Genomic DNA, 141,330 nt, shown 5'->3' on the forward strand with positions numbered 1-141,330 from the left:
AAGGGCCACCCAAAACGGCCTTGAAGGCCACACACTGGACCACCCTGTTTTATTTCTTCATCAGCTTCTTGCCAAGCGGAATTCAACAGGTGATGCTTTTTTCTGTCCTTCACCTGTAAGCTTCTCCTGGAGAATTTTGAATTTAACATAGGTGTGGTCAAGATGCTAGACCCTTGCCAGAAAAAAAAGCTGCCAAGCATACTTAAAAACAGCAGAGCCAATTGATGGGGATTTTGGAACTCAATCCTGGATATGTGACTGTAAAATTTTAATCTGAAAAGCTAAATAAATAAATTTATGTACATATAAAGGATTTTGGAACATCTCTTCCCCACCCCCCACCCCAATATACCTATCAATATTCCTGCCGCGGGAGTCCATCTGCCTCCCCTTTGTAGCTTTGCCGAGGGAGGAATTTTGGGTCCTGAGCTCCTCGGGGCAGAAACCCACCTCCGTCTCTTCCTACTCCGTCCAGCTCCAGGGGCGTCGATGGTTCCAGCCAGGCTCCCGCGTCCCAGGCAAGGCGCCGCGAAGTGGAGGAAGGTCGGCGCCCACGACGATCGGACACTCGCAGGGCAGCTCGTGGGAACTCCGGCTGGCTGGCTGGCTGGCTGCCGCCGTCCAGGCCGTGCCGTCCTGGCTTCGGCCGCCGCCAGGTGAGCGGGGAGGCGGCGCCTCACCTGACTCAGGTGCACGGAGGGAAGTACCTGGGCGGGTCACGTGGCCAGGAGCGGGAGGCGGCGCTGTCGCGGGGTCGCCTTCGCGGGGGAACAAGCGCTCCGGCCGAAGCAGCTCCGGGATCGGGAAGGGCCCGACGGCGGCTGAGCAGGTGAGAGGCGTCGGGGAGGAGGGGGGGAATGTTTGGGGGTACCTGCCCCAGAAGAGCCCCACTGCGCGGCCTGGCAACCCACGGCGAGGGAGCCAAGTTCTGCCCGGGACACCTGCCGGACGGGCGTGTGTGTGTGAATTAGTTTCTCCTTCTCCGATCTTGCTGCTCTTAGGGTGATTTTCGTGGCACAGGTAGGGTGGGATAAGTAGAGTGGGAAATGGAGGCCCCCTCCCCACTTTGGGGTCTGGACCTTTCCTGCCCCCCCCGGGGCCTTTGAGGCTGCCACCGTCCGGCCCGGACTTCCCTACAAATGGGGAGCGTCTGTAGCCCCCCCAAAGCCCCCCAACCCCCACTTTCCCGTTCTTTCCTGAGCAAGAAGGTGTCTGCAGTCCGAAGCCTCCTGGGAAAGGGGCGCTTCTGTTCTGCCCCGGATCTGGGGCGGGGGGAAAGTGATTTCCCTTTTCTTCCTCTTCCCTCCTCCTCCCCCGCATCCACCTCTCCTGCTCGAGAAGAAACCGAGGCAGCTTTGCGTGGCATCTGCATAGAGGCGCCGGACGAGGAGAGCCGGCTGCGGGGCCGAGCGAGGGGGAAGAGGAGAGTTGCTGCCACTGCTCGCTGTGACTTCGGCTCCCCAAGCGGCCGAGTTAACCATTAAGCAGCACGCCTGAACTGATCGCAAGCCAAGCCGTTGGGAACCCGGGGAGCGGGGGGAGCACCTCCTTGACCCCCCCTCCCCCAATCTGGGTCTTGCAGGCTGGGAATAACCCAGAAATTATCCTTTGGGTTTGCAATAGTCCCCAGCCGGCTGGCTTCTTGCTGCTGCGGGTGTGTTCCTGGGTGTTGTTGCGTTTTTAAAAACACACCACAAATTGCTATGGCCCGTCAGTGTGTGTTCTGTTTACCGTGCTGGGCTGTGTATCTGCTAGTACTTTAAAAAAACATAATTACTCTGCTAAGCAATTCTAGGGTATGTTTGTGTGTGCACTCTCCTAGTTTAAGGACATGAGGAGCTGCGCCTTACTGGGCCAGACCAAGGTCTGCTTAGCCCAGCATTTTTATTTTCATTTTTGCAACCGGCGGCATGAAATAGCCTGCAGGAAACTCGCTAGCACTTTACATTCGGCTCACCTGGTTATGCAAAGGAGGCCAGGGCTCCTGTGCCCATAAAAAGCACCACAGTGGGGTAGTAAGAGGAATTTCAGCCGGCGAAGCCCTGGGTTCCTGCCCATGGTAAGAGAGCTGGTGGTGGTTCCAGGCCACCCAGTAGGGTTGCCAAATGGCCAACTGGGAGAACAAAAACAAATCAGCTGCGCCCCATCTTGCTTTGCTTAATGGCAGTTAATATGCGCAAAACAACAGCTACTACTATGCTATAAGATCCACTGTCCTGTGACATCATATATGAGTTTGTACTACTGGTGAAGCCTAGGATGGCGAAACAAGGCTAATATTCCGGAAATCCTTGTCTTAGACTCTGTGAAAGGATTCTGTGGAACTGCAACAACCTTTCGTGTGGATTGTTGGACTCTATGAACAGACAGGTGGAATAGACTCTTTCACATATATCGACCTTATGCATAAACTGATTAGAGAATGAACTGATCCACTGGGCCTTCTACTTTATTCGTTGGACTTTATGAGCTACAGTCATACCTCGGGTTAAATATGCTTCAGGTTGAGTGCTTTCGGGTTGCGTTCTGCGGCGACCCGGAAGTAATGGAATGTGTTACTTCTGGGTTTTGCTGCTCGCGCATGCGCAGATGGTCAAAATGACATCACGCGCATGCATGGAAGCAGCGAATCGCGACCCGCACAGGCGAGGGTTGCGTTCGCTTCAGGATGCGAACTGGGATCCGGAACGGATCACATTCGTATCTAGAGGTACCACAGTACTTCTCTTGCAATCTACAATTCAATACAATGAATAGTATATATTATTTTTTCAAACGTACAGCCGGTTACGTCTTGTGTGTTTATTTAATGGCAGTTAATGGCAGCAGTTTGGAACATGCTTGGAATCACCGCATGGAGACCAGAACAGACATCTGGGGTGGTTGCTGTTCCTCCTCACACCTCCCTTTCGTTTTCAAATTTGACAAATATGCATGGCGCCAAATTAATTTTTAACCCTTTCTTGGTTGACATTTGCCTTTGATTCCCTGGTTAGGGCCATGCTGACTTCCTGAGATGTGTTTTGTTCATGGGTCGGCCTTCCTGGGGCCTTCCTTTCCCTTGACTTCCACTTCCCTTGGAGATGGCACTGAAGCTTCATTTGGGGCTAATACATTTATGTCAGACTTCTGGCTGGTACAGCCAGGTTTTCAGAGTAAATAAATGCCCAGGTTTCCAACTTTTCGGACCAGGCACTCGCTAGCAGTATTGCTCTGTTTTTGTGGGCAAATAATTGTGTTTCTTGAGGGTCTGGTGACTCATGTAACAAGCCTGAGAAGAAGGGTTGGCAGTCGTCTTTCTCCTGGTCTCTGTGACTCCTTGGCCCTTTGACTGTTAGATGACAGGCAGAAATGAGCAGCTGAACTTTGTCTGCGTGTTTCGAAAAGCTTTACCTGCTGAATTCTTGCTTGACCTGCTGCTATTAAAAACTCCGCTAGAAGTTACATGCTCCTGAGTTCATAAAGTTTGTTTTTTTAAAATGCCTTGGATTGGCATATGCTGAAATATTATACAAATAGTTCTCAAGTGTTTCAGAACTTTGTATCTATTAGTGAAGTTATATGCGTCCCTCTGTACTGAGTTCAAAAGGATTTTGTACCTTCTGGTTACCAGCTCCTGAACTGAGTATGAACAGGTGCTGGTATGCCTCTAAGCTATTAAAAGAGAGACACTCAGTAACTATTTGCAGGCAATTAAACTTTATTTACTTTAGGATTATTCCATGCTGTGTTTATTTCAGGCAGGAAAAAGTTCAGTGGTGATGGCGGCTCACCCACCTGGGTTACAGGGAAAGCCCACGTCATCTAAGGCATAAAATCTGAATGGCAACTACCTTCCACTTGCTGACATGGGCCATAGTCTACCAGGGTGTTCCCAAGAATGGGTGCTCTTCCATAGTGCCCATCCATCTAAATCAGAGCTGGGGAACCTATAGTCCTCCAAGTGTTTGCTGTACTACAACTCCCATCATTCCTGATAGGCCTGATGGGAGTTGGAGTCTAACTAAACACTGCCGCAGTTTCCCCACCCCGATCAAAGTGGGAGCGTTTTCCCCTCAGAGGGGCAGATCTGTCTATGGTCTTCAATGGTTCCCAAGATCAACTCGCAGTGATGGCATCCTCTGCTACGCTGCAAAGAAGGGAATTTGAAGCCACTTTTGCAAAATTCGCATCACTCACTGCTATCCAAGCCATAATGGTTGGGCATCCCTTTGTGTATGTCTCTGCATTCTCTTGGTAGACTAGGGACCTTGCCAAATACTCTTATGGCTTTGGCACACTGGCACCTCTTTTGCACCAGGTTATATATGGGCAGAGAAAGAAAAATCTGTCTGCTACTCATTAGGAGATACTTTCTCGGGGATGAGGAAAAAAATATTTGGTAGTAGTTATTGAAGCTATGTATCTCTTGTTGGCATTGGTCTAATTTTGTGCAGGGCTGGCCGGGCCTAATAATAAATAAATAAATAAATAAATAAATAAATAAATTACTTTTGCCCTGCCCATCTGGCTGGGCACCCCCAGCCATTCTGGGCAGCTTCCAACAGGATATTAAAAACACAATAAAACTTCAAACATTAAAAACTTCCCTAAACAGGGCTGCCTTCGGATGTGTTCTAAAAGTCAGGTAGTTATTTTTTTCCCTTGACATCTGATGGGAGGGCGTTCCACAGGGCGGGCGTCACTACCGAGAAGGCCCTCTACCTGGTTCCCTGTAACCTCGCTTCTTGCAGTGAGGGAACCGCCAGAAGGCCCTCAGAGCTGGACTTCAGTGTCCGGGAAGAACAATGTGGGTGGAGATGCTCCTTCAGGTATACTGGGCAGAGATGGGGGTACAGAGTGGCAGTTGGAGAAGAGAGCCCTGTGTGCCATATGTTCTGCGCTGTGCCCCCTAAGCTAGCTTGCTGGCCTCAGGCACAGTAGAGGACTCTGTTCTGGTCCTGGTGTTGAGGTAAGATCCAGTTGCCAGTTCAGTCAGCTTCTGTAAGTGGAACAGGGGTTATGGGATGTGTCACTATCTTGTCCTTCATCTCGGGCAGCAAAATGTCTTGGGCTAGCTAGCCGTGAGCCTTGTGGGTGATTTGTGCATGATGTGGTGTATGTGGTTCTGGTGCTTGCTCACTCTTTCTGGGTATGTTTGCTTTCTTGCTTTGCACTATTGATTGTGATGCTGGCATCTTGAGTCCCGTCAGGGAAGAAAGCAGGGCATGAATAAATGTGTAATATATAATAATGGTAATAATTTGTTCCTGACAAGGACCCAGCCTCACACTGTGATTCAACGTCACACAGTTACTTCACTCAACATAAAAGGAGCTTGTCATGCTTCCATAGAATTGGTATCACCTCCCATTTTGAAAGATGACTCACAGAAACCTGCAAAGGTCATGGGAATGAGTCTTTGTCTTGAAGCTGCCTTTCTGACCTAGACTTCTCTTTGCCAAGGAATTTGAAACTGCAAGGATGTTTTGCATAGGAGCCCCAGGCAAGGAGCAGAATACAATGCGAATGTTTGCTCTTACATATGATAGCACCAAGGTGCCTATCTTATATAAAGCCCAATAGCTCCTCATCATGTTGGAGAGGATGCTAAATTATAGGTGCATATCAACATATGTGGGGGTAATGTCCACAAATAGAACAATGTTGGGAGAAAGTTTCTAAAGCGTTACCTCAGATTACAATTCAGACAATCCCAATGACTCTAGCTTTAGTCTTACTTAATTTATATACTTCAGAAATGGACCAATTAAAAAGTAGAGAATTAATAACATATATATTAACAGCAGCTAGAATGGTAATAGCCAGAACTTGGAAAATTAACTTGCAATTAATGAATGTTGATCACTGGTGTAATATAGTCTGGCAAACAGCTATAATGGAAAGGTTGTTGCAAAAATTGAAGGCGGCAAGAGGAGAGAAAAAACAAGACACTTTTTTTCACTGTATGGTATGATTTTATTAAATATACAAATGAACCAGCATATATCGCACTAGGGTGTAGATATGCAGGCAATATTCTAGCTCACTCCTATTATTGTGTATTTTCCAAGTTTATTTATTGAATAATTCATTGGACTGGGTTACTGTAATCACCTCATTATTGTACCCTGTAAAATAATATATTAAGAACCGTATTTTACACACCTCCATTGATGCTTTTTTGTGTCAGATGTCGTGTTTTATGATTTATCGGTCTAAGAACGGAATCTAAACGGTGGAAGGGTACCAGCAGCGGGAGGCCTCATTAGGGAAAGCGTGCCTCAGTTTAAGAATGGTTTCGGTTTAAGAACAGACTTCCGGAAAGGATTGAGTTCGCAAACCGAGGTACCACTGTATTGGTAGAAAATTAAGTAATTGATAAAAGGCCCAGCTAGTCTAGTATTGTGGCCAGTTAGATGCCCCTGGGAAACTCTTGAGCAGAGCAAGAGGCGAAATAGTTGACTCCCCAGTTATCTCCAGATTTGTTAGGTGCCATAAGGTCATTAAGGTAATCGGCCTTCCCCAACCTGGTGCCCTCCCGATCTTTGCTAGAGCCGCTTGTAATGTGGTGGTGATGGTTTGTGCAAGTGTGTCTGTCTGCAGTTCCAAGTGGTGGTGGCGGGAGGCAAAAAACCCATGGCGGGGGGAGCACATCGAAGCCCACGAGCATACCGAAAACAGTCCTTTGGATCCCCTCCAATGTGTAATTAAGCAAAAGAATTCATCGCCACAGGACGTGGTCAAGCTTTTAGAAAGGGATTAGATTGATTCACTGGTGGGTACCAGACACAGTAACTACAAGAGGCAACCTTTTGTGTTGTTGACGGTTGTGGCTGCCAGATGTGTCTTGCTGGTGAACTTGCTAGGCACATCTCATGGTATTGTTGCAGGCAGAAAGCTGGGCTTAGGTGGATGATTGATGGATCTGACTCAGTAAATTAAAATTCCTGCTGACATGACTATTATGCAATGGTACAGTTTTGTTTCCAGCGCTGGAAATGGAGCGGCACTTGACGTGTACTCCCACTGAACCAGTAATCTGGGGAATGTTCAGTTTGAAATGTTCTGCTGCGAAGCTGGTGGGGTGCTTGTGTGTTTTTGCTTGTGTGTGAAAGATTACCGAAATCTCCTGAAAATGGAAGGCACCAATGAAGTACTAGAACAGGGGTCAGCAGACTTTTTCAGCAGGGGGCCGGTCCACTGTCCCTCAGACCAGGTGGTGGGCCGGACTATATTTTGAAAAAAAATAATGAATGAATTCCTATGCCCCACAAATAACCCAGAGATGCATTTTAAATAAAAGCACACATTCTACTCATGTAGAAACACACCAGGCAGGCCCCAGAAATAACCCACAGGTGCATTTTAAATAAAAAAACACATTCTACTCAGGTAAAAACACGCTGATTCCTGGACCGTCCGCGGGCCGGATTTAGAAGGTGATTGGGCCAGATCCGACCACGGGCCTTAGTTTGCCTACCCATGTACTAGAACTCCACAGAGCTTCTTGAGGTCCAAGGTCTTTGGAGTGTTGTTTATATAGTGGCTTCAATGTGCCGTGTGCTTTGCAGAGAACAAGACTGCAGGTCCCTGGTGTGAGGAGCTTGCAGACTAAGGCTTGACACACAGGAAGTGGAAGCAAGAATAAATATGTGGATTTCCCCCCAGTTATAGACGGTTGCAGACTTAGATGTAGTTGACTGTGGCAGAAAGTCATGCTTCTCAGCAAACAACAATGTCTAGAATGTACATAAGGCCTGAGGACTGTTAACATGTGGGGGCCTGCTAACATTGGGGAGGTCGCTATGGCATAAGACAGCCTCCACCCTAACGTGATGCCCTTCAGATATTTTGGACTACGGTTTCAGTTGGCCTCAGCCTGCGTGATGGGGGTTGTAGTTCACCCAGCAGAAAGGAGTTGCTGTGGGCTTCCCTTTCCTGGGTGTAGAGGCTTGCAGATGTCTTCCATCTGAATCAAAGCACTTCTTCAGCCTGAGAAAGTGGCAAATATTTTGCGTCTGGATTAAGTCGTGGAGAGGGATGGGGAGGGGTGAGGACTTCATACAATGTGGGCATACTAAGGGTGAGTACAGATACACGTTGTTTGAGCAGTTGAGAGCAGCTGTGGGTGGAAATGTAGTTGTGCTGTTTTGCAGCAGAGGCTGGCAGTGAAAGAGTGCCGACCGATGAGCATTGTAATGTCAAAGATTGACCTCCCCCCTCCACCCTGCTCAGAACAATCTTTCTGCTCCTCTAAAATGGATCTTCATTTCTGAAATGGCAAACAAATGTTTCAATCGGGGTGTTGCTAGACTCCTGACTCACATCTGTCCCAGCCAGCAGAGCCAGTGGTCAGGGCTGATGTTGCTGCAACATCTGGAGGGCCACAGATTCCTCATCCCTGCTTTAAAAGAATAAGCAGTGAATGTTGTTACTGCCCCCTCAATCCTTCCAGAGCTGTGCTCCAGGAGTCTTGGCCCTCAACCAGGGTCTGTGCCCTGAAGGCAGCCCTGTATCAGGAAATTTTTAATGTCTAATCTAATGTTTTACAATTTTTTATGTGCTGTAAGCCACCCAGAGTGGCTGGGGAAACCCAGCCAGATGGGTGGAGTATACCCATTTACCTAGTAACCTTCAAAACTCCCAGTCTCTTTTCACAGCGGTGAGAGGGGGGAGGACAGCTCTTGCATTGCCAATGACCTTCAATGGCCCTGTGTTGTTTCTTAATAGCTTTAGCTTGGCCAGGTAATTTGCACAGGCTAGCTCAGGAATTCCTCTGCAGCTTGTATTTCTCCCTTCATATCCCAAATAATCAAAATCCTGCCATTTATTAATTTCTAGGGTTAGGGGATCCCCTCCCCAAACTTATAACAATATATACACTTTTGTTGTTATCTAGTTGTTTAGTCGTGTCCGACTCTTTGTGACCCCATAGACCAGAGCACGCCAGGCACTCCTGTCTTCCACTGCCTCCCGCAGTTTGGTCAAACTCATGCTGGTAGCTTCAAGAACACTGTCCAACCATCTTGTCCTCTGTCGTCCCCTTCTCCTTGTGCCCTCCATCTTTCCCAACATCAGGGTCTTTTGCAGGGAGTCTTCTCTTCTCCTGAGGTGGCCAGAGTATTGGAGCCTCAACTTCATGATCTGTCCTTCCAGTGAGCACTCAGGGCTGATTTCCTTCAGAATGGATAGGTTTGATCTTCTTGCAGTCCAGCCAGAATACTGGCAGAGCAGGTGACTGAGATCAGTGTTCAAATCACTGATAACTTTATAGCATGTCACAGGTATGTTTGTATGTTTTCTTATTTCTGAAATTGTATCGCTACCCCTTCAATGTTGCTGGCACTCCCAGGGTGTCCTACAGAAATAACAACAACAATAATGGCGCAATAATATTATAATATAACCAGAAAATAGTACAGCGTGAAACTCTAGTCAAAGAGGGGGCTTTATGGTACCTTGAAAGAGCTTGGGTATAATACTTCAAGAAAGGTAGGTGGGTGGAACAGTGCGGGGGGGGGGAGTGGGAAGAGGCAGTGAGTCCTGCTTAAAGGTTGTTCAACAAGACTCCCCACTTCGCTTCGGGCTGCTTGCCAAAAGTGGGGGAAGTTGAGCCAGGAAGAGAGATCCTGCCCAGGTGTGATTTAAATAAATAAATATGCTCTTAGCTTGCCTTCCTTCCTTCCTTCCCAGTTCCTGTGTGATGTTGCAACGCCAAGCTCTGTTCCTCTGCCATGTTTTCTTCCCTCCCTCTGGTTTCCTCCATTTCTGGAAGTGTGATGTTGCTTACAGGGACTGATGTCATCATGTGAAATAACTCTGTCACTCGGTGACTCTTGCCTAGCCCCAGCTAATGAATGCAAGCTGGCTATTTTTAGACCTCTTTCCCACCCAACCCTGAAGGTTTGAGCATTAAATTGCAGTATAACCCTATAATGATGATGTTGATGATAGGGCCTGTGTCACTTTATGTTTCCCCACAACGTCCTTGAGGTGAGGTTTAGGCTGAGAATGTGTCTTGCCAGAGGCAAGACTCAACTCTTCCAAATCCAGGAAAATCCATTGTTACCCCTCTAGGCAGCATCATTTAAATGCTAATCTGTTGCCTTTATGTGCATTTATATCGCATTGCCTCAGAGCTTAATCTGGGTCAGTTTTGCAACTCTTTGTTATGTAGGCCTGTGTTATGTACCCTCAGTGCAGGGACAGATCAATCAGTGGCTTGCCTAAAGCCCAGCCAAAGAGTTCCTGCCTGAAGTGATCCAAACTGGGGTTTTCTGCTTCATAGCTCAGCTACTGAACCACCATGCTGTGCTAGTGGAAGTTAAGTCATAGGTTTCAGTGGGACTTATTTCGAAGTAAACGTGAAAAGATTGCAACCCTTTGTCAGCTTGGCTCCACTGCCTGCCGTTTCCCAAATTTCCCAGCAACAGCTCTGAGATTTCTCCCACTCTGCTCCTCAACACTGTATGTCTTCTGAAAAATGAGTTACAGCCAGTCCTGGGTCTCCAACAAGCATACCTAAATGAGGCACACATTTCTGAACACCTGCTCATGTACATTACACCTGTAATGTTTGAAGAGCCATGGATGATGAAGTCTTGCTTTGGGTGGACTTTGGTGACAACAGAATATCTTTCTTCTTCTTCTTCTTTGGTGATCACTCATAGTCGAGTAAGATTGTCTTCCATGAACACTATCTTAACAGTGAGTCTGTAAGTGGAGGCCAATTCTGGATCCACACATCCTTCCACAGTGGGAACATAGGTTTCCGGGCAGGAGTTGATCACTGTGAGGGTTTGCCAGACATGCCTTCCTCTTAGCACGTTTCTCCCTTTCGTCCTGAGTTTGAGCATCTTTGAAGCCCATGACACCTTTGGTAAAGACTGTTCTCCAATTGGTGCTCATAGGCCAGTGTTTCCTATTTGCCGCTGTTTATACAACATTTTTGTAGATTTGCCTTGAGAGAGTCTTTAAGCCTCATCTTTTTACCTCAACCACAACAGAACGTAACAAATGGCCCACAGATTTATGGTAACTGGTGACTGTGAAGAGGCAAGAAGTTGTAGAAGGAATCTAATATTGGTAAATAATTTATTGTATGCTACTTTTACTTGACTGCATTTAGTAGGAAAAACACTCAGGGTACACATGTCTTCTTCCCTTCATGGATGAGGTGGGCCTGATGTGTAAATTCACATACTTCAGAAGACAGGCACCGCTTGCTCTGTCCCTCTCTCCCTTGTAGCTTGTGGTGGTTTGGCCAGAACTTTGACATAGCAACACTAAAATGATAACCTAAATTCTTATTTGTTAGCATTTGTTTAGATTTTACATGAGTTTCTCGTATAGGAATGAATGAATGAATGAATGAATAAAAAGTATCTTATTTTTAGTAAGGTAAAAGGACCCCTGGACATTTAAGTCCAGTCAAAGGTGACTATGGGGTGGCGGCACTCATCTCGCTTCCAGGCCGAGGGAGCCGGCGTTTGTCCACAGACAGCTTTCCGGGTCATGTGGCCAGCAGAACTAAACTGCTTCTGGTGCAATGGGACACCGTGATGGAAACCAGAACACACAGAAACATGGTTTACCTTCCCGCCACAGCGGTACCTATTTATCTACTTGCACTGGAGTGCTTTTGAACTGCTAGGTCGTGCCGACTCGAACTGCCGACCTTCCAATCAGCCAGCCCACTCGCATCCCCATCTTATTATTAATAGAAGCCGTGGACCCTCTAGATGTTGTTGGACTAGAACAACTGGCTATTATTGCCTTTGCTAGCTGAGGCTGATGGGAGTTTGAGTATAACAGCCTCTGGAAGGGCACAGATTCTCCATCCCTATAACAAAGCACGACAAAAGAAGGCAGAGGGCCTTTTCGGTAGTGGCACCCGCCCTGTGGAACACCCTCCCACCAGATGCCAAAGAGAAAAATAACTACCAAACTTTTAGAAGACATCTGAAGGCAGCCCTGTTTAGGGAAGCTTTTAATGTTTAATAGGTTATTGTATTTTAGTGTTTTGTTGGAAGCCACCCAGAGTGGATGGGGAGGCCCGGCCAGATGGGCGGGGTATAAATAATAAATTATTATTATTATTTTATGCAAGAAATGCTACAGATTGTTATTATATAACAGCAGCAAATTTAATACGCACTATTCATTACCATAGTGAGTAAGAAAAACACACAGTCCCTATTTTTAATAGGTATCGCTGCAGGGTGTGGTGCTGACCCCTAGAAAAGAAAAGAAAGGCAGAACAGGAAAAAAGGGCATTATGACCCTGATAATTGGTGAGCTGCTTGGACTTGCTCTTTCGCAGATCCACTTAGGGAGTGTTGCTAGGATAGACCTTGCAAGCTCACTTGGGGCCTGTCTTAAACTGACATGCCATCCCTGAGTACATTGGACAGGAAGGAGCAGTTAGTTCTGGCTCCCTGATGAGTGGACCTGCACACACGCACACATACACATTTGCAAGTATATTTTTAAGTAGAGGCAACTCCCTGTTTGCACGGCGGTTGTGTTCCAGGTCATTGCGCGCTTGCGTGAACTTGCGTATACTCGGAACACCTATTGAAAAAGCCTGCAAACACCCCATGTCACTTCCGCCCCTTTTTGTGATGTTTTTGGGTCGCTTCCGGGTTCGGCACGATGCACGTGTGTGCGGTCACGTACATATCGGACACACCGTTTTGAGTGTCACACTTCTGTTTTGAGTGTCTGTCTGTTTCTGCTACTTATTTTGCATTTTTGTTTTTGCGGCTTTTTGTTTTGTTTTTGTGACTGTGTGGAACCCAGTTCAGCTCCTGATGGATTGATTGTGTGACTGCAGTACCTTGTTTATTGCTTTCATCAATGATCTTGTTAGATAGTAAAATTCATGTTAAATAGCAGTTTTAGGGGTTGTTTTTAAAAGTCTGGAACACATTAATCCATTTTGCATTACTTTCTATGGGAAAGCACGCCTTGGTTTTGGAACGCTTTGGTTTTGGAACAGACTTCCGGAACAGATTAAGTTTGAGAACCAAGGTACCACTGTACTGCTTTTAAAATAAGTAGTTCATATATATTGGTAGTTTTTGTAACTTTGCCTTTTCAGGAAAGTTTTCCTCAAATGTGGGGTATAAATAAAATAAAATAAAATAAATAATTTCCATGTTGTCGGGGATGCTGGGAGCTGGAGGCCAGCAAAGTCTGGGTGTGTTCAGGTTTTTCCATCCCTGCAAATGCAGGTAGCAGAAGTAGCCGTAGATTTTGGAGTATCACAGATTTCCTTTCTCTCTCCCTCTCTTTAAAAATTCAGGCCTTTAACTCCACCGTCGGATATCGCAGGACTTTAAACCGGCTGAAGTGTTTTGGAGGCATCTGCGGGGCAAAGGGAGCATCTGGGCCTGTGGCTACCCTTCCTTCCTTGGTGGAGGCAGTGGGGTAACCTCTGCCTTCCCCTTGCCCCACTCCTGGCTGGGGAGGAGGGTGATGGCTCGCTTGAAACAACTTGGATTCCTTCTGGCAGTCTCTCTCCAGTCCTGCTTACAGCCCACTTTGTGTCAAGGTGAGTGCTCCCTTCACTGTTGCAAACAGAGGAAAAGTGATCAGTATGGTGTGTCTGTGTGCGCACTGGCCTATATCTCTGGCCCTTAGAACTCTCCCAGGACCATGTTCCCTCCACAACCACAACTTCTTCCCCAAGCCTCATTTAGGTAAAGGTAAAGGGAACCCTGACCAATAGGTCCAGTCGTGACCAACTCTGGGGTTGTGCGCTCATCTCGCTTTATTGGCTGATGGAGCCGGCGTACAGCTTCCAGGTCATGTGGTCAGCATAACTAATCCGCTTCTGGCGAACCAGAGCAGTGCACGGAAACACCATTTACCTTCCCGCCGGAGCAGTACCTATTTATCTACTTGCACTGGCATGCTTTCGAACTGCTAGGTTGGGAGGAGCTGGGACCGAGCAACGGGAGCTCACTCAGTCGCGGGGATTCGAACTGCTGACCATCTGATCAGCAAGTCCCAGGCTCTGTGGTTTAACCCACAGCGCCACCCACGTCCCTAAGCCTCATTTACCTTGCTTCAAATCTTCCTTGAGTGTTTTTTGTCTGGCTGCAATCAATGGTAGAGGAACCCTCTCTGGTACCCGGGGTGAGAAGCCGAGAGGCGGGGCGAACCGCCCGGTGGCGTACGCGCGACATCCGTACGGGGTGCGCATGTGTGGCATCCTGTATGAGGTGCACACACGGGGCAGCCCATCGTTCACATGGCGACCGTATGGGTCTGTCACTCGCACAGTGTCCGTACGGGCTGTCGCTCCTGCGGTGCGAGCCGTCCATACAGCGCATGTGCGGCATCCCGTACAGATTGCACACGCGCGGCAGCCCATACAGTCACTGTGCGAGAGACGCCCATACTGACTGCGCACACCCTCGGCCTCTCTACAGCTGGGGAGAGGCCCTAGGCTTGCAAAAGGGTTTCCCACTGCTGCACTAAGTGCTTAGAGAGCATTCAGTGACCAACAGGCAGAAAGCTTTCTCTAAAATCAATTGTTTGCATCAATTAAGTGTTTTAAATTTGTTGTTAGCTGCCCTGAGCCCAGTTTTCTGAACCGGGAAGGGCAGGGTATAAATAAAAAATATTATTCAAATCGCCTTCCCAACCCCAGTATCAACAAATCTCCCCCTTTGGCATTAGCATGGATCTCAGTGTAACAGAACCACCCCTGGCAACCTGCCATGAGGCAACTGTGCAAAGAAGCCATAAAAGTTACTGGCATGCCTTAAAAAAGAAAAGAGCCTGCTAAGCAGCTAGAAGCCTGTGTTTTCGTGCTGGTCAGAGGGGAAGCATGGAAACACAGGGTGGGATTCAACAAATGAGTCCCACCAGCAAGGACTTCTACTTGTTCAACGGCTCTTCCCCTCGCTCTCCGACCCTTGCACCCACTGCACCCCCCCCCGAAAATGGACTCTGTGGAAATTGGGAGAACACCCAGAACAAGGCATGGGGGTGGGTGGGGAGGGGATTGTTCTGTCTGGCAAGCCAAATTGCTTGGCGTGATGGAATGGTAATGTTAGCGGGGTGCTGAATTCCTCAAGCTAATAAAGAAACATGTTTTGAACCAACCAAACAAGCTGGTTGGGGGCGGGGGGGGGGGCAGGGTCCCCTTTACCATTCTGCTTGGCTTCTGTGCTAGCTGTGGGTGGAGGAGGAATGGAGAGAGCTGTCACTCCTCTGTGAACCCACCCACCCACTCACTCACCTGCATGGAATTCCTGGTCGATTTGTTAAATGCCAGCCTGCCATAGGTTAACCTTTTTGGGGGCAGCTGGGGGTAGGGGGTGGAGGAAGCCATTCATACCTAGGAACCTTTAAGTTCCTAGGTATTACTGAATGTCAGCCGAGGGGCAGAGAAAGGTGGGGGCAGGCCGCCCTGGGTGTCACCACTGAGGGGGGTGACAAAATGCCGGACGGCACTCACCACGGGGCCTGCAGCACTCCCGAGCCACGCGTCTCTCCTGGGAGAGACTCAGTGGCTTGGGTTCGTGCAGGCTCCGCTCTGCCCTAATGGTCCACTGCTACCTGCCCCCAGCTGTAGGGTGGCTGAGTGGGAGGAGGCAGGCAGATTCCTTGCAGGCCCTGCGGAGTGTCCTGCCCCGACTGGCCCTGCCCCCGGGCACAGGGCACGCACACCTCCCCAGGCGCCCGATTGTCTTGCTCTGTCACTGTGTCAGCCTTCCAATACTATTCAGTATAAACCACTGTTAGATGCTGTATCTTGCCAAACAATGTTGCATGTCAGCAATAGAATACAGTGATACCTCAGGTTACAGACGCTTCAGGTTACAGACTCCGCTAACCCAGAAATAGTACCTCGGGTTGAGAACTTTGCTTCAGGATGAGAACAGAAATCACGTGGTGGCAGAGCGGCGGCAGCAGCAGCAGGAGGCCCCATTAGCTAAAGTGGTGCTTCAGGTTAAGAACAGTTTCAGGTTAAGAACGGACCTCCGGAACGAATTAAGTTGTACACTGTACAGTGGTATCTCTGCTTGAGAACGGGATCGGTTCCGGGGGCCTGTTCGCAACATGAAAAGCCTGCAATCTGAAGCGCCGTATCTGTGCAGGTGCGCAGCGCGATTTAGCGCTTCTGCACATGCGCGAGCGCTGAAACCCAGAAGTAACCCTTTCCGGTACTTCTGGGTTGCTACGGGACGCAACCTGAGAAAACGTAACATGAAGTAAACGTAACATGAGGTATGACTGCACTCCTGGATCGCAACTACTAAATGTTGAGACTCTATCAAAATAGCATGGATTATCAAAAAATGGTTATCAGTACAAATACAGATGCCTGAAGAATATTTAATTTTAAAATTTGCAAAAAAGGGGGGGAGCAAATTCATTTTGGGGGTCAAAGTCACGCACCCTTCTTGCTAGGATTCAATTTAAGGGTGGATAGGTCTTTGGATCATTCTTGATCCTGAAATAATAATAATAATAATAATAATAATAATAATAATAATAATAATAATAATAATATATTATTTGTACCCCGCCCATCTGGCTGGGTTTCCCCAGCCACTCTGGGCGGCTTCCCTAGAAACCAAAAAACACTAAAATATCATACATTAAAAACTTCCCTGAACAGGGCTGCCTTAAGATGTCTTCTGAATGTCAGGTAGTTGTTTATCGTTTTGACATCTGATGGGAGGGCTTTCCACAGGGCGGGCGCCACTACCGAAAAGGCCCTCTGCCTGGTTCCCTGTAGCTTTGCTTCTCGCAATGAGGGAACCGCCAGAAGGCCCTCGGCGCTGGACCTCAGCGTCCGGGCAGAACGATGGGGGTGGAGACGCTCCTTCAGGTATACTGGGCCGAGGCCGTTTAGGGCTTTAAAGGTCAACACCAGCACTTTGAATTGTGCTTGGAAACGTACTGGGAGCCAATGTAGGTGTTATGTGGTCTCGGGGGCCGCCCACAGTCACCAGTCTAGCTGCCGCATTCTGGATTAGCTGTAGTTTCCGAGGAAATAGTTTCAAGGAAAGAGGCCAGATCATCCCAGAAAGCAGAACGGAGCTCCTTTTTCTAGGAATGTGTCAGAGCCACTCTGGACTTCCTTGAAGTGTTTTTGTAGGCTTCACCTGTCAATTGCAAAGCACTTACAGGGCGTGCCTCTGGCTCCCTTGGCTCAAGGAGTGAGCTCTGTCTGACTCACTCGTGCCCTCCCCAGCACGGAGGGTGTGGATTCCCTGAAACACAGCAGAGAAGGCACCAGCCAGGTTGCTCCACCATGCATCCTCTGGTTCCTGGGCAGTGCCCAGCCTGAAATGGAAACGGAATGCCTAAGAGAAAGAACTGCCTCAACAAGAACCACACCTGTCCCAGGAGAGATTGAAAGCCATGGGCTTAGCTCTGTAAGTGAAGGCTTCCGGAGGAGGTGCAGGTCTGGTAATGAAGGCCTCAGGTGCCCAAGGGAGGTCCTTTCTGAAATGCACCTGTCTCCGCATCACGTGTCCTTGATGAAGAACCCCCATGGACAGTGCAGAGCCTGAGGACTAGTTGGGCTGTCATTAAACAAAAGTACTGTTTTGGGCAGGGGACAGGGGTGGACAGGTTTGGGAGACTCCCTGTCCCTGAATGGAGTAACTGTGCCGCTGAAGGACCAGGTTCTCAGCCTGGGAGTCAGTTTGGACTCACAGCTGTCCATGGAGGTGCAGGCCAATTCTGTGTCCAGGGCAGCTGTCTACCAGCTCCATCTGGTACACTGGCTGAGACCCTACCTGTTTACCACAGCATCTTAACAAAGTGGTTCATGCTCTGGTTATCTCCCTCTTGGACTACTGCAATGGGCTCTGTGTGGGACTACCTTTGAAGGTGACTCTGAAACTACAACTAATCCAGAATGCAGCTGGCAGACTGGTGACTGGGAGAGGCTGCTGGTACCATATAACACTGGTCCTAAAGGATCTACACTGGTTCCCAGTATGTTTCTGAGCACAATTCAAAGTGTTGGTGCTGTCTTTTAAAGCCCTAAACGGTCTCAGCCCAGTGTACCTGAAGGAGCGTTTCCACTCCCATTGTTCAGCCCGGACACTGAGGTCCAGCTCCGAGGGCCTTCTCGCGGTTCCCTCACTGTGAGAAGTGAGGTTACAGGGAACCAGGCAAGAGGGCCTTCTTGGTGGTGAATGTTGACATCTTCCAAGTCTAACAGTCTTGGGGGCCACAATGTCAGGTCTGAAACCACATTTGATAGCTCAGGTAGAGAATCAGTTGGGCAGTAAAAGTGACAGCCTGCCCTCCCAGCCAGCCCCCCAGCACACCCTGGAGGTACACTTGGTACTCAGGGGGCATTGCTGGGGGAGACCGACCCCACACTGCTGCCCCACCTAGGCCTTAGTTATAGATGCCCCATCAGCTTCTTCATCCTTGATTAAATTGTGGGTGAGGGACAACTTATTATGGACCAACCTGGGATTTTCACGCAGCACCCAGAGACCCAGGTCAAGCTGGCATAGTCACCACCAAATCTTGAGATGGAAAAAGGGCCAGAACATGACACAGGCTGTATTTGCCTGTGCCACAGTCCAGACTCCAAAGGTCTGAACTGAGCTCTCTTCAACTGGTTCACTCTTGATCCAGTGTGTCAAATCTCTGCTTGTCCATGACCACCGGAATTGGGCTCTCTGGTGCTTCCCTCAAGCAGTCCAAGGTTTGCTCTTCCAGGCACATGATAGACTTAATAAATAACTCCTGGCTGCCTCAGCAAAAGCAATACACCCACCAGGTAAGTAGCAGGTAAGAAATAAAACTCAAACCCAGACACCCCCCCCCCCAGGGGTGGAGGAAGGGGTGTGTGGTGGGTGCAGTCCACCCTGAATGTCACCACAGGGGAGCGGGGACAAAATGCCGGGCGGCACTCACCGCGGGGCCTGCAGTGCGCCTGAGCCACGTATCTCACCTGGGAGAGACGCGGTGGCTTGGGTGCGCGCAGGCTCCATGCTGCCCAAACGGTGCGCCTGCTGCCTCCCCCCCAGCTGTAGGGCAGCTGAGTGGGAGGAGGCAGGCAGACTCCAGAGGCCCCACGGTGCGGCCCGCCAGGCACCCGAGCAGCTTCTCCCACCGCTGACCCCCCATTCCCTAGAGACTGTAGCGTGTGAGATGCTGTTTGTTTCTCCATGTGTGCACATCACTGACACATGCTCTGGCAACAGCTTTCTGCAGTGTTTGTTTGCAGTGCACATGCAGTGGAATAAATGTGTGAATGTGCCTCATGGGTACATGGTGTTCAGTTGGGTGCACTGTTAACCTCTGCTGTGCAGAAGCCAAAACTGTAATGTGTGGAAACTTTTCAATCTTCTTTTAAATTTGTTATTATGTATACTTTTACATACATACAAGGGATGTGGGTGGCGCTGTGGGTTAAACCACAGAGCCCAGGGCTTGCTGATCAGAAGGTCGGCGGTTCGAATCCCCATGACGGGGTGAGCTCCTGTTTCTCGGTCTCTGCTCCTGCCAACCTAGCAGTTCAAAAGCACCTTAAAGTGCAAGCAGATAAATAGGTACCACTCCGGTGGGAAGGTAAACAGCGTTTCCGTGTGCTGCTCTGGTTCACCAGAAGCAGCTTAGTCATGCTGGCCACATGACCGCCGGCTCCCTCAGCCAACAAAGCGAGATGAGCGCCGCAACCCCAGAGTCGGCCACGACTGGACCTAATGGTCAGGGGTCCCTTTACCTTTATGCTTTTACAGTTAGGAGTCAGTATGAAACATTTTATGTCGTAAGTAACAAATCAATGCAAGGAACAACAATACACCCCCCCCCACTTATCTCTCCTCTCTGCATGTCAGATTCACATGCTCTTGGTTAAAAGGTGTATCTTCAGTGCATTCTTTGTTCTTTGTCGTCTAATCTGAACCCCTAAAAAAGAGACATTGCACATTCTTTTGTAATTCATGAAAATCTTTTAATAAAATTATTTATTTTAAAAAAGTGTGTCTGTGTGTGCAGACCTCATTAATTGGGCCATTCTGCAATATGGCTCTCCATGGGGAGAGTGCCCTATGTTGCATGTTGCTTCTTGGCTGTGGTCTAATTAAACAGGGAGGAGTGTAAAATGATTTGTTGCCTGGCAAAAGATGGCCCGAGTCAGGTGGAAGCTTGTCCCTTCTCCTTCTCCAGGGATCAGCAACCTTTTTCAGCAGGGGGCCGGTCTACTGTCCCTCAGACCTTGTGGGGGGCCGGACTATATTTTTTTGGGGGAAATTCCTATGCCCCACAAATAACCCAGAGATTCATTTTAAATAAAAACAGACATTCTACTCATGTAAAAGCACGCTGATTCCTGGACTGTCCGCAGGCTGGATTTAGAAGGCGATTGGGCCGAATCCAGCCCCTGGGCCTTAGTTTGCCTACCCATATTCTTCTCTAACGCCTACTGTTTGTCTCTTTCCAAAACAAGGCACTAACAGCACTCCAGTGGAAACCACATCCTTTCCTCCCTCTCCTTCATATGGCCTTTCGGTATGTATGTCTGTCTTTCTTGGGCAGGGTCTGTGTGTGTCAGCATTTTTTTTGGGGGGGTGATCTTGAAGTGGGCATCTAATGCTGCCTAAAGGGGGGGCATCATTGTCTGGGTAAGGCAGGTGCAGACTGATCATAGCTTAGCTCGATCTGCCTTTCCTTACCTCAGTCAAGGGCACCTTGGGTCTTTTCAAGCTCTTGCCTGCAGTGGCAAATAGATAGATATTTACATGCTTGAGGCAGCTGTTATCACCACTACCCAAAAATGACTGCGGCCAATTGAGACAACATGGTAAAAAATCCAAGGGGAAAAAATGGAAGAGGGCTGGATTTGGCCCCTTCCCTCTGCTGTGGTCAGTTGATGATGGTATGTTACGTTAGCAGCAATGTTGACGACAAAGGACTGGGTTTGGGCAGCATCTCTGGGCTTAAAACCTGGCTTACAGTTCAGGTTTGCATCTGACACATGACCCTCCTGGTGCTGGGCTGCCCATCAGTTTGCTCATAACAATTGGTGCAGCCACACCAGCAAGCCAAGCTGTTGATCAGGGCAGCCATATTTTCAAGAGATGCCCATAAATCTACACTGCACATTTTGATTTGTGCAGTGCAGGTGTGCAAGTCTAAGGAGCATGCAGGGGAGGACCAGGCTCCCCCCCCCGCGGCATGTTATAATAATAATAATAATAATAATAATAATAATAATAATAATAATAATAATATACCCCGCCCATCTGGCTGGGTTTCCCCAGCCACTCTGGGCGGCTTCCAACAAAGTATTAAAACACAGTAGTCTGTAAAACATTAAAAGCTTTCCTAAAGAGGGCTGCCTTCAGATGTCTTCTAAAAGTCTGGTAGTTGTCGTTCTCCTTGACATCTGCTGGGAGGGCGTTCCACAGGGCGGGCGCCACTACCAAGAAGGCCCTCTGCCTGGTTTCCTGTAACTTGGCTTCTCGCAGCAAGGGAACTACCAGAAGGCTCTCGGCGCTGGACCTCACAGTGTTAGGCCCTGTCTCACTTTCCCCCGCTGTAACGATGTTCTCCCCCTTTTTCTTTCCCTGTGGCAGAAGTCGGAGCTGGCGGCAGCCATTGCTGTGCCCTGTGTTTTTGGGGGCCTCCTGCTGATTGGCCTCCTGGTTTTTATGGGACTCAAAATCCGGGAGAAGCGGCAGACAGAGGGCACTTACCGGCCCAGCAGCGAGGAGCAGGTGGGTGCCCGCGTTGAAACTAACACCAACCTCAAGCTTCCCCCGGAAGAGCGACTCATCTGAGATGGGGGAAAGGGCTCTGCTTTTGGGTCTCAGCTTGGTTGGAGCCGCTCAACGCACTGGACTCCAAAAAACCCAAAACACTAACATTTTAAAGGGTGCTTCTGCTGCTGCCAGGCTTGAGGTTTCCCAGCAAGTCTCTTAAAGCTTTCCCTGCGGGCTGGATGTGAACTGCTGCACACAGGAGACACATGTGTTTTGGAATGGGCTTTGAGGAGCGGCTGGATCTCATGCATGCACACTGCCGGGAATGGCTAGAGGCAGACAGTTCAAGGCAAGATTGGATCCTGCCTCTCTGGACACACAGAAGAGAGAGGGCTGCCCCCCTCAGCCCACGCAATGCCAACCGCCCAATGCTAGATCTCCCTTCTCTTTGCTGCCCCAAAGAACGAACTCTTCTGACTCTAAGTGGGAGCGCGTGGAATTGCCACTCGAGCTGACACAGGAGTTGTTGCTTTTGTGTGAACAGGACAAGAGCAGAGGGTGGTTGGGGAGGCTGTTCTTGGCTTTAAGGGTCCTGCCGTGTGAGATCTGGGGGCAGGCTTGCCTTTTTTGTTTTTAAAGAAACTGTATTGCGCTGTGCCTTTCAGTATGCCACTATTTAATAAAAACGAATCTCCCTTCTCTGGCAAGAGAAAAGTCGACACAACCTAGAGTGTTATTACCCTGTCGCCTTACGGTTGGCCAGTTTGAGTCGGCAGGTGACTCTTAAATGTTTCATAATAGGGAAGGGGAGAGCTGTGGCCCTCCTATGGGCTCTTGGGCTACAGTTTTGCCATTCTGGCTGGGGCTGATGGGAGCTGGAGTCCAGCAGCAGGACCACAGATTCCCCCAGCCCTGTTTTAAATGAACTAAAGGAGGACCGTACCAAACAGAAACCTAGCAAATGAACAGAGGGTCTCAACAAGATACAGTGGTACCTCAGGTTACATATGCTTCAGGTTACATACGCTTCAGGTTACAGACTCCGCTAACCCAGAAGTAGTACCTCGGGTTAAGATGAAAACAGAAATCGTGGCGCGGTGGCAGCAGGAGGTCCCTTTAGCTAAAGTGGTGCTTCAGGTGAAGAACAGTTTCAGGTTAAGAACAGACCTCCAGAACGAATTAAGTTCTTAACCCGAGGTACCACTGTATTGTTAACCCGATTCCAAAACTTTGCTTTAGGCATTTCAAGTCTGCTTTAGCCTGTTCAAAAGCACCTTATGCACATTATTTCAAGTCTTTCCAACAACGCTGTAAGGGGTAGGTCAGCATTATTATCCCCCTATTACAGATTGGGAGGAAACATCCAGACCAGCCCAAGTCATCCTCATGAACGCATGATTTGAACTGAGGCCTTCCTGGTTCTCATTCAATCTCCTAGCTTTTGCTCCACATCAGCTTCCATCAAAGGCAACTGCCGCTGCAGGTCTTCCAGTCCTTGTTCCACTTTGGATATCCTATCTAACCTCTGCCTCAGGACTGCAACAGACACAATGCAGGAGGTTCAAAACCAAATAAAGTGTGTTTATGTGGGTGGGAAATGTCAGAAGGTCCCATTGGAAACCTTTGCTTCGCATTTGTATTAACCCAGGCATAGGCAAACTTGGTGCTCCAGATGTTTTGGGACTACAACTCCCATCATCCCTGACCACTGGTCCTGTTAGCTAGGGATGATGGGAGTTGTAATCCCAAAACATCTGGAGGGCCGAGTTTGCCTATGCCTGTATTAACCCCAAGGCCCTCTTAAGGAGCGGGTGGATGTGGAAGAGTTCCATGTTCATTTTACCCTTATATCCTGCTTTCCTTCCAAGGAGCTCAATGTGGCAAGTAGAGTTTTCCTCTCCCCATTTTATTGTCACAGCTCCAAGTTAGGCTAGGCTCAGGTACTGACTGCACAGATTTGATAAACCTTGGCTTAAAAAGCTACACTCTGCATGAACTGCAGGTTGATGCACAAAGCCGGCCGCTCCCACTTTGTGCAAGTGGTAAGACTAGGATGGGGTTTTAGCATTACATCCAGACTTGGGATCCTGGTTCGTTTTTCCCTCATCAGCTAGCTTGACGTAGGGTTGCCATATCTCCAGAATTTCCCGAAAATAGCTGGCAATTGGCCGTCGGAAACAGTGTCTGGGCAGAAATTGGTGAAACGTCCGGGAAAATCTGGATGTACGGCAACTGATGTCGGCAGTGTCGTTTTTGGCAGCTCAACAACTTTGCCACCCCCCAAAAAGAAAGCTCAACAACTTTGCCCCCCCCCCAAATGAAAGCTCAACAACTTTTCTGTCCGGATTTTCACTTTTTGAAATATGGCAACCCTAGCTTGTCTTAAATCAAGGTTTCTTGTTGGTTTGCTAGGGAGAAACCAACCCTGAGCCTGCATTCAGATGTAACACAAATTGACTTGCCCTTCCTGGCTTATTTATCTGCTCCTATGAAGGGAAGATTGACATATGAGTGATTGGGCTGTGTGCATGTTATGAAGCCGAGGTTCATAGGTCCAGATGTGGCCAGTAATTGCCTGGCAAGATGTGCAGACAGGCTGCCACGCGGTTACTGTTAAAATCTCTTTGTACGGTGGCTATCTCCACGGGGCAAATTGGATGCCGTGGCTCGCCCTACAGTGCAAGGTATCTGGTCTGTCTCAAGTTGATGGTGAAGCCAGGGCACTTGGGTGCCTGAGGAGCGAACTCCAACCACAACAACACTGTTGCTAATTAATATAAAGCACAATCCATTAGGGTGCTCTCCTGCCTAAGTCCCATTCCAGCTCACGGGAGCTGTACTAGAGCATAATTAGGAGCTGCCCAAAGCTCAGTTGTGGAAGGTATTTGAATTGTACAGTTCTGGCAGCTCCTTCCAGGCAGTAATTTTGAGCAGCAGCCTTGTGCCTTGAGCTGGGGTGGGGGTGTATCCTAGATATTTTATGTGCCCTTTCCAGAAGCCTCCTCAGACTAACTTAAAAAAACCAGAAACCTACCCTTTTGGGAGACTTAAACCTATTGGGGGGGTGGTAAAAAAAATCTCCCCCTTCCCTGTCTTTATAAATTGTGCCCTTTCTTTTGGTTCGTTTTTGACCCTTCACATTTGTGCATCTCTCCTTTGACTTTTTCCCCATTTGCCATCAACTGGATAGAGTTCTGATTGTGTTTCTATTATATTCTTAGAAAAGAGTAATTATTATTATTTTATCCAGAGGGCAAAGAGCTACCCTGGCATCCTAATAATAATAATAATAATAATAATAATAATAATAATAATAATAAATAAATAAATAAATAAATAAATAAATAAATAAATAATATTTATGTACTGTCCTATACCTGGAGGTCTCAGGGTAGTTCACATAAAAAGATCACAGTATATAAAATCAAGATAAAAACAATAACCCAATAATACCCCCCAAAAGAGCCACATTTTAAAAGGGTATGGGATGTTAATCAGGTCAACCAAATAAACTGACAGGACCTGCTTCAGTGGAAGAGTGACAATTCAAAGGGTGGCAAATTCTCGTATTCCACCACAGGCACTAGGTGGCAGAACTGCATTGCACAACTGGTTTCAGCGGTTCTGTGCCACCAAAGTCCTGTCTCTTTAAGGGAGCTTTTTTTAAGGGCAGCTCTGGTTTTGGTTTTTTTTTGCACTTCCTTTCTGATCCATGACTCTCTTAGTTCTCCCATGGAAAGGTGATTGTGCTTTGCTCTGTTTCCACCTCCGTGCCTCTTGGATTTGGAAACGCACCATGTTTTACCTGGGGAAAGTGGGCTGGAGACTGCAACTTGCCTACAGACACACCGTTTCAAATTGGCAGAGCTGCACAATACATAAAAAAATAGATAAATCTCCCATTGAATCCTAGAACTGTAGAGTTGAAAGGTAACTTGGGGGTCATTTAATCCAACCCCTTGAAATGCCAGAATAGCAGGTATTTCAGCCCTCACTGACCCTGTGTGAATGAGGGCAGACAAGCAAACCTGTTGTTGTTTTTCCTTTCAGACGTCTCCGCTGTTTGAAACACTTGTTCCATGAACCTGCCCTCTAGTCCCCCCCCCCGTTTTTTAAAGGGAGGGGCCACTCAACAGATTGTCTTGGTATAAACTAGAGTTAGCCTAAAATACCAATGGACAATTAGGGCTGGTTACAAAGACGGGATGCGGGTGGCGCTGTGGGTTAAACTTGCTGATCATAAGGTTGGCGGTTCGAATCCCCGCAACGGGGTGAGCTCCTGTTGCTCAGTCCCTGCTCCTGCCAACCTAGCAGTTCAAAAGCACGTCAAAGTGCAAGTAGATAAATAGGTACCGCTCTGGTGGGAAGGTAAACGGCGTTTCTGTGCGCTGCTCTGGTTTGCCAGAAGCTGCTTAGTCATGCTGGCCACATGACCCGGAAGCTGTACGCCGGCTCCCTCGGCCAATAAAGCGAGATGAGCGCCGCAACCCCAGAGTCGGCCACGACTGGACCTAATGGTCAGGGGTCCCTTTACCTTTACCTTACAAAGACTTGTGCCATATATTTAAAGCACACCCACCCACCCTAAAATCCTGAGAACTGTAGCTTACCCCTCACAGAGCTACAATTCTCAGGATTCTTTTTTGAAGGGGGGGGGGAATGTAATTTAAATTTCCATGAGGAATTTTCCCTGCATGCGCTTGTGGGGCTTTTGTACAGCTTCCTTTTGCCTCAGTGGGATGTCTGTAGGAAAACATCTCTGGGGAATGTTGTCCTGTGGGTCAGTTTGGCTGTCTGCAGTTCTAAGGCCGTCCAAAAGCCTGCCACTTGGAAGTGTCAGCCACTGGCACAGGTCTTTGTAAATTGTGGCTGTATCCTTGAGGAATAGGGGTTTGGCTCTCACTGTGCTTCACTCATGTTATGTTTCCAACAAAACATCATTAAAAAGACACAGCATTTATGGGACACTGCTTGCTTTTAGTTCTGGGTTTCCTTGAGCTTCTCAAACAATATTATTTACACAATATCTTTCCAAACTTGAAACCACTGTCACAGAAAACTCGAATAGTTATTGTGGGTGTTGATGTTTATAATGCAGACCGAATGAAGCAAAAGCCAATGGGTAAATGGGTCTATTGGCTTTTGTCCTCCACTTAGTGGTTCGATCCACAGTAATCAATGCAATATACGACAGCATCTCAATTGGCTTTTCACTATAATAATCTCATCACACGTTTTTAGATCTAAAGTCGTACCTTGGATCCCGAATGCCTTGGTACTTGTATGTTTTGGCTCCCAAACGCTGAAAACCTGGAAGTAAGTCTTCTGGTTTGCGAAAGTTCTTTGGAAGCTGAATGGTTCCTGCAGCCCAACTGGAAGCCGTGCCTTGGTTTTCGAATGGTTTCGGGAGTCAAATGGACTCCTGGAACGGATTAAGTTTGACAACCAAGGTACCACTGTCTGCTTGATAAGGTACAAATGCATGCCATATCTAGGTATGTGCAACAGAGGTTGCGTTGGGCTGTGTGATGTGTCCTCAGTAGCATTTTGCCATGAGAGGCATTTTACCAAGCTGTTTGCAAAGGCAAGGCAATGGGCATGAGTTATATTATGTCCCTGTTTTTTAGGAGGAGGGAGAAGGCAACTTAGCAATGTGCTCTTCTAAGTCTGAATGCTGAGATGTCTCCTTGTATGTCCTTGCACCCCTGATCCAATTGTTCTTTCACATCCTTGAACAGGTGGGATACTCAGCCAAATCAAATATGACAGTTGCTAAAACATGCAACTCTGATGCCAGAAGTGAAACCACTATTGCTGTATGATTCCCTGGTGGATCTCCCGGTGGATCAGGTCCCCCTCCACAAGCCAACAGGCTCCACTGCTTGCAGATCCATCTCCCCATAAGGCAGTAGCATTGTGCAATGCCTCAACATGGAAAGCTTCCACCCTAGAGGAGGAACGGTTAGCACCTGTTACAGAGAAGGAAGGGTACCTCTTTCTTCCTTCTCACTGTGAAGTCAATCCACTATTCTTTCTTCACTGAAACTCTTCCCCCTCCCTTTTCCTAAAATAAACTGATTTTTTATATTGTTGCTGGTTTCTGTTGATGCTTTGAGAAGACAAGATGTATGGGAAGCCAGTGGTGTTACCTTGTGCTCTGCGAACATAGGCACTGCCCTGTCCATAAGTATTCCCCTACTCCTGCAAGTTCTTATGTACAGATGACTTTATTTCCCTAATGCCTTGTGCCAGCAACAGGTACTCTAATGCATGGATGGGGAATCAGCAGCCCCAAACAGCCACCATGGATAAATGCGGATGATGGAGGTTGCAGTTCAATAAGATCGGGGGTGGGGGATAGAGTCCCTATTCCCTTTGCAAGTCATCTCAGAAAATTCAAAGCTTACCCTCATCTGCAAAGTCTAACGTCCTCTGCTTTCATGTGTGTCGGCTGGGCACTGTGAAGTAAAAATACCCCCAAACAAAAACTGTTGGCCCATCGTTCAGTCCAGACACTGAGGTCCAGCTCCGAGGGCCTTCTGGCAATTCCCTCACTGCTAGAAGTGAGGTTACAGGGAACCAGGCAGAGGGCCTTCTCGGTAGTGGCGCCCGCCCTCTGGAACACCCTCCCATCAGATGTCAAGGAAATAAGCAACTATCTGACTTTTAGAAGACATCTGAAGGCAGCCCTGTTAAGGGAAGTTTTTAATGTTTGATGCTGCCCAGAATGGCTGGGGAAACCCAGCCAGATGAGCAGCATATAAATATTAAATTATTATTATTATTATTATTATTATTATTATTATTATTATTAGCAGGAAGAGGTGGGAGAGAGATTGTGGACAGATATTCCATCTGATAGTTGCTTGCTCTAGTCTCCCTCTGGCAACCTTTCCTCCAGAAAGGAAGTTTTCCTTCCTTTTAGGTTTTTAAGCAGAGGCTGGATGGCTCTCTGTTGTGGATGCTTTAGCCAAGATTCCTGCATTGCAGGGGGTTGGACTGGATGACCCTTGGATCCCCTCCAGCTCTAAGATTCTATGATTCTGTAGTGTTTGGAATGGCTGGAAATATAGGTATCATCTGTACCCCTTGAGAAAGGGCTGCTCTTCACTGTGTAAACATTGCACTGATGCTGATAGAGGCTGTTCCTGGCCGCTCCTTCCTGCTCCATTATTCATTCTCTGAGAAACAAGTTTTACCATCTGCATACGCCTGCTATAACTTGGAAGAGCCACACATGTTTCTGAGTTAGTACTAAGATGACTGTCTGGCTTCATCTCTGCAGAATAAACTACATGGATTTCACTAGAGTGCCCAGGCACAGGATGATGGAATGAACTCATTCAGTGCCAAAACATCAGGGGTGGAAGGATGCCTTTGGTGGGTCAGACCAAAGATACAGCTATTTGTGGGACATGGGTGGCACTGTGGTCTACACCACTGAGCCTCTTGGGCTTGCTGATCAGAAGGTCGGCGGTTCGAATCCCCGTGACAGGGTGAGTTCCCGTTGTTCTGTCCCAGCGCCTGCCAACCTAGCAGTCTGAAAGCACACCAGCGCAAGCAGATAAATAGGTACCACTGTGGTGGGAAGGTAAACGGTGTTTCCATGCACTCTGGTTTCCATCACAGTGTCCCGTTGCTCCAGAAGAGGTTTAGTCCTGCTGGCCACATAACCCGGAAAGCTGTCTATGGACAAACGCTGGCTCCCTCGGCCTGAAAGCAAGATGAGTGCTGCAACCCCATAGTTGCCTTTGACTGGACTTAACCGTCCAGTGGTCCTTTACATTTAGCTTTTGCCTACAATTATTTGATTTTAGCAACAGTCAGCCAGGTGCTTCTGGAAAGGCCACCAGCAGTGAATGGAGAAAACAGCCACACTTGCATTGCTACCCCTGCCCAGGCAGCTGGTATTCAGAGACTTTGAACTTGGAGGGTCTATCTGGCTAGCATAAATAACAGCAACCGACAGACTTGCGCTGTTCCACGAATTTATTAAATACTGCTACCTAAAAACCAGTGGCCATTACCACATCTGGAGTTAACGTTGCTTGGTTTTATTTATGTTTATTCACATGTGCGCAACCCCCCCCCCAAATTAACTGATGTTGCAGCCACTGAGTAGCAAGCAGTACATATGTTGAACCACCCCATGATGATAGCTTGTCCTTTTCCAGTTACATACTTTCCCTGATATGGTTTCCATATTGGGAAAAGTTACATGAAGAGCAATTTCATGTGTTTAGGAGAGGAATGGTGCTAAAGCAGTCTTTTCCCCCAGTCCCAGGAATATGACTGTACGCACACACACATTGATTTTTTCTTTAAAAATGTTTATGGGTACTCTCATTTTCCTACTCATATTGAAATTCTGCCCTTCAATGAGGCCAAACGTAGATTCACAAAATGTTCAGGTGTATGAGTATCCCCAGAAAAAAAGCACTACTGTCTCCTAGTAGTGAGCAGGGGGCAGGTTACAAGTCAGGCAGCAAGCGAGTCCTATGCACTGGGACTAGGAGGAGATCCCACTTCTGCTTCTAGAAGTCACTATTGATTCCCGGAGCGATGAGGTGTTTCCCCCAGTGCCTTTCAAAGCCCAGAGCTGCCTTGTGGCACCAGAGAGGCCTGTAGTGCAGCCTTCAGCCACAGAAGCTACTACTTCACCCTGGAAGTCAAAAAAGCAGACAGGTGTTCCTCTTCCGAGACTCCTCACTTTGAACATTCTAGGCCTCAAATCTCTTCTTTAGCTCTGACACTTTTGCCAAGGGCCGGGAAGTCAAGGGGTATGGTGGTCTAGTGACCACCCCAAGGGCTGGCACGCTGTGCTTGGTCTTGAAGTCAGTGTCCACATTCACTTTTCTTTGGGACAAAGCCGCAGGTGATCGGATGCCGGAGCAATTGGTTGCTGGTGGCTCTACCTTGGCGGCGGCAATGGCTGGAGTGAGTTTGAACATCTGGTCCGTCCTAGACTCCTGGCCGGACTCCACCTCAGTGCACCTTTCAGTTCCATTTTCATTTGCGCTGGAGTTCTCGTGGTCTGTATTCCGGGTCCATGCCACTTGCGGCAGCTCATAGCCAGCGGTAACAACTGCTGTCTCCCCTTGCGATGGAACTGCTGACTTCTCAGGGCAAGGAATCTCTTCGGGTTCAGGGACGTCACGGTCCCACTTCTCACAGCTATTTTCTGCTGCTCTGGTGGACACTAGCAGAGCACTCTGCACATGCTCCTGATCCGGAGAGGCTGGGAGCAGGGTGCCCTCGGACAATGAGTCATCATCATCATCCTTTTCCTCAGACAGGGGTTCATGGAGTGTGTTCCTGCTGGGCCTCTGCTACAACAGACAAAAAGACTGAGTTGGAATTTGCTGCTGTCCACGCTTGGCCTCTTTGACAGGTGCACAGAGAGCCAAACTAGGAGGGCTTACCTTAGTATAGAAGTTGCTCTCTTCTAGGTTGCAGAAGTCCAGGCTCCGCGTCCCATAGAGTGGCCGCTGGGCTTGGCTTGGCTCCAGCAAGTTTAGAGTCTCAAAGATTTCACCTAAGAGATCAATCCCACCCGTATCCAGGAAGTCCGGGTGCAGATTTTCTGTTTCTCCAGGCTCCAAAGAACAATCCAGCGAGCTTGAGCTGGAAGAGTGGGAAACTTCCCTGGAAGAATATATGTTTCACATGAGAAATGTGATCAGGAATAAAATGCTGTACAGTACATCAGGGGTCAGCTTTTTCAGCCGTGGGCCTCAGACCATGTGGTGGGCCAGACTATTTTTTTGGGGGGGAAATAAACGAATTCCTATGCCCCACAAATAAATAGCTTGTCCCTTCTCCTTCTCCAGGGATCAGCAACCTTTTTCAGCAGGGGGCCGGTACACTGTCCCTCAGACCATGTGGTGGGCCGGCCTATATTTTTTGGGGGGGAAATGAACGAATTCCTATGCCCCACAAGTAACCCAGAGATGCATTTTAAATAAAAGCACACATTCTACTCATGTAAAAACACGCTGATTCTCGGACAGTCCGTGGCCCCGATTTAGAAGACAGTTGGGCTGCTTCCGGCCCCTGGGCCTTAGGTTGCCTACCCTTGTGGTACATGAAAACAACATTGTTCGAAAGGTCCATGTAAAGTGACATGGGAGATGAGCATGTTCACACAACACAATGGCCAAGGGAACCAGCCTTATTTGTCCCTCCTTGTATTGTTTCTGGCCCCGCTCAGCAAGATTTTGACTTCTGTAGTTTATGAAGAAAGCTGGAAAGGCAATTCATCCTTGTTTTGAACCTGGGTATGTTCAGTTCCCCCTCTCCCATGTGAAAGGCAGTAGGTTGGTAGTTGTTGTGATCGTTTATAGACTAGCCCCGGGCAGCGCTTGAGCTAAACACTGCTAATTATCACATTACCTGCACGACAGTCGAGCTGCACCACAGAACAGCTTCTAAATTTATTTTGGGTGTAGGTGACCTGTAAAAGCTTGTTTGGGCCTGCTCTGTTACCCTCTCACCACATCCATGCTCTCTGCAAAATGTCTGTGGAGCAAAACTCACAGGGACTTCACGAAAACAAAACTCGGCTCGGGTGGCCACAGGGCAGAACTCACGTGTCTTTACAGGAGGGGCTGTGCAGCTTGTCTAAGTACGACACTGTCCTGTTTGCTAAAGAATTCAAGAGAAGCCACAATTGGAATTCATTAGCAGATATGATCCTGTGGGAGGAGCCATCTTGCTACTGAAAGGCAATGCCCCACTTTGCACTCTGCCTTGTTGCAATGCTAATTTTTCACCAGTGCTGTATATCTGCAGGTTAATCACACCCGCTCTGGTATTAATCAGGGCTCCGCCTATTAATGGGACGCAGTTCCTGCTGTCTCTTGCATTGCTGTGGGTTTTTTTTAAAAGAGGCATTTTTACATAGGCAGCTCCTGGCACCTTTCCATGCTTTGAAGAGGGCGGATATGTTCTGCCCATTTGATATATCACTATGCACATTAAATACATGCCTCTCCTTAAAAAAAAAAAAGAAAATAGTGCTAAGGAAATCTGCAGAGATGGTGCTACTACTCTCCTTCCAACGCTTTTCTGTGCTCTCAGATGGCAGGAACCAGTACATGCTCTGGTTATGTCCTGCTTGGACTACTGTAGGGGTGGGCAACCTAAGGCCCGGGGGCCGGATGCGGCCCAATCGCCTTCTCAATCCAGCCCTTGGACAGTCCGGGAATCAGTGTGTTTTGACATGAGTAGAATGCGCGCTTTTATTTAAAATGCATCTCTGGGTTATTTGTGGGGCATAGGAATTTGTTCATTTTTTTTTTCCAAAATATAGTCCGGCCCACCGGTCTGAGGGACGGTGGACCGGCCCATGGCTGAAAAAGGTTGCTGACCCCTGGACTACTTCTCTACGTGGGGCTACCTTTGAAGGTGACCCAGAAACTGCAACTAATCCAGAATGTGGCAGCTAGACTGGTGACTGGGAGCGGCCGCCGAGACCACATAACACCGGTCCTGAAAGACCTACATTGGCTCCCAGTACATTTCCGGGCACAATTCAAAGTGTTGGTGCTGACCTTTAAAGCCCTAAACGGCCTCGGCCCAGTATACATAAAAGAGCGTTTCCACCCCCCATCGTTCAGCCCAGACACTGAGGTCCAGCGCCGAGGGCCTTCTGGTGGTTCCCTCACTGTGAGAAACAAAGTTACAGGGAACCAGGCAAAGGGCCTTCTCGGTGGTGGCGCCCGCCCTGTGGAATGCCCTCCCACCAGATGTCAAAGAAATAAACAACTGTCTGACTTTTAGAAGACATCTGAAGGCAGCCCTGATTAGGGAAGATTTTAATATTTGATGAATTGTTGTATTTTAACATTTTGCTGGAATATTACCCATTCCATTACTCATGGAAAGCACAATAGAACTATGACTGGCTAATGGCATCTGAATTTACTAGTATGTGATTTAATCCTACTGGCAAAAGAGCAACAGCTTGCTAGCAGTGAGCTCTGGACCATAAAAGCTTATGCCACAGTTTACGTCTTCTTCTTTTTTTTTAAAGCAAGGTTTATAAATAAATAAATACATAAATTCCTCCACAGAAGCGTGATTCAGAGGGGATGAGATGTGCTGTTTGGCTGTCTAAATTATTATTTCAGATTTGAAAATAATAAACCTAGAAGACAAATTAACTACACAGTAAACAGTTTTTCCTCAAGGTGCCAGCAGACTCTTTGCTTTTACCACAAAAAGATGATGGCAGCTGTTTCTGGATTGTGATTATTTTTAAATAATTTAACAAGACACAACAAATCCCTCATCCCTGAGTGTTTTTGGAAGAGCAGATGAGTAAAGCCACTGGTCTGTTTGTTTTTTAATCATTTGGGAAATTATTTGTTTAAACATCTGTGGAACTCTGGAGTACAATGACACCCCCAAGAGCAGTGATGGTTTCCCATAGATATACCGGTAATCTTCCCATCCCTATGGGTTTACTCAGAACTAGGAAACTTCCTCTGAGCTCAGTGAGACTTATTCTCAGATTTAAGTGTGCACAGCACTGTAGCCCATGAGGTTTAACTGAGCATGGTTTCCCCCCAGTCACAGAACCTAATTCATTGCAGCGAGGCTTGTGTAGGATCATTTCCCAGCAGATTCTGATCCACCTGCTGGGCCAGCCCTGAAACACTCACAGGATGTGGCAAGCAGAGCTGAGAACAGCAAAGAGAGTTCGGGGGTAAGCAGGCCTTACCTTTGTGACTCCAATTCTGTACTGCTGCTCTGTCTTTGTGGTCGCCTGGGGCGAGACTGTGAAGAGAAAGAGAGCACAACATTTATGCTATATGGTAATTTATGGACCTAATAGGTATCTAAAGCCATTTGCACATAAAAAAATGTGTATTTTATCAAAGTAATTGTTGAACTGAAATACAATTAAGAAGAAGTGAAATAATTATTAAGCTCTAAATTAAAATGATTGGGGGCCCAATACTTACATCATAGGAGCCTATACAACACAAAACACTGTTGCTGCATGTAGGTTTTATTTTACTGGTATTTGTTTTTTATCTTATATTTTGGGAATGTACACCCAGGGTTTTTTTCCCTTTAATTTTTTTGGGGGCTCCTAAGCTTATCCTGGGGGATGCGGGTGGCGCTGTGGGTTAAACCACAGAGCCTGGGACTTGCCAATCAGAAGGTCAGCGGTTCGAATCCCCGCGACGGGGTGAGCTCCTTTTGCTCTGTCCCTGCTCCTGCCAACCTAGCAGTTTGAAAGCACTTCAAAGTGCAAGTAGATAAATAGGTACCGCTCCGGCGGGAAGGTAAATGGCGTTTCCGTTGCGCTGCTCTGGTTCGCCAGAAGCGGCTTAGTCCTGCTGGCCACATGACCCGGAAGCTGTACGCCGGCTCCCTCGGCCAATAAAGCGAGATGAGTGCTGCAACCCTAGAGTCGGTCACGACTGGACCTAATGGTCAGGGGTCCCTTTACCTTTACCTAAGCTATAGCTTGTTTAGCTTATACGTAAATCCGGCACTGGACACACACCTGTAAGGGTTCTGATCCCCTTGTCCAGAACAAAATGTCCTAGTGATTAGTGGCCCTTTCTCCATGATTCAAAACTACATATTCCCCACTCTAGTGTAAGGTGGGGCATGGATTCAGCTGGAGACTCTCAGGACAGCCAGGCTGCTTTCTCCATTAGTAATACTAATACTAATACTAAGACTAAGACTAATACTAATACTAATACTAATACTAATACTAATACTAATACTAATACTACTACTAATACTACTAATACTACTACTACTAATAATAATAATTGGTTATTTATACCCCACCCATCTGGCTGGGTTTCTCCGGCCACTCTGGGTGGCTCCCAACAGAATATTAATAATAATGATAAAAAGTGATCAAACATTAAAAACTTCCCTAAACATTAGGCATCATCTCTGGCAATCCTTAACACTGGACGTGTCTTTACTGCCAACAAGCCCGCTTTCAGTCATTCCCTCTCACCAGGGAATTGTTGATCTGCAAGGAGAGCTAAGGATCTCCAACAGAGAATATCTGAGCACTCTCAACAAACTACAATTCCCAGTATTCTTTAGCAGAAGACATGGCAATTAAGTAGTACACAATGCCCATATGTGTTGTGCAATTAATTCAGCCAAATTTTCTGTCCCGTCTTTCTGCTTTGCATATTGTAACTTATTTTTCGCTACAAATGTGAACTCAGCTCTCATGATTACAGTGCTGCTCTCTACATTTGACACAAAGAAGCACAGTCATAAGTAGACTTTTGAATGCAAGGGGATATTAGGCGGTAAGACCCCCTGAACCTATAAGGGCTTCCTTCTAAATAACTTATTTAGGAGCTAGCCGTACATGGGAGCCTTAAGGTAGCATTTTTAAAAAATCCTCTGCCCCTGTTTCTTTACTTATTTACTCCCAATTTATTTATTCCTTAACTTTTGCATCCAGATGCCTTTTGCATATAAATGCATGCAATCAAGCAACACATTCACATACAAGCCAGACAGAGGCAAAACTTGCAGAACATTTCTATAAACAATGGGAGCTGCACTAATCTGCTCATTTCCTTATGTTAGAGCATGGATCGGCAAACTAAGGACCGTGGACCAGATCAGGCCCAATTGCCTTCTGGATCCGGCCTGCAGACGGTCCAGGAATCACCACGTGGATCGCCAGTGTGTACGTTCTTTCCCTCTCCCTCACACGGCGGCGGCGGCAGTGCCTCCTCCCTCCCTCCCTCCTCCTGGCTTCTCCTCGCCCTGCCTAGAGGAGGGAGGAGGATGGGCTTTATTGGTGCCAGCAGCAGCAGGGCTCGAGCGGCCGCCATTTAAAGCAGACCCTCTCCAGAGCCCTTTCGTGCACCGCTCATTGTGCCACTGTTGCCAGCCCCTGACGCTGACAAGACACAGGTAAGCAGCCACCGGGCTCGTGGTGCTTTTGCATCATTTTGTTTTTTCAGATATAGTCTGGCCCCCCACAAGGTCTGAGGGACAGTGGACCGGCCCCCTGCTGAAAAAGTTTGCTGACCCCTGTGAAATAAAAAATTAAGGTCTTATATATATATAATAAATGTTCATAAATGTACCAAGCAAACACGTACATAAATATATAAACCACATGTCTGAAGCAGCACAGGAAAACAGTCCTGGAACCATTTTGACTCCTAAACTAACCAAATGTTTTCTCTGCAAAGTCAAAGAAAAATGGAAAAGATTCCCCATTTTCTTTTCATTAACAAATCCCGTTTTAAGGGTATTGTAATGGTTCTAGGGGTTGCTCGTGCGTAAATCGGCACCACCACTGGCTGGGTTACCTGGGTGAACTCTCACTGTCCAGACAGCCTTTCACCCGTGGCTGTCTCAATCGCTGGAAAAATCCGTCAGTGGGCGTTTCTTGAACTTCTTCCAGCATAAAAGATCTTTGACGCCTAGTCGCCGCCTACTCTCCCTGCGCGGAAGCCTTCTGCGCAAGGAGGGTGTGGGCAGCGGAGGGCCAGTGCTCTCCCCGCTGGTCTCCGGCGAAGACTCATGGAGCCACCTCGCCGATTCCCCCATCTGCCCCCCTTCTCCACTGGTGCTACGCTGATTTCCTTCCCCGTAAGATGGGCTGCTTCTCTCCCTCCCGGGACACTCTCCGGAATCCCTCTGGACTCCTCCCTCTCCCTCTGGCTCCGATGGCAGTTCCCTGACAGGTATGTCTGTGTATGAATAGGGTGAGCCTGTGACCTGGCTCAGGAACTAAGTATTTATCATTACAAAAGACTGGCCAGGCTCCCCAGGGTATCCAATCAAGTAAGCATTAACAGGTAACTTGCCAGACAGGAGGTAAACAACGCACTCAGATATCTCTTGAGCTACACCCCTTTCTGTGATGTAGGTATGATGTGTCTGGGGGCAGTCTTGGACTCCAAGGCTGGCAATTTAATATGTCTATATAAGGGCGGGCACACCTGGGTTCTGGGTCCTCCTTTTCCTGTGTGTGAGGGGAGCACCCTGTTGCAACAGTTCAAAAAAGATCAGGCTTACAAGCTGCTTTGCTTCTCAGTATTCTCTGGTAAGCCTCTGTTCTTGTCTCCGACCGATGAAGAACCTACAAAGGACTCTATAAGGGCTCTTGTGTCCCCCATAAGGGAATAAGGGCAGATTTTGATTTATTACACCTGTGTTAGAGGTCAGCAACCTGGGCCCGCCAGATATTGCTCGACTGTTGGGCCATAGTGACTGGGGCTGGTGGGAGTTGGAATTCAACAACCTCTGCGGGTCACAGATTCTGCCTGTTGTGTTGTTGATGCAACTGGCTTGCGACTATCAGACAAGTTCTTGCACTGATCTCCTGCAGAGGAACATCTGTGACTCCACATTTGCACAGAGTGCATGCAGCAAGTGTTAAGGCTGCCCATTTGCACCAATGCAGATACAGTGGTACCTCGGGTTAAGAACTTAATTCTTTCCGGAGGTCCGTTCTTAACCTGACACTGTTCTTAACCTGAGGCACCACTTTAGCTAATGGGGCCTCCCACTGCCGCCACACGATTTCTGTTCATGCTGAAGCAAAGTTCTTAACCTGAAGTACTATTTCTGGGTTAGCGGTGTCTGTAACCTGAAGCGTCTGTAACCTGAAGCGTCTGTAACCCAAGGTACCATTGTACACTCTTGGGGGAATCCTCTTCCGGGTGCCCCCTGACCCGGTTCCTCTTCTTTTCCTCGCATGTTGTTTTAGGTGAGGGATAGGGAAACTATGACCTTTCAAGATTCCCAGTTCCCATCAGCTCCAGTCAACTGCCAGGGATGATGGAAGCTACAGTCCAACACTATCTCAGGGTGGTGGCGGCGGTGCAGGCTCCCCACCCATTTTAAATTACTCAGTTCCCCCCTTACCTTCCCAAAGTGTTGGGTGATGGGCAACCGGCTTTGCAAGCTTTCAGACTGCCTATTCCTGGTGGGCATGATGGGGTCGGAGATAAGGTCACAGTTTGAGGAATGCCCTCGCTGTCGATGAGGGCCTGTACTGGAATCCTAGAGAGGACAAGATTATTCTGAGCATAAGCTTTGCTTCCCATCCTGATCAGTGCCGGATTTACGTATAAACTAAACAAGCTATGGCTTGGGCCCCCCCAAAAAAAATTAAAGGAAAAAGAAACTGGATGTACATTTCCAAAATATAACATAATAAACAAATAAAATAAAACCTACGTACAGCAACAGTGTTTTGTGTTGTGTAGGCTCCTATGATGTAAGTTATGGGCCCCACCTGTTAGCCTGTTCCCTAAAATATTATTGGTTTGCTCATTTCTATATATAGGGTGCCTACATTCTGCATTGACTGGTTGTAAAAATTACTTTGATAAAATACATATTTTGTTATGTGCAAATGGCTTTAGATACCTATTAGGTCCATAAATTACCATATAGCATATATTCAACACAAAAAACAGCAACAATTTGTTGTTGACAAAGGACATCTGGACATATAAAGGGCCCCATTACCTTCAGTAGCTTAGGGCCTCATCCAACCTAAATCTGGCCCTGATCCAGACCCCACACCAGCTAGCTTGTCAAAGAAGAAGCTAACTGGGGAGGCTGCAATAGTTAGGGTTGCCATATGTCCGGAATTTCCTGGATGTATCTGGAATACTGCAGTCAGAAGCACTGTCCGGGCGAAAATTGCTAAAAATGTCCAGGAAAATCCGGTTGTATGGCAACCCACGTCGGCAGTGTCATTTTGGGCAATTTTCCTTAAAAATAGCTCAAAAACTTCATTTGAACAGCATTTCACATGGTAAATGTGTGAGCGTATAAAGAGGAGTTTGGATTTGATATCCCGCCTTTCACTCCCTTTAAGGAGTCTCAAAGCGGCTAACATTCTCCTTTCCCTTCCTCCCCCACAACAAACACTCTGTGAGGTGAGTGGGGCTGAGAGACTTCACAGAAGTGTGACTGGCCCAAGGTCACCCAGCAGCTGCAGGTGGAGGAGCGGGGAATCGAACCCGGTTCCCCAGATTATGAGTCCACTGCTCTTAACCACTACACCACACTGGCTCCCCTTCTGGCAGGGGGTATTTACAGAAATAAGCTATATTGCAGGTCAATATGTGGAATGTACCCTGGGTTTAAGATAGTTAACTGTTTTTAAAGAAGGGCAATTGGACCTTGGTTACTTTTCTTTGAGTAGCAGCATGTCCACTAGCAGCACAGAATTGGAAAGGAATTATAAAATTCTGCATGGCATAGAGAAAGAGGATAGCGAAAAGTATCTCCCCTGCCCCTGGCAACACAGTGTTGGAAGATTCAGGACACATAAAAGAAAATGATGATGATGATGATGATAATTTATACCCCACCCATCTGGCTGGGTTTTCCCAGCCACTCTGGGCAGCTCCCAACCAAAAATTAAAAGCACAATACAGCATTAAACATTAAAAACCTCCCTAAACAGGGCTGCCTTCAGATGTTTTTTAAAAGTAAGATAGTTGGTTATTGCCTTGACATCTGATGGGAGGGCATTCCACAAGGCGGGCGCCACTACTGAGAAGGCCCTTTGCCTGGTTCCCTGCAACCTCACTTCTCGCAGTGAAGGAACTCCAGAAGGCCCTTGGTGCTGGACCTCAGTGTCCAGGCTGGACACATAGGCGCCGACTCCATGGGGCTTGAGGGGGCCCGAGCCCCCTCAAAAATTTGTTTGGGGGGGCTCCGCCCCCCCAATAATCTCCAGCACCCCTCCAGCAGAGCGCCATCGCCGCCCCTCCCCCAGCCCAAAATGCACAGGGTCGGGCTGCATGCCTCCTGCCCTCCCTCCCGAGCAAAAGCTCCACCTTCGGAGCTGATTAATAGGAGCAGCACGCTCTCCCCTATTCGCTCACGAGGAGGCGGTGCCACTTTATTTGCAAATTCATGAGCTTATTTATTATTCATGAGCTTTCCCGGGCCCCCCCAATATTTTTTATAAGTCCGCGTCCCTGGCTGGACAATGGGGGTGGAGACGCTCCTTCTGGTATACAGGATCACAGCCGTTTAGTACTTATTCATGCAGCGCATAGTCAAGGGTGTACAAAGGCGGGGCAGGCCGCCCTGGGCATCACTTGGGGTGTGTGTGACAAGATGACCCACTGCCCCCCAGCTGTAGAGTGGCTGAGTGTGCGCACGCAGTTAGTATGACTGCCTCTCTCGCACACCGTCCGTACGGGCGTCCTCTCACACGGCGACCGTATGGACTGCTGCAGGTGCATCATTGGGCAGTTCGCCCTGCCCCTCGGCATCCCATCCTGGGTGCTGGAGAGGGTTCCTCCGCCACTGTGCTTAGTTAATCTATGGAACTCCCTCCCACAGGAGTAAGTGATGGTCACCCACCCCAATGGCTTTAAAAGAGGATTGGACAAATTCCTGGAGGTGAGGGCTATGGATGGCTACCAGCCATGATGACTATGTTATGCCTCTACAGTTGGAGGCATTAATGCTGCTGAACATCAGTTGCTGGAAACCACAAGAAGGGAGAGTGTTGCTCTTGTTGCACTTGCGGGTTTCCAACAAACACCTGGCTGGCCCAGGTGAAAACATGATGCTAGACTAGGTAGAGCATCGGCCTGATCCAATAGGCTCTTCTTCTGTTCGTAAAACATTCAATCATATTTAAAAACAATTTTCACCCAGGTGTTGGAAAAGGTTATTTATGTATGCCACTACCGCGGCTCGTGTTTCGTTAGCCCAAAAATGGAAAACAAGAGAAGTCCCAACTAAATAAGATTGGCAACTTAAATTGATGGAATATGCGCAGCTTGCGGACCTTACATCTAGAACAAGAGAACAAGAAGAACATAGGTTTAAAGAAGATTGGAAAGTGTTCATTGAATATATGGGGGAAATTGTGTTTATTTGAAAACGTGGGCAGCATTAAGATAAATTCCACAGTGTAAATAAGTTTTGATGGATGTAATAATGGAATACTGTATGGTTCAGTTTATGTAATAATGGAATACTGTATGGTTCAGTTTATATAAAATACAAAGGGATTTATGTTGTGCAAAATGAACCATGGAAAGAGAGGAAGGGAAGTCAATGACCCTGAATTTTTGAATTTTATTGATATTGCATTTTATGTTGTATTCTATGCTGTTTTGTGCTGTTTTCAAGTTGCATTTTAATCAGTGTTTTAAATTTGCTGTTAGCCGCCCTGAGCCTGGTTTTTAAACCAGGAAGGGTAGGGTATAAATATTTTTTTTAAAAAAAAAAATATTATTATATTATTATTATTGATATTTTAAGGTTGTTTAAGTGAATATTCTAACATGTAAAACAGAAATTTAATAAAAAAAATTAAACTCTAAAAGCAATTTTCAATTGGGTTTTAAACAAATGCAAAAACAAGAGCCACTGAACACTCATCCAGCAGTACATCACCTTTAATCGTTTTAAGGAAAAAGTCTGGAGTGGCTTACCTTTTCCCTCAGACGGCTTCGCATATTCTTCAGCCGCATTTTGGCATGGCCTTTGGCCTAGACAGAACACGGAGGGGATGTGAGGAGATATGCAGCACTCCAAACAGAGGGTTTGGGCCAAAGCTAGTTTTACTCAGAGGAGACCCACTGACAGGGCTGGCCTGACCATGAGAAGGGCTGAGGCAGCCACCATCTTGTGCCAGAATCCCATGGGGCAGGGCCCCCATAGGCCCCCTGCCTACCCCTGCCGCTGCAGAAGTGAGGAGAAATGATGGCGGCTGATTCCAGTGAGATTCGGATGACCCTGAGAAGCAGGACTCCAGCACAGGGGCAGTGTTAGGGGGTGGCTGCACCTTCCTGTTTCGCCTACTGTCCCTGCCCATTGACAATAATATACTACACAACTAACGCAAGGTTCTACTCTGAGTAGAACTTAGTTCAATACTTCCCAGAATTTCAAGGACAAAGAAAAAATAGATCAGTCGATTGAACTGTGTAGCTTCTCAAGGTTGCACACACAAGGGGTGAGCATGAGGTCAAGGGTGTAAAAAAAGAGCCATTTTCATTGCAATTACAGTCGTACCTTGGTTTTTGAACGGCTTAGTTCTCGAACGTTTTGGTTCCCGAACGCCGCAAACCCAGAAGTGACTGTTCCGGTTTGCGAACTATTTTTGGAAGCCAAATGTCCGACGGGGGCTTCTGATTGGCTGCAGGAGGTTCCTGCAGCCAATCAGAAGCCACGCTTTGGTTTCCGAACATTTTGGAAGTTGAAAGGAGTTCCAGAATGGATTCCGTTTGACTTCCAAGGTACGGCTGTACTTAAAAGTACATTCAAAGTACGGTACATTTCCCCCCTGAAAGAATATTGGGCAACGTAGTTTGTTAAGGATTGCTGGGAACTGAGGGGACGCTCATCAAATTTTCAGATGACAACAAACCGGGTAGCTAATGCTGCAGAAGACACAACCAGGATTAAAATAACCTTAACAGACTGGAGAACTGGGACCAAACAAACAGAATGAAATTCAATAGGGTTCATAAAGTTCTACACTGAGGAAGAACCAGATGCACAAATATAAGATAGGGAACCCGGATTATTAGCAGTGCATGTGACAAATCTGGGGTCTTAGTGGACCACAAGCTTTAACATGAGTCAACAGTGTGATGCAGTAGCAAAAGAAAGCTCATGCTGTTCTAGGCTGCATCAACAGAAGTCTAACGTCCAGATCAAGGGAAGTAATAGTATCACTCTACTCTGCCTTGGTCAGACAACAGCTGGAGTCTTGTGTCCCGTTCTAGGTGCCACAATTTAAGAAGGATATTGACAACCTGGAATGTGTGCAGAGGAGGGCAACCAAGATGATCAAGGGTCTGGAAACTAAGCCTTATGAGGAACAGTTGAGGGAGTTGGGGATGTTTACCCTGGAAAAGAGGGGATATGATAGCCATCTTCAAATATCTAACGGGCTGTCACATGTGTTGCAGGAATTTATGTACAGGTTGGGGGAGGGGGTTGCCCCTCCAGCAGATATCATGCACATGCAACCCACTACCAAAATCAGCACAATCACTTTTGTGACTTTTGTGATTTGTCCCCACAAAACACTTCATCACAGTTTCTTCCTATCTATTCAAAGGGCCTTTGCTGCACAATACCAAATGTAACAATTCACTGATAAATGTTCCTATGTACAAGCTGACAGGGAAAACTTCAGAAATTCATATAGACATGTGAGCTCAGCTACTCAGCAGCCCCTCTGCCTGAGTGGTAATCCCTGGCATCCTGATACCTGAGTGCCAGACAGGTAGCCATTCCAGAAATAAGAAACCCAGATGAAGACAAAAGGGTGTGATTAACTTGGCTGGGAAACAGGGAAATGTAAATATCTTTTTTTGTTACACTTGATGGGTGTTTGGTGGAGGGCAAGGGGACCCATGGGGCAGGGTCCAGGATGATCAGATTACTGCCACCAGACCTCCCCTTTCATGATGTAACCATGATGTAGTTTGGGGGGGTGTAACATGGGAATTAGCAGCTAATAAATGTTTGGGGGCTCTTTTGTTCGGGGCTTCCATCTTGTTCCACCTTGTGGCAGGTGGGAGTCCTGTCACGGCAGTCTTCAATAAAGACCAAGCCTACTGGCTGCTGTTTTGCTCTGGTATTCCTGGCTGGTGTCCTTGTTTTTTGTCCAAGGGAGCCCTCGGATTTCTCTGTTAACACATGGAGGATAGAACAAGCTTGTTTTCTCTTGCTCTGGAGGCTAGGACCCGAACCAATGGCTTCAAGTTACAAGAAAGGAGATTCTGAATAAATACTGTATCAGGAAAAACTTTTTCTGACAGTAAGAGCTATTCAACAGTGGAACGGACTCCCTAGAGAGGTTGTGGACTTTCCTTCCTTGGAGATTTTTAAGCAGAGATTGGATGGCCCTCTGTCATGGATGCTTGAGTTGAGATTCCCGCACTGCAATAACCAGATGACCCATAGGGTCTTTTCTAACTCTACAAGTATGTGATTCTATGAAGGAAAAAAGTGCCTTACATATTGATATGCATTCCTGACAGCTGGATTGGCCTTGTTTTTCACGGTACTTATCAGGGCTCCTCCACCTTTCTAAGGAGAGAGAGAGAGAGAGATGAAGCTTAGGCACACATCTATTAGGAACAACACACTGAAAAGACACTAGTGGGCAAGGATGCTAGCAAGGGAGCTTGATTTACCGTATTTTTCACTCTATAACACGCACCCGACCATAACACGCACATAGTTTTTAGAGGAGGAAAACAAGAAAAAAAATATTCTAAATGAAACAGTGGATGTATGATTTTTGTGGTTCATGCTGTGGCCACAGACATGTGATCTGACAGTGAGTTTGGAGTAGCCCAATGCAAAAATCCTGAGGATCCATGTGGATCCATGCTTTGTAACCACGTTTTAAGTGGGGAGGGTTTAAGGGGAGAAGGCTCCTCTCCTCTCCCACTTTGCTCCTTTAAAGCGAGCAAGCTCTGCTTTTCTCCCTCCTCCCCACTCATCCCCGGCAGCGGCTCTTCTCCCGCTTTGCTGTTTCAAAGCGAGCCACAGAGGAGAGAAGGAAGGGGAACCATGGATCCTCTGCTCACGACTGCAGCAGATCCCCCCTGCCACCCATAGGCATTCCCTCCATAACACGCACAGACATTTCCCCTTACTTTCTAGGAGGAAAAAAAGTGAGTGTTATGGTGCAAAAAATACGGTAATTCCTGGCCACTGAGACAATCATTTGATGCACAGGGAGGGAGCAAGTCCCCTGCCCTGTGTGTGTCGGCTTGCGCAAACTACAGTCCATAAAAGCTGATTCATTAAATTTGTTACAGTCTTTCAGGTGCCACAAGACTTTTTGCTGCCACACACCACAGCAGCTACTTCTCTGGACATCATCTTGCTGCAATCCTTAAAAGCAACAGTCTCAAAGATAACAGAAATCACTGGGTTAAAGCTGACCAAAATTCCAGAGGTAGCATTATTATCAATTTACCATGGGGTGGAAGTTTCGCAGGCTATGAAGGACCTGCTCACAAATTTATTGACAGCTGCACAAATTATGGTAGCTTGGAATTGGAAGGGGCAAGCAGAATATAAAATGGAAGACGTGTGGGATACAGCTAGTAATGATAAAGTAACATATGCCATTAAGGTAAGACGGGGAATATGCAGGAGAAATGATTTCGAGGAGATGTGGAAGGTATTTGTAGAATCTGTACTGTTAAAATGGAAAGGGGTCAAACCATCGCAAGAGGTGTTGAAATTTTGGGAGTTTGGATAGTTACAATGGAATGGTCTTGGTGGTGGGGTGCACATTTTTATTCTTATTTATTTATGATTATTACTTTGTCAAAATAATAATAATAATAATAATAATAATAATAATAATAATAATAATAATAATAATAATAATAATAGGAACCAAAAAAAGCAAGAATCTTGCAAAGTAGGTCGCTACTATTACCTCCATACTGCAGATCGGGGTGTGCGCGCGCTGATGTTGAGAGAGAAATTCATGCTCTGACTCTTAGCTATTAAACTTCACCAGCCCACATCAAGGACAAAAACACAGAGCTCGGAGAATCCAGGAGGCCTGTGTTCACCCTTCCCTCCCTGGTGGATTGGCAGAATCGCACCACTGATTTCTTGGCTCCAGACCCTGCTCCAACTGCAATTCCCTGTGCCCAGCCCCCTCTCCCGTGCAATGGTCAGAACCTGACCGCTCCCACTCTGCTACACTTAATGGTGGCTCATGGCTGGGTGAATTCTATTCATTGCATGGGATGCAGGTGGCGCTGTGGTCTAAACCACTGAGCCTCTTAGGCTTTCCAATCAGAAGGTCAGCGGTTCAAATCCCTGCAACTGGGTGAGCTCCCATTCCCCTTTTCCAGCTTCTGCCAACCTAGCAGTTCGAAAGCACACCAGTGCAAGTAGATAAATAGGCACCACTGCAGTGGGAAGGTAAATGGCATTTCCATGAGCTCTGGTTTACGTCACGGTGTTCCATTGTGCCAGAAGCGGTTTAGTCACGCTGACCACATGACCCGGAAAGCTGTCTGTGGACAAATGCTGGCTCTCTTGGCCCGAAAGCGAGATGAGCACCGCAAACCCATAGTTGCCTTTGACTGGACTTAACCATCCAGGGGTCATTTACCTTTCTTTTCTTTTTTTCCTACTCATTGCAAGGTCAAGGGACCCAGACATCTAGAGCTGGGCTTGGATCTGGAAGAGAAGGGTTCAAGTCCCACATCTGCCACAAGTGGCCTTGGGCAACCCCCTTGCTTAGGTTTTCTTCCTCAACAGCACAAGCATGTTTATGGGCGTACTGTTAATAATCAAAGCAAAATCTATTTGTAGCCTCTCTCAAGACAAAAATACAAAACCAAACCTCCCTGAAGTCAAGTCACATTTTTTAAAAAGATGAGAATAAAAGGTGTTGAAGAGCTTTCCATGTTTGTGTGGTATTATCCTGAGATGAATGTTTTATTGTTGTTTAGTCGTTTAGTCGTGTCCGACTCTTCGTGACCCCATGGACCAGAGCACGCCAGGCACTTCCGTCCTCCACTGCCTCCTGCAGTTTGATCAAACTCATGCTGGTAGCTTCAAGAACACCATCCAACCATCTCATCCTCTGTCGTCCCCTTCTCCTTGTGCCCTCCATCTTTCCCAACATCAGGGTCTTTTCCAGGGAGTCTTCTCTTCTCATGAGGTGGCCAAAGTATTGGAGCCTCAGCTTCAGGACCTGTCCTTCCAGTGAGCACTCAGGGCTGATTTCCTTCAGAATGGAGAGGTTTGATCTTCTTGCAGTCCATGGGACTCGCAAGAGTCTCCTCCAGCACCATAATGTTATTTATCACTGTTTTGGTTCCACTGCTATTCTATCTTTATTTATTCCTAGTGTGGTCTTTCACGACACTTTATGTTGGATGCATTTTTATTCAAACGTCCTAATTTTATAATTTCATGCTTATATTATGTAAGCTGCTTTCTAGGGGCTTGGCCCTAAAACACAGCCTAGAAAAGACCTCAGGCCAAACAAAACAAGTAGGTGTGAAAAAAGAGATAACAGGGTAAAAGAAGATGGATGGAACTTCATTGATTTACCTTTAAGTTCTCCACCCATAGCTGATAGGAATGCATGCTACCTGGGGAGGAAACAGAGTACAGGTGAGTGTCCCTGAGGGCCTTGACTTTGCATTCACAGAGATTTGAACTGTATATTCAGAGTAACTTCTTATATCTGCCCATCAGTGTACAAAGGACCCACATCCTGTGAAGAACTGGACGCAGAAGGCAGCTCTGAACACATTCCCTACACAAAAAAGGCTCCTAAATGTAGGGGGAAATGTGTGGGTGGGTGCTGGTGGGGAAACGGCATGGGATTCCCACAAACATATCCACTTACTTATTTTATTGAAATTCTATGCCGCTTGAAGGGGGGGACCTCAAAGCAGTTTCAAAAAAAAAAAAAGATAAAACAATATACTTATCACTAAAAATGAACGCACCTTGTTTTAGAGGGGGAGAACAAGAAAAAAAAATTCCCCCCTGTTCTCCCCCTCCTATGGTCCGGTGTGTCCTATAGAGCGAAAAATACGGTATATCATTGGAAAGTGTTGCTAACCACACCTTCCCTAAGGCTGTATCCAATCAAGTTACACTCATGGGAGACCCACAATTAATGGACCTAAGTGAGGCATGTCCATTGCTTTCTATCAGTCTACTCTATGTCGGAGTAACTGGTTACTAATGTGGAAGAATCATACAATCTCAGGAGTTTCCCAGTAAATTCTTGCTGAGACTTTGTTGTTGTCAAAGCTTCACCTTCACCCCACAAATGGAGGGGTGTTGAGGAGGCCATACGACCTAGGGCTGTGGCTTGGTGGATCATTGGTGGATCCATTTCCATGTTATCAGCCGAACAGCAAAAACAAGGGAGGTTCTGCCCTACCTGGGGACAGGCTTCTGTTGATCTCCTGCTCAAAGAGGTCAGAGAAGTCCTCTCCTGCATTCAGCTTCTCTAGGCGGTCATCTACGAACTGGTGGAGTTGAGGTTGGGTGCAGTGTTGGGGAGAGAAACAAAGGAAGTCATTAGAAAATATGCAGGAAGAAGTCATGTTCCATGGGAGAAGGAAGCACGCACAGCGTCAGCAACCGGTACACACAAAGGAAGAGGAGAACAGTCAAATGCCTTTTGCCTGTCGATTTGATAGTGGTGCTTAAATTGTGGGAAATCATCTTGTTTGGAAGACCTGCTTGGGTTTCTCCATCAGCCCATACCTGCTTGAAGAGCTGCAGGTGCACAGCTCGCTGGAGGAAAGCCTGCATGGCACTGGAGCCTTGTTGCAAGAAGGTGTCTTTGCAGAAGGAGATGGGCTCTCCCTGCAGAGAGAAGAGAGAAAAGTTGGGAGGTAATAGTCAGCGTGGCCAGAGGGTGGAGGGTGGGAGAGAGAGACCCTTGCAAGCAATATAGGTTAAGGTTACCAGATTTTTTTCAATGAATCTGGGGACACTTTAATTAATTAATTAATTAATTAATTAATTACTACACGTTTGGGTCGTTGATGCTGCAGCTATGGCGGTGGCAGAGGGGCGGTGCCACCTTGACCTCAACCACCACGTTTCCCCTTCCTCTGAGGCTTCTATCTCCTTTCTCCGTGAGCCTGGGCAGCCCCTGAGTTGTTGGTTCTTCAGTGGTGGTGGTGGGGAAGCGGTGTGCGGTGGGTCAGGCATGGAAGATGAAGAAGGAGGGCTAAGAGCAGCAGCGGCAGTGAGGCTCGGGCAGCGCGATGCCTCCCTTCCCATCGGAGAAGCCCCAATCCCATTCCTACTTGCATGCAAGCAGGAGGGGGCGGGGATCCCTCAGCTGGGAAGGGAGGCCTCCTGTTACCTAACTGAGAGATCTCTGCCCCATCCTGTGAAGCCTCCCTTCACAGCTGAGAGATCCCCACCCCGCTTCTGCTTGCACACAAGTAGGAGTTGGGAGGCTGCTCCGATAGGCAGCATGAAGCCTCCTTTCACAGCTTAGTTGCTGGGGTCAGGGAAAGTGGAGGCAGCCCGGAAGCTGCATCTTCGAGCCCCTGCACCACCATCATATGGGGACTTCTGAGCAGCTCCTGAAGCCAGCCAGAGCCAACTGCTCCGGGCTGCTGAGACTGCCACCGCTGCTTTTCCCAGGGACATTAGATAAAATCTGGGGACATTCCAGAGATGGAATTTGTCCGGGGATTTATTTTATTTTTTAAATCATTTTTATTAAGTTTCCCATTTTAACAATCCAATCAAATCACATTGAATGTTCCAAATTATTCAAATATATATCAAATACAGTGGTACCTCGGGTTATGCTTCAGGTTAAGAACTTTGCTTCAGGTTGAGAACAGAAATCGTGCTCCAGCGGTGTGGCAGCAGCAGGAGGCCCCATTAGCTAAAGTGGTGCTTCAGGTTAAGAACAGTTTCAGGTTAAGTACGGACCTGCGGAACGAATTAAGTACTTAACCTGAGGTACCACTGCAGTCCAAATATTCTGCCTAAATTATAAATTTTGGGGGGGACTTCCCATGCTTCAAGTTCGGTGGGGCTCTGATCATCTCATATCTCTCCTGCCTTGAATAGTCTTTCCAATAGTTCCTTTAAATCTTATGTTGTTAACTTTCCTTCTTTCATGGCCTCTGAGTTGTTTCCACAAGCGAGTTGAAATAAGCAGTGATGTGTTTCTGTGTGGATTTTATGCGTATGACTCTCCGCTGTTGTTGCAGTCTCTCCTCACACGCTGGTGTTTATGCTGAATCAATCCAAAAGTCATTTCGCTGCTGGCAGACGCCATCTTCTCTCAATTCCGGAATTTGTCCGGGGATTTATTCGCAAATCCGGGGACTGTCCCTGGGAAACGGGGACGTCTGGTAACCCTAATATAGGTATGCATAGTTACAGATAGGTAGCCGTGTTGGTCTGCCATAGTCAAAATAAAAAAATTCCTTCCAGTAGCACCTTAAAGACCAACTAAGTTAGTTCTTGGTATGAGCTTTCGTGTGCATGCACACTTCTTCAGATACACTGAAACAGAAGTTGCCAGATCCTTCTATATAGTGAGAAGGTGGGGAGGGGTATTACTCAGAAGGGTGGTGGGAATGGGAGATTGGCAGATAGCTGAGATGAGCCTGTTGACGACTCTTAACGACTGCAATAGGTCCTACAGATAAGAATGGATTCTTATCTCATTATACATGACTAAGCCATTTTTCACCTTCTCACCCCCTGCCTTTTCCTGTAGGACCTATTGCAGTCGTTAAGAGTCATCAACAGGCTCATCTCAGCTATCTTCCAATCTCCCATTCCCACCACCCTTCTGAGTAATACCCCTCCCCACCTTCTCACTATATAGAAGGATCTGGCAACTTCTGTTTCAGTGGATCTGAAGAAGTGTGCATGCACACGAAAGCTCATACCAAGAACCAACTTAGTTGGTCTTTAAGGTGCTACTGGAAGGAATTCTTTTTTAGGTATGCATAGTAAGTGTTCACATGGGATAAGGCGAAGTTGCTTCCAGGCAGCCTGTTTACTGAGCATTCATCATGATTTCTTCGCACAAACTTTGAATCAAGAGGAGCCCAGCTACTCACCGGGTTGCAAACGAGAGCCTCGCGGTAGCTGCCAAACAGCAGGGCCTGTGCCCTAAGGAAAGCTCGGGCGACTCCATCCCCAGTAGTCGCCGTCTGTTTCTTCAACTGGAACTTCAACAGAGAGACCTGTGCGGGGAGAGGAGGAGGGTTACAAGCTCTTCTCTGACCAGGGGGTCCTTCCACAAATCACAAGAGGGTGTCTCAACCACAATTTGTACCCAGAAGCCCCAACGAAGTGCCAGGGCCCTGTCATATGTCCCACTGCCATAGGGTTGCCATATTTCAAAAAGTAAGAAGAAGAAGAAGTCCCAGCAAAGGAAGAATGGATACAAAAACTTATGGAATATGCAGAAATGGCAAAACTTACCAGAAGAATTAAGAAATCAAAATAGCAAACTTTTTTTATATATATATAAAAGAATGGAAATGGTTTATGGGATGTTTACAGATAAATTGCAAACAGATAAAAACACTAACAGGATTATTGTAATAACCTGCAGTTACATAAGGGTATATTTTTAAAGAAGATAAAAAGATGAGTAAATTAAGTGAATCTGGATATGCAGAAGATATTAAAAATAAATTTAAGGAGCTGCAGGAAGAGGGGGAAGGAAGTCAAGTTTTAAAATGTCAACATGATTGTAAAATCGGGAATGTGAAAATCACTGCCCTAGGAGTTTCCATTGGTAAGGAATGCAGGGCAGGGCCTTTTCTGCGGCAGCACCCTGGTCATAGAATTCTCTCCCTAGGGAGGTTGGTCTGGGGAGGTCAGGTAGGCCACAACCTTGATAGCTTTTCTGTAGGCAGTAAAAAAACACTGTTACGCTACTTGGCTCTTTGTGGTTTTAAGACTGAAGAATGTAACTCTGGGACATAGGAAGCTGTATCAGATAACTGGTCCAATTTCCAGAAACCACAGGAAGGGAAGTGTGCTTTTGTCCCCAGCACCTGTTTGTGGGCTTTCTGTGGGTCTCTGGCTGGCCAGTGTGAGAACAGCATGCTGGACAATTGTTCCTGTTATAGGTAAAGGTAAAGGGACCCCTGACCATTAGGTCCAGTCATGGCCGACTCTGGGGTTGCGGCGCTCATCTCGCTTTACTGGCCGAGGGAGCCGGCGTACAGCTTCCGGGTCATGTGGCCAGCATGACTAAGCCGCTTCTGGCGAACCAGAGCAGCGCACAGAAATGCCTTCCCACCGGAGCGGTACCTATTTATCTACTTGCACTTTGACGTGCTTTCAGACTGCTAGGTTGGCAGGAGCAGGGACCGAGCAACGGGAGCTCACCCCGTCGCGGGGATTCGAACCGCTGACCTTCTGATCGGCAAGTCCTAGGCTCTGTGGTCTAACCCACAGTGCCACCCGTGTCCCTCTTTCCTGTTATACCTAATTGCAAATTCAAATGTATCCCTATCGTGTTTTATGACTTCCTTGATATTGTATGTGGGCTGGAACTGGTCTGTGACTGAAATAATAAAATTCAGCATGCTGGACTAGAGCCACTGGCTAGCAGCACCTCTCCAGAATTTCGGACAAGGTTCACCCCTAGCCTGACCTGGAGATGCTAGGGATTTTACAAAGCATGTGCCCTACCAATCTGCTGTTCTTGGTTTCTAATGCTTCATTTTAATTTGGCTGTTTTTGTGTGTGATATAGCCTAAAAACAGTCTTGGGGACTTTTGTTACGTTAAAGGTAAAGGGACCCCTGACAATTAAGTCCAGTTGCGAACGGCTCTGGGGTTGCGGCACTCCTCTCACTTTACAGGCTGAGGGAGCTGGCGTTAGTCCGCTTCCACAGACAGTTTTTCCGGGTCATGTGACCAGCATGACTAAGCCGCTTCTGGTGAAGCCAGAGCAGCGCACGGAAATGTCGTTTACCTTCCCACCTATTTCCCTACTTGCACTGGTGTGCTTTTGAACTGCTAGGTTGGCAGGAGCTGGGACCGAACAACGGGAGCTCACCCCATTGCGGGGCCTCGTACCGCCGAGCGTCCGAACGGCACAGTGGTTTAAACCACAGTGCCACCCGCCTCCCTTAGGACGGTATAGAAGGTGGTATAAAAACGCTTTTATAAATACAAAAATAAATATCCTATCCCCCATGCCAATGCTAGGTCTGTGATTTTAGGCGACATAGACAAAACGTAAGTTGTGGCACTGTTGGAGTCATGGGATATTTGGCAGTCTTGCATGCCAGCTTGTCACTTTATGGTTAGCATTTCATAGCGTTTCATTTTCCACCTTTCTCCAAGTAACGGACCCAAGGTGGCTCATGACATAAATGAGAATAGACACAACTAAAAACACACTAATTCTATATAAATATTTTGCCCTGTTAAAAACAGCACTGAATTTGAAAACTTAAACCACTCTTCTGCTGATCAGCTACATTGGGAGACCCCAAAATTTAAGAAAGGGAGAGAAAAATGTATATTGCCTCATCTTTCCAACCGTTCATAATTTTATAAACTTCTGGCATTTGCCCTCTTGCATATATTCCCGCCCACCTAAACTAAACACAAACAAAAACTTTTGTCTTTCTTCATATGAAATTACACCATACATATGTAATTTTACTTTCTTTTTCTATTCCTTTATCCCACCTGACTATATTTTTTATGAGACAAAGCTGTACACAGCATCCTACATGAGGCTACACCATAGAATTATGTAATGGCATTTTTGCTTTCTGTTCTCTTTTATCTGAAGGGAGAGGCCACACACACACACACACACACACACAAAATGAGCTGAAATTCTGTTTCCTTTTTATGCCAAATTCGTCATTGCAGAAAGAATATTTGAGGGTAGATACACAAATAGTGCTCTTGGCATTCAAATATGACTAACATGGCACTGGAGGATGTGATATCAGTTGCATGCAAACAGCAGGTTAAAAAACAGACACTCTCTCAATTTATTTAGGGAGGGATTAAAATAAGTTGTGTGCACAGAACAAGGTCCATTCAGGGTTCTCCAAATCTTCTCTGGAGAGTTGGGAAACCCCCAGAACAGCTTTAGGGGGCATACAGGGGAGAGGAGAGGAAGAAATTCCCACTGAGCAGGCAGACCTCATTTCCCATGTTCATACCCCATGTAGCACTATGTTGAATGCCAGCCCACAATGGTATTCAATTTAGTATTATAATAGACCAGCTGACATTTATGAACATCACTAAAGGTTTATCCACATTTCCTCTCGTCCTGCCACTTCCCCTAGGGAAAACTGCTCTTTTGCGCTCAATCAGAGCAAACAGCAATTTGGGTTTTTCATGGATTGCCACTTGTTCCGATTTAGAGCTAAAGAGCGGGTAGTCCCTGGGAAAGGATCAGGGCAAGGGGAGTCGTGTTTTCTAGGCACATGACAATCATAAGTGTGGACGAGCCTTATGTTAGGCCCATTGATTTTAATAAGTGTACTTTTTGTAAAAGCCACTGTATGGGAGTTACGTGGCAGTCAGTAGGAGTTTATGACCTTCATCTGTATGGAATGTATCTGAGAAAGCTCAAAACCTGAATTATTTTATGAATCGTATTTGGAAGTTAGAGAGTTAAAGAACAATACTAAGCAAAAAAATAAACTCTCTCTCAAAAAGCTCAACTCCCTCTATAAGAACACAGCAGAAAATGGCAATTTTCACACATTTCACAAATTTCACAAAATAGCCCAAGAGTTTATGCAGGGCCATTACCCATCTTCCAGTTCTGCTAATACAGTTTCAGCTGATATATTTTCAGAAAAGAGGAGGGGGCAACAATGAATCAGTTGCTTTAAAGTGAAAGTTTAGTATTGGAAGCTAAAGTTTGCATACATTAAAAATAACTGTTAGAAGATTAAGGTAAAGGTAAAGGGACCCCTGATTGTTAGGTCCAGTCGCAGACGACTCTGAGGTTGCGACGCTCATTTCACTTTATTGGCTGAGGGAGCCGGCGTACAGCTTCCGGGTCATGTGGCCAGCATGACTAAGCCGCTTCTGGCAACCCAGAGCAGCACACACAAACACCATTTACCTTCCTGCTGGAGCGGTACCTATTTATCTACTTGCACTTTGTGCTCTGCAACTGCTAGGTTGGCAGGAGCTGGGACCGAGCAACGGGAGCTCACCCCATCAGGGGGTTTTGAACTGCCGACCTTCTGATCGGCAAGCCCTAGGCTCTGTGGTTTAACACACAGCGCCACCCGCGTGATAATTCATAGCAGTGGGGAGGAAGAGGGACTAATAGTGGAAGAAAAGAATAATAGAAGCAAACCACAAAGGACCCAGGGTGCTCAGAAGGACATCAAAACTACCTGCACTATAGTTTATTGTTGTTATTTATCATCATCATCATCATCATCATTTTATGAAATCAATACTAACTACATCACTTGGGAGGTTTTCCAGGTCCTGGAAGGGCGATTCAAAGGTGTTGCTGTCAATGTTGAGAATGACGACATCTTCCAGGGCCTTGCTCCTCACTCTCTGGAGGAATCAAAGACAAAAGAGAGAAACTAAAAGAGAGACACTGCTTGCTCCTCTGTTCGCTGCCTTTGGAAACCGCTGTCATGAATGTTAAATGTGACCCAGCTCCACCTGATCTCTCACCACTCTTGGGGAGGGATCCCTGGCTCACAGCACTGAGTTGTTCCTACAAAGTGGGCATGATGTCTGCGCTCTGCCTCCACAGTTCCAATTTCTGGAAACCGTGGGAGAGGAGAGAGTTTTGGTGCTTATGTTCTGCTTGTTGGTTTCCCACAAGCATGTGGTTGGCCACTGTGAGAACAGGATGCTGGACTAGATGGAGCACGGGCCGGATCCAGCAGACTATTCTTAGGTTCTAAGCATCATAGAAACAGAAGAGATGGGTGGGCCAAAGGGCTTATACTCAACCCACCAACAGTAAAGGCAGGACCACCTGCCTGCCTGCAACACACCAAGCCTCCATCAACTTAAGCCCAGGATCATGTCATCTGGACTGCACAAGCATGTTAGGATTTTTTTCTATCTGAGCTGCTCCAGCGAGTGGTACTGTTGTACTATGTTTTTGTATACATCATGTGAGTGTCTGAGAGAGCATGAGACAGGAAGTCTGAGTACTGTTGGAGTACTGTTGGAAGTTGGTTTCACTTCTGAATGTGTTGCTGTTCTGTAAAGGTAAAGGGACACCTGACCATTTGGTCCAGTCGTGGCCGACTCTGGGGTTGCGGCGCTCATCTCGCTTTATTGCCCGAGGGAGCCGGCATACAACTTCCGTGTCATGCGGCCAGCATGACTAAGCCGCTTCTGGTGAAACCAGAGCAGCACACGGAAACACCGTTTACCTTCCCGCCGGAGCGGTACCTATTTATCTACTTGCACTTTGACGTGCTTTTGAACTGCTAGGTTGGCAGGAGCAGGGACCGAGCAACGGGAGCTCACCCCATCGCAGGGATTTGAACCACTGACCTGATCAGCAAGTACTAGGCTCTGTGGTTCAACCCACAGCACCACCCGCGTCCCTTTGTTGCTGTTCTGTACAGGTGCTCAAAGAGCACAGACGTGCTGATGGAGTCTTTGTATTATAGACTGTAAATAAAGTAGTTTTAGAGCTACTGATTCTTCTGCAATGATATGCCAGAAGGCGAGTGTTCTCCTCTCAGGAGAGACGGGTTGCTTATTACCGGTCCCTCTGGACTGAGGGAGATTTACAGCCAGGGAGGACCACTTGAGAGATGCCCCGATGACTTGGGAAGTTAGCGGCCTTCCTGGGTGCGTTTCCAACAGTCCAGAGTGATGGATCTATTGACTGCCATCAAAGAAGAAGGCTGCAATCCCACAGGTTTAGGCCCAGAATCCTTGGCAATGTCACTGGCAATGTCAGGCATGGCCGTTGTGTTGAGACTGAAGTATGGAACAAACAGACTTTGCTCAACAGTACAGTACAGCCCACACTACGAGTGACCACAAAATGGAGGCTGCCCTGGGTGTCGAGGCTCTGTTGATGTTGACCAGAACTTCTTCCCACCCACCCACCCACCCACCCGTCCGTCCTCTTGCACCTATTCATGGAACATGTGGGTTCCCCTACTCTTCATTACATGGCTGTTCTGTGCCTCTGGGGCCAGGGATTGCAGGGCTCAGCTGAAGGCTCGTGAGAACTGACCTGTGAGGCCAGGGGCAGAATGGATTGGCAAGCTCACCTCCATGAAGCTGGTGTGGATTCCTATGAGGTAGGGCATGGGGGCACTGTTGAGAAAAGGAAGGAAGGAAAGAAAGAAAGTCAGAGCTGGTTCCAGATTTGGGTGGGCTCAGAGCCCCTGGCAGAACCGTCCAGATTGAACCCCCTAGCCATGGACAAATTAGCTCTTCTTTCTACCTCTCCTCCATCCTCCACCCCACCCTACCCTGGATAAAGACCCTCTATTAAAAACCTTTTCTTATGAGGCAATAATCAATATTTTTATTTATAGACGTATTTATGAACATATACTTTAGCCGATTTTGCACCACCACCCCTTTCGCCTGTGCCCCTGGTGGGGCCCTTCCTCACCACCCCCTAGCTACGGCCCTGGATGGGCTCCATTGAACCCTGCCTGACTTACTTTGCCCCTAGAGGGGGGGAAAGACATGCCCTCGAGAACAGGGAAAAGTCCTGTGGGGAGCCACACCCAGGCTCAAAAACAGATCAGGTTGGTAAGGGCTTTCCAGGGAAAACAAATGTTACTTCTAGGCATTGCCCTTCATTTCCCACTCACTCACTCACTCACTCACTCACACACAAATATGAAATTGATGTCTTTAAACACACCAAAGATTCCTGCTTCTAATGTGCATTGAAGTTCACAGCTCACATGTCTACCTTTGCAATGAATTAGGCACGAGGACCTCTTATAATCACCCCTAGGCCGTGGGAAGGGTCCTGGGAAGGATCCAAGCCTCCCCACAGCGGATGCCAGAGACAGGGAGGGGGGCAAGCCCAGGGGTGAGAGTACAGGCAAAGACTTCTTTATCTATTGTTCAGCTCTTGATGCTCCACTTTTCTGTCCTTTGTCTACAACAGAGGCTTGATTTGAACTACAGTTTCCCAAATCTCAAATCACAGCAGCAGACACTCAAATTGTCAGGATAAGAAACAGCAACTGGCTGCTGAGGGTCTATGCCTGATGCCTGCCTTGCACTTGCTGTTAATTCATTGCAGACATCACTATCACTGCCTGTTTATTTATAGGCCATTTTCCCAGCAAACACCCCTCAAGTCAGATGCCAGGAACAGGGTGGATTGAGGTTCGATGAGGCCCTAAGCTACTGAAGGTAATGGGGCCCTTTATATGTCCAGCTGTCCTTTGTCAACAACAAATTGCCGCTGTTTTGTGTTGAATATATGCTATATGGTAATTTATGGACCTAATAGGTATCTAAAGCCATTTGCACATGTTGCCATGCAACCCGTCCATGCAGAATGTAGGCACCCTAAATATAGAAATGAGCAAACCAGTGATATTTTAGAGCAGTGTTTCCCAACCACTGTTCCGCGGCACACTAGTGTGCCGCGAGATGTTGCCTGGTGTGCCGCGGGAAAAACTAAAAAAATTCGAAAGATTTTTTTTTAAAAAAAGTCAAATTTTCGATTGGGGCGCCGTCACTAGATGACCCCTGGGGTTCCCTCCCTCCCTCCCGCTCTGCGCCTCCCTCCTCCTCCTCCTCCTCCTCCTCCGGGGAGGCCCTTCCTGGCTCTCGGCCAAGGCTTGGCGGCTGCCACTCACTCACTCGCTCGCCCATCCGTCCCTCCATCCCTGCACCCGGCCTCTCCCCCTCCGTCCCCGGCGCGGGGGCTGCCGGGATCCGTAGTCCCCTCGCCCTTGGGCTCCGCGCCCGCGCGGGGTGCGCAAACTACGTTTCCCAGCGTGGCCTGGCGGGCCGGGCGTTTTGTTTGAAGCCATGGAATGAGCGCAGCGGCGGCCGGGCGGGCAGGGGCTCTTCCGCGCAGACCCCGCGCAGCTTGCCTGCGCCCCCGCGGAGATCGGGCGGCAGGATGGAGCCCGGGGATCCCCGCGGAGGCGGAGCGGCGGAGGCGGAGGCTGCCCCCCAGGTAGGGCTGCGTTGGGGGGGGGTTTATTTTTGCAATGCTGCATCCGCGCCGGAGGGGACGCATCGGACCGCGGGGAGACCCCTTGGCGTGCGTGCAAGGCAATGCATGCGTGCAGGCGTTGCATGGAGTGCAGTGCAATGCAATGGCAAAGCGGCGCCCTGCATGCATGCATGCAACTTCCACCGGCGCTCCGGACTTGGCAGGTGAGGGGGGTCCCCAGTGGGCAGCAGAGAGAGCCGGGAGGGCAAAGGGGAGCCGGGGGGGAGCAGCGCTGCTCCCCGAGCCGAGCCCGGGGGGGAACTTCGGCGTCGTTGCGCCGGGTGTTGGAAGCGGAGGCTGGCAGGGGCCCCTCACCTGCAAAACCTGGTCGCCTCTCATATATTTCGTGCATTGCATTCATCGCCCGCTTTCTCCTCCAAGGAGCTCCCGGGGGCGCGCGTGGTTCTCCCCGTGTTATCCTCGCAACAACAGCCCTGCGAGGTGGGTCAGGCGAGTGGCCCAAGGGAGCACCCAGGGATTGTCCTGGCCAGGTGGGGTGATTTGAACCCTGCTCTCTGCCCGGTCTTCGTCCTCATTTAGCCCCCACATGTGCATGACTGTGCATGACTGAGGTTTCCCCCCCTCGTCTTGGCTATGGTGTGAGTCTGTGCTGTTAATTAATGGGGTTCTGCCTTCGGAGAAGATGAGCCAGCCCTCAAGGAGGTGATTATGTAATTTGCTAGCAATTCATGTCCCTCCCGGCGTGATGCTGCGCGCTGACGTCACGGGGCTGTAATGGTGGTGTGCCTCGGGATTTTTTTCATGAAACAAGTGTGCCTTTGCCCAAAAAAGGTTGGGAAACACTGTTTTAGAGAGCAGGCTAGCAGGTGGGGCCCATGACTTACATCGTAGGAGCCTACACAACACAAAACACTGTTGCTGCATGTAGGTTTTATTTTATTTGGTTTTTTTATCTTATATTTTGGAAATGTACATCCAGGTTTTTCCCCCCTTGACATTTTTTGGGGGCCCTAAGCTATAGCTTGTTTAAAAGTAAAGGTAAAGGACCCCTGACTATTAGGTCCAGTCGTGGCCAACTCTGGGGTTGCGGCGCTCATCTCGCTTTATTGGCCAAGGGAGCTGGCGTACAGCTTCCAGGTCATGTGGCCAGCATGACTAAGCCGCTTCTGGCGAACCAGAGCAGCGCACAGAAACGCCATTTAGCTTCCTGCCAGAGCGTTACCTATTTATCTACTTGCACTTTTTGGTGTGCTTTCGAACTGCTAGGTTGGCAGAAGCAGGGACTGAGCAACGGGAGCTTACCCTGTCACAGCGCCACAGCACCCACAGCACCACCCGGCAGCAGCTGGGACAGAGCAAAGGGCACTCATCCGGGATTCGAACCGCCAACCTTCTGATCGGCAAGCCCAAGAGGCTCAGTGGTTTAGACCACAGCACCACACACATCCAGCTTTCAGTCTTACCTCCTGCCCTGCCCAGTGCTTCAAAAAGAAGAAATGAAAAGGCTCACCAGCAGTAGTCAAGGAGGTGCGAAGGCAGCACCGGGATGTAGATGTGCTGCCAGTGCATGGGATACAACATGGAGAGGGAGGCCTGAACACAGGCTGTGAGCTGCAGGGAGAGAGAGAGGGGGTTAGGAGATTTCCCTTAGGATGGCCTGACTCTGCTCGGAAGACCAGAACCACCCTCTAAGTTACAGCCTGTGCCTTACAGGTGGATTTCGCCCCTGTAGAAGTGTTAGCCTCATCCTCTTCCTGAAAATTGCCAGGATTTTGGCCTGGTTTTGGGGTCTCCTCCAGATTCAGAGGGTGGGTGGGTAGGTGTCAAGCTAGCTTATTTTCCACTATGTCCATGTCTATGTCACCACTGCTAGACCTCTCCCTACCAGGAAATCCCCCCCAAACTCCCAGACCTCTGCTCCTTGCAATTTGGGGCTTGAGCCAAAGGAGACCTGGCATCTCTCTCCTCCCTGAGACCTGCAACTCAGCTATACAGCTGCAAACACAACATTTTTAGTGTGTTTTGAATGCATTCCAGAACTGTGACACTAGATGGCGATGGTGAGCTAACGGCAAATTCAATATATATTTTAAACTTTTTTCCTGAAAGCATTTTCGCAGCATTTTTTATATGTGTCTAGATTCCACCCTCCTCTCCCTCACCCCCAAGCATCCACTTGCCCTCACCGTGCTGAGTTTTCTGGTGGTGAGCAGGATCCGTCGCTCGTGGAGAAGGCTCGCATACAGGCGTAACATGTTGTTTGCATCCACGGCCACAACAAATTCTGTCAGGTTCCTCTGTGGGAAGGAGCCAATGTCCGGTTAGGTTCTCCAGTGCAAATTTGGCACCCCCCCCAACTGTTCTCTGTCCTCTATTGTACTCTGTGTCACTCATGGCAGTACAATGCATCCAGCTCTCTTACTTCGTGTTCATCTTCTGGTGTCTTTTTTTCTAGGAACAACATTACACCAGGAAATGCCCAGTTGCAGCACAGAAATTGCTTTAATGTCCTGGAAAATCCAGGCATATGGCAACCAATGTCGGAAGTGTAGATTTTAGTGAATTTCCTTTAAAAAAAGCTCAAAACCATCATGTGTTTTTTGTGGGGGTGAGTGGGGAGATTTTTTCAAAAAGCTCAACATTTTGGGGCAAAACCTTCATATTTTGCAAAAAAAAGCTTTGCCATAAAAAGCTCAACACCTTTTGAGTTCACTGGGTCCATCTTGTAGGCGATGGATTGGGGATTAAATCTGTAGATCGAAATTTAAACCTCCTATCCCCTGTGTGTAGGAGAAATACAAAAAGGAACCCTGTGTATCTGAATGCATTTTGCAAATTAACACTCATTCGAGCTGGAGTCTCTCCTTTCTTAGCGTGGACCAGCTGTTCCAATGTCTATGGGCCTCACCTCTATTTTGCCTAGCAACTGCTCTGCTTAAAAGCATCCTGATGGTGGTATATTTTGACTACTGGAGTGAAAGTCTCAACCTGGTCCTCTCCATACTTTTGGCATCTAATTCAGTGCTGCCTGCTCTGACGGTTGGTCTCCAGCAGAAGTCTTTCTCCCATCAACTGCTGCCTGATCTTCTGAAACTAGAGATGGCAGGCATTGGACCAGGGACCTTTTGCTTGCAGGTCTTGTGCTCTGCCACTGAAATACAATCCCTTTCTCTCCTCTTTCATCTCTTGTGCTAGGAACAGGTCCAGCTCTTGCATTGCTTACCTGTCCCAGCAGATGTCAAGGCAATAAACAACTATTTTACTTTTAAAAGACAACTGAAGGCGGCCCCTCCTTCCCCTAGGTTGCACCTGACTATGTTTGCCATTCATTGCTCATTATACTCCTGCCCAATCCCCAACCCTGCTTGGAGAAAATGCCCTTTTGCAATGAATCACTCTTCTCTCTATTTTGAAATCTTCATAGCATTGCCAGACCATGTCCTACCCCCAGCCCATTCAGGGCTCATCCAGACTTCCACTTTCCCCGCCGCTTTGAGCAACTGTCAGTTGGGTTTCCTGCAGTTTGACGTCTGCTCCAATTCAGTGCGAAAGAGTGAGCTTTCCAGTGGCGCAAAGAGAAAACCACTAGCAGAAAATCTCTCAGAATCATGCTTTCTAGGCACAGGGAAAGCAAAAGTGTGGGTGATCTCTGCTTGCCACTACACTGCAACAAGAGCTATTGTGTTGGCAGTCACGCAACACACAGAATCTACATCCTGCTGCCCCTCTTTTTCCTCCTCAATGTCATCTGGTTTTTCTGGGGTCGCCCCCTACCATGTGGGAGCTGAAGCGGATTTTGGGTGCCAGCAAGGGAACTAGGCTTGTGTGACCTACTTTACGCCACTCTGGTGGATTAAGGCTGATGATTAAGGAGACATCATTTCCACAATTGTGAAAGCAAACACTGCCCCTACAAACCACAAGCACCTCTCTCAAAGCTCCATGAGACACTGCAAATGTGACTTACACTTTCAGGGATGGTGGGGAGTTTGCCTTGGTCAGGGGCAATGAAATAAACCTGGAAGAGAGGAAGAAAGAGGTTGGTGATGATCTGGTCCAGCTAGAAGAAGACTCTGTGAAACAAAAATTGTGGCAGTGGTCCAAGTCTCTCTCTCTCTCTCTCTCTCTCTCTCTCTCTCTCTCTCTCTCTCTCACACCCACCCACCCACCCTTATTTTTATGGATAGTAGCTGACTGGCCAACCAGCATATTACACCAGATCAAGCAACACATTAAATAATAATAATACTACTAATAATAATAATAACAACAATAATAACATAATAAATAAATAAATAAATAAATAAATAAATAAATAAATAAACTTTTATTTATATCTCGCCCTCCCCAGCCAAAGCTGGCCTCAGAGCGACTAACAACATTAAAAGTAACACAGCATTCTAAAATCAATTCATTCTAAAACCAATTCAAAATCAAATTAATGGCAACCATTGGGCTAGAGTTCTGTGAGGATTACCAAAGGAGGGGATCAGACCAGTGCCTTGGCCAAAGGCCTGGTGGAACAGCTCAGTCTTGCAGGCCCTGCGGAAAGATGTCAGGTCCCGCAGGGCCCTAGTCCCTTGTGACAGAGTGTTCCACCAGATCGGGGCCACGGCTGAAAAAGCCCTGGCTGTGTTTGAGGCCTGCCATGTGGCCCGGGACCTCCAATATGTTTTTGTTTGAAGACTGTAAGATCCTCTGTGGGATATACCAGGAGAGGCGGTCCCGTAGGTATGAGGGTCCTAGGCCGTATAGGGCTTTAAAGGTTAAAACCAGCACCTTAAACCTGATCCTGTACTCCACCAGGAGCCAGTGCAGCTGGTATAGGTGAATGTGATCCCACGACAAGGACCCCATAAGGGGTCTCGGCGTGGCATTCTGCACCTGCTGGAGTTTCTGGGTCAGTCTCAAGGGCAGCCCCACGTAGATTCTTGGCTGATCTCCAAAGAGGAGATCTTGGGCATCCCCAGAAAAAGGACTCTTAAAAAAAGGAGACAGATTTGTAGAAAGGATGCTGTCAGGGAACTGCCATCAGAGGCAAGAGGAGAGGTAAGACGCTCCAATGATGCAGGGGAGGGAACTAGCAAGGAGAGAGAGAGAGCTTCCGCTGGGGAAGGAAATCCAGGGGACACCAGGGAGAAAGGGGAGGCTGAGAGTACTGTGGAGGGGAGGCTCCGAGACTCTTCCAGTGAAATCAGCGGAGAGAGCACAGGACCTCTGCTTGGCACGCCCACGCTGCGCAGAAAGCTTCCGCGCAGAGAATCTAGGAGGAGACTTGGAGTCAAGGAATTTTTATGTTGGAGGAAGTTTAGGAAACGCCCACTGACGGATTCTGCCAATGACTGCGACAGTCACGTTGTAAGGGCTGTCAAACCAGGGAAAGGTTTAGCTATACAACCAGCTTGGAGCAGTTTGCAGTTTACGCACAAGCAACCCCAATTCCCATTACAGATGCATATATGCAAAACTAAATGTCTCGGTGCAAATTTAGAAAACTGCCATAATTTAAATAATCAAGGGGTCTTGGGGCATCTTAAAGACTAACACATTTATTATCGAAGAACTTTTGTGGACTCAGACTTGTTAGTCTTTAAGATGCTGCAAGACTCAGTTGTTTTTGCTGCAAGAGACTAGCATGGCTGTCCCTCTGGGGGAAAAAAATTGAATAGAAATACATTAGGGCAAGAAAGTGACCAGGTGATTTGTGTGCCTTCTCAGTCTTTCCAGTCTCAGTCTTTCTCAGTCTGTTTTCCGGATGCCAACTGCTGATGGGCAAAATCAAGTTGCCTTCTCTGTTCTTCGTTTTTAGGGTTCTTCATTCCCTGTAAAGGACACAGCCCCCCGCCCCTGACTCCTGACTCACTGATGCAGTCCCATAGTCCAGATCTTGGCTCTTGTCTTGTTTGTTTGGATCCTTCTCAGTGGAAATTTTCAATTTGGTCATCTTTAGATCCTTGCAAGACAACAAGAAATGGTTAAAAAGGGGGACACATAGACCCCACAACAAATTAAAAGAAGATGGATGAGGAATTGCTTACATTTTTAGTCTTTCAACAATAATGTATCCATTAAAAAAAACAAAAAACACCTTCGTTCATTAAACTCCACATACTTCCAATTCCATATAATCTGGAGGCATCATAGAAAACATTTTATACCAATTTACTAAATTGAGGAGTTCAGGGATATTGACATAGACATTGGAACAGCTGGTCTGTGCTAAGAAAGGAGAGACTGCAGCTCGAATGAATGATAGTTTGCAAAATGCATCTGGATACACAGTGTTACTTTTTGTATTTTTCCTATACATGTGGCATAGGAGGTTTAAATTTCAATCTACAGATTTAATCCTCAATCCATCGCCTACAAGATGGACCCAGTAAACTCAAAAGGTGTTGAGCTTTTTATGGCAAAGCTTTTTTTTTTTAAATGAAGGTTTTGCCCAAAAATGTTGAGCTTTTTTTTTCAAAATTTCCCCCTCAAAAAACCCCCACCATGATGATTTTGAGCTTTTTAAAAAGGAAAATAGCATGAGCTGCAAGTGTGTGTGGTAATTATCAGGCTCAGTGTGCAGGCTAACTTTACTGACAGTTATGAATAGACAAATTCTATACACTGCCTAAAATTTCCTTGACATCCATCAGATGTAAAGGACATAAACAAGGATCTGACTTTTAGAAGATATCTGAAGGCAGCTCTGTATAAGGAAGAGTTTAATGTTTGATGTTTTACTGTGGTTTTATAATTTGTTGGAAGCTGCCTAGAGTGGCTGGGGCAACCTAGTCAGCTGGGCAGGGTATAAAAAACACGTTATTGTTGTTAAAATTTAAGACTCTCCTCCCATGGCATTGTATTGAGGGAAATTCTCCATTTGCACCTCTTGGAGGTGGGGAAGATTCCCTCCTAATGCAAATTCCAACTTCAGAGGGCAAAATTTCCCCCTGGAATGAAGTGGGGGAACAAAGATTCCAATAATTATCACCCTCCCCACTAACTCTTTCCTGTGTATAGATGCAGGGATGGCGACATGCCAGGGGTCCTGCAAAATGCAAAGATGCCCCCCTTTGACTCTTGGAGTGCCCCCATCCCTCACAGGAAGCCCACACAGTTGTTTAAAGGCCCTACCAGGAAAACAACAAATCATGGCAATAGGACTCAAAGCTCAGCTGTTTAAAGATTTTTGCGTATCTATGGGAGCAGATTCTTCTGTGTCAGAGAGGTGAGAACTTACAAATTCAAGGCTGATGGGGCTGCTGAGGTCAGGCACAGGGTGGAGATAAAGTGCAGACAAGAACACATCCAGCTCTGTGAACTAGTGAGAGAGGAGATAAAGGCAGAGATTGGTGTTTAAATGGGAATGCTAGGAATCTGGGGGCGTGGGTGGGAACAGCACAGGGCAACTTGCTGGGCTCTGCAAGGAATCCAGAATTTCTGACCTCACCTGCTCCTTGGCCAAGTTGTCTGCGATGTAGTTCAAGATCTTGTAGAAAACTTCAAACCAGGGCACGTAACTGTAAAGAGAATCAGCATCAGGGGCACAACTGACCAGGCAAGGGGTCAGCGCTGTCTTTGGCATATGCGCCACCGGGGTGCAAAGATCAGACCAGTGCTCCCAAATTTAGTTTAGCCCCCAAATTAAGACCACCACACTTAAACTTATAAGTATTGTTTAGGCACCTACTCAGGAGAAACATCAGTCGTGTCAAAGGTGCCACTGACTTGCATAGCCAGGGTGTCTAATTAGAATATTATTATTATTTATTATTTATTGAATTGATATACCACCCTATACCTGGAGGTCTCAGGGTGGTTCACAGAAAAGATCAACATAAAAACCAGAATACAGTGGTACCTCAGGTTACATACGCTTCAGGTTACATACGCTTCAGGTTACACACTCCGCTAACCCAGAAATAGTGCTTCAGGTTAAGAACTTTGCTTTAGGATAGGAACAGAAATCGGGCTCTGGCGGCACGGTGGCAGCAGGAGGCCCCATTAGCTAAAGTGGTGCTTCAGGTTAAGAACAGTTTCAGGTAAAGTACGGACCTCTGGAATGAATTAAGTACTTAACCCGAGGTACCACTGTATATATAATCAAAATAAAACAACCCAATAACAGCCCCCCCCCAAAGAGCCACATTTTAAAAGGGCATAGAGAAGTGAAATTGGCCCCATGCCAACTTAGTGGAGAGGCACATGGGTAACTCTGTGGCAACTGGGCTTCTGCGAGGGCTTGCACCTGCCTGCACTTCTGCTTAGTCCAGCTGTGTGGAACCTCTGCCCTCCAGATCTTGTTAAACTGCTATGCCCATCATCCCTGGCCACTGCCCATGCTGGATGGCGCTGATGGGAGTTGTAGTTCAGCAACACCAGATGTCAGGGTCTGGCTGAACGATGAGGAATGGTGGGAGACCGCAGCTGGGGAACCCCCCAAGGGAACCCCAGGGGAGGAGGGCTCAGAGCCTGGGGACTGGTGGTGGGCCACTGAGAAGTCAAAGGGAGAAGACTGGGAGGGCAGGCTGGATGCTGAAGGAGCAGCAGGGTTTAGTGAGCAGGAAGAGCCTGTGACAGGGAGCAGTTCAGGCTCTGGGGCTGAAGCAGAGGTGGGGGTTTAAGAGGCTGCTGAAGAATCCCAGGAGTCTTCCTCTCCTGCTCCTCTCCCCTGGTCTCCAAGACCGCACAGAATAATGAGGAGAGCAGAACAGAGACCAGGAGTGTGCAGGCACTTGGGAAATATCCAGGAGATGAGGAGAGTTACGGGGGTAGAAGGCAAGGAACCTTCAGTCCTGGCAACTGCTCTATAGGGGCAAGACCTGCTGGGAAGCATTGCTGAGTTGTATGCCATTTCCTTGAATAAAGAGTTAACTTCACTGACAACGGACTCTGCTTCTTTGTGCTGATTTGCATCTGACTCCAGCCCTGACACCCAGTGGGCCAAAACATTTTGTAAGTTTGGGGGGGTCAATCCACACCAAGAAAATGCTTCCCCCATGACATGAAAATTCCCATCCATGAGAAGAGGCTGAGGAAGAACAAACCATCCTACCTGAGGATACACAGGCAGGTGCGGAAGGCCACGGCCAAGCGGCAGAAACCAAAGCGTTGCTTTCCGTCCATATTGGTGAGTACAAAAGTGAAATGTTGGATCGTGGGGCTCTCCTTGACCCTTAACAAAGAAGTGGGGAGACTGGGTAAGGGGGTGCCATTTTGGAGAAAGATTGCAATAAGTTGGCTAAAGCGACAAACTGCTAATAGAGTAGCACATATGCTTTGGTAGGCAAAACCCAGTGAGATGAATGCACAAAAGCAATTGTTTAAATGTCATATGAATGCAGGAGGAGATAATATTCTCCATATAGTCAGGCTGGTAGGCTAAGAAAGAGGTAGCCACAGGTCTATAGCACATTTTTATGCAGAGCAAAAAAGGTGAGTAGGGAAGGGGCATGTAGCATCTTATATCATTGTGCAATGTGTAAATGCTACTAATTTGTTTCTTATTTCCAGATGGAGGCTTCCTATCACCCCCAAACACAAAACGTTTCCATGCAGGTAGTTCATCACATGCAGTTGACGGCCAAAATAACAGGTGCTATGTTGTTCAATAAGGAGATCAAAGGACATACCTGTATGTGGGAACTTCTGACCCCATAATACAGTCGTACCTCGGCTCCTGAATGCCTTGGGAGTCCCAATGTTCTGGCTCCCGAATGATTGAAAACTGGAAGTGAGTGTTCTGGTTTTCGAACGTTCTTTTGGAAGCCAAACGTCTGATGGGGTTCCGTGGCTTCCGATTGGCTGCAGGAGCTTCCTGCAGCCAATCAGAAGCCGCACTTTGGTTTCTGAACATTTTGGAAGTTGAACGGACTTCCGGAACGGATTCTGTTTGACTTCCAAGATACAACTGTAGTTGGAATGGGAGAGAATGGTTTTGCCAATGTGAAGCAGAGGACAAAAAGTTCCCTCCAACGAGGGTAGACTTCTGCAGGTCCATATCTACAAGGGAAACTTGTTACACAAGGATTGATCCTGATCGCTGGGGTGCTCTTCCTAGGTAGGTGAAGGGAGCTACAAACAAAGAGGGGGCTTCATGAGGGTTGCTAATTGACCAGGAGAAAAGTACTGTTGTGACCAACAGCAATTTTATCTGTCAGCAAATAATGCTTCTTGTTGTGTGGCGCACTGCAAATCATATTGCTGCCAAAGGCACCACTTGCAACAGCTGGTTTCAAGAACTGGTGAGCCTAAGCTGCAAGGGTGCATAAAGTGCATGGAGACCCCATTCTTTCAGGCCACCACGTACCTTTCGACATCAAAGGGGAAGCAAAACTTGGGCAGTATCTGGATTGAATCCTACAGGAAGAGAGAAGGATCCTCAGTTATTACAGCCTGAACCCGGCAGACAAACTTAGAGGCACCTTGAGAAAAACCTTCGGTTGGCAAGAAGGAGCCTGCTGCACGTACGGAATGATCTGAATTTACAGCACAATCCTAGGCAGGTCTGCTCAGAAGTGCCCACCCCAGTTCCATGGGGCTGAGTCCCAGAGAAGTAGCACTGCAGCTGTGGCCTCCTTTGCAAGTTGAATGCCAATCATCTGCAAAGCATGCAGTGTTTCCCCACCTGCTTAGAACCAAGAGTGAGGGGGAACTATTGCCCTCCAGATGTTGATGGACAGCTGCTCCCATCATCCTGGACCACAGGACGCCCTCCAGATGTTGCTGGACTTTAAATCCCCACCCTTGGGCTTATATGGAGTGTGTGTGCACCTATCTGCCTGGCAAAGTGCCTAGGGCTGTTTCCAGATACTCCACAACGTTCCTCCAAAATCTCTCCTTGCCACACGCACAGTATTTCACATTTAAGTAAAGGTTGCTTATGCAGCCTTGAATTAGAACAACTTGCCTGGCAGCCATAGGAATTCCATTGGGTAAGTGGTATTTCATGCAAGAGGACTGGCACAGCAGCCAGCTTGCTTTGTAGCCTGCAAATTGAGAATTCTTCTGTGTTGCCAAGTTACTAGCCTACAAGGCAGTGCAAATGGCCTCTGTTTAATATCTTCCAATGCCTTTAGCTTCTAGAAGCTGTTTAATTGCTCCCATTTTATCGTCATGCCAGGAAAAGCTTCACCCGTTTAATTTTTGTGTGTCGGGTTGTTTCCCCAAATCCAGAAGAAGAAGAAAAAGCTGGTGACTCTTGAGCATGTTAACGGAGAAATCTGAGGGCTCCCTTGGACAAAAGACAAGGACACCAGGCAGGAATACCAGAGCAAAACAGCAGCCAGTAGGCTTGGTCTTTATTGAAGACTGTCGCAACAGGACTCCCACCTGCCACAAGGTGGAACAAGATGGAAGCCCCGAACAAAAGAGCCCCCAAACTTTTATTAGCTGCTAATCCCCATGTTACACCCCCCCAAACTACATCACTCATACATCAAGGTTACGTCATGAAAGGGGAGGTCTGGTGGCAGTAATCTGAACATCCTGGACCCTGCCCCATGGTTCTCCTTGCCCTCCACCAAACACCCATCAAGTGTAACAAAAGAGATCTTTCAATTTTCCTGTTTCCCAGCCAAGTTAATCACACCCTTTTGTCTTCATCTGGGTTTGTTATTTCTGGAATGGTTACCTGTCTGGCACTCAGGTATCAGGATGCCAGGGATTATCACTCAGGCAGAGGGGCTGCTGAGTAGCTGAGCTCACATGTCTATATGAATTTCTGAAGTTTTCCAGGAAGGCAGTACATAGGAACATTTATCAGTGAATTGTTACATTTGGTATTGTGCAGCAAAGGCCCTTTGAATAGATAGGAAGAAACTGTGATGAAGTGTTTTGTGGGGACAAATCACAAAAGTCACAAAAGTGATTGTGCTGATTTTGGTAGTGGGCTGCATGTGCATGATATCTGCTGGAGGGGCAACCCGCCCCCCAACCTATACATAAATTCCTGCAACAAGCACATGCTAGCAATGATTTTGGAGTGCAAAGTGGAGTTGGGCAGCAATTGTGCAAAGGGGGACTGACCTGGTCATCGAACTCCGGAGGGAACTGTCTAAGCACTTGAGGATCTGCGCAGGGAAAGAGAGCAGGTCAGCATATGGAACAAAGACATAGCCCATTTCAGATGGATTTATAGGAGAGCCAAGCTTGCTTGGGACAGGCTGCAGGAATCATGATTGCCACTGTTGTCCTCCTAAAGCTGACTGCTTAAACATTAGGAACATAGGAAGCTGCCTTGTTACAGAGTTAAGGCCACTGGGCTCATCTAGCTCAGAGCTGTCTGTACCAGAGGCAGCCAACATGGTTCCAACTGTTGTTGGATTTAAGCTCCCATCATTCACCCTGACCAGGGACCAAGGTGCTGATGGGTGCCAGTGTTCAGCTGCATTTGGAGGACACCCTATTGGCTAGCCTTGGGTTGTCAGTGGCTCTTCCAGACTTTCAGGCAGGAGTCACACTTTTGCTTGCCCCATATTTTGATAGGATTGGATGCCAACTAATTTCCCCAAGTCCGAGAGCTTTCCTCATCGTTCCATGGCTGTGGCTTGGGAAAATCCAATTTTACCTGTTGAATCAGAAGCGCAGAAAGCAAAATACCTCTTTAGCTTGTCTGCACTTCTGATGAGATCTGATTCAGTGGGTCAGATCTGATTCTTGCAAGGAACAGCCATGGAACAGAGAGAAAAGCTCTCAGACCTGGAGGAATTCATCAGTACACAATCAAAATATGGGGCAAGCGAAAGTGGGAATGAGCATTGAATCTGTTGCCATCTCTAAGTTCATATTTATCTCAAAGTAATCTTTTAGAGTCTTTTGGGCCTTACCAATTATTTGCTCATTCCTCAACAAATCATCATTCATTCTCCATCTGTAGGATCCCTGCAGAGACAATTTCATCTCAAAAAACACTGCATTGTGGTCTGAGCAAGTCTTAGGGCATATTTCCACTTGCTCCCACTGTTGTTATTTAACAGAAAAAGGACCCGTTTTCTGTCCCCTGTCCCCGTGAAAGCATGGTTCCTGTTCTGTCTCATTTCTTCCAACCTCTAGAGGAGATGTTGAGAATGCATTTTTGAAAAAATATATGCAATTATGCAAACACACCTACACAAAGTTGTTTAGTTTGCAGCTCCCCCCGCCCTCTCCTGGGTGGATGCATCTTGACAATAATACATGCAAATGCATGCCCATGGACATACAGTTCCCTCTGAGGGTCTGCAGGGGAGAGCAATGCAAAAGGTCCCAGATTCAGTCCCTAATTACTGGTATCTCCAGTTAAAAGGATCAGGCAAAGGAGGACTCTCATTAGAGCAAAATGGGACAGTGTATCACCAGCCAGAGACGCCCAAGCAGACATCTCAAGCTCCATCCTCTTCCAGAACTCTCCCCCAATCCCATGCAAATCAGAGGTTGTAAAATTAAATATTATTTTAAGCAGTTTTATGGTCAGTTCACTAACATCTCTTTGCTCCAGAAGCCCAGTGCACAACTGATTTATCAAAGAGTAAAGGAAGACAGACCTTGTTGTAAGAATAGGATGTTACAAAAACATCTATTTTCATTCGTGGATGTGCTACGAATAGTGCAGTTTCCCCTCCGTTTTGTGTAGTAGTAGTAGTAGTAGTAGTAGTAGTAGTAGTAATAATAATAATTAATAATTAATAAAATTTTATTTATATCCAGCCCTCTCCAGCCGAAGCTGGGCTCAGAGCAGCTAACAACAATAAAATAGAAATCCATTTGACTCCGGGCTCAGAGCAGCTAAAAACAATATAATAGAAATCCATTTGACGAAACCTGAGAGCAGAGATGCCCTAAATGAGAAACCCTCTGTATGACAAACCATGAGGCCCAATACCTTGATTAGCTTTTGGAAGCTACAGTACATGGTTTAATTTTGGACAGGACTGCCTAACTCTGAAACTGGTTTTCAGTGCTAGAAAGCAGCGACAGCTGACAGAAAATGCCTCCAGGCCTTGTGAACATTTCCCTAACCACTGAAGAGGCGCAGCCCCATTGCAGCTGAGATTCGAGGCCTGGCTTCCAGGCATGCACGAGACCCTGCACCTCAGTTGCACAGACTAACCTGCACACATATACACAGGAAGGAGAGAACCGGATGGGACATGATGAAAGAGTTTCATGCTGCCTCGGGCTGCCTCTGGGCAGAGATGGGGTTTCTCCCTTGCCGGCTTTCTTGAGCAGGAGAGCTTAAGCGGAGACTTCCCTTCCCCCTCTCTTTCTTATTTTTAACAACCATCCAACGGTCATTTTAAGCCATCTGGAGAAAACCACAGCAGCAAGGAGGTACATAAATTAAGCACTATCTCTGTCAAATAGGGACACCTGGAACTGGAAGAGGCGCAGGTGGATAGGGACACAAGTTTCCTTACATCAGAGGTTTCCATTCTTTTTTAGTCCACGGCTCCCTTGACCAACTCCATTCTTTCTGTGGCACCCCTGTGGGTCTCAGGAGCCCAGTTCTGTCACCCCTTGCCTGCAGAGCTGGCAGCCTCTCTCCCTCTTTAAGACACCCTCCCTTGTGGAGGGTTCCCCCAGCCTCCTCTCCTCTCTCCTCTCCTTAGGAGTCCTCTGGGCAGCCAGAGGGCTGCCCCTGGTCTCTGAGCTATATCTCTACTGCCCCAAAGAGAGGTGCCTCCTGGTGAGCTTATAGCCAGGTCTGCTGCAATAAGCACCTGTTATGGCCTCAGTGAAGAACAAGAATGAGACTGGAAGTGCTGCCTGAACAAATGCTGGTTCCATAAAGACACCATGTGATTTTTGTCCCTATACCAGGCTAGTTCCAGAACTGGCCCATCCTCTATGAGCCACTTTTAACAGGTGGCTAGAGCCGCTCACCTGCCAATCACCTAGGACCGGATTTAGGTTTGATGAGGCCCTAAGCTACTGAAGGTAATGGGGCCCTTTATATGTCCAGCTGTCCTTTGTCAACAACAAATTGTCAATGGTTTTTGTGTTGAATATATGCTATATGGTACTTTATGGACCTAATAGGTATCTAAAGCCATTTGCACATGTTGCCATGCAACCAGTCCATGCAGAATGAAGGCACCCTATATAGAGAAATGAGCAAACCAGTGATATTTTAGAGAGCAGGCTAGCAGGCGAGGCCCATGACTTACATCACAGGAGCCTACACAACACAAAACACTGTTGCTGGATGTAGGTTTTAATTTATTTGTTTATTATCTTATATTTTGGAAATGTACATCCAGTTTCTTTTTCCTTTAAATTTTTTGGGAGCCCCCAAGAGAGTGGGGGCCTAAGCCAGTGTTTCCCAACCGGTGTTCCGCGGCACACTAGTGTGCCGCGAGATGTTGCCTGGTGTGCCGCGAGATGTTGCCTGGAGGGAGGCGGGCGAGTCCAAAAAAGGTTGGGAAACACTGACTTAAGTTTCTCTTTCAAAAAGGAAACGTGGGTTAAAGCGGCGCCGCCCCCCCCCCACTCACTTTCCTGCTCTGGCTTCCCTAACGGTTTTCCGAGTTGCGTCACTGGATCCAGCCCCCTTTTCCACAGGTGACATGGGGCTGGAGGGAGGGAAAGAGGGCTTAACGTCGCACACAAAGGCAGCCTCCTAGAAGCGCTCTGGGCCGGCGCCGTTTCACTGAAGGCGCCGGAGGACCCCCACCCTCAGCTCCTTCAGAAAGGAAGCCCCGCCCCTCGGCTCCCTACGAGGCCAGCCGCTGCACGCACGCGCCGGCTCGTCATCGGCTCCGTCTGTTTCCAACCCCCCTGCTTGCCTTCGCGCGAGCTCAGTCGGGTCCCTCAGCCGAAGAAGCGGAGCCTCTCTTTGCCGCCTCTTCCTTCTTCCCCGGGTCTCACTCCGGTTTGGGGCTTCCTCTTCCCGCTTTATATTATACTACACCTCTTTCAAGCCTCCTCTCAGTTCACTTGGGACAGCGGACGAGGAGGAGGCCGGCATGTCCGGGCAGCAGCAGCAACAACAGCAGCAGCAACTCCCGGCGACGGCTCCTCAAGCCCCGGGCAACCCCACTCCCTCACCAGCCTCGGCCGCCCTCCTGCTCCACCCGCCGCCGCCTCCCCTGCCGCCGGCCACCTCGGCCCCGCCGCCGCCCCCTCCTCCGCCCGCTATCGCCGCCACCACCACAACAGCCGCCGCCGGTGGACCCCTAGCCTAGGCTTCCTTCCCGCACCCCGCTTTCCGAAGACCGCACACCAGTTGGGCCAGTACATATTCCCCTCCCGTGACTGGAGCGGAATAGCCCTTTCTCTTCTTCCCCAACCCTTGTCGTTGGAGGAGTCCCTCAGTCCCTCGCTTTGCTGCCTCCTCCCCCCCCACCCCCAAAGCTTGGAGGTTCCCCGGCAAGGGGGAGGGGAAAAATTGAAACTTACACTTTCGTGCGTCCCTCCCGGCGTGACGCTGCGCGCTGACGTCACGGGGCTGTAATGGTGGTGTGCCTCGAGATTTTTTTCATCAAACAAGTGTGCCTTTGCCCAAAAAAGGTTGGGAAACACTGGCCTAAGCTATAGCTTGTTTAGCTTATATGTAAATCTTGCACTGCAATCACCCACTGCCCTATGATGTTGTATGATTCAAATTCAAATATATAATTGGAAACACGCTCAGTGCATTCTGGGTTCTTTCTCTCAAGCCCTGGCTTTAAGTTGCAGCTGCAAAAATTCCTGCTGAAAGTGGGGCATGCATTTGGCATTGAATGCAAGTGCAACTCCTGGCAGGCTCTGGCAACACTCCTGAGCTCTGAGCAGGAGCTTGCAGAGGAAGAACCGGGAGCCTGCCGGTTGCTCCTCTGCTTGGTTGCTTTACCTGCTCCACACCTGGTGTCATATGATGGCAGGTGAGGGGAAATGGCAACAAATTACCATAGAACTCAGCCCAGGCCTAACGTGGTCTGCAGGCCAAAGGCTTCTCGTGGCTGTCATAGCAGAACTGAGTCTGTTTCTATTTCAGCAGTTTCTGAAAGCTGCTTTGAGAGCCTCTCGAGGCTGTACAGCGGATATAAATATTATAAATAAATAATATTGCCAAAATTACATGCCCCTTGAGTTTCGTCCCAAGCAGGTACAGCAACGGTAGGCTGTTGGTTGTCCCCCACTGTTGTTGGATGGCCAACAGTCGTGAATGATGGAGCTGGAGTCAAACAACAGTGGAACCTTCTTGGGGTACTGAGTTGTTGGCTAAAGACCCCTCTAGTCTAGTGTCTTGTTCTGAACTTTAGCCAGCCAAATGCTTCTGGGCAGCTCACATTGCTTGTCCCACCCTGGCAACTGGTTCTGAGTGATAAACTTCATCTGAACATAGAAGCTGTATTGAGCTATCCCAGCTTACTCCCATTTAAAGAGCTCTGTGACTTTGTCTAATACTCTTTTATAACTGTCTAATCCAATTGCTATCGCCATCTTTTTCAGCTCCCGCTGAAAACATTCTTCTTTAGGCAGGCCTGCCCAGATGCTTAGAAATGCTGGTGTGAATTTAATCTGTTTTCTTATTTTAACTTCTTGCATGTTTTAATGTATTGCAATCTTCCCCCGATGTATGTCAAGTGATGTAGAAATAAATATATTGCAACCTTGAGATCCATTTGTTAATTATTTGCTGTGCTGTACAAAGAAAGGCTATGTTTTCTCCGTTCTGCATCTATTACCAATCCACTGGCGCTGAGTTGTGATGAGAGAGGGGAGAAAAATGATATTTGGCCCATTCTCTCCACATTGTGCAGGATTTCATTCCACCATGAGAGAAGTTTGTAGGAAGCGCCTTGCAACCAACCCGAAAGTAGACAACCTCAAACCAATTCTAGCTGCTGAGCTAAGCACTTTGACTGCTGTGGCTTCTTTTACTTCCTTTGACCACCACAGGTAGTGGATAGTTTCAAAAATGTCAATCAGCTGACAGTGGCATGGGGGGGGGGGAGCAATGTCCAGGGATTCACCTGCAGCCCCCTCCCTGTGTTCTTCTTAAATCTGCTCTGGAGGGTCTCCCAGCCCTGCAGTGTTGGGGCTGCAGGGACAGAACTGGATGATACAACCCCATGGGCACCACTGGATAGCTCAGTTGTCTAGAGTGTGGTGCTGATAACACCAAGCTTGCAGGTTTGATCCCTGTATGGGGCCAGTGCCAGATTTACATATAAGCTAAACAAGCTATAGCTTTGGCCCCACTATCTTGGGGCCCCCCAAAATATGTAAAGGGGAAAAAACTGGATGTACATTTCCAAAATATAAGATAAAAACAAATAAAACCAGCATACAGCAACAGTGTTTTGTGTTGTGTAGGCTCCTATGATGTAAGTCATGATCTCTACCTTCTAGCCTGCTCCCTAAAATATCACTGGTTTGCTCATTTCTATATATAGGGTGCCTACATTCTGCAATTTATAATTATTAGTAATTTGCATCATATATTTACACCTATTATTATTTCATGGTTTAAAAGTTTCTAGAGACTAGATTATGAGTCTTTATAAATTGTGTTTCTAAAGGAACTTCTGTTATTGCCAAATGCCAATGTGTTTGCAGTTTGTTATGAATAAAAAATCATTTTAAGTTAGAGCTTAATAATGATTTCACTATTAATAGACTTCTTCTTAATTCAGTTCAACAATTACTTTGACAAAATACATATTTTGTTATGGGCAAATGGCTTTAGATACCCATAAGGTCCATAAATTACCATATAGCATATATTCAACACAAAAAACAGGGACAATTTGTTGTTGACAAAGGACGGCTGGACATATAAAGGGCCCCATTACCTTCAGTAGCTTAGGGCCTCATCAAACCTAAATCTGGCCCTGGGGGCATCTGCATATTCCTGCACTGAAAGGGGTTGGACTGGGTGAGTCCCTTCAAACTCTACAATTCTATGATTTTGTGATTGGGATGTGGATGAGATAGTAGTGAGGCAGAAAGGGAAAGGACTCACTTTTGACTTGGGATGGTTCTCAGCCCACTTTCCCCCAGCAATGGCTACCTGGAGCCTCCTAAAAATCTGCCCCACTGATGCATAAACATCCCACCCCAAGAAGCACCATTTCCCGCCATAAATGAGACTCACCATCTTCTGCAAGCGTTGGACAGGCAGCTTCAAAGAACAGATCAAATATTTTCTGAGGATTTTCCCTGAAGAGAGAGAAGAGAGACCAAGGAACTCAGAGCTGGTAAGAAGAGGCAAGAAGAAGAGCTTTGAGCAGACCCATGGATTTATTGGACAATATTGACAAGGATAGGGACGCGGGTGGCGCTGTGGGTTAAACCACAGAGCCTAGGACTTGCCGATCAGAAGGTCGGCAGTTTGAATCCCCGCGACGGGGTGAGCTCCCGTTGCTCAGTCCCTGCTCCTGCCAACCTAGCAGTTCAAAAGCACGTCAAAGTGCAAGTAGATAAATAGGTACCACTCTGGCGGGAAGGTAAACGGCGTTTCCGTGCACTGCTCTGGTTCGCCAGAAGCAGCTTAGTCATGCTGGCCACATGACCCGGAAGCTGTACGCCTGCTCCCTCAGCCAATAAAGCGAGATGAGCGCCGCAACCCCAGAGTCGGTCACAACTGGACCTAATGGTCAGGGGTCCCTTTACCTTTTTATTTACAAGGATGGAGAAATGTCTCTCTCTGTATGGGCAAAGCACCAACGAGTTCTGGCAAGAAGTCACAGATCTCACAATATTTTGATGAGTTCTCATGAGCTCCAGAAAGAAACCACTGCTGATGCCTGTGCTGCTTCTCCACTGCTGGTGAAGGTGGTGGGGTGGTTGGGGCACTAATGGGGTCACAGCCTCATGGGTTTCTCATGCCTGACGCAGTGGCCTCACCTCACCTCATGGGTGGGCCAGGCTCCTTCTCAATTCCTCCTCCTCTCCAGCTTTCTTCCCCAGATCACCAGGACCCTAAAGCTCTCTCTCTCACACACACACACACAACTTTCTGCCTCTCATATTCCCCCTCATTCCTCCAAATGCCACCCTTACCCTCCATTAATTCCATCTGCCCCTGCTTCTCCTTTCTCTCCTGCCACCATCACCAAAGAATTAAAACCACCACACACCGAGAGACCCTTCTCCCAGCCCAGTCTTCCCTTAACCCGTGCAATTATTTGCTACAGACGTCAGCACCCCTCCCCCCTTCCTGCCCACTTCTCCTTAACCCACTCCTGCCTTTAGACCTTTGGGAAACAGCCGATGGAAATAGTGTGATGACGAACTAGAACAAATATAGTATATTCACACACACATACTTCCTGTGATACTGAACTCAGGTGGTGAGTACCGACAGAAATAGAGCCACTGAGAGATAACAGGGAGATATCTGCATGTTCTGGTAAACTCCAAGGTTTGCAGAAGTATTTTTTTAATAAAAAAAAAAACAGACAGACCCTAAGGCATCCCTCCAAAAAGATCCCCTCCCATCCCAATGAGGACTGGCCATGCTCAAGAGCCTCAGAATGTTGCCTGTCATGTTGGAAAATAAAAGCAAGATTCTGGGTTGTAGGGGAAAGAGGAAGGTGTGGCAGACTGGCAAGGGCGTTGATCAGGCGGGAGGTGAGGAAATACTGCAACGTTTTGCCACACATCCTATGTTTGTGGGTATGCATTTTTAGTGCTGGTGCTGACCTATAAAGCCTTAAATGGCTCAGGACCACAATACCTCAAGGACCACCTCTTTCCATGTGAACCTACCCGGACCCTGAGATCATCTTCTGAGGCCCTTCTTCATGTGCCGCCTCCTCAAGAGGTCCGGAGGTTGGCAACACGAGAGCGGGGCCTTCTCTGCAGTGGCTCCTCATCTGTGGAATGCTCTCCCCAGGGAAATTCACCTGGCACCTTCATTATACACCTTTAGGCACCAGGCAAAATGTTCCTTTTTAACCAGGCCCTTGGTTGGTCTGATTTATATCCTATGCCCTTGTAAAATATGGGTTTTTTTGTGTGTGTGTGTGGGGGGGTTATTATTGGTTTCTTATTTTTATTTTGATTATATATATTGTGGTTTTATATTTTGATTTTGTTCTGTGAACCGCCCTGAGACTGCTGGGTATAGAGAAGTGTATAAATTCAATAAATCATCATGATCATCATCTGATTCCCAACGTTCTGTGACTTCAGCGTGATCAAACTGAACCAAAAATGATAGAGGCAAACTTAATTCTTAATAGCTGAAGTCTCCAGTCTTGCATCTCCATATAATATATTTTAACAATTTGTAAAATAGGTCCATCTCTCTGTAAAGTTAACACTTCAGAGTCTACTTTCTCTCCTTCATATCAGTTTGGTTAATTTGTCCATTTATATCAGCTCCAAGCAGTTTAATAACGATTCCCAATTAGATGCAGGTTGCTGAGAGTGCCATATTCTAGCATCTAGCCCACTCTATCTTTCCAACTTTAAACAGGATCTCTGTACTAGTAGTTCCTAAGCCTATATCGTCCTTATCCTCAGTCACATAAAACAAAAGCAGCATAGGAGTTAATCTCAAAGTTTCCCCTGTCAGATCAGATATACACCATTTGTCTCCAAAAATAGTGGCTATTTGGCACTTTGCCTGCATGTGCAGAAGGTGTGTATTCCCTGATCAGGTATATGCATGGTTACACATGTTCATTCTATTATTTTTGCCTTTTCCTTGCAAAATGGTGCTTATTCATAGTTGTTGTTTTCTGGATCAATGAAGCAAAAAAATATTTCATTCCTGCGGTCATGAGGGTGCTGTGAGTTTGAAATGTGAAACTGCACATGCTCAGAGTATTTCCTTTCTTACATCAGAGTTGCCAGACTTTAGTTTGTTTTGCTCCAACATGTCAGGAATAAAGAGGCAATTGGAAGGCATGAAATGGTAGACTGGGGTGGGGCAGAAATGTTAATTGTGCCCTCGCAACTGAAGCAATAAACAAGTCTGTGTGCACCTAAGTTATATGCAGCCTATCTGAAGTACCTGAGCTGAATTTCATGCCAGGAATGTTGTGCCTTGGAGATACCAGACTGAATAATATTTCTACTATTCTTCCTGGTTCTCTCTGGTTAAAAAGTGATATCAGGTACCAGAACTGGTAAAGAGAATCTGGAAAGTAGCTGCCATTTAGAACAGACATTATATCATCAATGGCATCACCAGAAAACAAAATGTGGAAAGAGCAAAGTCCCTTGCAGGAGATGACCTTTGTTACCATGGCCAGCTTCTGAAGACAAATAAATGACTATCCTATCTGTTCCTATCCTACCAGTATTTTCTGTGATGTCTTGGCTCTTGTAACCCAATGGCTGTTGATTCTTCAAGAATCCCACCGCACACAATGACCTCCTAAGACAGGAGTGGACAACTGTGAACCTCCAGATGTTGAACTCCAATGTCCATCAACTCCTGCCAGCATGGTCACTGGTAATAATGGAATAATGATAATGGAAGCTGTAGTCTAGCAACATCTGGAGGCTGTTCACCCTGGACCTAAAACAGTTTACAAGCCAAGAGATTTCCATGCACAGCCATCTGGAGAGCTGTCCCATAGCATGTCCTCCAACATTGCAAGGTGTTCTAGTGGGATGCAACTCTCAGGTCAGTTGGAGGAGGAAAAAGTTTCAGGTAGATCCTGATGGAAGAATTAAAACTGAAGGAAAGTGAAGGTGAGCAGGCTTTGCAGCCCATGGTCTTACTTGATCCGGGATCCCATCGTCCTTGGCTCATTCCATCACATTGTCATCTGCTGAAGCACCACGGCGGACTATCTTTCCTTGCATCTGAACAAGTGGACTGAAGCCCTGAAAAGTGACAAATCTCTCTAGGGCTGAGTCTGGTGCATTAAAAAGAAAAAAAACACACATGCAGGGCATTTCCTTTGTGGCTTTTTGTTAGAGGAAGTATGAGGCCTGTGACCGCCTTAGCTCACTGCTAGGGTGGAAGTTTGGGGGGGAGGGGTGCTTGTTGCTTGAGTCTTGCTCTTTTCTTTTTGCTGTTTCCTTTCCGAGCTCACCTGAACCTTCAAGCAAGGTTAGTGGCAGATTCCGGGAGGCGAGCAGAATTTTGGATCTGCTTAGGCCTTTGACCAAAGGGAAAGGAGGAAAGGGATGTTTCTGCTGGCAGTACAGCCTTTCTCTACTCCTGCTTTTGTGGTGCTTGGAGGCATTTAGAGAGTTGCAAGGATCGTTGCCTGCATCCTCTTTGTATCAGCACAATTACCTCCTCCCAGTGCTTTTGGATTGCTGACTGGATTAGCCTTTGGTAACTGGTGGCTACTAGCTACTGCACACCCTTCTTGTGTGGGTGTGAGAAAGGAGAAACAGTGTGGCTGTCTAAATGTAGCCAGAAAAAAGAAGGAAGTCCACATTTTTGCAGCTGGCTGACAAGAAACAGCAGGGAGGTGGGGGCTGTATGCTGTTGTACGGTATGCTGATGACAACGTAGTGCGCGCACGCTCAGAGGATGACCTCCAAACCATCCTAAATATCTTTGCAGAAGCTTACGAAAAGCTTGACCTATCACTCAACATCCAAAAAACCAAAGTGCTGCATCAACAAGCACAAAATAACCCCTCTGCAGTGCCACAAATCCAACTCAATGGTGTAACGCTGGAGTCAATCACTTCTCCTACCTGGGCAGTTATCTTTCCACAAGGGCCGATATTGACGCCGATATTGATGCCGAAATCCAGCATTGCCTGAGCTCTGTGAGTGCAGCTTTCTCACAAATGAAGTGCAGAGTGTTTGAGGACCGGGACATTCGCAGGAAAACCAGTGGCGTAGCGTGGGTTGTCAGCACCCGGGGCAAGGCAAGTAATTTGCGCCCCCTAACCCGTGGATTTGCGCCCCCTAACCCGTGAATTTGCGCCCCCTAACCCCCAGATGTTGCGCCTGGTGCCGCCGGCCCCCCCTGCACCCCCCACGCTATGCCACTGAGGAAAACCAAAATGCTTGTTTACAAAGCTATTGTACTACCAACCTTACTGTATGCTTGCAAAACATGGACCACTTATAAATGCCAGTGTACTGTAAGAAGCAAAGATCACCAGTGTCGAAGCAGTGATTCTTCAACATCAACTCTGATGGTGTTTCCTGCTTGACAGGGGGTTGGACTCGATGGCCCTTGTGGTCTATTCCAACTTTATGATTCTATGATTCTAACTTTGTTGGACTGGTCATGTGTGGAGAGAAAGGGAGAAACATGCTAAGAGGAAGACATGTTTGGCAAACCCTCACCATGATCAACCCTCAACTATGTCCCCACTGTGGAAGGATGTGTGGATCCAGAATTGGCCTCTACAGTCACCTACGGACACACTGTTAAGACTGTGTTCATGGAAGACAATCTTTTTTTAAAAAAATAATTTTTATTGATTTTTTTTTAATGCAAAACATCCATCTTACATATAATATATTAAAACCAGTTGGCCAAGCTGGCCTGAGACTTCCCTCCTCCTCAAGAAATGGTTTTCCTAATTTTACTCTAATATTGCATTTTGTTATTATTATTACCCTTAAATCCAAATCTTAAATACACCATTTAAACATCATATTGATAATAATTGATATCTCTAACCTTACAAAACTTCTTGTAGCCCTACTAACAATGTCAATTGTTTACAATTGTCTCTCAAATACAATGCAAATTTATTCCAGTCTTTCAAAAAGGTCTCGTCCTGCTGGTTCCAAATTTTCCCAGTTAATTTCGCCAATTCGGCATAGTCCATTAACTTCATCTGCCACTCTTCTTTTATTGGGATCTCTTCCTTCATGGAAGACAATCTTACGTGGCTACGATTGATTACCAAAGAAGAAGAAGATCTGAGGAAATGATGAAACTTATCTATTCACGCTGTCCTGCCCAGCTTGTCAAACAAAAAGATGTGACAATTGTCCTTTTAAGTAAAATGACCTAGTAACAACTCCTGAAACTTCCTGCCACAGGAAGATGTAGAGAGTATGAAATGGCACAATTAGAACCACTTGGTAACCAGCCTTTGCTCAGCTGCTTTGCTTGCTAATAGGAATTCATGCTTCCTCAAGGAGTCTTACTCACTAAATTTGTTATGCACTAAGCTTGGATCCTAGATCAATAGGCAAGTAGGATCCTAGAATGCAACAACTGATTGGCTTGCAGGAAAAGACCAGTCAGGCTCCAGGAGGGAAGCAGAATCAGCCAATCATTGCATTGGTGAATCATAACAGAACTAAAGTAGAATATGCCACTAACACATTATTATTGTGTCAACTACATGTTGCAGAATATGCCCCAATAAAACATCAGTCTGGATGTGGCTGAAGTAATCTTAAGCAGGGTTGGATTTAGGTTTGATGAGGCCCTAAGCTACTGTAGGTAATGGGGCCCTTTATATGTCCAGCTGTCCTTTGTCAACAACAAATTGTTGCTGTTTTTTGTGTTGAATATATGCTATATGGACATTTATGGACCTAATAGGTATCTAAAGCCATTTGCACATGTTGCCATGCAACCTGTCCATATATACCGTATTTTTCGCTCTATAACACGCACCTGACCATAACACGCACATCGTTTTTAGAGGAGGAAAACAAGGGAAAAAATATTCTGAATGAAACAGTGGACGTATCATTTTTGTGCTTCATGCTGTGGCCACAGACATGTGATCTGATGGTGAATTTGGGGTGACCCAATGCAAAAATCCTGAGAATCCCTGTAACCACTTTTTTGCACCACTGCAGCCCCAGGCATGATTTTTGGGGGGCAGGCTGTAGCCATGGACATGCTATGTGCTCTGATGGTGAATTTTGGCTGACCCAATGCAAAGATCCTGAGGATCCATGTGGATCCATGCTTTGTAACCACGTTTTTGCACCATTGCTTTTCCTCTCTTCTTGCCTGGAGGGGAGGGGCTTTCCCTGCTCTTTGTTCCGTTTCAGCAAACATAGCAACGAAACAGAGCGGGTGGGCAGTAAGACCCTGAGGCAGAATGCAGGAAAGCTGCCACTTCCTCTTCTTGCCTGGAGGGGAGGGGCTTTCCCTGCTCTTTGTTCCGTTTCAGCATTCTGAAGCCCGATTTGATTTTTGTCTGATTTTTCGGCTCCAGGGACCACACATTCGCTCCATAACACGCACAGACATTTCCCCTTCCTTTTCAGGAGAAAAAAATCTGCGTGTTATAGAGCGAAAAATACGGTATATAGAAATTAGCAAATAGGAGCCTACACAACACAAAACACTGTATGTAGGTTTTATTTTATTTGCTTTTTATCTTATATTTTGGAAATGTACATCCAGGGTTTTTTTCCTTTAGAGAGTGGGGCCCGAAGCTATAGATTGTTTAGCTTATATGTTAATGCGGCACTGATCTTAAGTATATTTTACTGTAGCAGTGCAGCTTGTAAAATGTTGGAAGCTTAAAATAAAAAGTTGAGGACCATGTGAATGAATTATGGATTGGAGTGGAATTAGTTTGTTTTTGGAAGTGGAACTTGAACGGACTCTATTTTTGAGGCGAATTGGAATGGGTTCTTCTTTTTAAAGAACTTTCCCAATATTATCCTTAATTCTGCAGCTTCTCTTCTCCACTGACTTCCTGACAGGCAGACGCAGAATACAATAAAACACATAGGAAAATGTGTAAACGTGAGTTGGTTCTGCATCTCGTTGCAGCCTGTGGCTGTAAGTATTTCGCACACTTTGCTTCTGCCTGTTATGTTGGAAAAGGGGAGGAACATATCGTTAGCAACAGCTCTCTGGAACGGCATTAAGCTGCTGCCATCTGTGAGCAAGAATTGGCGCACGTGCTCGAAAGGGAATGTGAGGTCATGGGAACGCTTACTACATGTTGGGACAAAATCCCAGGCCGGCTGTTGAGCAGCTCACTTCCCAGAAGCCAGGCTTTTGAAAATATTTGTACTGAAAAAAATACAGTCAGGGTACAAGAAGCATCACAGTGGCCTAGTTCTTAGGGAGGTAGCAAACCTGTGCCAGCCTGCAGATGGGAGCTCATATAACGCAATGCCTGCCCCCTCTATATGCAGAAAACAAGCATGTCAGGGGGAAAGGATCAGTGCCTAGCTGTCTCCTGGACATGCTAATTTGCTATGCACTGTTTGAGTTCTTTTTAAAATGGAGGTGATTTTCCACTTGCAGTTTACAGCCAGGTTAGTAATACGAGGGAGAATTGGGCCAGAATCTAAGGGGTAAAAATCTTTTTAAAAATCTTTTTAAATTGAGAAACTGTCCCTTTAACTTGTGAAGGTATAAGGAGGAAACTTATAGGCAATATTCCACATAATCCATTTGCTCACTGGGGGAATCACTTGCTCCCACCTTTTCAGTGTTATCATTATTATGACTAAAGAATACCTAGGTTGGACCCCTGAAAGCAACATGCAGTAATTTAAACACTTTAATATTTACTTGAACACTGCTGATGTTTTGATGTCAAAATTGGGATTTGGCTTTTGCTGCTCAGCTCCCCATGGGACTCGGAGTGTCCTAAGTCCATGATCAGTCAGAGAAGAATGGATGGAGACAGAATATTATTGAGGGGAAGTGTGTGGAACAGGTCTCGGTGTTTCGATTTCTGGGAATGGAGTTGAGAGATGACCTAACCTGGGGAGAAAACAGCAAAGACCTGATGAAGAGAGCACAGCAGAGGTTATATATTCTGAGACTCCTCCGGAAAAATAATCTCTCAAAGGACCTGTTGATGGCATTTTACCATTGTACTGTGGAGAGTGTATTAACTTATGGTCTGTGTGTGTGGTTTGGGAGCTGCACGGTCAGGGAAAAAACAATGCTGTACAGGGTTGTAAAGACTGTGGAGAGAATAATTGGGTGCACTCTTCCTACCTTGGATCAAATCTATGCTTCCAGGTGCCATAAGAAAGCTGCAGAGATAGTGCGGGATAGTGCACACCCCGGAAATGATCTCTTTCAGCTTCTGCCTTCTGGAAGAAGGTACAGGGTTATAAAGACTAGGACAAGCCACCTGAGAAACAGTTTCTATCCAAATGCGATTTTGGTTTTAAACACAGTGTAAGGTAGTCTTTATGTGAGTATATTGTATTTAATTATGGGGTATTAGAGTTTTTAGGAGCTAACCAGGCTGGGATAGTTGGGATAGCAGGCTTGTTGGTTTTTGAATGTCTGGTGTAGATTTTTTCAATTTTGTTGTTCTGTATGGGGCAATGACAATAAAGATTATTGTATCATATTGTATCATATCCAGTGGAAAGCAAAGCAGGCTTTTATTTTTCTGTTGCAACAGAGTTCCCTCTCCTCCTTCCAAGGAAGGAGAGACTCTGAGCAAAAGTGTGCAGGAACCTTTAAAGACTTTTGACATTGCCCCAGTGGCGTAGCGTGGGTTGTCAGCACCCGGGGCAAGGCAAGTAATTTGTGCCCCCTAACCCGTGGATTTGCGCCCCCTAACCCTAATCCCCAGATGTTCCGCCCGATGCGGCCGGCCCCCCCTGCACCCCCCACGCTACGCCACTGCATTGCCCACCTCACTTAGCCAAAGACCACCCCAAAATCATCATACATACATCATAAGAGGTGGTCTAGAGCAGAAATGCTGTCTGCCAGGATACCTGTTAAGGTCGCTGATTGCATTACCTGGGCAGCCTGGCCATTCTTTTGTGATGGTTAATACTTTAGTTCCTGAATCCAGGTCACGGGCTCATCCTATTCATACACAAACACGCCTTAAGACAGGATTTGTAAGCCAAAAGACAATGGGAAGGCTTTCCTCATTTGCCTCCCTTACTGCAGAGGAATATTTGAGGTCATTGGGAGAGTCAAAATGGCTTCAGGATTGTTTTCCTGTACTGTTTCAGCCTCATGGTTTATATCTTTAGATATGTGTGCATTTATGAATATTTATTTTATATTTGAGACCTTTGAATTCTTATAGCAATTTAAAACAACTGTATAATGTACTGCATTTGGGTTTTGGCTGTTCTGTATGGATTTTACATCCTCCCACCTCCGTTACCCTCCTTTGCTACAGTATTTCTGGTTACAGGTTTAATTGTCACAATGTCAAAATCTTCCCAAAGTGATGATCCAGGCATAGAATCATAGAATTATAGAGTTGGATGCGTCATTCCTAAACAATTAGAAAAGGGCAGGAATAAAAGTCATCTGAATAAACCGAGGGAGCTAATTTCTTGGCTCATACATGTTCTGCAGTTCCAGCTAGTCTGCCATTCTCCATGTTACCCATCAGTCAGTCAGTCAACCTTACTGCTGGCAACATCGCTGCCCGACCTCCCCCACTCACCTCCCCCCCCTCCACCTCTTTCTCCCTTTTCTTCCTAATGTCTTTCAAATCAGAACCAGTGAAGGTGGTGAAGGTCCTGTGTGAGTGCCTGGAGGTGGTTGGAGGATGGATGGCAGCTAATGGATTGAGGTTGAATCCTGACAAAACAGAAGTAATGTTTTTGGGGGACAGGAGGCGGGCAGGTGTGGAGGACTCCCTGGTCCTGAATGGGGTACCTGTGACCCTGGAGGACCAGGTGCACAGCCTGGGAGTCATTTTGGACTCACAGCTGTCCATGGAGGTCAATTCTGTATCCAGGGCAGTTGTTTACCAGCTCCAGTGAGAGCCAGTGTGGTGTAGTGGTTAAGAGCAGTAAACTCATAATCTGGGGAACCAGGTTCGCGTCTTCGCTCCTCCACATGCAGCTGCTGGGTGACCTTGGGCTAGTCACACTTCTTTGAAGTCTCTCAGCCCCACTCACCTCACAGAGTGTTTGTTGTGGGGGAGGAAGGGAAAGGAGCAGTGGCGTAGCGTAGGTTGTCAGCACCCGGGGCAAGGCAAGTAATTTGCGCCCCCTAACCGTGGATTTGCGCCCCCTAACCCTAACCCTAACCCCCAGATGTTGCGCCCGGTGTGGCCAGCCCCCCTTGCACCCCCCACGCTACGCCACTGGAAAGCCGCTTTGAGACTCCTTAAAGGGAGTGAAAGGCGGGGTATCAAATCCAAAACTCTTCCATCTGGTACGCAGGCTGAGACCCTATCTGCCTGCAGACTGCCTCGCCAGAGTGGTGCATGCTCTGGTTATCTCCTGCTTGGACTACTGCAATGTGCTCTATTTGAGGCTACCTTTGAAGGAGACCCGGAAACTGCAACTAATCCAGAATGCAGCAGCTAGACTGGTGACTGGGAGCGGCCGCTGAGACCACATAACACTGGTCTTGAAAGACCAACACTGGCTCCCAGTACGTTTCCGAGCACAATTCAAACTGTTGGTGCTGACCTTTAAAGTCTTAAACGGCCTTGGTCCAGTATATCTGAAGGAGCATCTCCACCCCCATCGTTCTACCCGGACACTGAGGCCCAGCGCCAAGGGCCTTCTGGTGGTTCTCTCACTGCGAGAAGCCAAGTTACAGGGAACCAGGCAGAGGGTCTTCTCGGTAGTGGCTCCCGCCCTGTGGAACGCCCTCCCACCAGATGTCAAAGAGAACAACAACTACCAGATTTTTAGAAGACATCTGAAGGCAGCCCTGCTTAGGGAAGCTTTCAATGTTTGGTGTATTACAGTATTTTGATATTTTGTTGGAAGCCACCCAGAGTGACTGGGGAACCCAGCCAGATGGGCGGGGTATAAATAATAAATTGATTTTTTTAAAAAAAATGTCTCAACAAATGAAACTGATCTGTAAAAAATGTTACTTGTGGGGAAAGAGAGAGAGAGACATTGCACATACTTTTGTAAACCAAGAAAATCTTTAATAAAAATACATTTTTTTAAAAAAACCTTACTGCTGCCTAGCGCTAAATTTCTCTTTTGCCAATGAAACTAACCATCACCTGTTCATAGCCATGCTGGAGAAGTCCTTTGTACGAATGCAATGAGAAAGGGGTGTGAGGTGGACCAGGCCTTTGTGTGAAGAGTTCGCCCAGGTAGAACATTTTTTTCCTGTTCCTCTGCTCCTAACCATTGTTTGTCTAGATTGTGTGGGATAACCAGCCTCATTTAATCAACATGCTTAAGTCTAATGAATGCATGAAGGGGTTAATATCATAGGTCAAACTGTCCTGCCAAGCTTAGCTAGGTTGCTCCCTCTCACCTTGGGAGGAAAATAATCATGCTTATTCTTTCCTTCTCAATCTACTTGAGAAGCAGATGACTCTCGCAAGCCACTCTTGAATTCTATGCCAATAATTTAGGCACCATCACCAATGTGACTAAGTCAAGTTTTACAGACTGTGCAACTTTTTTGAATGCTGTATGGAAAAGCACATGAATCGGACCTTTGAAGAATCTGTAAGTAAACCAATTTTCAACTTACCAAACGTGTGCTCTTTTCCTATGCTGGGGAAAGAGGGAAATTCGGAACTCACAAGGGCATATTTTAAAGGTCTAACAGCCTATATCCCCACACTTTGCTTTGCTGCATGTTATCCGATTTTAAATCTCTGCTGGGGTCCTCTCACCTACCTGAATCTTGGCATGCAGGGACTTCTCCTTTTATACCTATATTTTCCTTGCACCGACAGATTGTTCACGGCTTTTTTGAAGTCACTGGGCACATTAAACTCACTGAATTAAAGTTGTTTTTTTGAGCAGATCAATGCCTTAGAGCTGATGCAATTAAAAGGAGCAGAGAGATATGAAAAATCCCTTCAATTCTGTGCATGTTATTAAAATGTGATCAGTAATGGTGAGTATCACTGTGTTCTGTTAAACAGGCCACTTGGGGGAGCACCACATGCCAGCATAATGGAAACTGAGAAACATCAGCTAAGGCTAGTCTGCAAATAGGAAGTCATGGAGGGTGGGGGTGGCTGAATTAGTCATGCAAAATATGGGTGAATCACTTTCCCCTCTGAGCGCTGCTCCTCAGGGCTGGGCACCTCTGCTATGTCACAAGAAACCCTTCAGTCTTTAGCGATTACATCAGCTTCTGCAGCATATCCGATCATCTAAGGAGGACTTGCACAGAAAATCCTCCCACTGACTTGTCCCCTGATGCTTTTGGATTTTCTTTCTCAGGATTGCCTTTTGGTGTTTTGCCTCTGCCTTGAAAACTGAGCTGACATACTAGGTCCGTCTAATAAAAGCAGAGAACCATAGCCTACAGGTGGTGCCCATTCTATCCTTTCTAAGCCACACAAAGGGGCCCATTGTGATGCTGGAACACTTCCATGGAGCGGGTGAATCGCAACGCTCTCTTCATTCAGAAAAAGCTGGCATCCTTACACGGGTTAGAGTGCCAATATAATGCAAATGGAACATTTGGATGAGAGGGCAGCATTCTTGAAGCGGCACGGAGTAGAGGCTAGAGATCAAGGGAATCCACATTGGCCTAGGAAAGGTCATTGAACAAGTCTGTTCTGGTGGAAGCCGGCAGCAAACATGTAAGATGGCTTTCTCTAAGTGTTTGTTTCTTCGGCAGTTGCCTGGGAACAGCACCTGTTTGGCTGGTGTAACTTCCCCAGGTTATAACAGCCAAACGTATCCCAACTGAGGCACCTTTTAAAGACAGTCAGCTTTGAGCAGTTCTAAAACACAGGGAGTCACTTTTGAGCAGCAAGAGACCAGGATCGTCTTTCGCACATGCAAAGATCCGCCCAGCGTCCCCAAATTTAGTTTAGCCACCCCCCAAATTAACTTCTACAGTGGTACCTCGGGTTACAGACGCTTCAGGTTACAGACTCTGCTAACCCAGAAATAGTACCTCAGGTTAAGAACGTTGCTTCAGGATGAGAACAGAAATCGCGTGGCGGCAGCGGGAGGCCCCATTAGCTAAAGCGGTACCTCAGGTTAAGAACAGTTACAGGTTAAGAACGGACCTCCAGAACGAATTAAGTTCTTAACCTGAGGTACCACTGTATTGAGCTTTTTTGGGGAGGGGGGAAACCAAAGTTGTTGATCTATTTTTAGGGGGGCGAACTCAAAGTTGTTGAGCTTTTGGACGGGGACTGCTCACCTGTAACAATGACACAGCAGAAAAGACTGCTTTTGTTTCCTGACTCAGGAATATTTGACGCTACAGAGCGAGGGAGGAGGGGGCAGGGACTTTCGCTCCATTGCTTTGCACTGCCGCCAATCAAGAGGGACAGTAGGTATACATTTGGCGCCTCCCAGAATTTGGCACCTGGGTGCCCCGTACCCCTTGCACCCCTGGGTAAAGGTGGCCCTGCAACAGACATAGGCAATCAAGGCAAATCCACCCCACACCTACCATGTCGACTCACCGCAGCACTATTTTTCCATTTAGGAAGAACAAAATGGCAGCCATTGAGCTGCAGTATATGGTAGAAAGTAATGGGATATACACCGTATTTCTCTTGTCTAGGCTGCGTTAGAGCCTCCCCCAGTCTTCTACGGGAGAAAGTGAATGGGCTCCAATGAAAAAGACAGAGAATGGAGTCTAATTTGTGTAGCAGCCCAAAATTGAGGGTGAGGATTTGCTGAATGAATACAGTGGTGCCCCGCAAGACGAATGCCTCGCAAGACAAAAAACTCGCTAGACGAAAGGTTTTTCCGTTCGCGATTTGCCTCGCAAGACGAATTTCCCCTATGGGCTTGCTTCGCAAGACGAAAACGTCTCGCGACTTTTTTTCTTTGACTAAAAACAAAGACATGTTTTGTTTATAAAGTTAATTTATTTTCCCTTAAATTTTTGAACTGCTCTTTACAGTATGTGTGACTTTAAAGAGCAGTTAATAAACTGTTGTTGTACCAAATTTGGCTTTGTTTGGACTTTTTTTGACCATAGGAACGCATTAATTGATTTTCAATGCATTCCTATGGGATTTCGTGCTTCGCAAGACGAAAAATTCGTTAGACGACAAAAATTGCGGAACGAATTAATTTCGTCTTGCGGGGCACCACTGTAATTTGAATTGGAATACAAAAAGGGGAGGTATGAGGAGGTCCGAGAAATAAGTTAAAAGAAAATAAGTGAATGAAATTATATGTGTTTTTAATTTTTGTATTTTTGTTTTTTGTCTTTTTTGTATAAATTTTGAAAGGTTAATAAATATATATATTTTTTAAAAAACTAATTTGTGTAGCAGCCCAATCCATTTCTTAGTCTCACCAGAGACTAAGCATAGGGACAGAAGCATAGGGACAAGTTCAATGTAGATTGAATGTCCTTTTTTTCAATAATTTTATAATCATTTTAAAATCTCAAAACTTTACTTCCTTCCCCCTCTTTCTGCATATCCGAATTAACTTTATTTTCTCATTTATTCATCTACTTTAAACATATACGGTACTCTTATAAAACTGCAAGTTATTACAAGAATCCGGCCGGTGTTCTAATCTGTTTGCAGTTTATTTGTAAATATTCAATAAACCATTTGTTAACTTGATTTATTATTTTTCAAGTAAGTTTTGCCATTTCTGCATATTCCATAAATTTTTGCAGGGAGCCATTTGCTGGCGTTTGGCACCGCTTTTGAGTGAATCAGATGAGATTAGGTTTTTGGCAAAACCGTGACCCCGCGGATTAGGGTAGTGTCCCCCTTTTCTAAATGGCAGTGACTGCAAATTGTTCCTTTTCTAAGGAATGCTGGGGAGTAACTTGCCAAGCACTTTGGCATTTTGAAGTTTTCATTTTTTTAAACCACCACCCCCAGGGCAAGAGTGAGATACCTAAGAGCTTATAGCATCTTCGGAGAAACTGTTCAGGTTTCCTGTACTCACTCTCACCTCTTGTTAGGATGAATCACTTTTGCAGTTTCAGACTGAATGGGATTAAGAATAAACACACATTCTCAGGCTACGGTTTCTCTCCTTGCACCTCCACCGTGGGCACATTAAAGCATGGGTTGGCAAACTAAGGCCCTGGGGCCAGATCCGGCCCAATTGGCTTCTAAATCCGGCCTGTGGACGGTCCAGGAATCAGCGTGTTTTTACATGAGTAGAATGTGTCCTTTTATTTAAAATGCATCTCTGGGTTATTTGTAGGGCATAGGAATTAAAGTGGTGCCCCGCAAGACGAATGCCTCGCAAGATGGAAAACTCGCTAGACGAAAGAGTTTTCCGTTTTGGAGGTGCTTCGCAAAACGAATTTCCTATGGGCTTGCTTTGCAAGATGACAATGTCTTGCGAGTTCCTGCTGGTTTTTTCCCCTTTTCCCTCCCTTTTTCTAAGCCGCTAAGCCGCTTATCAGCAGATAAGCCGCTAAAAGCCGCTAATCCGTCAATGGGCTTGCTTTGCAAGACGAAAAAACCGCTAGACGAAGAGAATCACAGAACGGATTCTTTTCATCTTGTGAGGCACCACCGTAGTTCATTTATTTCCCCCCAAAATATAGTCCGGACCCCCACAATGTCTGAGGGATGGTGGACTGGCCCCCTGCTGAAAAAGTTTGCTGACCCCTGCCTTACAGGGACAGTCGTCCCCACCCAGGAACAGAATCCGACGGGGTGGCGATCCACATTCTGTGTTCCTACAAATGACAGTGTGTGCCAAGGGCTTAGAATTTCTCTTAACTTCTATTAAAGGGAAGCAACAGAGTTTGGGCTCCTACCTACTGCTCCCCAGCTGTCTCATTGAGCAATTCTTCTGCCTCCCAAAGAGTCCCACAGGTAGTGCTTACCTCACAGGTTCAAATGCACCTTTGAAAGAACAACTTCCCTGTGCTTTATAAATGAAGGCCAAACTCTGCACCCCCCTGCTAATTTCCCCCTTGCACTGCCACAGAAATGCAACAGGATACAAACTGCTCTGGTAGTCTTCCAATGAGCAGCCCAACTAAGTAGCAATTGATGCAGAGTAAGGATCTTATTGTCTGTGTAATCATCAACTAGGAGCTCCCAACGAATTACTCATATTGGACAGGTAGTGAAAACAAGGAAGGGAAGCCTGTTCTACTAACTGAACCTGTAGCCCCTGAACCTGTTTGCCCCACACCCTGAGAGTTTCCTCACCCTTCTTTTGCTGTAGGCTATTCCAACCCCCATATCCACATGCGTGTGAAATGGAACCACCTCAAAAGCAGGTCATATTCCTATGGGTTCCTAGCAGTTGTGGCACGAAATGGAGCTCATCAGTTGCGTGGCGAGTTCCTGCCCCCCACCAGGATAAAGACACAAGACACCATGGTTTAAGGTTAAATGGGTGAATTAGGCCACAACTTTATTGAATTCAGGAATGAGAGGCATTGGCTGACTATCTGGCTCCAGCCCATTTGCTGGAGACATGGGGGTTAACACTATATCGGGGGAGTCTCCCCGACTAGGAGCTCCCCCAGGTCACCGCTCAGGGGCGTGTCTTTGGCCCACACCTCCATAGGCTTCTGACAGGGCCACGCCCCCCGGAGTCCTTTAACGGACCACCCTTCGCTCACTGGGGGGAGGTGATGGCGTTCCTCCCCCCCATCCTCTTAACCCCTTCTTACCAATGCCTACCGCCAATGCCGAAGAGTTGTGACGAGTTGCTACGAGGTAGGCGAAAAACCAAATGGCTGTAAATTGCCAATTGGGAAAAATTCTTACCATGCCCCATGCGGCGACAGACCGAAGTCCATAGCAAAGTCAGAGACCTACCTAAAGCCTACCTAAGGGGAGGGCGGGAAAACGTGGGGGCTAGCTGGCGAAAAGAGAGTGAGCCCCCTCTGCGCCGGCCCTAAATAGGGCAGACACGGCCGCGATTCCCCTGCTCTCGCGGGGGCTGAAACCAGCCCCCGCTCACGTGCAGGGTGGGCGTGAAGCCCGCAACCCCACCTCCTGGGCAGGCCGGAAGTGGCTTTCTGTGGAGTTCTGTCGAAAGGGCTTGAGGGGAAATTACTTTTTCATTCTTTATTAAATTTATACACCGCCTTTCATTTGAAGGTCTCGGAGAGGTTCACAAGAAAAAAAATACAGGGTAAAAGGACAAAACAAATACCGCATTTTTCGCTCTATAAGATGCACCAGACCACAAGACGCACCTAGTTTTTGGAGGAGAAAAACAAGAAAAAAAATATTCTGAATCTCAGAAGCCAGAACAGCAAGAGGGATCGCTGCGCAGAGAAAGCAGCAATCCCTCTTGCTGTTCTGGCTTCTGGGATAGCTGCGCAGCCTGCATTCGCTCCATAAGACGCACACACATTTCCCCTTACTTTTTAGGAGGGAAAAAGTGAGTCTTATAGAGCAAAAAATACGGTAATTAAAACAAAGCCCCAAACAAAACAATGCCCTCTGCTCCCAGAAACACATTGAAAAGGCCGTAAGCACAGGCATAGGCAAACTCGGCACTCCATATGTTTTGGGACTACAACTCCCATAATCCCTAACCACTGGTCCTGTTAGCTAGGGAGGATGGGAGTTGTAGTCCCAAAACATCTGGAGGGGTGAGTTTGCCTATACCTGCCAGAGAATATAAATTAGCCTGGTTGAAGAGGAACATTTTTTGCCTGGCGCCTGAAGGTGTACAATGAAAGCAGCAGACAAACCTCCCTGGGGAGAGCATTCCACAAACAGGGAGCCACTGCAGAAAAGGCCCTACATCATATTGCTACTCTCCAAACCTCTCGTGGAGGCAGCACGTGAAGAAGGGTCTCAGATGATGAATGGAGAGTCCAAGTCAGTTTATATGGGGAACAGGTGGTCCTGAGCTGGGAAAGAGGTGCTTGTGTGTGGTGGGGGGAGACACCCAATGCTCGACTAGGTGATCCTCAGGGTCTGTTCCAACTTCACAGTTCTATGACCTTCTGAGATTTCTGCATCAAGTGTCCAGGTTTTTGCAAGCACACAAATGAAGGCCGCTTCCAAACCACAAGGCTGAAACCAATTGGGCATAATAGTTGGAACTTCACCAACCTCTCCCATCTCTTTTCTTGCACGTGACTCTGTATTGCTGGTGGCTGAATGGATGGTCCTAGGAGTGGGGAAGCCCCCCAACAGTACCTGTTCAATAATTCACATTAGCCTGTTATCCTTATTCAGTAGTTTATTATGGAGACATAACTGCTTTGACAGCGAACACTCAAAAGGGGGACTACATTTCATCCTAAAGGACAGAGCCCCACCCCCCTCAAACCAACCCCCCCCCCCTGAGTTCCATTCATCTTTTCTTTAAGCCCAGCATGGATGGGGGAAAAAACAATGTGAGTTACGAGTTAGTGCATACTCATCTCCGAAAACAAAAAAACTCACATGACCACAGAACACTAAGGACAGACATTGCAGCAGGAAAGGGGCTTTGGAGGGTGGGCAGAGAGGAAAGAAGGGATGTCAGCTGAGAAAATATAGTGCTTTATAGCTAGACATATTACCCACTTACTGCCGTTCCCGAACATGACTCTGAAGCCTCTGCCCCGTCACCAATTCTGCAGCCCTCACTCCCTTTTAAACATTTGCAATGGGTAGGTGGGAAGGACTTAAATTCACAACTCTTTTAATTGCTTTCGGTTGGGCTGGAGCAGGGATGGGGAAACGGCGGCCCGCCAGGTATTGCTGGACTTGCAACTCCCATCGACCCTAGCCGGCTTGGCCAATGGTCAGGAAAGATGGGAGGTGAAGTCCAACAGCGGCTGGAAGGCCGCAGTCTCCCCAGCCCTGGCCTAGAATGCTCAAGTCTATGCCAGCGTAAGCAGTATGGTCCATTGGTTCAGAAGACTGGTGGGAAGAAGGAGGAGTCATGGGGGAAGGAGAAGGAGGAGATCTTCATGCTACTTCTTCTTCTGCCTCCTCTTCAAACTCCCCTTCTTCAGCAGTAGCATCTTGGTACTGCTGGTACTCGGAGACCAGGTCGTTCATGTTGCTCTCAGCCTCTGTGAACTCCATCTCATCCATGCCCTCGCCTGTGTACCAGTGGAGGAAAGCCTTGCGGCGGAACATGGCTGTGAACTGCTCGGAGATGCGCTTGAAGAGCTCTTGGATGGCCGTGCTGTTGCCGATGAAGGTGGCGGCCATCTTGAGGCCGCGGGGCGGGATGTCGCAAACTGCCGTCTTGACGTTGTTGGGGATCCATTCCACAAAATAGCTGCTGTTTTTATTCTGGACGTTCAGCATCTGCTCATCCACCTCCTTCATGGACATCCTGCCGCGGAAGACGGCCGCGACCGTTAGGTAGCGCCCGTGGCGTGGGTCGCAAGCTGCCATCATGTTCTTTGCGTCAAACATCTGCTGCGTGAGCTCGGGCACGGTCAAGGCCCGGTACTGCTGGCTGCCGCGGCTGGTCAGGGGGGCGAAACCGGGCATGAAGAAATGGAGGCGAGGGAAGGGCACCATGTTGACGGCCAACTTGCGGAGGTCAGCGTTGAGCTGGCCGGGGAAACGGAGGCAGGTAGTGACGCCGCTCATGGTGGCGGACACCAAGTGGTTGAGGTCTCCATAAGTGGGAGTGGTGAGCTTTAGGGTACGGAAGCAGATGTCATACAGAGCCTCATTGTCAATGCAGTAGGTCTCGTCTGTGTTCTCCACCAACTGGTGGACTGAGAGTGTGGCGTTGTAAGGCTCCACCACTGTGTCCGAAACCTTGGGTGATGGCACCACGCTGAAGGTGTTCATGATACGGTCAGGGTATTCCTCGCGGATCTTGCTGATCAGCAGGGTCCCCATCCCTGATCCGGTGCCCCCGCCTAGCGAGTGGGTGAGCTGGAACCCCTGGAGACAGTCACAGCTCTCGGCTTCCTTCCTGACCACATCTAGGACAGAGTCCACCAGCTCAGCTCCTTCCGTGTAGTGGCCTTTGGCCCAGTTATTCCCAGCACCACTTTGACCTGAGCAGCAAGGAGAAAGTCGGGAGTGGGGGGTTAAAGGTCATCACCTCGTTACTGGCCTCTTCTGAACAATATGGTCTCTTATGGAGAGACCTGGCCTGAATAGAAATATTGGATTAATGTCTCATTACACATGCTAAAGCTATTTTAGTCATCTGCATACTATCCCTTGCTTTTTCCTGTAGTCGTTATCAGTCGTCAACAGGTTTACCATACCCATTGAGCCAATCACCCATCTCCTACTATCCTTCTTAGAAATATCCCACCCCACCTTCCCACTATATATAAGGGTCTGGTGACTTCTGTTTCAGGGTATCTGAAGAATGCATGCACACGAAAGCTTATACCCAGAACAAACTTATTTGGTCTCTGAGGTGCTACTGGACATTCATTCATTTATTTATTTCAACTGCATCAGACCAACATGGCTACCTACCTGTATTCATTTGACTCTTGGTTTTACATTGCCCCCTGAATAGTGACCCAAAGAGGTGCCCCCATTCATGGGGAACAAAAACACTTCAGAACTGACCTCTCACTCCCCATTATTTCAGCTTGGCCCAAAGATTACAGACCACTCCTGTCACCTTTGGGTGACATACCTGAAGCCTCAATGTAAAGTAGTATCAGGTAACTTAACAGTTGCAATCCTTATCATGTCTACTAAGATACAGTCCTACTGAATTCAATGCAGCTTACTCCCAGGTAAGTGGAGCTAGGATTGCAGTCTAAAGTGTCAAAGCCATCTTTCCCAAGCTCCCAGGGACCACTAATAACTGTTGTGTAAGTACATTACGTAACAGTTTGTGCATACAGATCTAGTTTTGATGAGAAATCTCCGCCATAATTTAAGTAGCGGGTTCCTAGCCCTTATGTTTTGGAGAACTGCAGGCAGCTTACGTAAAACATTCCTGTACTTAGGGCGCGGTGTTTTCGTGCCCTGCATGACTAACTGCTCCTTCGTGGCTTCCTATCATTTGCTTTTGCTAAGAATAATTATCTCTTGCAAAAAGTAAGAACCTTAAAAAAAACAAAACCCTGCTGCTTTAGAATTACATTTACAGAACTAGGAACTAAGCCAAGCAAGAGTTTGTGCACAAAACATTGATCTCCTTATTCTCCACAAGCATTCTTTTTAACTGCAAAGAACCTTTCCCTCGAATAATCCTCATGCCCAAATGTTGCTATTTCAATCCCCCCTTACCCCACTGATTTACATTATATCTGGCCATCTGTACATCACAGGAGCTGGTAGGTGTAATAAAAGCTGACTTTCTGCATCATAGAACGCTGTTGCTATTCCCCAGTTTCCCAACCCAACCCTTCCCCAAGCTGCAAGCTCTCCATTCTGGAACATTCCTCCTCCTCCCCACAATGTAAACCAGGTCAAACTTCCAAGTTTTGCATGTGTCAAGTAAGGACGGAGCAGCACACTCAGAACATACATGCCTGTGCTTGTGGAACAAAAAGTAGTACAGAGATAGCCAAAAGCGGTTGCTAGCTCATTCTGGCTCTTTCCTCCAGGCCTCTCTCTCAGCCTCTCTCTCCCTCACATACAGTGGGGGCAATTTAATTAAGAATTGCTTTTACATAATGCATGCTACATCATGCAACTGCCGTTTTTAACTTGGGACATAGCAAATAAGGTTATACCTGCTTAGAAGGCACCCTGGGCATGAGCAGTTCCCCCAGAGGTTGAATCGGTGCCACTTTGGACTTTTTCATTTGGTTCCAGGTATTGTGACATGAAACTAATTCATGTGTATCTCCACCCCACCCTCCTAGAAGGGAGGTCACACGATGGATCTCAAGATGGTCCCCTTGGGCCTTTCGGCCTCGGACGCCATCTTACAGGAAACCATCAAGATGCCCAACACCAATGGGAAGAGGGGGACACGTTACATGTTCTCAAGACCCTTTCGCAAACATGGTGTGGTCCCTCTCGCTACCTACATGCGCATCTATAAGAAGGGTGATATTTTAGACATAAAGGGCATGGGCACAATTCAGAAAGACATGCCCCACAAATGTTACCGTGGCAAGACAGGAAGGGTATACAACATTACCCAGCATTCTGTGGGCATTATTGTGAACAAGAAAGTTAAGGGCAAGATTCTGGCCAAGAGAATTAATGTGCAAATTGAGCATATTAAGCACTCAAAGAGCAGAGACAGCTTCTTGCAGCATGTGAAAGAAAATGAAAGACAGAAAAAAGAAAGAAAGGAAAAGGGAATTTGGTTTGAACTAAAACGCCAGCCTGCTCCTCCAAGAGAAGCCCGCTTTGTGAGAAACAATGGCAAGGAGCCAGAGCTGCTGGAACCAGTTCCATATGAGTTTATGGCATAGTGTATGTGAACAAAATAAAATACCATGTTGAGGACTTGGGAAAAAAAGATGGTCCCTTGGGTGACTCTTGAATGTCAAGGCTGAACAGAGATTTGAACCTGGATCACCCAAGCCCAACATTATTTTCTGCTTTTTCACCCAGCTACCAGCAATTGTTTCTCCACTCCCACCATGTCCATTAGAAGACACGAAGCTGCCACAACACTGGACCTTCTAAGTCTGAATTGTCTTCAGGATTTCAGGCAGAAGTCTCTAAGTCTACCTGGAAATGCCAGGAACTTTCTAAATGCCAAGCAGACACTCTGCCATGGAGCTACAGCCCCGTTTGCCTATGTGGGCAGCAGATCACAGCTCAAGTGTCTCAGGTTTGAGCTCCTGTGATCAATTACAGCTCTTCCCACCACCCAACATCCTTTAGCTTGACTGGGCAACATTTGCAACTGCAGCTCAGCGATGCTCCTCCGCAATAGTTCCTTACCAAAGACAAAATTGTCAGGCCTGAATATCTGCCCAAAAGGGCCGGACCTGACCGAGTCCATGGTGCCAGGTTCCAGGTCGACCAAGACGGCTCTGGGCACATACTTGCCACCTGAATGGAGAGAAGGAAAAAAGCTTTTAGAAGTGTTTAAGAATCTACTCTCTCAACAGATATACTAGCATTTAATCTGACCAGCTCATGTTGAGCAAATCACCCAGTTCAAAAGATGGGAGCACACTAGTGGGCTGGCTGGGACTGGTAGGGGTCGAAGTCCAGCAATACCTCCCCATGGTATGTGGTACCTAGCAAGGCTCCCCATGTCTACTCCAAGAGCTCACAGCGAAAGCTCCTTGGGCAGCTTACAGGGCCTAGGTAGCTTCACTTCAGTAGCAGACCTGCCTCTAGGTCTTAACCCTCCTCTGGGTTCTCCGACAAAGAATAAATACTTTTGAGACACTTCTGCAGGGAGGGTTGCCACCACCACCATCCCACAAAAACCGCTAGGTCCCTTCCACAGAGATTTTGCAGCAATTCCAGAAACAGTTGGTGACAGCTGCCACAGGCTGTTATTCCCACACTCATTCTTCATCACAGTCCCATGCCAGGAGCCTGTTCTGAGAGCCGGCAGATCCCATTTGCAGGTGACACCAGACTCACTGATTTAGTTCAGTCTAGGCACCTTCCATCTCAGTCCCCACTCTCAAGTCTATTATGATCCACACTTGGGATACATAGGGATAGAGAGATCAGGCGCCACTAGGTCAACAGAAAAGGATTAGATGGAGGTCAACTTATAGAATATAGCAAAGCGCTTTCGTACGGGGGCTGGGGGAGAGAAAACAGCAGACCAAGGCTTAATTAGAAGAGACAACAGATCTGAGTGAGAGCCACATCAACTGAATTTTAGCAAAGGCAAAAAGGTAAAAGACCCCTGGACAGTTAAGTCCAGTCAAGCTTGACTATGGGGTTGTGGTGCTCATGTCGCTTCTCAGGTCAAGGGAGCCAACGTTTGTCCACAGACAGCTTTCCGGGCCATGTGGCCAGCATGACTAAACCGCTTCTGGCGGAACGGGACACTGTGATGGAAGCCAGAGTGCATGGAAATGCTGTTTACCTTCCCGCCACAGTGGTACCTATTTATCTACTTGCACTGGTGTGCTTTTGAACTGCTAGGTTGGCAGACGCTGGGACAGAGCAACGGGAGCTCACCCCATTGCGTGGATTCAAACTGTCGACTATAGCCTAGTCACAAATTGAACACAACGATATATAGGGCTCATCAAAGTAGGGTACAGCACCACAGAGATGCCACTCTGAACACTGTACTTCTGCTCTTAAAATAGCAAATGTTAGCCAGGAATTGGGAAAGTCAGGACTGTCACTTTCTATGACAGAATGGGGAACCTGTGACTCTCCTGCAGTTGTGTGATTACAACTCCCACCCTGGGCTGTGCTGTCTGGGGCCAAGAAGACCTGGAATGCAGCAACATCTGGAAGGTCACAATTTCCCCATCCCTGATCTGTGAAAGGCAAGAGGGAGTGCAGAGAAAGTAGCTGATCATACAGAGGAGCTTGGGCAGCACGGAGGAGCGTGGAAAGAGACAAGGAAAGAATTCTGAACTCTGAAATGGACAGCAGTGCTGCAGGAACAAACCTGAGGCCTCATTGTAGTAGACATTGATCCTCTCCAACTGCAAGTCGCTGTCTCCGTGGTAGGTGCCGGTGGGATCTATGCCGTGCTCATCACTGATGACTTCCCAGAACTGTAGCAGGTGAGAAAAGATAAGAAAAGGGGGATACAACATTAAGAGGAGTCATCTGACCAAACCCTTCTGATAACCAGGTCTAGCCTGGCCTCTTGTGAGGCAGAGTAGCAAGTGGCAGATTTCAGGTGGCCTTTAAGACACTTCTGTACCTCTTAGTTCTCATTCATTTCAGTGGGAACTGAGTGGGTTTCTTCCCAGTGCATTGGGCCCCTGTGCTAACACGGGGAGGAACATTTGGGTTTTACCACCTTGCGCACTGGAACAGAGAAGGGGGACCTGTGGCCCGCCAGAGGTTGCTGGACTTTATCTCCCATCAGCCCCAGCCAGCAGGGCCAAAGAGTGGGGGCCGAGGGAAGCTGAGATACAACAGTATTTTGAAGGCACAGATTTCCCATCCCTGCAGCAGTTCAGCAGCTCCAGTCACACAATGCCTCCCCTCATCAGTCTCACAGGCAGGCTATCATTGCAAAGGGATGCATTCCGTCCCAGCTGCAGTTAGCTGCCAGTAGTATCCATTGCAAGAGAGCAATGAACTCAGATACCTCCGAGGAGGGTAGGCCAGGTATCAGCATCACCCCCTACTGCAGATCATTTCACCAGTCGGCGTGTATTGGATTTGCTGCCCATTATCTCAAGCAGCAGCCAATCGAGGGCATTGGTTGCTCTTCAATCAACAAGCCCTGACCTCCAAAGGAACTTGGGCGACAGAAGACATTCAGCTTCAGGGAGAAGCAAACTGGCAAAGCGCTTCAGCACACGGTGGTTTCCAAACGTTCTACTCTCTCTCTCTCTCTCTCTCTCTATATATATATATTTAACATAATTTTCAAATAATTAAACATACTTTTACATCTTATACAATATTTTTGGACTTCCATCAATCACATCTGAAAATTTTCCAATCTAATCACTTAATATACATTTCTTACTTTCACTGTTACCTTTAAATCTCATAACTAATCTCTCTTCTTTCTCTATTTTGCAATATTTTGCATATTTTTCCTTGCAAAACTTATTGTAGTCCTACTAACATAATTTGTTGATTACAGTTGCTCTTCAAATAGTTCATATATTTTTTCCAATCTTCTGCAAATCTCTGGTCCCGCAGGTTTCAAATCCTTCCTGTCATTTTATCTAGTCTGCCATTCTTCTTTCATCGCCAAATGTTCTACTCTCAAGGAATGCTTTGCACATAAGCTTGTCTGTCAGAGATTGCTTTGCAAAGAACAAGAGGATTTGGGGAGAGGTTCTAGAAGGCTTGGATTCTGTTTGAAGGGCCCCCAACAAAGTATCCTTGCATGTAGAAGTCTAGTACGCCAAGAAGGATGCTTCTAGAATTGTTTTGTCTCCTTCACAAGTTAGGCTTCCACCTGCTAGAGACTCTTGATATGGAAACACTTCCAAACAACCACCCGTATGTATTTTGAAAGTGATACAGTCTGATACAGGGACCAAAGCACAGCATGCAGAAGGTGCCGGGTTCAATTCCTGGCACCTCCCAGCATATAGCTGGGTGAGAGCCCTGTCCAAAACACTGGAGAACTACAGTCCGTCAGCGTTGCTGATGGTCTGACAAAGTATGAGGCAGCTTCCTGTTCCCCTGCATACCACATTCTTCCCTGAGTGTTTGGACCAAATGTTGGTAGCATAAGAGCTGCCTACAAGTGCATCTGATTGAGAGACCTGAGGCCGTACGACTATTATTAGTACAGCAATGGAAATGTGTCCCAGCTAAAGAACATTGGCAAGTTAAATTAATGGAATATGCTGAAATGGCAAAATTGACAATGAAACTAAGAGGAAGAGACGATAACAAATTTAAGGAAGATTGGAAGGACTTTATTGCATATATTCAAAAGCAATGTACTCCAGTTAATACATTGGCAGGGTTTTAATAGTACTTGTAATTTAACTCTGAATGGATAATAAGTAATAAAATGGTTTGTAACTTTACAAAGGACATGCAGTACATTCATAAACAATGGAACCAAGGAAGGGGCTAGGGGGGAGTTATTTTGTTTTGTTTTGATTTGACACTGTTACTGTTTTATTTTTGGAAAATTAATAAAACGTTATAAAAGAGAGAGACCTGAACATGGGAGAGCGGCCACCAATAATGTTGTGTGTGTGGTTTTTTGTTTTTTTACATAAGGCAGACACATTGTATTGCTAAGTAACACGTACAATGAACTATAGCAACAGAGTAACATAACACACACACACAGTCTCGTGTTATGTTTTAGATACATGATTTGACTGCAGAAACCACACCCGTGATTTAACACTGCAACTAAGGAAGCAACCCCATTGTGGAAACTCAACAAGTTGTCATTTGAACTGAGGGATCAGGTCACCACCATCTGGTACCAACGCAACCGCTTCACAAAGCCCATTCATTGTGTCATGAGAAGCCACCCAGGTTTGTAAGTCAGCTGTGAGCCCCCAAGGAGCCAATTAGAAAAGGGGTTGCACATGTTGGCTCTATGCACTTCCTGCTCAGCGTGAGCTTCAGCTTGCAAGATTTTTGAGGCTACGAATAGGTGCGACCTGTTAGTGCCCTTAACACATTTTAAGTCAGTTGCATGGCAGGGATGTAGAACCAACAGCCCTCAAGTTTTGGATCATAATTCCCATCAGTCAACTGCTAGGGACAACCTCTGGTGAGCCACAGGTCCCCATTCCCCAGTCTTAGGAGAAAGCGAGAAACCATTACTATTGCACTGAACCCTTTTAAGAAATAACATCACAGCCAGGGCCGGATTTCGGTTTGATGAGGCCCTAAGCTACTGAAGGTAATGGGGCCCTTTATACGTTCAGCTGTCCTTTGTCAACAACAAATTGTCGCTGTTTTTTGTGTTGAATACAGTGGTACCTCCGTTTGTGGATGGGATCTGTTCTGGAGCTCCGGTTGGATCCTGAGGTTTTCGCAACCGAAGGTACTTGTTCTGTGCATGTGCGTGGCATGGTAGAGTGCTTCTGTGCATGCGTGAGTGGCGAAACCCGGAAAAATACTTCTGGGTTTGCCACGTGCGTATCCCGAAGGATACGTAACCAGAGGTGTGCGTAAGTAGAGGTACTACTGTATATGCTATATGGCGATTTATGGACCTAATAGGTATCTAAAGTCATTTGCCCATGTTGCCATGCAACCAGTCCATGCAGAATGCAGGCACCCTATATATAGAAATAAGCAAACCAGTGATATTTTAGGGAGCAGGCTAGCATGAAGGGCCCATTACTTACATCATAGGAGCCTACACAACACAAAACACTCTTGCTGTATGTAGATTTTATTTTATTTGTTTTTTATCTTATATTTTGGAAATGAACATCCAGGTTTTCCCCCCCCTTTAAATATTTTTTGGGGGCCCCAAGAGTGGGGCCCTAAGCTGTAGCTTGTTTAGCTTATATGTAAATCCTGCACTGGTCGCAGACCACTTCACTACAAAACCTGGTCGTTTTTCAAAGGATATCCTCACCGCCGAGCCCATGGAAGACCTCCCTAAGAGTCTTCAATGCAGCTATCATAATAATGAACTGTTTTACAGGCCTGTCTACAACACACATGGTGTTAAGGAACAGGGCATCCTTCCATGGCTCTCTACTTTTCCTTTTAGAAATTAAACATTGCCCCTACCCTCCCTTGACATCAGTTTATGCACAAAAAACATTTCAAACTTCCACAACTTGCAGCAGAGAAATACTGCAGTGACCTTCTCTAGCTGTGCTAGGATTCCTTGATGCTAGCTGCACTACAGCCAACAAGTGTGGGAGAAATCCCAGGAGCACTTCCAAGAAAATATGGATCCCGTCTCCAAATCCTAACTGGAATGGGCAAAGTAGGGTGGATGGAATCGTGAGTGGGAAATAATAACTAGGCGAGGAAGATACCTGTCCACTGTTGCAGGAGCTAGGTAAGAAAACACTTGTATGTTTTGAAATAGTGGAATTATGTATACTAGGTGCCCAGACATTTGATACTGGGAATACAACCCAAACTCAGCTATTCTGCTTTAATGGGGGAGGGCATGTAAATCCAAAATATACAGGATTTAGGAGGATTCCTAGCTGTCCTTCAGCAGTGGCACCCACCATATGAGGGTCACAGCATACACCTGATAAGAGACAGTCGACAAGGAGGCAAATGCGGCGGGCGGTGGGGGGAGAGCAGGTAAAAGGTCAGGCAAGAATGTACACCTAAGGCCACCTTTTTGCAACATGTTCCCAAGCAACGGGTTCTCTGATAGGCTCTAGCTGCCAGAGCAGCCAGATTTAATCAGAGGCAAAAGTGGTTCAGAAGTCAACAGGGATGGAGCGAGTGCTCTTTGCCACTCTTCAAGTCTGCTATACTCATGCCCATCCAAATATTTCGGCACCAAAGGCTGAAAACTAATGATGAGGCACAAGCTCTAATGAAATGAATGGGAGCTGTGCAAGAGCACTGCTGGTTCATTTCAAAAGAGTTCCTGCAGCTGACATTCCCCACTGAGGCAGTGCTTTGGAAACAGACTCTAAGCTTTGGGATCTCTATTCACTATTTTCCTCCCCCCTTCTATCCCCCCAGATTTTTGGCTTGGCTTATTTGTGGTTGCCATCAGCACCTCCCTTCCTTGAGTCCTGTGGCACACAGAGACCTTGGGAAATGAAGAGGTGTTCAGCGTCAGGATTTTACAGAAGCTTCAAGCAGAGCCTTGCTGCATCCACCTTCTGCAAAAGCCCAGTGGAAAGAGAGAGGAGTTCCCTCCTTTCTTTCCCGCAAATTCTCTTGGGCCTCCCGTGAAAGGGCAAAGGGTGGCAGCTGTCAGCAAGCAATTTGTAGAAACCAGGTTACCAAAGGGGCAGACGGGAACTGGCCAATGCTGGCATGCTACACTTTTAGCTGCAGTGATGGGGCAGTGGAGATAACAGGACCAACATGGCCCTGGGGTGCCCAAGGTAGAGAAGGGAACCTGCAGCCCTCCAGATGCTGTTGGAGCCTCAACCCCCATCAGCCCCCAGTTAGCATGGCCAGTAGTCGGGGATGATGGGAGGCCAGCAATATCTGGAGGGCCACATGTTCCCCCCCATCCTGACTTAAGGGACAAGCAGACTGTAAAGGGAAGTTTCAAAATTGTGCTGGCACCAGGTTCACAACAGGTGTTTAGATATATGGTAGCTGCAGAGAGCAGGTGGCTCTCAAAACAGCCTTCCTGACTCAACCTAGGGAGCATTGCAGTGGTATAAGACTGAACTGTGAACTACTAGGAAATCTCTTTGCCGTGACTTCACTAAGTGGCTTAAACAAGTCTACACTCACTCTGTGCACCAAACAAAATAAAAAAATTCATTCCAGTAGCACCTTAGAGATCAATTATTGGTATGAGCTTTCGTGTGCATGCACACTTCTTCAGATACCGAAAGCTCATACCAATAACTAAGTTGGTCTCTAAGGTGCTACTGGAAGGATTTTTTAAAATTTTGTTTCGACTACTGCAGACCAACACGGCTACCTGCCTGTAACTAGATCTGTGCACCAAACCCCCTTAGTTCCCATCTGAAATGCAGACCCACCATACACAGTTGCTGCAACAATGACAACGAACGTGCTCTTTACACCCTGATATACTATATTAATATTATGAAGGCCACCTCCTCAAGAGATTGGGACAGAACCCCCTGGGCTCACACTTGCTCCCCAAAATCTCTCCCACTGCATGTTTGCCCTTCCCTTGGGCAGCAAAACCTGCTCTGGGAATAAGCTGTTATCACTTAAGTCTGAGAGGCTGAAAAGAGTAGATCTCCCCGGCAGAGCAGCATACAAATAGGGAGCCCACTGCCTGAAATCATATCATACCCCCTCCCTCCTCCCCCTTGCAGACAGAGCACTGTGCACAGCTCTAAAATGGAGTCGCTCTGTCAGTCTTTGCTTCCCTCACGCTGCTGCAGGAACCGCAGCACTATGAGTGGCAGATTCTATTTATACCCAATGCCTGTAAAAGCCCGAGGGTGGGGGAGAGCTTGAAGGAGAGTCCACAAGGGTGGACAGAGACGTTGGTGCACTCTTTAACGCCACCCCTCTCTGTGCAAGCACACACCCACCCCCAAGAAAGCAGCTGGACCAGTAGGGAGAGGCGAGCACTGCAGTCATAAATCCAGCGAGGAGGCTTCTAGCCCAAGAGGCTGGTGTGCTGGAGAGGCTGACAGCAAAGATGGCTGACAGGCTTCGCCCGGCTGCAGGAAAAGGCTGGAGCTTCACAGGCTCCAGTGACGTGTTCATAAAGAACACACCCATTCTCCAGCACCCTGCCTGCACTCCCAACGGCTCTTGAAACTTTGCTGCTGTAAATGAGGGCCATGCATTTCCCAGATTAGCGCTGGAACGCCTGGCTTTCCATTCTGCACTTGGTCCCCCAAACAAACAGCCAGTTCTAGCTGGCAGCTTCTTCTCCATGTGGCCGTGCCTTAAAATGAAGAGGGGCCTTCCATCTAGAGCAGGCAGCCACCTCCCATCTTGCGTGCTTCAGGCCAAGCCCATTTTTGTTTTAAAAAAAGTTACCACCCAATGGGAAGAGGTGAGCACACAAGACTTCTCCCCAGGAGCCTTCTGCTGGAGCAGCGTGCCCCTGCACATTGAAAACCAGCCTGGGAGCACAGCTGCTGCCTTTGTTCTGCAGGAGGTAGGTTATGCGAGGAGAGAGCAAGCCAGATCTCATTACCATAAAGGGTGAGGCTACTATTTAAGCCAGCTTGGCTCTGTGCAGAATCGCTCCTGAATGCCCTATGAGCACAGTGTGTGTGTGTGTAGAGGGGTAGGGAGACACATCAATGCAACGTGAAGCCCGTGGCGCTATCAGAGCCCCACCTTCTGCTGCTACAGCTGCATTGAGCCTAGAGGTCAAGATGAATCTGCTGGCCAAGAATGCATCAATTCTACATGGGCACATGTTTGCATTCATCCCAGCATGCTGAGCAGATAAGTCTTTGAGCTCTGGGTTTATTAATGCCTTCAGATCCCCACCAGGTCCAGCCATGAAAACCAGACAGATGTTTAAGGCAGGGAGGGAGAGAAGCTGATTTTTGTGTGTGTGTCAGGAGAGCTACAGCATAATCTTCAAAGGGCATTGCAGTAAAACAGCTGCCAGCCTAGTTCTGCAGCCATTCTTAGTGAGGAAAGTCACCAGGACTTGGGATAGCCATCTTGATGAGAGGCCTGGGCACATGGCCCAAGAAGCAATTGCCCTGGCACGATCTTCCCCTGGAGGGCTAACAAGTGAAGAAACTCTGGATGAGTCAAAGATTGATCCCTCCCTTGTCGATCTCTCAAATGGAAGAAAAGTGAGCTTTGCAATGGTGACTCAGGTCTGACTCTCATTTAAGTTATAAACTGGTGTCTGGGCCATACCATTTCTGATTGCAGGTGGGGGTGTGCCTGATGGAAAGCTTCTCCTTGTAGAAGACAAGGCCAGAGCCCTTCTCCCCAATTTTTAGCTTGCTGTGTGGAGAACTACTTTGCATGAAGAAGCTTTCAGTTATTTAAGCTTCTGCCTGCCATCCACCTGTGTTTTCTTTAAAAAAAATTTTTTATTAAATATTTCTTAATTTACAAAAATACGTGCCTTGTCTCTTTTTTCAAGTTGTGTTTTCTACAGATCAGCTTCATTTGTTGTGAGACACTGTTGCATACAGTGTTAGGTTAAGAAGAAAAGGGGGAAAGAGGGGGAGGGGGCAATTCTTCTACTTAGTGTTATGTGTGGGGTTTTGTGTCAGCGTCACTTGTGTGGGTACTCTTACTGTTCGCTTGTGGTATTTCTTCGGCAGTGAGAGAGGTTGGGGGTGACCTAGGGTGTAGTTGGTTGTCTTTGCTTGGCTGTAGTGAGATTTGTTTTGGTGTGTGAATGGGGTATGTGCGTGTGTGTGTGCTTTAGTTAGACCTCAGCGTATCTTAATTAAGTCTACAAGGAAAGCTGGTTTAGCAGCAAGGACTCTCCCTCCTATGCATTTTCCTCATAAAGCAAATAAAAGCCTTGTAGAAAGGGAACTATCAGCAGCTCTCCCACGTGAGAACCTGAAGGCTCACCCACCTCTCCACAAATAAGTAACTCTTGCTTTTGATGGCAACCTTTGTGTTACCACTAACATGGAGCCCTTCTGAGAGTCAGGGTAGAAAGGTGTGTTTCATTTCTAACCTACTTCCTCTCTCCGTCTGAGAAAGGTGGGGAGGAATCCCTTTCTGATGGTTTGGTAACCCTGCAGTTTGTAGGTGCAGGTTAACAGAAGAGAAACAGTATCAATTCAGAGGGGTTTAAGGCAATTTGCAGTTGCAACAGACATCTTCCAATGCTAAATGATGGGACTAGTTGGCCAACTGCGTTCCTTTCAACCAAGTTCAGACCAAGAAACGAGGGGTGGTTAATTCCAATATACCTCTTCTGGAATAAAATCCTAAAGGTTATTAATGAACTGTTTAAAGTGAAGCTTTCAATAGACGGCAATGGATATACTTGGGGAAACGGCTATAGAGAAAGGGGGCCAGTTTACTTTCAAAGCTATGCTATTAGCCAGAAAGGCAACGATAGTTTTAGGTTTGAAAGATAGAGCGAAATGGACAGTAGAGGCATGGAATAGTTATTTCTTTGAACTTATTCAGTCGGACATTGTCGCAGTAACGTCACAGGAAACAACATGGAAGGTCAAGTCCACCATGATAAAGAACAGATGGAACTCCTATCTTCAGTGGATAGAAACTACTGGAACAAAAGACATTCTGTGGAAACTAATGAGGCTATGCCCGTGGCTGAGGATAATTGTTTGAACCCTTCCAATGGATGGGGGGGAGGGAAAACTGTACAGGAAGGAGATAATATAATGTATGTAAAAATCCCAAAATAATAATTAAAAAATAAATAAATTCCAATATACTTCTGGCCATAATGGAGGCTGTCATGACACAGATCAGAAAGTACCTCCCCTCAAGCACCATGGGAACTGACCTAAGTAAACAACCAAACAGAACAGGCAATTTTAGGTCTGCTAATTTAGCCCAATAAGCATACCCAAAGCGTGCCCATCCTACACTGCATGGAAACCAGGTGCTATCCAGATGTTGTTTGACTACAACCACCATCGCCTCTGACCATTGGCCTGGCTGGCCGTGGCTGATGGAGGTGAAGAGTCCAGCAACATCCAGGGGGTCGTAAGTTCCCCCATCCCCGGAGACACTGTTGGGGGAGGACAGAATGCCTTCTGTTTGATTCTGCTTTGCACCAGGCAGAGTCCTGACACAGTTCTCATTCCCCTGTTGCTGCACAGCGTCAGCACCGCAGTGTGCTTGGCACATGTTGATTCTGCTGCATTCTCACGCAGCATTATACAGCATGTTCGGGTTTCCTCTGCATCCATGTTAGGGAGGGAGAATCTTGTGCCACGCGTTCCTTTGGGAAACGTTTCCAGGCTTCCCAGTGCTGTCCCGCTAAACTGGACGAAGCCAAAAGGTCGCCTTGACCATCATTTGGAGGAAAGGAGGGAGATCGATGAAGCGATCAAATAAAAAAGACACAGCTCTTCAACGGCTGGGTAGCAGCAGGGCAGCTCGGCCAAGCCTCGCCCTCCCTCCAGACCTAACCAGACTGCGCCAAAATCTCACGGAGGAGGGAAGGGGGTGTCTAGCCTTCCACCAGCGACGGAGAGCCCCGCCTGGGAATCCGTCTGCGGCGCAGGAGAGGAAGGGGGCGAAGATCCCGGAGGAGATCGCCCCCCTCCAGATGCCTTCGTAAGCGGCTAAGAGTGGAAGCCATGTTGGCGGCCGCAATGCAGAGATCCGCAGCCCCGCCACACACACACACGCGCGCGGGAAAACAAGGCGCGCAAAGACGCGCGAATCTGGGATCGGTTGGGCGCGCAAAGGCAGCGCCAGACGCGCGATCTGGGATCGGTTGGGCGCCATGGAGAGAGCAGCCGCTCTCTCCGTGGCGCACGGAGCCAAGCGCTTCGTCATCGTTCCCGGGTTCCCACCCTGCGCTCCAGGCACGATCCGGCAAGGAGCCGCCACCGGGAAGCCGCCAAGCTACAATTCCCCACGGGGGTCGGGGTCGGGGGGCAGGGAAAACTGGAGGACCCCCCACCAGATTTAAGTTTTCTTTACCCCCCCCCCGCATGGCGCGCGCCAGGCCGCCCAGGAAAAAGGCGCCGAGATCGTGGAAGAGGAGACCAGCCGATGCGCCTCCGCCCAGCTGGGAAGGGGGCGAAGGGTCCGAGCGCCCTTTTCGGGGGGTCCGTCCGCCCGCCCCGAGAGCCAGGAGGCCCCATGGCCGGTGGGGGGCAATCGGAACGTGGCCCTAGCCCCCCCACCCCCGGGTCCCCGTGCCCCTGCCCCGTGCCCTAACCTTGGCCCCGATCTGGTTGCCGCACTGGCCGGCCTGCAGGTGCACGATCTCCCTCATGGTCTTGTGGCGGTGGCTGGACGCTGCGCAGGGACTCCGATCCTCGTCTCGCCGCTCCTTCGCGCTTCTCTCCCTCTGGCCGCTGCGCTCGCGCGCCTTAAATGGGGCCCGGCGGGGAAGGGAAGGGCAGGCACCCGTCACTGCGCATGGGCCGAAGCTGCCCGACGCCGCGGATCCTCCCCGCCTCCCTCGCCTGTCAGCCCGCCCGGCTGCGGCCGCGTTACCAAGACGCCCGAGCGCTTGGCCTCTTCTGTGTCCTGGCGCGGTGCGTCCTGTAATTCTACTCAGTGTTGATGCAGAGCAGAACTCCAACGTATAGTTAGCAGAGCAAAAACTTAAACGTGTTGCGGGATCCCCCCCAAAATAGACCAGAGGCAATTGTATTTCATCCAGCAGAGCTTTACTGCTACTGAAGGCAAATGAGCATAATGGTCACAAATCCCAATACATTCAGGACTGGCTCTGTCCATAAGAAATCCAATTGCAGCAGTCTTAACTTAAACTTACAACAACTTATAATAAGACCAAGCTTTAACACTTAGCATACTATCTACAGAACATCACACAGAAGGAAAGAGAGACAGAAAGAAAGTGAATCCCAGGCTCCTTCTGGCCTATTATTACAGTCTTAGTAAATGAATAAATGCTCAAGTCAAGAAAGAACTTCGCATATGAAGTTGAATGTTTATAAATATATCAAAACCGTGAGAGAGAACTTACTGAAGAAGCCTGACACTCTTCATAGGCGAAACAGGTGACAAACGCCGGCACCCTGTCTAACTCTTGTGCGTAACATCACCGACTCTTCGTTTGATCAAACTTACTTTTGTTGATCTCTACAGGAGCCTAGCTAAAGGAACTTTAAAGACTGAATCTTCCTTTCCGACACAATTTGAATGAGTTTTCAGTTTGTGGCGTCTGTAGTAGATCTTGTACTTAGCTCTCTCAATTTTTGAATTATTAATTAAGATTGAATTAAGATTTAGAACGTAGAATGGTTTGGTAGTGTTTTGTGTGCCGCTTATGTGCTGCTTACTTTATAAAAAAGGTAAAGGTACCCCTGCCCGTACGGGCCAGTCTTGTCAGACTCTAGGGTTGTGCGCCCATCTCACTTAAGAGGCCGGGGGCCAGCGCTGTCCGGAGACACTTCCGGGTCACGTGGCCAGCGTGACATCGCTGCTCTGGCGAGCCAGCACCAGCGCAGCACACGGAACGCCGTTTACCTTCCCGCTATAAAGCGGTACCTATTTATCTACTTGCACTTTAAGGGTGCTTTTGAACTGCTAGGTGGGCAGGAGCTGGGACCAAAAGACGGGAGCTCACCCTGCCACGGGGATTCGAACTGCCGACCATACGATCGGCAAGTCCTAGGCACTGTGGTTTTACCCACAGCGCCACCCGCGTCCCCTTGCTTACTTTATACTGGTCTGCTATTATTACAGTCAGCATGACCTTGACAGAAGAGGTGACCAGTTTAAGCCAGCTGTACTTACTCAGCTTCTCTGAAGGAATAATCCAAACATCATGAACCTTCTGCTTGTTACTTCCACACATAGAAGCTTCCAGAACCCTCTTGAATTAATTAGAATAGGAAAGATCAGATTGATACTTTCTGCACTAAGAAATGCAAACTGACATGGTGCTGGGGCACTGGGGGGGGCCTAGGGGAGCAGAAAAAGCACCCCTGCTTGAGCTCAGAGGTGCTGTGATGCCGATTGCTGTTCCCTATGGATCTTTGAGGATGCACGGCATGAGCAGGATGCTGCCAAGATGCTGGACTTTGCCCACCTGCGTTGGCCGTTCAGGAGGAAAGGACTTGTAATGGCAGTGACAGTCTAGGCCGTGTTCCTGAGCCGTGTTCTCCAGTGGAGAAAATGCACGCCTGCGGCTTGGGGGTCTGCAATGGGTGCTTAAAAATGCACCAAGTTATTCAGGGAAAGATAACAAATCCCCAAACGGAGTATAATACTTATTCAAATAGAATCATCTTCATCTGCTTTTGGGTATATAGCTGTAGTGGTTCTAGGGGTTGCTCGTGCGTAAATCGGCGCCACACCTGGCTGGGTTGCCTGAGTGAACCCTTTCTGTCTGGACAGCCACTCGCCTGTGGCTGTCTCAATCGCTGGCAGAATCAGTCAGTGGGCGTTTCTTGAACTTCTTCCAGCAAAGAAGCTCTTTGACGCCTAGTCTCCGCCTATTTTCCCTGCGCGGAAGCCTTCTGCGCAGGGAGGGTGTGGGCATCGGAGGACCCGTGCTCTCCCCGCTGGTCCCTGGCGAGGAGTCTTGGAGCCACCTCGCCGATTCCCCCATCTGCCCCCCTTCTCCACTGGTGCTGCGCTGATTTCCTTCCCCAGAAGATGTGCTGCTTCTCTCCCTCCTGGGACACTCTCCGGAATCCCTCTGGAGCCCTCCCTCTCCCTCTGGCTCCGATGGCAGTTCCCTGACAATAGCCAATACAGTGGTACCTTGGTTCTCAAACTTAATCTATTCTGGGATTCCGTTCAACTCCCAGAACTGTTCGAAAACCAAGGTGCAGCATCTGATTGCATGCAGAAGCTTCCTGCACTCAATCAGAAGCTGTGTTGGGCATTCAGCTTCCAAAAAATGTTCGCAAACCGGAACACTTACTCAGGAGCTGATTTGTTCAGGAGCCAAGCCGTTCAACAACCAAGGTACCACTGCACTGAGGAAAAGGTTTTTTTTCCAGAGCAAGGAGTTCCCCAACGTTCTGTTTTTATACTTTTTGCAGTAGGAAATAATCCAGCACTGGATTTAGACACAGGGTGTGCATTAGTGAAGTGGCACTTTAAAAAGAAGAAGAAGACGAATTCTTCATTAGAATTCTGTGATTATTATTTTTAAATAGTTTTTAATTTCATTTTAATACACCACATACAAAAAGAAAATATGAAGATACACAGATATCCATCACCTAACAACTAAGAAAGAAAGAAGAAAAATACAAAACAACACCACCAATACATTGAATATTGCTCACAATATATTTAACATAAAAATGACTTTTTCCTACGTACCTGACTTCCCGTTTACTACTTACTTCTATTTCTAATCCGTTATTCAGTGCCATATTATACCATATTTTGGCTTTAATGTTATTTATTCTATCCTAGGTTTTCCATCAGATTTAAAACTCCTACTGAAGTTATTCAAATGCTGCTACAGACTTCTAACTGCCATTGCTATTTTTCAAATCAATTTAAAAGGCTTCCCATTTTGTTGTTAATACTTCCTTCGATTTATTTTTTTATTCTTTCTGATAACTGGTCTAATTCTGCATATTCGGTCATTAGAATTCTGTCATTCTATGGTGCTGGAAGGAACCATCCCCATTCTCACGGCAGTGTCTTGCAAACGCAGGATGGAACCACAGCATCCCTTGCAGATAAGCCTACCAGCCTCTGCTTAAACCCTGCCCCCAAAAAGGGAGCGCATCACCACCACCTCCAGAGGCAGGCTGCTCTATATAGTCTAAGAGTGCTTACAGGTAAGATGTCCTCCTAATGTTCAGGCAAATTCTGCTTCCCTGGAAAGCCTTGGAGTTCAGGGTGTGTGTGTACAGCAACAGGGGGGAGCCTTTTTCAGCTCAAGGGCACATTCCAGGGCCGGTCCACCCAGGAGGCAAGGTGAAGCAGCCGCCTCAGGTGGCAGAATCCACAGGGGCAGCAGATCTGGCCTTCAAGGTCCACTGCTGCCGTGGACCTTTACAGGGTCACCTTGGCAAGTAGGAGGTCTCCCACCCTTGCTCCTGATGCAGAGCTTCACTCATCCCTTCTTGCCTGTTGGGGAGAAGCAGTTGTCGTTTGCCTCAGGTGCTAAAATGTCTTGGACTGACCCTGACACATTCCCTTGCAGTGGGCGTGTCTGAGGGTGTGGCCCGAAGCAAAAGTGGGAGGGGCAATGTGCGCTAAGTCTTACGTTTGCGCAATGTGCAGCATTCCAGCCATGCAGTGGTCAGAGATTTCTACACACAGACTTAAGGAACTGAGATGCGTTGTCATTCCAGATTAGCGGCTTGGGGGTTGTGGTCCCCCGCACCCTCTGGATACTGTATTTTTCGCTCCATAAGATGCCCCTGACCATAAGACGCACCTAGTTTTTAGAGGGGGAATGCAAGAAAAAAAATTTCTTTAAAGGGAGCAGAGCCTGTATGCATCTCAGACTGTGCTCAGCGCTCCCTTTCACGAGCCGCATGGAGTGTGTGTCACTGTCACTGACGGGCTGCCCTTCTCCCTCCTCGGGGAAAAGCCCCCAAGAGCCGCACACACACTCCACGCGGCTCTTTAAAGGGAGCACTGAGCAGAGCCTCCCGCTTGCATTCGCTCCATAAGACGCACACACATTTCCCCTTACTTTTAGGAGGGAAAAAGTGCGTCTTATGGAGCGAAAAATACGGTATTTGCAGAGCTTCCTATTAACTTGTTGCCATGTCTCCCCAAGCTGGATGAACAGATTGGTATTGTGTGACTACATGGGATGCCATTCTGAGGGTATTAATTACCAGGACGCCACAGTATCTATTATCCCTTATTATCCTATTATATGCTGGCACCCACTGAAAGCTTGGAAGCTGCACAAAAGGAGGGGAGACCCAAAGAGGCAGATTCCATTCAAAGCATGGAGCAGGTGGGTTTTCTATCAACTGTGCTTGCAAATGCTCGCAAGAGCCTGTGAATCAGGCCCTTTTGCCTGGCCCATGCCAGGCAAACAGCCTTTAAACAGAGAGCAATTTTAAGGCTACTACCCTGCACACATTTCTCTAGGAGTAAGCCACACTGAATGTAGTGAAACGTGACTAAAGCATCCCTGACAGGTGGCCATCGAACCTCTGCTTAAAAACCTCAAATGAAGAAGAGTTCACACACAGCCACCCGAGGGAGTCTCTTCCACTGGCAAACAGCAATTTCTTTACAATGTTTAGCCAGAATCTCCTTTCTTGTAACTTGAAGCCATCTGGGGCAGGGGAAAACAAGCTTGCTCCATCCTCCATGTGACAACCCTTTAGATATTTGAAGATGGCTATCATATCTCCACTCGTAAAAGTTTAATGTGCCTAAAATGCTATGTGGAGGTTTGCATTTTCAGAATGTCTGTTCTATTGGCAAAACCTATTGGTGTTTCACAACTTTCTGACTAGTTGCAGGACCTTAGCCAGACCTAGCAGAGTACACGCAGAATCCATGGAAGCAATTGGCGACTTGGCTGCAGACAGGATAGACGAAGCAGGAACCAGGAACTTGTAGTTAGGTGTTTATTATATACAATGGACTACTTAAGGAACAGAACACGGATCTTTTGCTAGCTCTCTCTGACACGACTCACAGTTCCTACACTGACACAGAACTACTGAACTATTGAACTCTGAACTAACACATTCCAGTTAGTAGGCCATTAATTATCACTCCCTTGAGAGAGCTTGACCAATCAGGGAGCGGTCTCCATGTCTCTGTTATCACCAGGCAGACTTACTCCTTCAGATTGCCTTCTGGCTGTCTGCCAAACCTTAACTGACTCTGTGTGAGTAGCTGCACGTACACAGTTTCCCAACATGTTCTGCAGAGAACGGTAGCGAGTGCAGAAGGCGCTTGTGTAGCTAAAGCCACAGCAAGGGGGTGGAGTCTTTGTTTCTTCCTTCCTGCCAATGAATATCCCTCAAAGGAGACCTGCACATGGCCAATACTTTGGGAGCATGTCTGATTGTGCAGAGTCCGTTCACATGGAGCACTGGTTGGGGCATTCCACTGCTCTGTCTGAACTAATACTGTTCTAAGCTTGGATCCTAGAACAATAGGCAAGTAGGAGCCTAGAATGCAACAACTGATTGGCTTGCAGGAAAAGACCAATCAGGCTCCAGGAGGAAGTTAATCAGCCAATCAGACGGGACTCATTGTGTAAATAATGTATATAAAAGCCTGAGGTTTGGGGGGCAATTCAATCACTGTTTTACAAGCAGCATTAAAGAGCATGAAATCACTACAGGAGTCCGAGTATATTTCAAATATGCTCTAGATTAGAGATGGGCACAATATCTGGTTCTCAGAAGCCACTGGCATATCGAACAAGTAACTTGCTAAACTGAATCTCTCTCTTGGACCATCAACAAGTAAGAACTTAAAGAAAACTGGACTGCATTGCTCATTGTTTAAGAGCAATGTGTCGATTTGCATTTACAATATATATATTTTGTAACCATTTTAAAGAAGTTTGCAGTAAAACTTTGGAACTCTTTTCTTGGTGTGGAGAACTTATCAATTCACTCTCTGCCCAAGGCCCAGATCAGAGAACTCCAGTCACGTAACTCTAACACAGGGGAGGTGTTAAACACACTGCACATTCACTCTTAAACTATAGTTAAGCTTTTAACCATGGTTTAAAATGATGTGTGAATCAGGCGAAGGTCTTCAAACTGGACTTCATAATTATACTACATGTTTCTTTTGTTAGGGTGGTGGAAGTTGTTTGTAGGAGATAATGAAGATGAAGTAACCCAGAAATGTTTATATGGTAGTGGTCTGGTAGCAGTGCGCCCCTCTATCTGCCCCAAAATGATTTCTTTTTTTAAAAAAAGAAAAGAAAAAGAAAAACTGCCTAGTATTATTTCCTCCCTATTGCAACCCGGAAAAGGAAATGGAAGCTGAGAAGCCATGTGATTGCTATTATTAATTAATTTGACCGATTGATTACTTACCACGGAAAAATCTTTAAGTGCCTTATTATGATTATGATCTTCTGCATATGCCCATGTTGCAAGTAGGACATAGTCCACAGTTATCACCTGTTATCACAAAGTACAGTTAAATATTAAAGATGTGTCTATACAGTATAGCTCAACCACAATGAGGAGTGAGTCATGGGAGGAGTAATCACATGACTTTCCCTAGTTATATAATTAAAGAAATAAGAGACCAATCCACGCCAAAACTGACTGATTGGTTTTGTGCCAGACATTCAGATAAAGCAATATCTCATACTATAATCCAGAGGCAGACAAATAATAATAACAGTTAAATGTGTAATAGGATATGTGGATATTTGAAGTTAATATTTTTTGCTAACAGAGTACATGTATCTAAATCAACTGAAATCATAATACAGTCATGATGAAATCTGGCAGTACAGGGGGGAAAAAGATACCATACTAAACACACTCTATGTTGCAGCAAAGATAAATCTAATTGCATTTTCACTCCAGTCAGCATCTCAACAGACCCCTCTAACCCAAAGCTAAGTTGAATACAGATGTGATCCTCTCTTCATTTGTTTGCATACAGGCACCTTTGTGTGGCGAGGCCCCGGGCCCCGCAGTTCCCTCAGAAATAAACAGAAAGACACGAATATGTTGGGTTAATGGGATAAATCAGGCCACAACTTTATTGGTTACAGATGTGAGCGGTTTGGCTTAGGCAACTGGGTGAAGCAATGCTCCATCCTGACTCCTGCCCGTCTGCAGGAGACCCGAAAGGGTCAACCACTGATAGGGGGAGCCCTATGATGTACATCAATTGAGCACCCCCAGGGCCACTGATGGGGTCATGGCATGGCCCTAGCCCATGCCCATGCTTCAGACAGGAACCACACCCCCAGATCCCTTTAAGGGGAAAGACAGGCCAGAGGCAACAACCGCCCCTCCCATGACAAGGCTTACCCAATGCTTAGCCGCCACCCGAGCCAAAAGGCTTGCCACCAACACCCTTATACCTGCAGCCAACCCCTAATGCCCTTGACGATATCAGCCAGCCAAATATCATTGGTAAGGTGAACACCATCACAGTGCAACAAGGCCTCCTGGTCGAATGTAATGGTGGGGTGCCGTATCACCCAGCCCCACAATAGTTGCACCTTCTGTGCCACGGCACAATCCGCAATTTTCCTGGCCCTGTTGATTGCCGCCTGGTGGGGCAACCACGCCAACCACGCCTCTCCAGGAGTTGGGACCGTATTATCATCAATTCCAGGAATAAGGCGACCAAATTATCAAAGTCTTCTTTGATGTTCTAGGTCAGATCAATGCCCTTCCTTTTATCATTTTGTTATAAGAATTTAAGGTCTCAAATATATAAATTAAATGTTCAAGGCAAACACATACATAAATATATACACCACATGTCTGAAACAGTATAGGAAGAAAGTCCTGAAACCATTTTGACTCTCCCAAACTGACCAAATGTTTCTGTCCAAGGAGGGAGGAAATGAAAAAACCTCCCCAATGTCTCTGTGCTCACCAATCCTGCCTTAAGGGCACATTTAAGGTGTGAATAGGGTGAGCCTGTGACCTGGATTGAGGAATCAAGTACCGTATTTTTCGTCTTATAGGGCGCACCGGCCCATAGGACGCACCTCGGTTTTTTTTGGGGGGGGGAATGAATAAAAAAAAATTATTCCCCCCCCCGCCGCCGCCGCGGCTGCCGCCCCAAGCCTTGCGCACACCTGCCTGAAGCACGGGGCACCCTCCGGAGGGCTCCGCGTGCTTCGGGCTGCAGGCTGCCGCCCCAAGCCTTGCGCGCCCGCGGGACCTCCTGCCGGGCGCACGAGGCTTGCAGACACTCGCCCGAAGCACGGGGAGCCCTCCGGAGGGCTCCCCGTGCTTCGGGCGACAGTCTGCCGCCCCAAGCCTCGCGCGCTCGGCGGGATCTCCCGCCGAGCTTGCAAGGCTTGCGGATAGCTTCCTGAAGCCTGGAGAGCGAGAGGGGTCGGTGCGCACCGATGCCTCTCGCTCTCCAGGCTTCAGCGAAAGCCTGCATTCGCCCCATAGGACGCACAGACATTTCCCCTTCATTTTTGGAGGGGGAAAAGTGCGTCCTATGGGGCGAAAAATACGGTAGTTATAATAACAAAAGAGTGGCCAAAACCCAGATAATGCAAGCAGGCAGCCTGCCAGACAGGAGATAAACAACACAGGATTCTGTTTTAGACTGCCCCCTGTAATGTATGTATGATGTACTGGGGGGGTGTCCTGGGCTACACTCCTTCTGTGATGTATGTATGATGTTTCTGGGGGTGGTCTGGAGTTTGAGGGGGGGCAATTCTAAAAGTCTACATAAGGGCAGGCACACCTTTGTTCTGGGTCCTCCTTTTCCTGTGTGTGAGGGGAGCACCCTGTTGCAACAGTTGAATAAAGATCAGGCTTACTAGCTGCTTTGCTTCTCAATATTCTCTGGTTGGTCTCTGTTATTTTCTCCTATCAATAGGGAACCCACTTAAGGACTCCATACGGGCTCTTGGATACCCCATAAGGGGAAAAGGACAGATTTTGTTTACAACAATTTCAACCGTGTAAAAGCAGGACTCCCTCCCCCCAACCTCTTGAAAAAAGAAACTAGGGTGAGTTGTTGTGTTATTCTGCAGTATTGTCTTACTTTTGTTTTCACCCAGCAGGAGCAAGTGCCCGCCTTCCTGCGTAAGAGGCCAGAAGGCATTTGTGGGCAGGAGAGTGATTTAGCAACAGAGAAGCTATGGCTTCCTTCAGCAGAGACTCCTCATTCTGCAAATAGTTAATAAAAGTTTATATTATGTTTATGGACATCATGCATTCTGTAAGTTATTCTTATACAGAATAACACACTTCCCACATGAATAAGAACAGAAAATTTGTCATGAGTTCTGGGAGATAATCCTTTGCTAGGCTGATGGCTTGTTAATAGTCCAGGATGCTTGACTGAAGTTTTATCAGTGGAAGCTAATGGCAGGATATATTCCCCTAATGGCTTGGAATTACCGGTACACATTGCTAGAAATTGCTTGCTTATTCTCCACCTTCTCTGATCCCAGTGTCCCTCCTTTGCTAAAAGAAAAAAAGAAAGAAAAAGGCTAGAATAGTACTCTTAGTTCCTGTAAAAGTCGAAAGCAGCTATTTGCCCTTCTATCCTGCAGATTCTGTGTGTTGAAAACCATCTACGTATTGCAATGGATAAATATAACAAGTGGAAAACTTGCATCATTTTAAACTGGAAGTGGTAATAAAGACTGTGATCTGTGTGTGACTGGCTTGGGTCAAATGCTATGTAAAACCATACTTAACATAAAATATGGTTTGCTTGTTTGTATATTATATTTATTTACATCCCATCCCATCTTTTTCTGTGTGCCAGACAGTCTGCTTATTCTGCATCACACTGAGCCTTTTGCAGTGGAGTCCTCCCTTCTCAGACATCTCTGGAATTCTCCCTGTTTCTACTCGCAACCTTTTGCGTAGCTGGTCACTTGAGGGCAGACAGCCTCAAAAGACCTGATTCCTTGTGGAAGAGGGACTTTGTGCCTGACACAATGGGCCAGGATGAAGACCACGTGCCTGGGAAAGCAGCCCAGGGAAAGAGCAAACAGGAGCAAAAGTACTGGGCCCGAGTCCAAGTTATGCATTATACAACAAGCTCCCTCCCTCCTTTCATCTGAAGTCTCCTTTTGCTGCTCCAGCTCTCAATTATGAGCGCTCCCGATACTACGTTTTGCTTTTTTTCTTTCCTCCCAACTCTCAGTCCAGGTTTTGGATGCTCTAGCTAGGGATAAGATAAGATGGAAAAGGCTTGGGTTTTGGCCAGCCAGGTGCTTGATAAGCTCCCTGCTTTTGCAGTCCCAGGCAGGCAGCAAAATCTGGAGGCTTATGGAGCCCTAGCTGGTCTGCCATGAATGGCTAGTGGGCTGCATTTTGCCTAGTTGTGCCACACAACAGCTCACTCATGGCTCCAAGTTCAAACAAGCTCAACTTCTCTCAAAACTGGCACAAGCAAGCTGCCCCTTGCCACCTCTTGGACATTGGGCCATATGAGGCCAACTGCTTTTAGGCACAAAAAAGCTTTGTAATGTCAGCAGGAACTGATGCTCTCCGTGAATGGACGCAGGGGGGCAATTCTGAGGAACACCAGCAGAGAAGTGGCGCCCATGGCAGCCACCATTTTGAGATTGGTCATACTTAATAAGGGTAAGGTAAAGGGACCCCTGACCATAAGGTCCAGTTGTGACCGACTCTGGGGTTGCGGTGCTCATCTTGCTTTATTGGCCGAGGGAGCCAGCCTACAGCTTCCGGGTCATGTGGCCAGCATGACTAAGGGTACAATTATTAAGGGTACAATTAATAAGAGTACAATTATTTTAAATCAAGGGGGAGATTCAGTTAGAAGAAAAAGGTTATCACAACTACCTCGGGAAAGTTCTGGAAATCATTAAAATAGATGAGAATTTGCACCATTGTAAGCAATGCCAAAACCTTCTTTGGTAATTCTCCCAGTACGTTTCCGAGCACAATTCAAAGTGTTGGTGCTGACCTTTAAAGCCCTAAATGGCCTTGGTCCAGTATATCTGAAGGAGCGTCTCCACCCCCATCGTTCTACCCAGACACTGAGGTCCAGCTCCAAGGGCCTTCTGGCGGTTCCCTCACTGCGAGAAGCCAAGTTACAGGGAACCAGGCAGAGGGCCTTCTCGGTAGTGGCGCCTTCCCTGTGGAACACCCTCCCACCAGATGTCAAAAAGAACAACAACTACCAGGCTTTTAGAAGACATCTGAAGGCAGCCCTGTTTCGGGAAGCTTTTAATGTTTGATGTATTATAGTATTTTAATATTCTTTTGGAAGCCGCCCAGAGTGGCTGGGGAAGCCCAGCTAGATGGGCGGGGTATAAATAATAAATTATTATTCTTCTTCTTCTTCTTCTTCTTCTTCTTCTTCTTCTTCTTCTTCTTCTTCTTCTTCTTCTTCTTCACGAAGACAAACATGACAGGCATACCAAAGTAGGGCCATTTTCTTTAAATAAGTATTGATTTAAAAGCTCCCTTTAATCTCGCCCAGTGATGGGGAATCCCAGCGCTCCTCAGAAGCTTCCCTGAAAGACAGCAGGCTCAGCGCTATTGATCTTTCCCTGCTGTGGGAAGTTGTCTTAGAGTGTAGAGACTAGAACATTTCCCAGAATCCTCTACAGCCTAGAAGGAAATAGATCTCTGGAACTAGAAAATTTGACAACCAAAGAGCCGCTCCTCACATTACACATTATGACTATTGTGTATAACTTTCTCCAGTATGAATACTCATGTTGTTCCACACAGATGGAAGCATGTTTCTATGTATGCCTCTTTCAGGCCGAGTGTGAAAAGAGATCCAATCTAGAACTGAAGGTGGCGCATATAGAGAATAATAAAATCATAGAACTGTAGAGTTGGAAGAGAGCATCTATGACATAGGGCCATTCAATAGCTCTGGTTAGATCGCCAGTGATAGTCTTGACAATCCATGCGACCCCTGAACTGATTACCACATTTCACTGCAGAATAACCACATTTTTAATCCTGATTTTTCTTTTCCTTTTTTAAAAAAGTTGTGTGTGTACTATTATGTGGTGAAAAGCCCAAGAGATGACCGTTATGTGAGGAAACAATTTTTATTAACAAACATAAGGTAAAGGTACCCGTGCCCGTACGGGCCAGTCGTGTCCGACTCTGGGGTTGTGCGCCCATCTCACTTAAGAGGCCGGGGGCCAGCGCTGTCCGAGGACACTTCCGGGTCACATGGCCAGCGTGACAAGCTGCATCTGGCGAGCCAGCGCCGCACACGGAAACACCATTTACCTTCCCGCTAGTAAGCGGTCCCTATTTATCTACTTGCACCGGGGGGTGCTTTCGAACTGCTAGGTTGGCAGGCGCTGGGACCGAACAACGGGAGCGCACCCTGCCGCGGGGATTCGAACCGCCGACCTGACGATCAGCAAGTCCTAGGCGCTGAGGTTTTACCCACAGCGCCACCCGCTTCCCTAACAAACATACTTATGCTTATTATTTGTTACTAACTGTTTTGGTGCCATCCAAGTTTCTTGTGCCTCACTCATGACAGTTTTGCCCACCCACCTGCTCCCCTCTCGCCTTTGTCTGGTACTGAGAATGCGCATTGAGAACACCCCTGAGACTATTATGCAGTGAATGCTTTGGAACCGATTTTAGGGCCCCCCCCAAAGGGTGCGACTGGTATGCAGTGGTGACTATTATGCGGTGAAATACGGTATTACTGATGATCTCACCAGGGAGACATGCAAACAGCTAGATTAGGGCCAACGTTTACAAACATTGCAGCCAAAGATACTGGCAGTTGGTTGCTGTTAGCTTTGGGACAATAAGATAAACATGAGTTGTGTTTGTGGCGGCACAGTCACATGAATTCAGTCTAGGTTCATGTTGGTTCTCATATATACACCAGGATACGCTGGCTGTGAGAACTGACACATTCAACTCAGATTTTTCAGGTGCCCTGTTGTGATTACAGCTGACATATTCTTTGGACATAGATGAGACCTTAACCATGATTCTGCTAAGACCCCTGCTAAGTTATGGAATTGGGATTTAAAATTCACAGCATGTTACATGTTGAAAGAAAACTATATGAAAATGATGTACCATTGGTATTTAACTTCTAGCAAATTAGCAAAAATGTGTAAAACGGGGTCAAATGTATGCTGGAAGTATAAGGAAAAAGAAGGCACCATCTATCATATGTGGTGGAAATGTAAGGTAGTAAAAGAATTTTGGGAAATGATATATAATGAGTTGAAAAAATGTTTAAAATAACATTTTCTTAAAAAGCTCTGAAGCCTTCCTGTTCAGAATTCTACGTGCCGAAATCGCAACAGAGCAGAAAACACTATTTATGTATGTGACCACAGCTGTGCGGGTGTTATTGGCCCAGAGATGGAAAGAAGAGAAAGTCCCTACCAGAGAAGAATGGCAGATCAAGTTGATGGATTATGCCAAAATAGCAAAAATGACCGAAAGAATCAGAAATCAGGAAGACCAAAATTGGAATAATGAATGGGGAAAATTTATAACATATCTTAAAAACTATTGTAAACACTTAAAATTGTTAGTAGGATTGGAATTACACTTGTAGTTTAAGGGTGAATTTTGGACATAATGGAGAGGTAAAAGATCTGGATTATCATAAAAGATGCAGGAGGAAATGATTAACAATAGGACCCACAAAGGGGAGGAGGGAAGTCCAGGAGATTCTTTGGAATCTTGTGTTTATGTTGTTTGTTGCATATGTGACTGTAAAATTTTAATCTGAAAATCCAATTTTTATTCTTATTTTTTAAAGACCCCTTTACATATCTCTGGCTTGTATTAACCACCATCATGGTTGTTTCCACCCCATCTCTCTAGATATACAGAAATACAGAAAGTTTCTGCTTTGCAGTGTCTTTCTATGGCTGCACACACCCTCATCTTTGAGACTCCAGGGGTTCCAATTGCTTACCCAGAATTTGAGGGTTGTTTTTTTTAAAATAAAGGTCAAAAAAGACTGTGGTCTCTTTAGCATATATCAGGCACATCCAACAGGTAGATCGTCATCTACCAGTAGATCACTGGACGTCTGTGGTAGATCACTGGTAGACCCAGAGATGCATTTTAAATAAAAGCACACATTCTACTCATGTAAAAACACGCTGATTCCCGGACCGTCCGCGGGCCGGATTGAGAAGGCGATTGGGCCGCATCCAGCCCATGGGCCTTAGTTTGCCTACCCATGCCCTAAAGCCAATTCTGCAGTCCTCTGCAATATGAAGAAGTTCCACAAAAAACATGCATTATCCTCTTTGGTAGGGATATATATGCGGCAAGGGTAGGAAACCATTGCCCTTGAGAAGTGACATTCTGCTTGCAGGCATGATCATAGAATCCGAGAACAGTAGAGTTGGATAGCACTCAGAGAGTCATCTAGTTCAACCCTCTGCAATGCAGAAATTTCAGCAAGATAATACATGACAGATGGCCACCCAACCTCCGCTCAAAAACCTCCAAGGAGGGAGAGTCCACAACCTCTTGTGATAATCTGTTGAACGGCTCTTGCTGTCAGAAAGAGAGTATGTGGGTGTCTCATTTCCCTGGCTCCAAGCAGCATGATTAACTCTTGTGGGCACCAGCTGTTGGGTTTCTATTCCTCTCACTGTGCAGATATTGTGTAGGATTGAGTCTTTTACGCAAACTGCAAATACTCTGCAGGATCCTAAATGCACTGATGCCTCTTGGTATCAGTCACTGTGATGTTCAGGCTGGAGAAAGCTTTTGAAGCTCCCGAACGACCGACAGACCAGGAGGGAGAGAACGTGCCAGCCGGGCATGTGTCTCTGCCAGGGTCCTACATGTGACCATCCTAACATGGTTATGGGTCCAGGGATCGGGGCCAGCAGTCAGAGCTAGACTGGGGTTGTAAGCACTAAGCTACTTCATTTACACATAATACACTCGGAGCATTCTGACTTAGCTCCTTCCTCTTTCTCATCAGACAGCAAAGAAAAAGAACAAAGGACTGTTGCAGGAATTTATGTACAGGTTGGGGGAGGGGGTTGCCCCTCCAGCAGATATCATGCACATGCAGCCCACTACCAAAATCAGCACAATCACTTTTGTGACTTTTGTGATTTGTCCCCACAAACCACTTCATCACAGTTTCTTCCTATCTATTCAAAGGGCCTCTGCTGCACAATACCAAATGTAAGAATTCACTGATAGATATATCTATGTACTAGCTCACAGGGGTAACTTCAGAAATGCATATAGACATGTGAGCTCAGCTACTCAGCAGCCCCTCTGCCTGAGTGATAATCCCTGGCATCCTGATACCTGAGTGCCAGGCAGGTAGCCATTCCAGAAATAAGAAACCCAGATGAAGACAAAAGGGTGTGATTAACTTGGCTGGGAAACAGAGAAATTGAAAGATCTCTTTTGTTACACTTGATGGGTGTTTTGGTGGAGGGCAGTGTCCAGGATGCTCAGATTACTGCCACCAGACCTCCCCTTTCATGATATAACCGTGATGTAGTTTGCGGCGGCGGCGGCGGCGGGGGGGGTGTAACATGGGGATTAGCAGCTAATAAAAGTTTGGGGGCTCTTTTGTTCAGGGCTTTCATCTTGTTCCACCTTGTGGCAGGTGGGAGGCCTGTTGCGGCAGTCTTCAATAAAGACCAAGCCTACTGGCTGCTGTTTTGCTCTGGTATTCTTGGCTGGTGTCCTTGTTTTTTGTCCAAGAGAGCCCTCAGATTTCTCCGTTAACAGGACAATAGTCCCACTTCACAGAACACAGTAACATAAACATCCTGCCTCCGTCACTTCTCACACTGTGGAATGAAAACATACACCGTCATGTGACAGACAACAATCCCATGACTGCAAACACAGAGCAAGAATCCGAACACCAGCAAGGCCTTTGGAATTCTCTGTAGGGTTGTGTTCCATATCAACATCCTTTTGGATAATGTGAGCTCCCCCCCCCCTCCCCGCCAGATCTTTGTTCATGAACCTATGGGCTCGTTTGGCCTCGAATGAGCCTTGTTGTCAGCATGGAAAGTAGGTGCACTGGGGAGCAGTTTTAGCTAGCAGCTGGGGGGGGGGAAGGAGACTTCAGTTTTTGTCCCATTTATCTCAGGGTGTCCACAACAGAAAATCACAATATAAAAACCACAAGATACATAGTAAAAATAACAACAACAGCAAACCAATAACCCCACCCCTTCAACAACACATTTAAAAGGGCATCAGATGCCAATCAGCCAAAGGTTGAAGAGGAACATTTTCGCCTAGCGCCTAAAGGTGTAAAATGAATGCACCTGCCGAACCTCCCCAGGGAGAATATTCCACAAATGAGGAGCCACTGCAGAAAAGGCCCACTCTTGTGTTACCACCCTCCAGACCTCTTGGGGAGGAGATGCATGAAGAAGGGCATCAGATGATGAACACAGAGTCGGGGCCAATTTATATGGGAAGAGGCAGTCCTGGAAGTATTGTGGTCCTGAGCCATTTAAGCCTTTATGAATCAAAACCAGCACTTTGAATTCGGCCTGAAAACTAATTGGCAGCCAATGCAGTTGGGCCAGGATCGGAGTAATATTCTCAGTCTGTCTTGCGAGCAACCTGGCCACTGAAGTTTGCACCAGATGAAGTTTCTGAACCATCTTCAGAGTCAGTCCAATGTATAACATGTTGCAGTAATCTAACCTAGAGGTTACCAGAGCACAGACAACAGACGTTTGCCTATTCCTGTCTAAAGAGGGGCGTACCTGGGGCACCAGCCAAAGCTGATGGAAGGCACTCTGAGCCATTGAGGCCACCTGAGCCTCAAGTCACAGCAATGGATTGAGAAGTACCCATAAATTGTGTACCTGCTCCTTCAGAGGCAGTGTAAACCCATTAAGAGCAGGCCACTTCCCAGCCATCTGGTCTGGGGAACAACCGATTAACAGTGCCTCAGTCTTATCTGGATTGAGCTTCAGTTTGTTGGCTCTCATCCAGTCCATTGTTGAGCCAAGACAATGGTCCAGCCCATCCGCTGCCACACCTGTGGATGTAAAGGAGAAGTAGGGCTTTGTGTCATCAGCATACAGTGGTACCTCAGGTTAAGTACTTAATTCGTTCCGGAGGTCCATTCTTAACCCGAGACTGTTCTTAACCTGAAGCATCACTTTAGCTAATGGGGCCTCCCACTGCCGCCGCGTGATTTCTGTTCTCATCCTGAAGCGAAGTTCTTAACCCAAGGTACTATTTCTGGGTTAGCGGAGTCTGTAACCTGAAGCATCTGTAACCCGAGGTACCACTGTATAGGGATGTTGTATTCCAAAACATCTGGAAAGCACCAGCTTTGAGAAGACTGCTCCACATACTTAGGATGAGAACAATCCAATCTCCTGTTCTAGGACAAAACATATAGCTTCTGAATTCAGCCCCAGAATCTAATTGTTTAAAAATAATTGTATGCAATAATGGTGAGAGATGAGAACTATTTGGTTTGAATTAATTGTTAAGGACTGACGAAAAATAATAATAAGTATACCAATTAGGTAGTCCTATTACCTTTTAGGAAAAAAGGAAAGTGAGAGAACATGTAATGTGTATTATAACCAGAAGATGGTGCCCAAGGCCTCAAATGCCAGCCAAAGACTTGTACCAGACATTCCCCCATAGGGCACCACTAATGTGCTGCAAGAAGCCAATCAAACAGTCAAAAGCTTTTGCATAGCTCTGGTGTGGCTCTTTCCACACAGCCTTGTCTGAGGCCAGATGATTCTACTGAATTTCTACATAATTTTGAACATTGGGAGTGGCTGGATGATCCAAACATGTTCAATGCCAAGGTCACCTGCCCTCAGAGATCACATGTTGTGCCTCTTCAAGGCTTACTGCTCCGGGCAGCATATCTCCTACTAATCAATAGGCATTCCCAGAGCAGAAACTCTCCCCCACAACTGGTGGAAGCTAATTCTGCTGCATTCTATAGGGCAGGCTTCCTCAAACTCGGCCCTCCAGATGTTTTTTGAGACTACAATTCCCATCATCCCTGACCACTGGTTTTGCTAGCTAGGGATCATGGGAGTTGTAGGTCAAAAACTTCTGGAGGACTGAGTTTGAGGAAGCTTGCTATAGGGTGTAAAGTAAAAGTAAATCTCAGGAGGGCATTTTAAAGTGAGGTGCAAAACAGGGCTGCATAATAAAAGAGAGATGTGGCTTCAAAAATATGGTTAGGAAGTGAGCAGTAGCAGTTGCCTGGGGTGGGAAGGGGAAACTGCAGGGGGCAGGTGTGCTAGCTTGGCCATTTGACTGTGGGTGCCAGGGTTCTTGGGTGCCATGCAGCGTGCATTGCCCTGGCACTGAAATTTGTGATTGCCCAGCCCCTTCATGGGGAATTTTGCGGGTGCTCGGGCCCCCAGGGCCCCCGGGAGTTGGCAGGGGATCGATATGGGGGTGGGGTGGAATTGGTGAGTGGAGCATGCAGGTGGTCTGATATACACAAACACCCGCTTTGTTTTTTTAAAAAACAAATTGAAGATGATCTGACAGAGTCTGTGCCCATTGTAGCATGTACCCTCAGCCCACTACTCATATCTGGCCAAACAGTATGGCAAGTTTTTGAATCACTACCACCAGCTCTCTATAAAAGCTGTACAAGCTGTGTGTACCTCAAAGCTTGCCTGTATATCATGCTTCAATCACCTGGGATTCATTTTTGTATATATATATATATATATATATATATATATATATATATATATAATGGAAGATTTCCACATTCTTTATTGGAATAACTCAGGTGAATATAAACTGTTAACCATCAGGGCTGTGTGATATTGAGGAAAACACAGGAAAACCTCAGAATATGTTTGTCTTGTTAGAATTCACCTTTAAGGAAGCTTAATTTGTGGTGCTGTGGGTTAAACCACAGAGCCTAGGACTTGCCGATCAGAAGGTCAGCGGTTCATGGTTCACGACGGGGTGAGCTCCCGTTGCTCGGTCCCTGCTCCTGCCAACCTAGCAGTTTGAAAGCACATCAAAAGTGCAAGTAGATAAATAGGTACCGCTTTGGCGGGAAGGTAAACGGCATTTCCGTGCACAGCTCTGGTTCGCCAGAAGCGGCTTAGTCATGCTGGCCACATGACCCGGAAGCTGTACGCCGGCTCCCTTGGCCAATAAAGCAAGATGAGTGCTGCAACCCCAGAGTCGGCTACGACTGGACCTAATGGTCAGGGGTCCCTTTACCTTTACCTTTTTAACTAAGCTACTTTCTACCTCTTGTGGTTTCACAATTCTGTTATGAGGTTCTAAACAACTTCAGCCTCTGAACGTTGTTACCTGGGATTCATATTTGAACTTCCTGTGAATTCTGGCATCAGGGAGCCACAGTTTAGTCAAATCCATCCTGCCCCAACTTGCTGCGACTGTTGGCGCTCGCACAACCTCTGTTGGCCATGAGTTCCACTTGCTTGCCCTGTGTGGAAAAAGAAACGAGGAGAAATAAGGGATGCAGACTCTGTCCAAGCCCAGTTAGAAAGATCTACCCCCTCTCCCCCAGATCCTTTCCCCTCATACATTGGCAACCTCAGCCAAGCTCTGCTGACTGACTGGGAAGACACTCCCCTCTCTGCCCCGGAGCTGGAGGCAAATGTGAGGGTGGTGTCAGGAAGAACTCAAAGGATCAATTGTTCCTGCAGTATCACCTGAAACTCATTCTGAGAAGGTGGGGGGGGGGGGGAGATCCAGCACAAATCAAGGCGGAAAAGAGGAATGCACCAGGCTGCCAAAATCCCACCCACCCCTCTGGTGACATCTCTTGAAAGCTTAGATGAGTAGGGCTAAGATATGAATATGTGAATAATGTTCCCACAGTACAGTTCTGTACAGGCACTAATGGTTCTGACCAATACCTTTCCCTGGAAGTGTTACATTCAGATATAATGTCAAGGTGGATGTTTATGCAGAAAAGAAGTTGTCTTGGATGTTGCATGGACTTGTTTCAAGGAAACCACACATTTCCACCAGCTTTTAAGTTCATATTTGTAATAAAAAAATTAAGGTCTCATATGTATAATAAATGTTCATAAATGTACCAAGCAAACACGTACATAAATATATAAACCACATGTCTGGAGCACCACAGGAAGACAGTCCTGACACCATTTTGACTCCTCAAACTGACCAAATGTTTCTCTGCAAGGAGGGAGGGGGTGGGGGAACCTTCCTATTGTTTCAGGTATTAAGTGATTACCATCTCAAAGGAATGGCCAGACTACCAGGAAAGGCAATCAGATAAGGCATTATCAGACAACATGGCAGACAGGAGAAACAACAACATTCAAATTTCTGTTGTAGACCACCTTTTCTGTGATGTAGGTATGATGTATCCGGGGGGGTGGTCTTGGGCTACACCCCTTCTGTGATGTATGCATGAGGTTTCTGGGGGTGGTCTTGGACTCCAGGGTGGGCAATGGTCCCTTTACCTTTATATAAGGGCGGGCACACCTTTGTTCTGGGTCCTCCTCCTTTCTCCTGTGTGTGAGGGGAGCACCCTGTTGCAACAGTTCAATAAAGATCAGGCTTACTAGCTGCTTTGCTTCTCAATATTCTCTGGTTGGCCTTTGTTATTTTCTCCTACCGATGGAGAACCTACAAAGGACTCTATAAGGGCTCTTGTGTCCCCCATAAGGGAATAATGGCAGATTTTGTTTACAACAATATTCCTCAGTGGTGGATACCACTAAAGTAAACGAATGCACCTTACTTGTTCATGTCATGTCTTGTAAAGAAAGTGCATTTACCCCTGATAAAAACAGAGCGTATGCAAGTTGGTCTAGTGCATTGGATGTGCGTGGCGCTGTGGTCTAAACCACTGAGCCTCTTGGGCTTGCCGATCAGGAGGTTGGCGGTTCAAATCCGCACAACGGGGTGAGCTCCCGTTGCTCTGTCCCAGCTCCTGCCAACCTAGCAGTTTGAAAGCATGGCAGTGCAAGTAGATAAATAAGTACTGCAGCAGCGGGAAGGTAAACGGCTTTCTGTGCGCTCTGGCTCCCGTCATGGTGTCCCATTGTGCCAGAAGCGGTTTAGTCCTGCTGGCCATAAGACCCAGAAAGCTGTCTGCGGACAAACGCCGGCTCCCTCAGCCTGAAAGCGAGATGAGCGCCACAACCCTAGTCGCCTTTGACTGGACTTAACTGTCCAGGGGTCCTTTACCTTTTACCTTTTTAGTGCACTTGGCACGGAGGGGTGTCTGTAATCATTTTCAAAACAAATAAACAATCCTAAAATTCTGCACCGAGGTAACCCAAATTCTGTGACAAAAAGAGCTGAATACTGCAGTCAGTATAATTTACGCAAATTCAACATATTTACATGATTTTGCATAATTCCTTGTGCTGTTTTATGGCTTGCACACTGTACTTTTTTCTGCTTCTGCCACTTAAGGGGATGGGTAAATTCAGTACCCGGAAGCCCTGCTCCAACCAGTGACACTGGAGATCTTATTCAGCACCTGCTCCAGCTTCTGGGATTTCAACAGGCTTCTCCCATATGCTTTGAAGTATGTCTTCACCACAATCAGGCTCTGAACTTTGCTTCTTTGAGAAGCAGAGATTCTTAGGAGATCAAACCCTGTAACTTGAGACCGTATTCTGAATATGGCATATTCAGCAACTCTCATAGCACATAGTTTGGGAATCACTGCTTTATGATAATGTGAGAAAAGAGGCTAACTGAAGTATGAAATAAAAGCTGGTTCACCTCTCCATCACACCACATTTGTAGGCATCTGCTTTGGGAGCATTGAATGCTTGTGTACTTCCTGTTGTGTCTCCTCCCCAGCAATAGCACGCAAACATTTCTTTTCCACTTGTGGTAAGGGAGTCACTGCGCTAGACCAAAGATGCTTATAGATGGTGGTTTAATTTGCAAATGGGTCATTGAAGCAACAAGTCATTGGTAACCATTTAAAAAAAATAATTACTGTGGTTTTAATTACTGTGGTTACAATTGCAACCATAATCTGTTCTGGGGGTCCGTTTGTAAACCAAAACAGGTTATAACCCAAGGTGTGTGTAATGGGAATTGGGGTTGCTTGTGCGTAAACTGCAAACTGCTCCAAGCTAGTCGTATAGCTAAACCTTTCCCTGGTTTGACAGCCCTTACAACGCGACTGTCTTAGTCACTGGCAGAATCCGTGAGTGGGCGTCTCCTAAACTTCTTCCAACATAGAAATTCTTTGACGCCCAGTCTCCTCCTAGAAGCCTTCTGCGCAGCGTGGGCGTGCCAAGCGGAGGTCCTGTGCTCTCTCCGCTGATTTCACTGGAAGAGTCTCGGAGCCTCCTCTCCGCAGTACTCTCCGCCTCTCCTTCCTCCCTGGTGTCCCCTGGATTTCCTTCCCCAGCGGAAGCTCTCTCTCTCTCCTTGCTAGTTCCCTCCCCTGCATCATCGGAGCGTCTTACCTCTCCTCTTGCCTCTGATGGCAGTTCCCTGACAGCGTGCTTTTGCCAATGGGGCCTCCAAATTTTTTTTGTTCATAATCCAAAATAAATGGGTTGTAATCCAAAGAAAGGTTGTGAACCGGGACACGCACTTCCAGGTTTGACGTGTTTGTAATCCAAAGCGTATGTAAACCAAGACGTATGCAAGCCAAGGTACCACTTTATTGCATTTTTCTCCAGAGAGGGGATTAAATCTGGATTAAATGGGGGGAGAGAATATGGAGTGGCATTTCGATGTCAATGACGTTGTGTAGATGCTGTGAAAAAAATTGCATGTACAAGGAGCACTAATCTCACAATAAGCTCCTGTCTGAAAGTTCCTCAAGGGGAGCTTGCAGCCAGGACACCTGGGTCGCATGTATTTTTTAAAAAAAGTTTTTATTTATACTTTTCAAATTTACACGTTCCATTATTTTTACAATCATTTTAACATTTCAAAGTCTGACTTCCTTTCCCCTCTTTCTGTGGTTCCTTAACTTTATTTCTTAACATCTTCTGCATATCCAAATTCATTTAATTTGCTCATTTGATTATCTACATTAAATATAAACTCTTATGAAACTGCAGGTTACTACAATAATCCTACCAATGTTTTTCACCTGGTTGCAATTTATCTGTAAATATTCAATAAACCATTAACCTGGGTTGCATGTCTTTTGGTTTTAAGCAGAGTGAGGGATCCAGTGATTTACGACAGCGAGTCTTAGGGACTGCAGGATTTTCAGGTGAATTCCAGACTTGTAATTCTATACACAAGTCCTGTTTGTGACTTTGTAGAATCCCCTGGCAAGCTGCTTCTGCTCTGTGTGCTGCTGGACACCGGCCAACTATGCGAGCGGGTGTTGGACTTTGCTTTGGGGCCGTTAAGTGCTTTACGCAATTGTGTACTTCCTGCTGCGTGTCCAGAATTTACCATCAACCCACTTCGCTGGACAGCCTCCCAGAGCTCCAGCTCCAGCTCTGTAGCGTCTATTTCAGCTCCAATTCTCCCGCTGTAAAAAAGGGAATTACATTGACCTGGCAGGAATGCTGTGAGACTCAGATAACCATTAAAAGTCACATTGCCAAGGCCAACCCAAGATATTTTGGTGCCCGAGGTGGAAAATCCACATTCCATTCCCTCCTCCCCCCCTTTTACAGAGGGCACAAGCCTTATCAAAAGGGATGAGGCCTGCACATGATGGCCTGGTGCAGGAGAGCTTACTAGTGGGTGTTGCCTGCTTCCTATTCTGGCTAAAGAAAGGCAACTGATTTAAATCAGAGTTTCAAAATGTCTGAGATAAGCATTACACCCCATATTATACACATAGATGCACACACATGTCTCTTCCCCCCCCCCCCCGCCTGCCACTGGTCAAGCAAGTTTTGCAGGTTGCTGAAACCATACAAAAACCCCACCCTCAGAAGCTGTTGACTAGAGGTGAAAGTGAGACGTGCCCTCACGCTGCAAGCAGCAAGCCCCTTTTCAAAGAGCCTCCATTGCTCTGCCTCCAGATTCTGCTGCCCTTCAGCATGCCACCCCCCTTGCGCTTTGCACATGAAGTAAAAGAGTAAAGGGACCCCTGACCATTAGGTCTAGTTGACTCTGGGGTTGCGGCGCTCATCTCGCTTTATTGGCTGAGGGAGCCGGCATACAGCTTCCGGGTCATGTAGCCAGCATGCCTAAGCCGCTTCTGGTGAACCAGAGCAGCGCACAGAAACGCCGTTTACCTTCCCACCGGAGTGGTACCTATTTATCTACTTGCACTTTGACGTGCTTTCAAACTGCTAGGTTGGCAGGAGCAGGGACCGAGCAACGGGAGCTCACCCTGTCGCGGGGATTCAAATCGCTGACCTTCTGATCGGCAAGTCCTAGGCTCTGTGGTTTAACCCACAGCGCCACCCGCGTCCCTGTTGCACATGAAGAGACCTGTGCAAATGACCAGGAAGAAAATGTTAAGTGTTGTTTGTCCCTGCCTCGAACAGAGGCTATGCAGGATGCCAGGAAGGACTCGGTGGTGCCAGCTTGGGACTATTCCCACCCCCAGTCTTGGCCCTGGAAGTCACATGCCTCCAGCACACCCCGGACACTGCATAAAGGAGCCATTGAGAATGGCCTTGAATGGATTCAGCAGCTCTCCTGGGAGAGGCTGTTGTGAAGAACAGACTGGGGGATGGTGCAGCCAATCAAGTGGGAGAGGAGGGCTGGGAAACCTCACTCTGTGTTGCTGAAAGTTGATATCAGATTGTCTCCTGATGAAAGCACAGGTGGCTGTGCCCTGCTTGGAAATGCAGCCTCCTCTGGGGCTGCTGTGCGCTGATCCGGCAATCTGGAGCCGTAGTTGGCCAGGAAAATGCCTGAGGTACAGAAGGGGGGAGGAGAAGAAGAAGACTTAGGATTTGATATCCCGCTTTATCACTACCCAAAGGAGTCTCAAAGCAGCTAACAATCTCCTTTCCCTTCCTCCGCCACAACAAACACTCTGTGAGGTGAGTGGGGCTGAGAGACTTCAAAGAAGTGTGACTGGCCCAAGGTCACCCAGCAGCTGCATGTGGAGGAGCGGAGAAGCGAACCCAGTTCCCCAGATTACGAGTCTACCGCTCTGAACCACTACACCACACTGGCTCACTGTGAGGAGAACCCCTGCTAATAAACAGCCAAGTTGCAGAGGGCCAGAACACACACTCCTTCCTTCTGGTGGACGCATATACAGTTGTTTACCGCAGCCGCTTTACATGTTTAAGTAGCTAGCAAAATGCCTGACCTCACGGCCAAGCGTGCTAAGTCCGGGGGGTTGGCAGTTTTGGCTGCCCAGATGCTGAACTACAGCTGCCATAATCCCTGGCCATTGGACATGAATGCTGGGGCTCATGGGAGTTGTAGTTCAGTGATATTTGGATGGCGGGCCAAAGGTTCCCCATCCCTTCGCGAGATGATAGACCTGCTCCAGGGTGGCAGCACTTCAGATTGCAGACGGCATCTCTCTGAATGCTACTTCCCAAACAGACTCCCCACCTCCTCCTTTGGATGAGGGATGAGTTGAGAATGAACGTGAAGTTCTGCGGCAGGAATGCCAAAGTTGGGTTCTGGTCACATGGAGCCAGAGTGCTCCTGCTCTGAGAAAAAGAAAACAAGCTCATTTCCCCTCTGTTTGTGGAACAATCCTGATAGTTACGGTTGCCCAGTGTCTCTGTTTTTTTATTTTTTATTATTTCACTCCTCACCTTTAGGGCTGAACATTATTTGCAGTAGGCACAGGACTGCTGAGAAATGGCAGCACTGCCGCGCTTTCAGACCGGCCAACTTTACTAAGCCTCTGAGCAAGCTGCTGTCTCAAAGCCGGCTCTCCTGCCATGATGGCAGTTTTGTATATCACTCTCCTCTCCCCCTGAAAGCTACATGGGCTGCCCCCCGTTTGGTTCTGAGCTTTAATCAATTGTTTTTATACCTGGTGTTAGCCGCCCTGAGCCCGGTCTTGGCTGGGGAATAAATAAAATGTATTATTATTATTAAATCAGCCTTCTTGCATCCCTTACTCTACCCAGTTTTGTCCCTGGCTCCTGCCCTCCATTGGCATTTTACCCTCAGGAGCCTCCTCAGGATGGAATGGGGCCCTTGGACCAGGAACATTCCCTATAAATGACTTACGATGAATTTGTCAGTCCCAAGTGAGCAGCAGAAAAGAGGCCCATCTACTCCCATCAACCCACGAGCTGCATTTGGCTTTGAGAGGCCTCAACCTTTTGGAGCACACTCTCCACCACAGCCATCCAGAACAGCTGCTTCACTTGGCTCCCAAGAGATCTTTCCTCTGCTCTGGGCTGGATTAATAAGTGCACTAAGTTTGCAGAAGACCAAGGACTCACATCCCAGGTCCACAACAGTGTCTCCTGCTTCTCTCTTCTATGGTCATTGAGGGGTCAGGGTTCCAGAAACAAGGCTCTACTAGGTCAGGTTTCCGAAAGTCATGATTTGAGGACCTCCCACCCCCAAACACCTTGCACCATGTGACTTTGACAATGGTGTACACCAGTGATGTAGCTGTTTCAGATATCAGGGCTCACTAGGCGCCTGGGCCAGTTGCTGCCTATCGGCCTAGCCTATGCCGCAGGATTGTTTTGGAAAATTTAATGGGGGATGGATGGAGAACCATGTACACCACCTTGAGCTCCTTCAGGGGTAGATTTTGATCTTTCAGATTTCAACACTATCCTAGGCGGGCTCAAATTTTGGCTCCCTCTGCCTTTTGCCTTCTATTCCGTTCAATTCACTGAATCAGTGGTTCCCAATTGGTGGACTACAGACCCCAGGGGTCCCACCAGTGGGATCTGTGGCACCATTCCCATAAGGAAAACTCCCAGAGTGATATCAAAATGATCAAAAGTAGGGGGTCCATGGCTTGGCTTTTGAAAAACAGGCGGGCCACAGTATTTAGCTAATTAGGAACCACTGAACTAGACCAGCGACAAGTCAGCCTTTGAGAGAAGTTTGCCTCAAGCAAAGTTCAACAGTCTGAAGCAGTGGAGACACACAAATGGCAGTACAAGCAGGCAAACATTGGTAATGGTGGACAAACGGTCTTTGAGGGGAACTGATCTGCCATTTTCCTTCTCACTCAGGAACCCCAGAAAAATTGATGCAGAGTCCCGGGGATCCCCCAGAACA

The 141,330-nt window shown here is 47.1% G+C and overlaps 4 protein-coding genes and 1 long non-coding RNA gene across 8 annotated transcripts; 3 read left to right on the forward strand and 2 right to left on the reverse strand.

Annotated features, from left to right (window-relative positions):
- Positions 1-709: 709 nt before the first annotated feature.
- CRB3 (crumbs cell polarity complex component 3) lies at positions 710-27,775 on the forward strand. 2 transcript variants are annotated; one of them, XM_083483266.1, is made up of 5 exons: positions 710-829; positions 13,289-13,537; positions 20,429-20,490; positions 21,558-21,698; positions 27,422-27,775. In XM_083483266.1, exons 2-5 carry the CDS (start codon positions 13,462-13,464, stop codon positions 27,503-27,505), a joined length of 363 nt encoding a protein of 120 aa, XP_083339392.1. In that variant the 5' UTR covers positions 710-829; positions 13,289-13,461; the 3' UTR covers positions 27,506-27,775. The 2 variants fall into 2 exon arrangements, with proteins under 2 accessions (XP_083339392.1, XP_083339391.1); XM_083483265.1 differs by having other exon boundaries at positions 715-838.
- A 1,956-nt stretch (positions 27,776-29,731) lies between these two features.
- On the reverse strand, positions 29,732-82,118 carry DENND1C (DENN domain containing 1C). Of its 3 annotated transcripts, none has more exons than XM_083482973.1 (23): positions 81,951-82,118; positions 78,367-78,431; positions 71,334-71,377; positions 69,616-69,665; positions 68,362-68,481; positions 66,757-66,826; positions 66,547-66,627; positions 65,179-65,268; positions 63,283-63,333; positions 61,502-61,612; positions 60,826-60,926; positions 57,427-57,472; positions 55,628-55,729; positions 51,269-51,394; positions 48,927-49,028; positions 48,598-48,685; positions 47,751-47,791; positions 44,667-44,738; positions 42,125-42,181; positions 38,571-38,708; positions 34,408-34,463; positions 31,106-31,328; positions 29,732-31,009 (listed from the first exon to the last, which is right to left on the reverse strand). In XM_083482973.1, the coding sequence occupies exons 1-23, from the start codon at positions 81,965-81,967 to the stop codon at positions 30,404-30,406; spliced, it is 2,457 nt and encodes an 818-aa protein (XP_083339099.1). In that variant the 5' UTR covers positions 81,968-82,118; the 3' UTR covers positions 29,732-30,403. The 3 variants fall into 3 exon arrangements, with proteins under 3 accessions (XP_083339099.1, XP_083339098.1, XP_083339100.1); XM_083482972.1 differs by having other exon boundaries at positions 29,732-31,012; positions 81,951-82,117; XM_083482974.1 differs by lacking the exon at positions 38,571-38,708 and having other exon boundaries at positions 29,732-31,012.
- Positions 82,119-97,124: 15,006 nt separating this feature from the next.
- On the reverse strand, positions 97,125-114,111 carry TUBB4A (tubulin beta 4A class IVa). Its single transcript, XM_083483114.1, has 4 exons — positions 113,862-114,111; positions 103,389-103,497; positions 101,735-101,845; positions 97,125-98,910 (listed from the first exon to the last, which is right to left on the reverse strand). Exons 1-4 carry the CDS (start codon positions 113,916-113,918, stop codon positions 97,853-97,855), a joined length of 1,335 nt encoding a protein of 444 aa, XP_083339240.1. The 5' UTR covers positions 113,919-114,111; the 3' UTR covers positions 97,125-97,852.
- Positions 100,454-101,303, forward strand: LOC310696991 (large ribosomal subunit protein eL21-like). The gene has a single exon (XM_083483243.1). It carries the CDS (start codon positions 100,711-100,713, stop codon positions 101,254-101,256), a length of 546 nt encoding a protein of 181 aa, XP_083339369.1. The 5' UTR covers positions 100,454-100,710; the 3' UTR covers positions 101,257-101,303.
- On the forward strand, positions 104,775-110,015 carry LOC310697048. Its single transcript, XR_014520904.1, has 2 exons — positions 104,775-108,930; positions 109,027-110,015. It is a non-coding gene; the product is annotated as an uncharacterized lncRNA (long non-coding RNA).
- Positions 114,112-141,330: the final 27,219 nt, after the last annotated feature.

The sequence above is a fragment of the Podarcis liolepis genome (assembly GCF_965112155.1).
Source record: "Podarcis liolepis genome assembly, chromosome: 17".
NCBI classification, from domain to species: Eukaryota; Metazoa; Chordata; class Lepidosauria; order Squamata; family Lacertidae; genus Podarcis; species Podarcis liolepis.

Coding starts and splice junctions, on each gene's coding strand:
- CRB3 (XM_083483266.1), top strand. CDS start 13,462: ATGGCTCGCTTGAAACAACTTGGATTCCTTCTGGCAGTCTCTCTCCAG. Junction 13,538..20,428: donor ACAGCCCACTTTGTGTCAAG/GTGAGTGCTCCC, acceptor TTCCAAAACAAG/GCACTAACAGCACTCCAGTG. Junction 21,699..27,421: donor GGCCCAGCAGCGAGGAGCAG/GTGGGTGCCCGC, acceptor ATCCTTGAACAG/GTGGGATACTCAGCCAAATC.
- DENND1C (XM_083482972.1), bottom strand. Junction 66,827..68,361: donor ACCTGCCTGTGTATCCTCAG/GTAGGATGGTTT, acceptor TTCTCTTTACAG/TTACGTGCCCTGGTTTGAAG. Junction 42,182..44,666: donor TCAGGAATGCATATCAATAT/GTAAGGCACTTT, acceptor TGTTCTGTCTAG/GCCAAAGGCCATGCCAAAAT.
- LOC310696991 (XM_083483243.1), top strand. CDS start 100,711: ATGGATCTCAAGATGGTCCCCTTGGGCCTTTCGGCCTCGGACGCCATC.
- TUBB4A (XM_083483114.1), bottom strand. CDS start 113,918: ATGAGGGAGATCGTGCACCTGCAGGCCGGCCAGTGCGGCAACCAGATC. Junction 103,498..113,861: donor GCAACCAGATCGGGGCCAAG/GTTAGGGCACGG, acceptor CACCTGCTACAG/TTCTGGGAAGTCATCAGTGA. Junction 101,846..103,388: donor CTACTACAATGAGGCCTCAG/GTTTGTTCCTGC, acceptor CTCTCCATTCAG/GTGGCAAGTATGTGCCCAGA.